Source organism: Alosa sapidissima, chromosome 2, assembly GCF_018492685.1.
Source record: "Alosa sapidissima isolate fAloSap1 chromosome 2, fAloSap1.pri, whole genome shotgun sequence".
In the NCBI taxonomy this organism is placed as follows: domain Eukaryota; kingdom Metazoa; phylum Chordata; class Actinopteri; order Clupeiformes; family Clupeidae; genus Alosa; species Alosa sapidissima.
The window spans coordinates 14,284,664-14,428,842 of NC_055958.1; the positions used below are offsets into that span (position 1 = coordinate 14,284,664).

General features: G+C 41.2%; 4 protein-coding genes across 12 annotated transcripts in view; 3 read left to right on the forward strand and 1 right to left on the reverse strand.

Moving 5' to 3' along the window:
* The first annotated feature begins 36,638 nt into the window (after window positions 1-36,638).
* Window positions 36,639-70,682, forward strand: kif5c (kinesin family member 5C). 2 transcript variants are annotated; one of them, XM_042075390.1, is made up of 26 exons: window positions 36,639-37,124; window positions 43,600-43,687; window positions 43,788-43,861; window positions 45,786-45,890; window positions 46,872-46,920; window positions 47,089-47,144; window positions 47,396-47,483; window positions 47,918-48,042; window positions 48,792-48,896; window positions 49,366-49,514; window positions 52,477-52,625; window positions 54,672-54,838; window positions 58,376-58,444; window positions 59,633-59,839; window positions 60,054-60,200; window positions 60,524-60,712; window positions 61,088-61,205; window positions 61,481-61,557; window positions 61,853-61,962; window positions 63,938-64,039; window positions 65,841-65,901; window positions 66,182-66,253; window positions 68,083-68,187; window positions 68,567-68,783; window positions 69,730-70,006; window positions 70,364-70,682. In XM_042075390.1, exons 1-25 carry the CDS (start codon window positions 36,999-37,001, stop codon window positions 69,987-69,989), a joined length of 3,015 nt encoding a protein of 1,004 aa, XP_041931324.1. In that variant the 5' UTR covers window positions 36,639-36,998; the 3' UTR covers window positions 69,990-70,006; window positions 70,364-70,682. The 2 variants fall into 2 exon arrangements, with proteins under 2 accessions (XP_041931324.1, XP_041931314.1); XM_042075380.1 differs by having other exon boundaries at window positions 69,730-70,001.
* A 3,159-nt stretch (window positions 70,683-73,841) lies between these two features.
* lypd6b (LY6/PLAUR domain containing 6B) lies at window positions 73,842-96,117 on the forward strand. 5 transcript variants are annotated; one of them, XM_042076655.1, is made up of 5 exons: window positions 73,842-73,944; window positions 92,955-93,087; window positions 93,332-93,430; window positions 93,708-93,838; window positions 94,931-96,117. In XM_042076655.1, the coding sequence occupies exons 2-5, from the start codon at window positions 92,982-92,984 to the stop codon at window positions 95,105-95,107; spliced, it is 513 nt and encodes a 170-aa protein (XP_041932589.1). In that variant the 5' UTR covers window positions 73,842-73,944; window positions 92,955-92,981; the 3' UTR covers window positions 95,108-96,117. The 5 variants fall into 5 exon arrangements, with proteins under 5 accessions (XP_041932589.1, XP_041932616.1, XP_041932626.1 ...); XM_042076682.1 differs by having other exon boundaries at window positions 73,853-73,923; XM_042076692.1 differs by lacking the exon at window positions 73,842-73,944 and adding an exon at window positions 76,919-76,995.
* Window positions 96,118-111,753: 15,636 nt separating this feature from the next.
* On the forward strand, window positions 111,754-134,335 carry lypd6 (LY6/PLAUR domain containing 6). Of its 3 annotated transcripts, XM_042076599.1 has the most exons (6): window positions 111,761-111,881; window positions 122,879-122,947; window positions 126,563-126,734; window positions 129,846-129,944; window positions 130,959-131,089; window positions 132,343-134,335. In XM_042076599.1, the coding sequence occupies exons 3-6, from the start codon at window positions 126,617-126,619 to the stop codon at window positions 132,517-132,519; spliced, it is 525 nt and encodes a 174-aa protein (XP_041932533.1). In that variant the 5' UTR covers window positions 111,761-111,881; window positions 122,879-122,947; window positions 126,563-126,616; the 3' UTR covers window positions 132,520-134,335. The 3 variants fall into 3 exon arrangements, with proteins under 3 accessions (XP_041932543.1, XP_041932533.1, XP_041932551.1); XM_042076609.1 differs by lacking the exon at window positions 122,879-122,947 and having other exon boundaries at window positions 111,754-111,881; XM_042076617.1 differs by lacking the exons at window positions 111,761-111,881; window positions 122,879-122,947 and adding an exon at window positions 113,257-113,392.
* Window positions 134,336-143,358: 9,023 nt separating this feature from the next.
* mmadhcb (metabolism of cobalamin associated Db) overlaps window positions 143,359-144,179 on the reverse strand; it is a 9,257-nt gene continuing 8,436 nt past the window's right edge. For both annotated transcript variants that reach the window (XM_042076365.1, XM_042076373.1), the window contains exon 8: window positions 143,359-144,179. This exon is cut by the window's right edge and continues 28 nt beyond it. In XM_042076365.1, coding sequence (XP_041932299.1) covers window positions 144,007-144,179 — 173 coding nt within the window. In that variant the 3' untranslated portion in view covers window positions 143,359-144,006.

Genomic DNA, 144,179 nt, shown 5'->3' on the forward strand with positions numbered 1-144,179 from the left:
CAGCTGTCTTGATGACACCTGACAGAGGTATTTTGTGTTTCTCCAATAGGTCGGATGAAAAGACTGTAAGTTCAGCACCAGTATCAATCAAGAATTCAATTTTGATGTGTTCTTCAAGCAAGGCAGTAGCATAGAGGGTGTTATCAGTTTTAGCTGGTTGGTAAAGCACAGACACGCCGTCGGTGGTGGCTACTGTGCGCACAGGGCATATGAGTGCCTCGTCAGCTGACTCATCCCAGGCATCCCAGTCCTCCATCGCTGGCCTGGTTTTCTTTGTCTTTGGCCTTGTTACCGGAGCAGTCGCTCCCTGGGCAGCATTGGATGTAGATGCCCCATCATTCACTGGTGCAGGTGGGGGTGAGGGAGGTGGGGTAGGGAAAGAGTTGACAGGTGGGTGAGGTGGGTAAGGGCTTGTAGCCAGTGGCATTGGTAACAACAATGGAGGAGGAGGTGGTACTGAAGCTATGGCTAGTGGCTGTGGATAGCCATACTGGAGTGGAGCAGTTTGATGATGGTTGGTTGCAGACGTTGTTCCTTGTCTTTATGGATTGTAGAAAGCAGTGGCTGTTGATGGGGCCAGAATGATTTGTTTTGTGTCACCTGCTGGCTGTTCGTCAGGTGGGGTGCTGTTTCTTGGCCCATGTGGGGTCCCCATAACAGCAGCATTCTGTCCAATGAAGCTGTCTTTATCAATGTCCACTGCACTTCTAGATGTCTCCACCATGGCATATGGTGCTGTTGAGTCCAAGTCAGGCAGAGTCGGATTGAGGCGGGTGCTTGGTTGCCTGTTGCGACCCCCGCCCCCACTAGGTGCCGGTGTGTATGGGAGGAGTTGGCTCCTCCCCGTTGAGTGGGCCTCTGAGACTACTCCTCTTCGCCTCATTCCACTCTGTTCTGGCAACACATCCGCTTCCATGAGTTGTTCCTCCAAATCACGTCTCTCAGTCTCATGTCTGCAAATCCTGTCTCGGATCTCTAATTCCAACTTCTCTATTTTTCTTTTTTTTTCTCAAATTTGCCCAATTGTAATTTCACTGCCATCCAATTTGACACATAGTCTTGTATCTCAGCTAAGGCCTGTAACTTAGTTTTCCTACCAAGAACCATATCTGGATTGTGCTAATATCAAATCATTAAATATTAAATTGTACTATGCGTTTCGTGCAGTGACGTGATCCTTTTAAATATATTTTTTTATATTTTCCCGTGATGTGGTAGTGATATAGTGACAACTTTGCACTTTGAAAATTTGGTTAGTAATTTGTTCGCCTCTCAATTGTTCACAAGTTGTCTATCTCTTTTTTTTTTTTTCCCACACTCACACTCACACCCAGACACACACGCTCCCGCCAGGGAAAAGGAAACACACTCTCTCTATCTCTCTCGCTCCGTAACCTGACACTTGGTAAGTTATTTTACTCACAGCATGAAGCCACAACAATAAATTCACCAGTGTCAGTTCCACTTAACTCAGACTGTTTCTTTTCTCCCAAAACGGCTGGACAATGATACAAATTAATGTCTCACTCACACTTTTAACGATCTTTCGTTAAATTCCCAGTTGACCAAGTTAACAAAAAAACATAGGTGGAAACCCTATCCCACTTTTCAAATACTGCACAACCAAAACTCCCCACTCTGGTGATTTTGTCTCCTTTCCGTATCACTGTAGCACTAAGTTTAGTCCTAGGCCATTAAACTAAACAAAGACCGTTGAGAAACAACCACACAGTTCACTCAGCAAAATAATGACTCCTGTTTTCTCATTGGCACATGCACAGCATTTATCTCATAAAACTCACACAGCTTAACATGTAATGGCAGTACAGAAAAAGAAAAGATTTAATCCCCCAAGCTTGTCCGTAGTTAATCGATTACTTCTTTTCATTCGTTCACGAATCTATCCAATTACCCAAAATATGTGTACACTTTGACCTTTTACTTTTTCCCAGAAAACTTCTTATATCAAATGACATCTAGAGCTCATCAATCATTGATATAGGTACGTTACTTGTCAAAACACTTAATGACACAAACTTCAATACTCTCATTAATGTGCAGCTTTTAATTTCTAATTTATCTAATAAATTAGCTTTACTTTGGTTCTTTTTCCCGCATAAAGGAGTAAAGATTTTTTGCTTTCACCTGGTCAGAATGTCTTCACTGCATGCAGGGTGCGCAGTGCAGCAGTGTTTCCCCTCTTGGCAGGCTTCCAGCTGGGATTCAGTCACGTCAATCAGGGTGCCAAGATGGACTCTTCTTACAGATGTTCAAAATCCAAAATCTGCCCCCGAAGTCTCTTTGAACCCGTTGGATGTTCTCGTCTTGCCTCTCCTGTTGCGGTTGGGTCACGATAACCAAATGTTGTCGTCTTTCTTCTCCTTTTGCGAGAAGGGTCACGGCACCAAATGTTGGATTCTCTGGTTGTTGCGTTGTGTTTTAGTTCTAATGTCTGTATTGAAGATGGTCAATAAAGCTTGACGGCGGGATCAGGATCGGCGATTAGATGATGATTTATTGTAGATGGTACAACAATGAATAACAGAACACAGGCTAAGTCTCAAACAGTAAAACTGGGCTGAGTCTAACAGTTGTGGTTGTTATAAGAAGCGGCTGCTGAGCCTTCCGACAGAAGATGCGCCTCGGGTCGCTTCCTCAATCCGTCCCCGTGTCAAAACCTAAGACAAAGCCTGTTATACTAAAACATACAAATGTCAATCATGCCAACGTGGCAGGTGCCAACCAGTGTACAAAACCCGGCCCTGGCCAGATGGAGATACTAGCCTGAATAGGCAGACATGCTGTCTCCCTCGGCCCATGTTATCACCGATGTTCCTCGGATGTTACATCGGCCTGTATGACCTTCCTGCTGGTACACAGGCCTAAGGCACAGTTATGTACAATAATATGGACCTCTCCCTGTTGTATACTACACACAGATGTAACATATGAACACATCAGAATACAGTAAGCGAGCAACATGTTTTTGTTGTTATGTAACAGGGTGTGAATAGCCCAGTTGTTTGGCCAAGGCTATTCGTACCAGGGGTACGAATAGACACTCCGAAAAAATTACCTAATTTGCATAATGTCACTGCAATATCCTATCTAAAACATACTTTTGTATGATCATTTGTTATATTTGATACAATTTGAATATTATTTGGGCCTAAAGCCATTAACCTGAACGGGAGGATTTTGAAGTGGAGCGGTGAGCGATTGAGCGGAGTGGCCTGACGTGAATTTGAGCAGAGGAGCGGCCGAATGAACAGCACCTGAGCGAGGATATTCGCACCGCTCAGCTCCGCTCACTAGCTCTGCCATGAGGCTATTAAAGCTGGTTCTGAATTAGTCATTAAATTATTAGCTTTATTTTGTCATATAGAAGTATCTAAATAACCTGTTAAAATGTACCAGAATTCAGGAAATTGCGTCTAGCCCAAAAAAAAAACAATTTACCCCCCACAGAAATGTCCCAACCACTTTCAAAATGCAGTGGTGGAATGTAACGAAGTACAAATACTTCGTTACTGTACTTAAGTAAATTTTCCACGTATTTGTACTTTACTTAAGTAAAATTTATAGTGCATACTTTTGACTTTTACTCCGTTACATTTTACAGCAATTATCTGTACTTTTACTCCGCTACATTTCTACAACACCATTGTTCCTTTTTACAATACATTTTATGATCAGTTTTTTTTTTCTCTCTGACAAACACGTTTGTTTTACCGGGGGGTTGCTACCAAAGATTCTGGAGCGCTACGTGCATTCTTAGAAACATAAGCTTCTAGTCTAGACCAGGCAAAGCGTGAGCTTGTAGCCATCTGCATTCGGTAGGCTATATTCACCAGACCCATGGCTACACTGTACACGATACTGTGTTCTGTGCCTTTCTCTGTCTGTTATCTGCAGCGTTAGGGCCTCCTCTCCGATGAGATTGCTATCCGCGGATCAGCGAAGTTACAGGCTATGCCCATGCTTCTGTCACACGTCTGATCATTTGCGGCACAAATGAATGGTAGACTATTAATGAACCGGTGGCCGGAAAAAACGTAACATTTTCCAGATTAGGAAATATTCCTTAATTGTGTGTGATTAAATAAAGATGCATAGCCTACAATTGGGGGGTAGTAACGTGAGCGCTCATTCAATGTCTATGCGTCTGCGCAAGTGAAACTGAACTTAATCATAAAGACACCTTTCTCAGCAACTTTTCTGTTCAATCAGCATAATTGGCATTACGATCCACCCGACGTTTCCCTTGTCTACCCCGTTAAACTTCAGGCTCTCGTGTTTTGCTGAATGATATTACTCAGCAGATCACCCTAGTAGATAACCAGAATTACAGTCTCTAGAATTGTAGGTCAGAATGTAAACTGGGCCACAGATGGTAAGCACAATTGCATTAACATAAAACTATCTAGTCGAGTATAACCTAAAACTAGCTTAATTAAAATGCCACAGCCCATACTGATTTTTCCTTTTAGAATATAGATATTAAGAGAATAAATCATTATGCAAATACTTTTACTTTTAATACTTAAAGTACATTTAAAAGCAGGTACTTTTTACTTTTACTTAAGTAGGGTTGTCATTGTGGTACTTTTACTTTTACTAAAGTAAATATTTCTCTGTGTATTTGTACTTTTACTTAAGTACTGAGGTTCAGTACTTCCTCCACCACTGTCAAAATGCCTCCAACGCCAATGGGCTAGGCTAAGGCAAAAGCCAATCTATATTCTTGTTCATTTTCCAGATTACAGTGAAGCGTGGCCATACACTCTCCTCACCCAGCCAATCCCGCCTTGGCACGTCCTAAACTCTGACCAATGCATGTGGCCACCAGAGCTAGTGAGCGGAGCTGAGCGGTGCGAATATCCCGCTCCTCGCTCAGGTGGCTGTTCACTCGGCCGCTCCTCTGGTCAAATTCACGTCAGGCCGCTCCGCTTAATTTTGCTCCCTGCTCCACTTAAAAATCCTCTCGCTCCAGATTTCGCTCCACACTCGCATCAATTTAAAAGAGGGAGAAATAATCTACAAGCCGAATTGTCACCTTTAGAAAATGTGGAAAAACTGGTCCACTTCCAAAATCCAACTAGCAATTTATCACTTGACTATTACTAATTAGCACTCTGGGACAAGGCGTCCGAAGGAGACAATACAGACAGGAGATCTCTGAAGACCGTTGAATCTTTATTCACCGTATTGCAGTGATAATCCAGCCTAAACAATGTTCAGACCAGGTGTCAAGTTTCCCCACAAACACAAAACCTTTCTGGTAGAAATACAACTACAGCACCCACACTGTTGTTCCACAATAAGCCCCGCAGCCATAACTAATTTTGACCATGACTCATTTGACCACTAGATGGGGTACCAGCAGAAATTCTCCCGGTTTGGCGCTTGCATGTGAAGTGTCCTTGGGTTCTATCTACGATAGAGCAGGGTTATAACAGGGTTATAAAAGGGTTATATACAGTTTGCTCGAAGGTCCCCAGGTTTCCAGGGCCTGCTGCAGTCAGTGGTCAATGCAAAGTCAGCAAAAGTGCTGAGAGACATAGACTCGCTTCTCAAGCAGAAAGCTGTGTGAATAATTGCTCAAAACGAGGCGCATGTGGGGTTTTACACCAGGTACTTTGTTGTCCCCTAAAAAGACAGAGGCTTACGCCCCATTTTGGACCTAAGAATACTAAACAGTCACATAGGCACATACTGTAGACTTTCACAAGCAGCTTCTGGCTAGAGCTGAAGTGGGCTTATTTTCATGTGGGAGTCTAAAAACCCCTTCCTGTGCTTTTATTTCTAAGGCCCCGTTTACACGTACATGGTTATTTTGAAAAAATGAGACATTTTTCAAAATTGTAATCTATGTTTAGCCTACATTTTCATTTGGCTATGGTGATCATAAATGCATTCAGTCGCATTTTATGTTGGTGCAAACTCTTTTCGTCTGTTTGCAATTGCAAATACAGTTTAAAAGAGAAAGAGGAAGTGATTTGTTGCCTTTGTTGCTATTTTCGGGATTCTGATTGGCTAACGTGGGCTTGAGCTTCTCGTTACACTGCCACCTACAGGTTTGGCATGCTCTTGACGGCATATATACACGGGTTTGTGTAAACGAAAACTTTGCTGAAAACTGACAGGTGTGCACAATGATATTTTTTAAACTGGAGAGGGTGAAATGTCCGTTTATGAAAATAGCCGGCCATATGTGTAAACATAGCCTAAATTCCAGGTTATACAATTCAAACTAGCTACCACCCCCCACCTGTTAAACAAAGTAATGCAATCCGTTATAGCCCCCCTCAAGCAACAGGGTCTGAGGATTTATGGATTTATAGATGACAACCTTCTTTGTGCCCGGTCGACCCAACAAGCAAAAGAACACTCAGAGCTGTTTCTGGTGAGGCTCTGGTGAGAGAGTCTCTGGGGTTTCTCATAAACTACCAGAAAGTGTGCTTATCCCAGCGCAGACAATACGCTTTCTGGGCCTCACCCTAGACTCTAACTGTTTCCCAAAGTCAAGGAAGCATACTCAACGGCCATTTTTTCAAGGACGCCACGTCATCGAACTCCACCGAGCACTATTCCAATGTCAAGAATTCTCAGAAATTCACGCCCTTCGTTCTAAGAATTTTCAAGGGACAATAGGACAGCGGCAGCGCTATGAGTCCCATGCGTTTCCCACCAGCGGAGCTAGTTGGCTAGTTCAAACATTTGCCAACTTAATAAAAGTTTAACTTGTGTCACACTGTTCGCCAACAGCAACATCCATCCAGCTCCAGGTCTTCAGAATGTTTACGTTTGACACCATGCATATTGCCTGCAGCTTTAAGCGAAATCTCCAATGCGTTTGGATAGGCAACTGACAACCGGATTTGCGGTTGTTCAAGGGGCATCATGCTACACTCAGGGCAGGGGTTAGATAGCGCCTCCATAAGATGCTCCATGCCCAAACAGGATGGACAGCGGTCATGGCCATCCAACATGTCCATTCCGGCAAAGCATTGTGTGCAAAAAGCAGAGTGCTCCATGTCACGGAGGTTCAGCGCTGACACGGCGGGTAATCAAGAGTCGAGCTAACGTTAATTCACAATATCGACTGTAGCTAGCAACGAATAGCAGATGTATAGCCAGGGCTGTAGTACTCGAGTCCGATCTTGGACTCGAGTCCGGACTCGAGACCGTTTTTCTACAGTCTCGGACTTGTCTCGGACTCGCTAGTATTTGGACTTGGTCTTGTCTCGGTCTCGGCCACTGGTCTTGCCAAATATGGCTTTTGGTCTCGACCGAGTCCAGGTGTCTTTAGGGCCATCAAAATTAACGTGTTAATCGCCGCGATTCATTTTGAAATACATAATGCGTTACAAAACACTCAATAGTGTTTACCTTTGTGGGGGGCTGATGTCACGTAACGGAAGCCTCAAAACCTAAAACCGCAAGCCTGAGAGTTTATTTTACTGTCTGTGAAGTTAGCTGAAGATAAAGAGGAACCAACATTTAGCCAAATAGTAGCTTTACTGCAAACTGCTTTTCACTCTTGTTAGATAACGTTTACAATGTCAAAATGCACCAACAGCAACAGTTACATAAAGACGATACTTTTCGGGTCCTCTCCATTAAGATCCAACTTGAACGTACTCCATTTAATTGAGAGCGCGTCTGAGCGCACACGAGAAGGAGAGAAAACGATTAGCAGGCTCCAGCTGGCTTGGCGTTGTTGATGATAATTGATATCTCCTTTTTAATATAAGAAACTTATAAAAGGAAGGCAACAAAGACGAGGTTAGAGGAGATTGCGGATTTATCCGATTTCCACTACTGACCAGTTATAAACATGTATGACATGTAGGCTGCACTCACTGTGATTTGAAAAATGGACAAAAATATGAAGAGTTGTCTTTGCCTTTGTGTAATGGAACTGGTGAGTCTTGAAGTCTTCAATAATTTGTTTACATGAAGCACATATTATGCCGATTGAAACACATTCCATTCAGATAGCTAGGTGACTGGCTCAGGCTCATCATTCACTTTTAATTGCAAACAGAAAATGTCTAGCTAGCATCATGTCATTACATGCTTCTATTTCCAAAGGAATGAAAACTGTTTATACCAACTTAATATCATGCTTATCATTGTTAATATTGTACAATACATGTGGTACAAACAATATTAGAGCTTGTGGACTAGCTATAGGCTATATTTCAATGGAGCTGGTAAAAAAAAGATCATTATGAGAACGTGGCCACAATGGGCTTAAAGTGACAGTGCACCATTTACAAATGAGTTAAACAGCATCAAATGTGTAGTATTTCTTAAGAAATTAATACTTTAAAACACAATTACTGTGTCAGTATTATCATTTAAATAATATAAAAGTGTTTTACTTTTACCTTTGTGGTTACTCATTAATTTTGTGATTTATGTTGTATTTAATATGCCATTTAAGAAGCTTTAGTCTTTAGGAACTTTTTAATTGTGGTTAATCGAGATTAATTCATTTCAAAATATATATTTTGAATCGTTTGACAGCCCTATAATAATATTGGAGAAGGGGAATGACTACACTTACAAATCCTGGGTGTGTTCACACTGTTTTTGCTTTTAGATAATAATAATAATAACCCAAAATGATTGTCTTGATACTGTCATGCATAAGACTTTTTTTCCTATCCTGGACTCGGTCTTGACTCGGACTCGAACCTTTTTGGACTCGGTCTTGTCTTGGACTCGAACCTCTTTGGACTCGGTCTTGACTTGGTCTCGACTAGTCCTGGTCTTGGACTTGTCTTGGACTCGACAAAGGTGGTCTTGACTACAGCCCTGTGTATAGCAGATGTATATAGCTGCAAGCTATTATCTACACCAAAGGAACCCTGGAAACCAAGGGTGTTAGTTGGAATAGAAGTAATTGTTGGCTTGCCCGATAATGTAGCTTACTCACCGTCGTTGCAGCTAGCACTGGTCGTAAGTTAGCTACTACTGTCAACAAACGAAGTGACCCTGGACACCAAGGGTATTCGTTTGGGAATAGCAGTGAAATACCAAGCGAGGGAACCCTGGATACCAATAGGTACTCGCTGGCAGAAATAGTGTACTTACCAGAGAAGAGTAGTTCACTCACTGCTATATCCACAAGTCGGTAACGTTAAAGGAACACTCCACCCATTTGCATTAGGCTTTGCATTGTTAGAAACCCAGTCATACGTTTTGAATGGTCATGCAACACTCTCTCATTTCCCCCTGAGACGGGAGAAATCCGTATTCACCTCTTTACACTTCCTCCCACAATGGCGCAAAAATCGTCATTTTGTGTCATTGTCGGAGGAAGTGTACAAGTGACTACAAGCGCTAGTTCCCGCCCTTTCAACCCCGCCCATAGGGGGTTGGACCTGATGCGCTAACAGACCTATCACAGATCAGTGCCAGTGAATTTGACTTTACTGGCAGAGACCTGCAGAAAACATGGCCGAAGGTAGGCCCTATACCGAATACGCAGACGGATGCAATATGGAGGATTGGGATTTTGAAGAAGATATGGTAGAAACGGATGTTCGTGGCTATCTTTATGAGCCACAATATAGCGACGAGCAGCTGAGGGCTATGGAGGAACAGGAGGCGGCTGAAGCTGCTGCCACAACAGCCGAGGCAGACGACCTGCCTGCCGCGGACGAGGAGCCCGACGAGGGGCGGATTGGTGGTGCCGGTGCTCTCACTGTGCGCCAATGGACACAGAACAAGAGTCTGACTGCTGCCGAGAATTCCTAAGGTCAACTGGAAACGGCAGCCAAAGCCTACAGGGCCAAATGGACGTCTTTCTGAAGTTTATTTTCTTTGTTACTACTGTATGTCAAGGAGTAATCTTGCTAACACGCTAACGTGGCATGTTCATTGCACAAATAGCTTGCAGTTATGCTAGCTACTGTGGCACACTAGGCTAAAAGACAATCACTCACTTTGTGCTCAATGTTTTGTCCAGACAATTTCGCCTAACAGCCTTTCTTGAGTGGGTCCTACAAGGAGAGATTGGGCAGAGGTCGTCGTGTTGTGTTACCTGCTTACAAGTGCTGGCTATCCACCAGAAATACCCAGCTCCAGACGGCCAGTACTGCGGGCACCAAGAAGCGCTCAGGAGGAGCTATCGTTTCATTGTTTGTATATAGTCATTCAACAGTTGTATTGTTTGTATATAGTTATTTAATTAAATGCTTAAAATTTACATTGTTGTAGTTTTCTTAGTAGTGTTGCTCCAAGTGTATTCGAATTATTGAATGACCAACATTTCAAAACTGGAACTACCTAGCTACTGTTGCCTCAGATGACAAAGATAACAGAATGGTGGTCATACCTATAATTTCTATAAATTATGAAGTATTACAATTATACATTGCATTATAAGTTTGTTGCATATCAGTTCTCTCCTTCCAAGTGTATGATGCTAAACTTTGTTGAAGGCAGACAGGAGAGCAGGAGTGACATTTTGTTTTTAATTCACAAAGAAAGAATTGTGTCATGAACATCAAAACACACAAACAAAATGATCCACACTATAAAAAAAGAGGTATTGACCCTGTGATTGAGTATGTATAGTAAGGTGCTCAATAGCAGTGCAAACAGGTAAGGCAGTGCAAGGATAAGGTCAAAAGACCATATAAGACAAAGACATATAAGACATGGTAATATTGCAAAATATTTGTGAGGAATGGATTAATGTAGAGCTGACGTCTCAGAAGCGGCTCTTGAATGATGATGTTGCAGCTTTCTTTGGCGGCTTTGGGACAGGGGCAATGTTAGGTGGCAAAGGAGGTTGTGGTTGGGTGAGTGAGGCGGTTGAGTCCTTGAATGTTATGTTTGGGTTGCGTCTGTTTTCTATGACCTTCTCAATTAGTGTCTGGATGAACTTGGTGGTGTGTGGCTTATAGATTTTCTTGACTATCCATTGCTTTGACTTTTTGCAGAAAACCTGCTTGACGCGTGGTTCTCTTATAAATGACAAGGATTATAATGATTACACAGATATCTGAATGAAGATTTGACTAGTAGATGTCTCTCCACAGGAATAGAATGAACTTTTCAGCAAAGTATGCATTTTAAGTTAGCTGTGAACATGCTTATGGTTTTTTTAGTATTTAGAGTACATGAAAACACACTTGTTGCCGTGGTGGCTTGTTCTCGTTATGTTCCATGATGGCGACGTAGGCCCTCTTCCCTCGTAGGAGAAGGCCTGGCGTTTAGGGAGGTACTTCAGGAGAGCTCTGTGAAAGATCTCCAGTGGCCCAGTGTGAAAAGGAGAATATATAGTACTAATTAAACATCTTAGACAGGTCATCTGCTGGAAACATTAGGCCTATTTTTTGGTCAAAGTTTTCTCCATGGATTCCTGGTCAGAACCCCTATTGGAACAGATTAAAACTTGGGACATGCTGAATTTGGTCCAAAAAAACAATATGGCTGCCATATTCCAAAATGGCACATTTCTACACACTTTTTGCTATGCTATGGGGACATTTCCGGTAAAAACAGTGTCTTTTTAGCAAATAACTGTCCTTTTCTATCAAATTGGCAATTGCTGCCGTCAGTTGGATGTCACCTGCAAGTGCCTCCCAGTTGTCCAGGTTGATGGAGAAGACTTTAAGATCCTTCTTGATGACGTCTTTGAAGCGTAGGCGACCATGTTTGCTGGAGGCATTTGCCAGCTCACCAAATAATAAGATTTTAGGTAGGCGAGTGTCATTCATTCGATGAACATGCCCAGCCCATCGGAGGCGGCGTTCACGGAGGATGGTGTACAGGTCACTGGAGCCGGTTCTTTCAAGTATGACAGACAGTATTTCAAGTATGACAGGTACATGGTCCTTCCAGCATACACCCAGTATGGGTGATAGAATTGTTATTTAGACAAGGTGAACTTCTCCCCACTGTGGAATGTAGAAATGTAGATGCTACAAAGACGGGAATTCAAACACACCCATCTGTTGATGTGATTGGGGTTCATTGGCATACAGTATGTCATTTCTTTCTATTAAGGATTGGCACAGAGGCAATAGGACTGGTTGGCGTTGTTGGTGCCTTTTTCCTCGGTGAACTTGCACAGACAAACTTGCTCATCACTGAAATACCGTAAAACCATTGTTTCCTAATAAACAATTAATTGTAGGCTAGTACTTGTAATTGTACTAATTGTAGGCTAGTTTTTTTTTTTTTTTCAGTGTGCCCACACTCCACACACTCACTACATTAACATGTGCTACACAATTCCCACATCTCTGAGACCAGTTTCATTTCTCTTGTTGTTGAGGTTTCGGGAAATTACACAACAATCTTGTTTGGGCTGTTTTCCATTATACAATTTCATTTGACATTTCAGTTGGACTGCCTGAAGCTATTTGGATAATTCATTGGATACAGAGCAAAGACCATCATAAGTCTTTGAAGAAAACAAAAGACCTATCACTTAGCTATTGTTAAGCCCTGTCCATCAAATGCAGATTAGCCATAACAGCCACATGCAGACATCTTCAGCCTTTTTATTTGCCTCATTCACGCAGCGGCCATGTGTATACCAAAAGGAGGCTATGGGGTACACTGACTATCATTAACGCATTTTCAGCAATTACTGGCAGATGCATAGAACACAACAATGAAATGGTTTGCGTACCCCATAGCCTAGTTTTGGTTTACAATGGCCGCTGTGTGAATAATGTGAATAGAGATGATTATATAGAGATGTAAGTTGAAAACAATATGCATATTAATGCAACACTAATACGTGGAATGTTTGCTTTCGGTCTTGTATGATCTCTCTGTAAAGATAGATTTAGATCTGTGGGGCAGTGCTGGCGCTCCGCACTATGGAAGCATATGGGTAGCTTTATTCAAATGAGAATGCAATCTGCAATTCAAAAATACATTACATTATGCAATTGCCAATTCATTATGCAATTTAATATTGCAATTAGTAATAATTCCCAACAAATTGTATTTTAATCTGCAAAGTGACAATGAAATCCTAAAATCAATTCCAATAATTTTGGTTAAAAAATAGAATAAACATGGATTGAATTGCATTCCATTTTGCCATGGTACTTCAGTCTCAAAATTCAAATGGCAATTCATTTTGCATTTCAATTTTCAATATTCAGTTTCATAATTTAACTGTCAATTCGTTTTGCAATTTAATATTTAAAATGCAATGTAGGATTGCATTTTAAAAACATATTTGGCAAAACTGTCAATGCCAGCCTGAAAACATTTTGGATTATTTTGGGCAAAACATTTTGCCATCGTTTTGAGGCATTTTATTATATAATGGAAAAGAAATAGCGCCCCCCGTGATTGCATTGCACTTTGGTCACGCTCTTTGTGTTGCAAAATTCAAATAGCCATTCAATCTGCCAAACGCATTGCAATCTGTCAAGTCACTCGTCAGGCGTTTTTTTTTAACCAAAATTATTGGAATTACAGTGCATGAAAATGCACTGTTCTGTTATCCGAAGTCTTCTTCTTCTTATTCTTATTACAGTGCATGAAAATGCACTGTACTGTTCTTCCTAGGCTTCTTCTTATTACAGTGCATGAAAATGCACTGTACTGTTCTTCCTAGGCTTCTTATTACAGTGCATGAAAATTATTACAGAAACATCACAATACGGCCGTTAAGCAATTAGAATCCTATGGCAGGTGTTCGGGCCACCTGGACCAACTGCCAGTCTCAGGCTTTAAGCATACAAACTGGCCCTATTAAGACTACACATCCTGTTCAACTGCTTCCTCTGCCAAAAACTGTTTCAAAATAAAAGTCCTCACTACAATATTTCACTGTTAAACAATTTAACCCTTTAAACTACTGAACTTTTTAACTGTTCAGCCATTGTAACTGTTACTTGTCATCAACTATGACTCCTACCCACTGTAGCTAGTTAGCATGCTAGTTAGCATTTTTAGCAAAACTGCTAAAAATAATTAGCTAAGTTAGCTAAGTCACATGGTTAGCATAGTTAGCATGTTAGCATGCTAGTTAGCATTTTTAGCAAAACTGCTTAAAATGATTAGCTAAGTCAGCAAAGTAACATGGTTAGCATATTTAGCATGTTAGCATGCTAGTTAGCATAGTTAGCATAACTGCTAAAAATGATTAACTAAGTTAGCTAAGTAACATGATTAGCATAGTTAGCATGTTAGCATGCTAGTTAGCATAACTGCTAAAAATGATTAGCTAAGTTAGCAAGTAAGTCACATGGTTAGCATACTTAACATTTTAACATTGTTAGCATGCTAGTTAGCATAGTAACTTGGTTAACATTATTCTCTTTGTTAACATAGTTAGCATAACTGCTAGCAAACATTAGAGCCATTCCAACTGTCAGTTATCGTCAACTATCTACCTAAATAATTTAACCATTTAAACTATCCACCTATTTAACTGTTCAGTCATTCCAACTATATTAAACCTCATCTACTTAGCAACCAATATAGTTTGTTTTTACTCTGTATGATATTTTACATCATATTTTTGCATTTTCATGCACTGTATTTCCTTCAGGAAATGCTTTTCTAGTTACAGTGCATGAAAATGCACTGTACTGTTCTTCCTAGGCTTCTTATTCTTCTTCTGCTTATTACAGTGCATGAAAATGCACTGTACTGTTCTTCCTAGGCTTCTTATTACAGTGCATGAAAATGCACTGTACTGTTCTTCCTAGGCTTCTTATTCTTCTTCTTCTTCTAACGCATTTAATGCAGCTTCAACCGTTTAACGTAGAAACTTCATTCAAACTATGTTACGTAGGTCTTACTTGGGACATGGGTGCTATGTATTTTTCAGCTTTGTAACTTTTATACTTTTTAAACTATTAATTAAAAACTAGTCAAAATTTCCCCATAGACTTAACATGGGCTGATGACATCACAATAGAGCCGTTAAGCAATTAGAATCCTATGGCAGGTGTTCAGGCCACCTGGACCAACTGCCAGTCTCAGGCTTTAAGCATACAAACTGGCCCTATTAAGACTACACATCCTGTTCAACTGCTTCCTCTGCCAAAAACTTTTCCAAAATAAAAGTCCTCACTATAATATTTTACTGTTAAACAATTTAACCCTTTAAACTACTGAACTTTTTAACTGTTCAGCCATTGTAACTGTTACTTGTCATCAACTATGACTCCTACCTACTGTAGCTAGTTAGCTAAGTTAGCTAAGTAGCATGGTTAGCATGCTAGTTAGCATTTTAAGCAAAACTGCTTAAAATAATTAGTTAAGTTAGCTAAGTCACATGGTTAGCATAGTTAGCATGTTAGTTAGCATTTTTAGCAAAACTGCTTAAAATGATTAGCTAAGTTAGTTAAGTCACATGGTTAGCATAGTTAGCATGCTAGCATGCTAGTTAGCATTTTTAGCAAAACTGCTAAAAACGATTAGCTAAGTCAGCTAAGTAACGTGGTTAGCATAGTTAGCATGCTAGCGCTAGCATGTTAGCATGCTAGTTAGCATTTTTAGCAAAACTGCTAAAAACGATTAGCTAAGTCAGCTAAGTAACGTGGTTAGCATAGTTAGCATGCTAGCGCTAGCATGTTAGCATGCTAGTTAGCATTTTTAGCAAAACTACTAAAAACGATTAGCTAAGTAACATAGTTAGCATGCTAGCATGTTAGCATGCTAGTTAGCATAGTAACTTTGTTAACATTATTATCTTTGTTAACATAGTTAGCATAACTGCTAGCAAACATTAGAGCCATTCCAACTGTCAGTTATCGTCAACTATCTACCTAAATAATTTAACCATTTAAACTATCCACCTATTTAACTGTTCAGTCATTCCAACTATATTAAACCTCATCTACCTAGCAACCAATATAGTTTGTTTTTACTCTGTATGATATTTTACATCATATTTTTGCATTTTCATGCACTGTATTTTCTTCAGGAAATGCTTTTCTAGTTCTTATTCTTCTTCTAACGCATTTAATGCAGCTTCAACCGTTTAACGTAGAAACTTCATTCAAACTATGTTACGTAGGTCTTACTTAGGACATGGGTGCTATGTATTTTTCAGCTTTGTAACTTTTATACTTTTTAAACTATTAATTAAAAACTGTTCAAAATTTCCCCATAGACTTAACATGGGCTGATGACATCACAATAGAGCCGTTAAGCAATTAGAATCCTATGGCAGGTGTTCGGGCCACCTGGACCAACTGCCAGTCTCAGGCTTACAAACTGGCCCTATTAAGACTACACATCCTGTTCAACTGCTTCCTCTGCCAAAAACGGTTTCAAAATAAAAGTCCTCACTACAATATTTCACTGTTAAACAATTTAACCCTTTAAACTACTGAACTTTTTAACTGTTCAGCCATTGTAACTGTTACTTGTCATCAACTATGACTCCTACCCACTGTAGCTAGTTAGCATGTTAGCATTGCTAACATTGTTAGCATTTTAAACAAAACTGCTAAAAATGATTAGCTAAGTTAGCTAAGTAACATGGATAGCATAGTTAGCATGTTAGCATGCTAGTTAGCATTTTTAACAAAACTGCTAAAAATGATTAGCTAAGTTAGCTAAGTAACATGGTTAGCATAATTAGTATGCTAGCACGTTAGCATGCTAGTTAGCATAGTTAGCATAACTGCTAAAAATGATTAACTAAGTTAGCTAAGTAACATAGTTAGCATGCTAGCATGTTAGCATGCTAGTTAGCATTTTTAGCAAAAGTGCTAAAAATGATTAGCTAAGTTAGCTAAGTCACATGGTAAGCATACTTAACATGTTAGCATGCTAGTTAGCATAGTTAGCATACCTACTAAAAATGATTAGCTAGGTTAGCTAAGTCACATGGTTAACATAGTATTAGTTAGCATAACTACTAAAAATGAAAACATTAGCTAAGTTAACTAAGTTAAGTAACTTGGTTAACATTATTATCTTTGATAACATAGTTAGCATAACTGCTAGCAAACATTAGAGCCATTCCAACTGTCAGTTATTGTCAATTATCTACCTAAATAATTTAACCATTTAAATGATCCACCTATTTACCCGTTCAATCATTCCAACTATATTAAACCTTATCTACCAAGCAAATGATTTAACTACATAAACTATCCACCTATACGTTAGACCGGCACATCCGGGAACTTGACTCGTGACAAACGTTCCCGCCCCTTTCGGGGGGAAAACAAACAACCCCTCTCATTAACTCCAACGCAAATTATGGTCAATAAACGTAATTCGTACAGAAATCGCAGGAGTAAATAATAACAAAAAATACCACAAATCAATATGATCACTCAATACATAACCACTTTGCCGGTCGTTGACCGTGAAAGATACCTACAAAAGCTTAATTCAATTAATATAAAAACATGTCCCTTCAGTCTCCCGAGTACGAAGTGGTGCAACAACCCCACTCAGTGACCAGAAATATACGGTCTTCTCTTCTTTTTCTTTTTACAATTTTCTTCTATGAAGATTTTTTTTGAGGACATGGTAGGCAAAAGAAACTCAGGGAGGGGTTCTTAGCTGTGTGGTTGGTACATCTACCGGTTCACTCTGGCTTGTTCTGAGGGAATGTTTTCCCCTCAAAAGGGGCATGGCGCAAACAACCTGCTCTGTGTGACGCAGGTCCGGTTGTAAGTATTTAACTGTTCAGTCATTCCAACTATATTAAACCTCATCTACCTAGCAACCAATAAAGGTTGTTTTTACTCTGTATGATATTTTACATCATATTTTTTGCATTTTCATGCACTGTATTTCCTTCAGGAAATGCTTTTCTAGTTCTTATTATTTTTCTTCTTCTAACGCAGTTAATGCAGCTTCAACCGTTTAACGTAGAAACTTCATTCAAACTATGTTGCGTAGGTCTTACTGAGGACATGTGGGCTTTGTATTTTTCATCTTTGTAATTTTGATGCACAAGAAATCTTCAGAAATGGCCGTTCAGAGAGCATTTTTTGACAGATGTTGACCAACAAAAGTTCTTAAATCATACACAAACCATTAAAACATCCATATTTTGATTGAATATGATACACAGAGGTGTGCTGTGCTGAAATAAACCCAATTTCACTAATCTAAGGTGCTGTGGGAATTTTGATGCACAAGAAATCTTCAGAAATGGCCGTTCAGAGAGCATTTTTTGACAGATGTTGACCAACAAAAGTTATTAAATCATAAACAAACCATTAAAACATCCATATTTTGATTGAATATGATACACAGAGATGTGCTGTGCTGAAATAAACCCAATTTCACTGATCTTACCTGCCATGGCAAGTTTGATGCACCGGACATACTCAGAAACTACAATTGAGACACCCATATGGCCAGACCGGCCTAGGTAAGTGTCACACCCATTATTTCATGAAATGTCAACATGTGGCACATATTTTGATACAGGGAATGATAACAAACGTGTTTGTCAAATTTGAGACCTCTAGCTGCTTGTATGTTGTCAGGGGGCGGAGCCAAAGATTGGAAAATGTAGATTTCTAGGGGGCGCTATAGAGTCTATGAATGTGTGAGGTGTGATTTTACGTATCTCATATATTTTATGTCATAGGTAGATGTCACATGCCAAATTTAGTCTGTTTATGAGGTATGCAAGTTAGAAATGCTAACCCTAGGTTTAGATGGCCATAATTTGCATAGGTCAGACAGGCCTTGATAGGATTACACCAGTTAATTCAAGATAGTACCAACATGTGGCACATATTTTGATACAGGGAATGATAACAAACTTCTTTGTCAAATTTGAGACCTCTAGCTGCTTGTATGTTGTCAGGAGGCGGAGCCAAAGATTGGAAAATGTAGATTTCTAGGGGGCGCTATAGAGTCTATGAATGTGTGAGATGTGATTTTACGTATCTCATATATTTTATGTCATAGGTAGATGTCACATGCTAAATTTAGTCTGTTTATGAGGTATGCAAGTTAGAAATGCTAACCCTAGGTTTAGATGGCCATAATTTGCATAGGTCAGACAGGCCTTGATAGGATTACACTAGTTAATTCAAGATAGTACCAACATGTGGCACATATTTTGATACACGGGATGATAACAAACTAGTTTGTCAAATTTGGGACATCTAATGACTTGTGTGTTGCCAGGAGGCGGAGCCAAATATAGGAAATATTGGATTTCTAGGGGGTGCTATAGAGTCTGTGAATATGTGAGATGCGATTTAACTACACACTCAAATATAACTGCTTGTGTGTTGCCAGGAGGCGGAGCCAAAGATTGAAAAAAAAAAAAAGGATTTGTAGGGGGTGCTACAGAGTCTGTGAATATGTGAGGGTTGAGTCCATTTCACTATATTTTGTGTCATCCAAGGATGTTACATGTCAAATTTAATCAGTCATATTCTTGTTAGAAATGTGAAACCAATGTGTACATGTCCATGAATTGCAAAGGTCAGACAGGTCAGATAAGCTTACACCAGTAATTTTCAACTAATAACATGTGGCACAAATTGATATAAAGGGCATAGAAATTGGCAACTGGTTTGCCGTATTTGAGACCTGTAGCTGAGTTTGTATTGCTGTAGCTTCCTGGATGTGTGAGGTCATTTCACTTTGAGGTTTCTGAATGTGTGAAGTAATTTCACTCCGATCCCATATTTACTAACCCTAGGTTATTAGGTCATAGGTCAGACAGGCCTTTGTAGGGTCACACCAATTACTTCACAACATTAGCACATATAATGCATGTGATGAAAACAGACTTATCTGAGGTTAATTTAAGCCTTGACCTTGCTGATGAAAACCAGAGTGCAGTCAATCAGTGGTCCAAACATATAGAACCAGTACAAGTGAAAGACAATTGAAGTAATTATTTACAGTCCTTTACTATCAAATATGCTTTAATGTACATTGATACATGAAGGGGATATTGAAGTACTCAAGTCCCAAAGAAGGATGACAATACAATAGTATTATAGTCAATTAACATAACTCAATAAAGAATATGGTTACAATTTCAAGCATGATTTAAAGAAATTGACTTTCAAAAACTAAAAAATGTGCGTTTTTTAAGTGATTATGGATTTTTATAGTCTAAGAGCAAAAATAGCAGTATTGCTTAAGCCTATATGATGCACCAAAGTAAGTAGGAATGTTGGACATGTCTTAATTCATATTAATTGACATCTACAGACTATAGGCTTTAAGAAAATATATGGTTTAGATGGTCAATTCAGCTGTCCCTTAATAGTGTAGGCCAAAATGTATTAGCTGAACAAAATTCTTCTAAGTTACCCTAGCAACAACCTAGCAACCAACATAAGAACCATAGCAACAACCTAGCAACCATATTAATTACCCTACCAACAACCTCACAACTACCACCACAATGTCAACCGAGCAACCACCATTGCAACCAACATGATTAACCTTGCAACCAGCATAGCAACCACTTTATTTGGAATAGCAACCACCATATCTACCCTAGCAACACCCTAGCAACCTTCTTGGTTACCCTATCAACAACCTAGCAACCACCTGTACAATGCCAACCTAGCAACCACTTTGATAGTCAACCAACATGACTACCCTAGCAACCAGCATAGCAACCACTTAATTTAGTATAGCCACCACCATATCTACTCTAGCAACACCCTAGCAACCTTCTCAGTTACTCTATCACCAACCTAGCAACCAACATGATTACCCTATAAACCTGCATAGCAACCACTATATATCCTGTAGCAACACCATAGCAACCTTCTCAGTTACCCTAGCAATAGCTTAGCAACCACTACCATAGAAACCCCTATGTTTAACAAAATACATGTAGAAAGCCTCCAGGGTTTCCTGCAGAAAATTGGTTAGTCAAAGTGGTATGGTGGGGTGGGGTGTGGTGTTCTTGTTTGTACGATACAATAAAGACTCCACCATACAAACTATACCACACTATACAATTTTTTACAAATAAGAACAGTGAATTAATGTGTGCAACTTTAACAAACATTATACAAACTATACAACAATGAAGTGGAAAAGAATGCAAAAGAAAGAAAAACAACATTTTCAAAATGTGCAAACGTAATCACAGTCACTGCTTATGGCAGAGCTGACAGCATCGCTACAGCCATCCTCCTTGGTTTAAAAAAACACAATTCAAGGGCCCTTTGATAATTGCACTCTTTAACAAGTGCGGACCATTTATGCTTTCATGCAGGCTATCAGACTGTTGCCCTGCAGCCTGTTCTGCAAGTCTATCTTGATCTATACATGGAGAGTAAATGAAGTTTAGATTATTTTAGACTTTTGTGTAAGATGTGTAAGATTTACACAAACGATGATAAATAACGCGATGACACCACCCGCTGCAGACCATAGGATGTGAGAATGCGCTCCACAACACAGCTGTAAATGGAAGCAAGGACTGAGGTGTCAAGGCCAGCATGCTTCAGCCCCTTCAGGAAGTGGACAAACAAGGCCTTGTTTACATGCTCGCTGTCTTGTTGTTTGTAGAAGGACACTGCTTTAACAGCTCCTTTGTGTAGGTGTCCTGTTGGAGTCATATAATGAAATGGAATGCATACATCAGGATATCAGGAGTGAGGATCTGTGAAAACATAAGTAGAAGAGAGAAATTTAAGATATGTTTAGAACATTTTGAGCTCCAACACAAAGGCAAAGCAGTTTCAGCCATGCAAACCATATATTTTCTTAAAGCCTGTCACTTGTACATGTGAGTTAACATACACTAGCACATGGCCCACCTTCCTGCAAACTTTGGAGGATATAAATGTATACATGGCACTATTTTGTATATTGTCAAAGTCAGTAGAAAGGTGGGACATGTCCTAATGTATATTAATTGACATCTAGAGGCTATAGGCTTTCAGAAAATATATGGTTTAGGTCAGTGTTTTTCAACCACTGTGCCGGGGCACACTAGTGTGACTGAGGTGTCAAGGCCAGCATGCTTCAGCCTCTTCAGGAAGTAGACAAATGAGTAGCCAAACAAGGACAAACAAGGCCTTGCTTACATGCTGGCTGTCTTGTAGTTTGGCACCACTCTCCTTTCTGTGAGTGTTCTGTTGGAGTCATATAATGAAGTGCAACCCATACATCAGGATATCAGGAGCAAGGATCTGTGAAAACATAAGTAGAGGGGAGAAAAAAAAGACATAAAGATATGTCGAGAAAACATTGCAGGACCATCCCTAAACAACACATCAGGACACCTTTCTTTCCTTTTTCATTTGATCACTACTGCAATTCATAGACATATGTTGTATACAGGTGAGACAAGGGTAAAACCGATGTGGGTATTTATGCTATTATAGAATAGGCTACTAAAATATAACTCCACAACTTCAAGTGTCAACACTGTAGTTTTGGAGGAGTATTTGTAGATCTTATGCAGGAAAATCAGTATAGGCTACTTTGAACATTAAAAGCTGCATGCACTACGTAGTACACACATGCATACAATGCATTATTTTGGAGATAGAAATGTTGTACTGCTTTGTTTTTCAGAAAAACGGTAGTAGCCTATAACAGAATTTTTTGTCACATGAATTACCCAGACCCAAAGAAACAAATAGCTTATTACGTGAAACTGACCTGCTTATAATTTAATGTCAAACAACATCTCAACTAATTGAAAATCAGGATTGTATCACCATCACACTCATTCCGATAATTTAACCATAACGTGTCGTGAACAACGATTTATTTGGCTAATTATCATGTATTTGTCCACATCTTTTACCATTATAAGACATTGAATTGAACTAAGATATTGCTAATTTCAATTACCCAGACCCAAAGAAACAAATAGCTTATTACATGAAACTGACCTCATTATAATTTAATGTCAAACACCATGTCAACTAATTGAAAAGCAGGATTGTATCACCATCGCATTCATTTAGATAATTTAACCATAACGTGTCGTGAACAATGATTTATTTAATTGTCAATCATGATTTAACAGTGATGTGTCACATGACAGCAACCAGCCTATCACACTGGGGCTCTTATACGGGGCTCTTCGGTGTTTTTAAAGCGTTTACATAACTCATAAAATCTGCAGATGACACAGCAATAGTGGGATTAATACAGAATAGCGAGGAGACCAACTACAGGGCCTGGGTGGATCAATTTGCGAAATGGTGTAGGTCCAGCTGTCTTCTTCTAAATATACAGAAAACAAAGCAAATAATAATAGACTACAGTACAGAACTGGGAGCCAGTCCCCCCAGTGTATGGTTAAAAATGGTGAGGATGTTGTGATTGTAGTCGAGTACAAGTACTTAGGCACAATCAGAGGCGCACCTTGTCAACAGGCAAGGCAGGCAACTGTTTGGAGCCCCAAGCCACTAAGGGGCCCCCGACCTGGTCTCAGCGCGTTTGCCGGTGGGTCGAGCGAGAATTTCGTCCATAGAGATTGAATGATATATTTATTTTGCGTGCTCCTGTCCTGTTGTACAAACAGTAGGCTACATCTGTACATATGTAGGCCCTATGCTATGGCCTTATAAACAGCGGATCTGAGTTCAAAAGAGTTAAAAGAATCCGCACATATTTAGGCTACTGTGGTAGCCTAAACGTCAATCGAGGATGCAGTGATGACGGATCAACATCGGAGTTTGGCATTTAGCCTACTCAATGAAGTTAGGCTAATGTTAATTGACAGAAAGATTGAACATGGTTTGCTACATCTATACGCCAGTAAACTTCAGCTAGCTAGTTACAGTAACAGTTACAACTAGTTAAGCAAGGAGACGGTTAACGTTATGTTTGTAATAGGGCTGTCAGCCATAACATGTTAATCACGATGCAGTAAGGACCAAGCATACACGTTAATTTTTTAGAACCCGATTGACGCAAAGTGCTCCAAAAACACAACATTTCTTCTTTGTTACATTGCTCCGGAACTGTTCATCGCAGCGAGATGAAACCTTTAAGAGCAGAAGTGGGGCTTTCCAACGAGACTACACACTTGCCTGTACGATCAAGTATGGGTATGGGGGAAAAAATCATGAAATTAAATCAGATTGCATCATATTTACAGTCTACAGTTCTTTGCGTTTACCTGCGCACCCATTACTCTCGTTTGAATTACTTGCGGACCCGTGATCGCATAGATATGGCAAGCATCTCAGATGAAAGAAGAGACACAGGGCTATCCATTGGTACCATGTATATCCTTCTGGGTTATACAACAGACGAAGTGATAGCAAAATAATAACTTCATATTGCTGGACTTACCCCACGTTTTTGTCTGTTTTTATGACAAAGCATGTTTATGATGCAACTTTATCGTGTGTTTCTCTATGGCAAAGCATGTTCATAATCCGGTTTTCAGATCCTAGCAAATTCCTGCGTGGCATCCAATTCAAGGCTCACATTGCATCCCAATTTGTTCAACAAAGAAACCCCGTTTTTGCCTCTACTTTGTTCATGGCAATGCAGTTAAAAAAGTTGTTGTAGAGAACCATTATGAGTGCATACAACATAGGCACACAGGCTAACGCGCAAACTCGGGTCAAGTCAGGTCAGATCAGTTCGTGTCACAGATATAGAGCGCAGAGAGGTCATTTTTCATCACTAAATTAAAAAAAATGCCATTTATTTCTGTAAGGCGCACACCACATATGTCTGTAAATTGCTCAGCCCCAGAGAATCCCTCCACCACGGCAATGATTTTGCCAGATTCAGGACAGTCTGATCTACACACGCATACTGTAAGGCAAGTCGAGCTGCCAGCTTGCAGTACATGTCAAAATATAAGAATTTTTATAATACGCTTTTGTATTTTTATTATTTAACATAATAACCTAATGGTGATATAACATAATGGTGATAACACTTGTCGGTAGGGCCCTCTTGGAATTTTTGCTTGGGGCCCCCACAGACTCTAGAATCGCCTCTGGGCACAATAATAGATAATAAGTTGAATTGGGACAGTAATACCAACACCATCTATAAAAAGGGGCTGCAGAGGCTGCATTTTATGTGCAAACTAAGACAATTTAGAGTGGATAGAGATATATTACTTTTCTATCATTCATTTGTGGAGAGCATGCTACTTTTTTGTTGTGTTACCTGGTATTTCTCTTTGTCAGTGACCAAAAAAAACCCAAACTGAGCAAGATAGTTAACATGGCCAGCAAGATTGAGGGGCAAAAACCAGACAGTATTGCTACGACCTGTGAAAGAAGGGTGTTGAAGAAAGGTCATGCAAATAATAGAGATATGTCACATCCCATACACCAGGCATATGAGGTGTTGCCATCAGGGAGGTTCAGGCTACCTTCTTTCCAAACAAATTGAGCCAGTAGGTAATTCATTCCAACTAGCATTACATTGATGAACAAGACGTTACCTGCAGGACCATGCACTTTCTTTCCAGCTGGACTATCACAGTATGCACAACTGCACTTTATCATTCTATAAATGTGTAGTGGGGTCTGTGCCTTCTGCCCTGATGTTGTGTATGTGTGGGAGTGTGGTAGGGTGGGGGCGGTTGGGGTGAGGGAAATTCTGGTCTATATTCCGTCTTGTATTCAGTCTTGTCTAACTGTCTACTGTATGGCGCAGAACAATTTTCCGAAAGGACAAATAATAAATCTATCTATCTATCTATCTATCTATCTATTATTTTAGAAGATTTTGGTTTGATTTTGGTTTGAACACCTTTCTACGAAAATCAATCTTGGGATAAAGTAATTATACACTACTCACCCTGGGGCTCATATAGGGTTTTCCCTCTATACCCTGCAAGTGGCAATAAAGACAATTTAGACCACCATGGCGTAAAGTATGCATGCTTAAAATGCAACAAGTACAAAAAATCATATACAGACACAAACACAATCATACACAATCATATTTTTATGTCTGTTGGACAATTCAATCATCCACACTCATCCCTCTCCTCCCAAGGGACATATGCATATCTTTACATTCAACGTAGTTTTCAACAACAACAATAACAAACAGCAATAAAGCTTTTCTACATATGGGTGTAGAATTTTTGATAACATATGGCTCCTTTTATCCTAAAGAATGTCAAATACATACCGACTGGCTCATCAAAACAGGAAAGGCTGACCAAGACCAAGTCCATGTAGATCCTTCACAGTTGAAAATGAAGAGGCCTTATCTGAAAAAGATCAATAGAAACCTTACTCTAAATCCCCATCCAAGAACAATTACTATGTGTTCTCCTTTTCTTCAGTAGCAAATACACTGCCCGTGAATTAGAAATATATTGGTGTCCCAATATAATGTTTACTCATAACAGCTGGCAATAGTGATTGCATGCAGATAAGTATCCGTGCAGCAAGATTGTGTCAGCTTAATGTTACAGTTTGTGTTAGGAAACAGTAGGTGAGTGGCGTGGGTCAGCATAGGAGACGGTAGACAAGTGGTGCTGGACAGTAGGCAAGTGGCGCAGGGCAGTAAAGGAGACAGTAGGAGAGTGGCATGGAATAATAGGAAACAGACACGTCACCAATAACAGTGCGAGTGGCCTACTGTAATTACTGCTATTATTATCATTATTATGTATTATTATCAATTTGTTTTGTTATAGGCACATTCCATATTCACTGTATAGGCTATTTCTGTCACTGTACACATGTCATCTGGAAAACTTGCCTATTTATCTAACTGTTGTACATAATTAATCTTGATCGTCTACATAACTGCTTCTTTGCACTTCTGGTTGGATGTCAACTGCATTTCATTGGCTCTGTACCTGTAGCCTACTCTTTTAAATTACAATAAAGTTGAATCTAATCTAAATCTAGCCTAATCTAATCTCTAATATTATGGGCTACACACATTGCAATTCTCTATTGAATTAAACCCTTCTCTTAATCAGGTTAAAGAAATACAAAATTATATTATAATATAAGTGAATATCTAACATCTGAGAACTGCTGTATCAGAATACAATTGTTTTATAACTGATATGTGGCCTAAAACAATGCGCGTTTTCGCAACGAAATCTATTCACGTTCATCATGATTATCGATTATACATGCCTGGCTGATAGGCTACCTCCCAGCTGTTAGCTTTAGCCCACCCTAACAATATTAGGCTACAATGTTAATTTACACAGACAACAGCTGCTTTACAGATTAACGTAACATTACATCATGCACGTTTGCTAAATTATAAGTTGTGCAAGCCTACTCTGAATTCACAGTATTGCCCATGCATAGGCTACTATTTCATGTTAAATCAACTTTAAAATGTATTGCTCAATTGCTAGGAAAATGATCATGCTAGCGGCAGTAGCAAGGCTCACCTCATTTCCCATTTGGATTCTTCTTTTTTCTCCGTCCCTGCTCGGTTCTTGTTTCTGGATTCTGGGGTTCAGCCTTCTAAAACTGCTAGCTAGAAGGTGGCTCCTTCTAACCCACAACTCAAAGCAGGCTTAAGAGTATGAAACTGCACGTCAAAAGCATCAAATAACATTCTGGCCATTTTGGGTCGGGCTTTTTTGACAGATGACGTGGTTCTGTTGGCTCATTGAATGCGAAATACAACGTGATAGTAACACGATAATTACGTCCTGCTCAACACGTTTTTTAACAAGGAAACGTGTTACACAACACGTCCCAATAGATTAATTAACGTGACAGTGACACGTTCAGACGTGAGACTGGGTTGCTACACTACAAGCCATTGAAATCAATGCAGGATTTGTATGTATATATTGCACTTTTAGTCAAAGTTAACACAGGTTAACATATGTGAGAAATATACGCCCATGTTAACTGGTGCTATCACAATTTAACATGGGCATATGCAAGCCTCAAAACAACAAAGTAGGTTTATCTTTGCCTCACATACCAAAACCTAACTGATGTACAACAAACTGACATGTCCCCACTAACACTTTATTCCGTTTTGGGGGTTAATACTATAAAATACAGTCATGTGCAAAAGTTATCAGAACTTATTGTTATCTTAGTCTCGGTGAAGTTATGCAGTGAGCTGTGATTTGAAGTGATCATATGAATTTTTTTTTTCTGAGTTAGACTTATATTATTTAATTTGTTGGTCCTAATTTGACGATAGAAAATGGTCATCATGGTAGCATATTTATGGATTACAAAACTTTGATGTAGCTACCGAGAGAGTTTGATGACAGATGATGCTGTTTCAGATTCCCACATCCTCAATTAGAAAATAGTTTAACCTACTGCTCGTTCAGCAGCCTGTTGCAAAACATTTACGTAGCCTACATGTGTTTGCTATAATAAATATCTTGATCGATTGACAAATAAACTGTCACAAGACAACATAGGCGTACCCATGCATTTAATGGGAACACCATGCTATCATAGAGATGCAAAATAACCAGTGGTGCAACTGGTTAGCAGGGTGGCCTACTGCTAGCTTGCCATTTTAGTGAGCAGTTCGAGGCCCACACGTGATCATTATTTTTGCGCATTATAATCACAATGTATGATCTGACCACAAAAAATAACGTCTGAAGTGGGGTCATGCATGCAGTTTGTTAACTGTTTTGGTATGTGAGGCAAAATGAATCTGCATTATTCAAGGCTTGCATTTGGTGTCATGTCACCAGTTAACATGGACAGGATATCAGTAGCTAGGTAGCTAGCTAGTAGACTAGCACTATAGATTAATGATGGTTGATGATGGCATTTTAATGACTGCTCGTCTTTCTGTGGTGTAGTGGTAGTGCTGATGCAATGTACATTTTGCCTCCGCGAGACTCATGTTCGAAACCCAACAAAACCTTCGTTGTTTTACTTTGACACTTTGCAGAGCATTTTGTGTGGATAATGCTTAAGCGGACATGCATTATACATGAACCGGTGATTTCCGCGTGTTTTCGGCAAGATCTTTCTTTGTATTCTGTCTCACTGTGGGCTTGTGAAAATGTGAATCTCCCGGCACTCAAGGGGCGGAGGCAGAGCAAAGCTGTTAACAGGTAGGCAGAGTGTTGTTGAATATTCACGGATTTTATGCAAATATCACAAGTTAAACTGCTCACCATCTAAACTGGGACACCGGTCCGTCAGAAATATGACAACTGTTATCTGGTCCGTTTAGTGAAAAATATTGCTGTAGGCTGTTTGGACAGCAAAGGGAGATTACAGCCTAATAATAAAAACAGCTGCTGGAATTCATTTCTGTGTGGGCCTGAGTTATCATATATGACATAATGTACTACATTTTCATTGTGTGAAATTGTGCACCAGCCTGCACAGCGACAGCAAAGAGAGAAGCGCTGGCTGCACGCGCACATCACTTGCATGCGCATGCGCAAACGCGCCCACGCGCGTCGCGGTCAGGGGAAGGGGGGGCCCATATTTCTTTAATCCGTCCCTGGATGAGTGGAGCTAGGCGGAACGAAATTCATCTAGCGAGAGTCAGGTTAATACTTGCCTATGTTTCATGAAAAAAAAAAAACATTCTGAGTGTGTGTGTGTGTAGTAGTAGTATTAGTAGTAGTAGTAGCCTATGTGTGGTGTGGACATATGTGTAGAGTGCAGGTGCAGGCAGTATGAGGGGGGAAACACAGTGTAGGATGAGATTTGTCCAGTGTTGGGCAAGTTACTTCAAAATCGTAATATATTATGTATTACTTATTACTGTCATTTCAAAGTAATTTGTTACATTATAATATTACTGTCTCTGTAATACACTGTTATTGTAATACTTTTAAGTTACTTTTACCAAAATATCTAGAAATATGGATTTGGCATTCTAAATGCAGTTTATTATGCTTAATGCAGCTTATTGCACTTCCAATGGAGGGTGATGTGGTATAGCATAATGACTTAGCTAGGCTTAAGGCTAACAGCAGTAGAATGTAATAGGCGCAGTGATGGCTCATGATGCAATACAAGGAACAGACAAAATAGTATTTTGTCATTTGTATTTTATTGGGTTGAAGGAAATGCCTCTGTATTTTGTATCAAAATACTTTAATGGTGTGTATTTTTGTATTTTAAAAATACTGCAAAATACTCTCTATGTGAAAAACACTACAAAAAAAGTAGATACTACACACAGGTGTAATGAATAATTGGTAATTGGGCAACAATGGTTTACCGTTTATCGCAATCAGCTAATGTGAGAACAGCTGTGTTCAACGACACTCACAGTTTTTCGGTGACGGCTATTGCTGAAGCATCGGCTCTGGTCTGAAGCACTGGTGTGAAGTCATACGCAAGTAAAGATGAGCAAGTTTACCTGTGCAAGTTCACAGGGCAAAGGACACCGACAAAGGCAACCAGTCCTATTGTCTCCATGCCAATCTTTAACAAAAAAAATGACGGATATCTCAATGAACCACAATGACAATCAATAGATGATAAGGTGTTGAGTGTGTTTGAATTCCCTTCCTTGTAGCATCCTTTTTCTGCATTCCACAGTGGGGAGAAGTTCACCTTGTTTAAATAACAATTCTATTCCCTTATTAGCTGCGTACTTGGAGGTTGGAGATATTAAGGCATGTCAAGTTTCTCACATGGAACTTCAAGATACATAGCCTTGATTTTCTTATTCAGTTCTGCACTGGACTTGAATTACAAAATTCAGCATAGATACACAATTATGATTTTGGCCTATTGATTATAATGTGGTTATTTGAAAGCTCTGCCAGTCATTTTGGATAAGCATCAGCTAAATTGGGCAGCCGTGGCCCACGGGTTGCACTCTGGACTTGTAACCAGAGGGTTGCCGGTTCGAGCCCCAACCAGTGGGCCGCGGCTGAAGTGCCCTTGAGCAAGGCACCTAACCCCTCACTGCTCCCCGAGCGCCGCCGTTGAAGCAGGCCGCTCACTGCGCCGGGATTAGTGTGTGAATTCACGTCTTCGTAGTGTATCCAAGACTGCTACAATTAAAAACAAACATATTGACCATAATTGTAACAGTTTAGGCATAGCCAGAGCTTTGCTCATACTAACAATGTAGAGCAATAACAACTATGTGGTGACACTGTTCCAGTGAGATTTATTTTGGAATTTAAGAAGACACATTTCGTGGAAACATGAGTGTGCTAGGAGAGCAAAGAAAAACGTGAGCAATTTGAATGGCCTATGCTTTAAGTAAGGCTGAAGTAAACTCGGATGCTAAATCTGTATTATTTAGGCAATCAATCAAACGTATCCCTTTAGTTTTAGGCTTATTGACGTTGGCAAGCTTGTTCTTTGTTGCACTGTCGGTGTTGCATTAGGCTATCTTTTACAATACATGTTCTACAGTAGGAGTGACATTGCCGTTGCTCTTAGTTCTTTGGGATTTAAGTTTTCTAAGGTGACAATTCGGCTTGTAGATTATTTCTTCCTCCTTTAAATTGGAGCGAGCGTGGAGCGATTTCATTGGAGCGGGAGGATTTTGAAGTGGAGCGGGGAGCGAATTTGAGCGGAGTGGCCTGACGTGAATTTGAGCGGAGGAGCAGCCGAGTGAACAGCACCTGAGCGAGGAGCGGGATATTCGCACCGCTCAGCTCCGCTCACTAGCTCTGACCCATGGGCAAGACTCTTTCAGACAGAAAACACACTTTAATGAATAACAAAATTGACAGACTTACTAGACAAGACTCAGGATGAACAGAGAGACGATCCGATAAAGAACAGAGAAACGGGGGTAGAAATACTCCAATTAACCAGACCAATTAACAGAAAGACAGAGGACTGGATGAAACCAACAAGACAATAACAGGGCGGAGGCTGGGGCCGGCACGGGCGGGGCCGGAGAGACAGGCGTGGCATCGGGCGACTGGGGTGCAGGCGGCACAGGAGCGGACTCGGCTGCGGGCGGCACAGGAGCAGGCGCATCAGGGCTGGGCACAGGAGCAGGAGGCGCTGAAATGTCTGGCAACTGAGGGCCTCGCTGTCTTCTTGAACCTCGCCTTTCTCTGGCTGGCTTGATGGCCGTGTTCCTGAGAAGGGAGATTCCTCAGGGACCTAGTTAGCAGTTAGGTCATGGATCTGGAACTCAGGCTGGGGATCTGGATTTGAAGTGGCTTGATAAAGGCGAAGCAGGCCCACCCTAAGGCCCTAGCAATGGGATGCAGGGTCAGGTGGGAGGCTAGCAGCCTCAAAAACAGGATCACCAGAGTGAACAAGGAGGGACTGAAGGCTCTTACCCAGACCTGAGAGCTGTTCGGCCAGGATATTTCTGGAACTTTCTGTAGCCAGGGCCTTGAGGAAGTAGTTCTTTTCATCAAGGAACAAATCGCATGCCGGCGCTCCTGTAGACCTCCCCAGCTCAGAGTAGAGCCTGCTGAGGGTAGGGCTGGGCGATATGGACCAAAACTGATATCCCGATATTTTGGGGCTGATTGGCGATATACGATATCGATACGATAGGGCTGGGCGATATATCGGTATTACGACTACGACCGATATATTTTTTAAAACGATATGTAGTTGAGACAATATCGTAATACCGGTATTATGTCAAATAATGGACCATTTTATCAAAGCCACTCTGTGTTCAGACCATTCAGATAGCCGCAGCTCTGCTCAACTGCACCCCTGCGTGTGGACGTTCTCCCTCGCAGCACTACAAACTTTCAAACATGACGGACACTGAGTCAGATTTTGTTTACCTTGATCAGAGGTTGGTGCTGATGCCTATTCCGTCGGCACATCAACGGCTAGACCGAGAATTCTCGTTGTGAAATCAAAATTCCACTGGAGCTCCAAGCGGTTTTGTACACGCAGATTTAAGTTACAACACTGTTTACAGCTCTTCGACTCGCGGTAAAATGTCTTTTTTGGTACAGTACATAGCCTAGCTAATTTAAATACACTGATGAATGCTTGCGTTTAGCAATATGCAGTAGCAGATCTAAAGTCCTCAGGGAGACAACCTACACGCTGATTTTATTGAGAGGATATGCACGCGGGGACTCGCGAGCAGTTAGGGGCATCATTTTTTATGATTCCTGAAACCCCATTCAATCGATCGTGCATAGGGATTTTTCTTACGAACCGGAACATGCAAAAATGAACGCATACAAAAACGACGGTAGCGTCTATCACACTCTTGATGAGTGACTCAGTTACTTGTTTAAGTAGCCTAATTGTTTAAAACTATTTTTGTTGTTGATAGCAACATGTCTAGGCCATCATAGGCTACATTTGCTTGTCATCTAGGCCCTATCAAACCCTTACGGGTAAAAAAAACTGCATTGTGTGACAAAACTGCAGGGTTTTCAATATTTTTGTGCCCAAAATATTGCATTGTGCAGTACAATGTAGGCCTGCGTTGTCAGTCAGGGTCAACTTTTGGTCTTTTGTTATTTGCACAGCTTTATCAGAGCAACTGTAGTTATGCCTATTGTAGGCCTATGTTATTGTTTACACTTTTTTGCACAGCTGTGTTAGAGCAGTCTGAAATCATTATAATTAAAGCTGGTTGAGTGAATACGAAACACTTAGCTCTTTCTGTTTAAAATATTGATATATATCGTATATCGCCAATCAGCTCCAAAATATATGGGGATATCAGTGTTGGTCCATATTGCCCAGCCCTACTCCTTGTGCAGTTAAATATTTACAAACAGGTATGTGCTGTGTAGCCTACTTTTTTCTTATATGCACAGCTCTATCTGTATGCCAATTGGTTTATTATATTGGCTTTTAACGGTAGCCTATGTTTTGTGTTACCTTTATTGTAAAGCTGTAGGCCTGTGTTGCCAATCAGGGTCGACCAAATATTGTTATTTGCACAGCCCTCAGAGCAACTGTATGCCTATTGGTATATGTTATTGTTATACCTTTTTGCACAGCTATGTTAGAGCAGTCTGAAATGAATATAATTAAAACTGGCTGTGTTGTCATAATTGTTGTATTGAGTGAATATATGTTTGAAATATCAATATTGTATCGATATCGTATATCGCTAATCAGCCCCAAAATATCGGGATATCAGTTTTGGTCCATATCGCCCAGCCCTACGATACGATATTGATATTTCAAACAGAAAGAGCGAAGTGCTTCATATATTCATATATATCATATTCATAAGTGCTGCAGTTTTGTCACACAATGCAGTTTTTTTTACCCGTAAGGGTTTGATAGGGCCTAGATGACAAGCAAATGTAGCCTATGATGGCCTAGACATGTTGCTATCAACAACAAAAATAGTTTTAAACAATTAGGCTACTTAAACAAGTAACTGAGTCACTCATCAAGAGTGTGATAGACGCTACCGTTGTTTTTGTATGCGTTCATTTTTGCATGTTTCGGTTCGTAAGAAAAATCCCTATGCACGATCGATTGAATGGGGTTTCAGGAATCATAAAAAATGATGCCCCTAACTGCTCGCGAGTCCCCGCGTGCATATCCTCTCAATAAAATCAGCGTGTAGGTTGTCTCCCTGAGGACTTTAGATCTGCTACTGCATATTGCTAAACGCAAGCATTCATCAGTGTATTTAAATTAGCTAGGCTATGTACTGTACCAAAAAAGACATTTTACCGCGAGTCGAAGATCTGTAAACAGTGTTGTAACTTAAATCTGCGTGTACAAAACCGCTTGGAGCTCCAGTGGAATTTTGATTTCACAACGAGAATTCTCGGTCTAGCCGTTGATGTGCCGACGGAATAGGCATCAGCACCAACCTCTGATCAAGGTAAACAAAATCTGACTCCGTGTCCGTCATGTTTGAAAGTTTGTAGTGCTGCGAGGGAGAACGTGCATACGCAGGGGCGCAGTTGAGCAGAGCTGCGGCTATCTGAATGGTCTGAACACAGAGTGGCTTTGATAAAATGGTCCATTATTTGACATAATACCGGTATTACGATATTGTCTCAACTACATATCGTTTTAAAAAATATATCGGTCGTAGTCGTAATACCGATATATCGCCCAGCCCTAGCTGAGGGTGTACTCCACCTTTTTTAACTCCTCCATGCTGGAGTCTGCTGAGGGTGTACTCCACCTTTTTAAGCTCCTCCATGCTGGAGTCTGCTGAGGGTGTACTCCACCTTTTTAAGCTCCTCCATGCTGGAGCCTGCTGAGGGTGTACTCCACCTTTTTAAGCTCCTCCATGCTGGAGTCTGCTGGGTCCATGCTGGTCGGATCGGTATTGTACGTGCAATCGGCAGCGCTGCGCTATGAAACCCATTAGGCCCGTTTCACACCGGGAACGTGGCGTGTCTGTTGCGTGGCGGCTGCGTGGCGTTTTCTATGTCTTTGCTTACAAGCGTGTCTGATGCGGCGCTGCGGTAGCCTGGGTGCCATTCCGAATTTAGTCCCGCCCACAACTGAGGTCGGGAAGTTCGGTCTAGCATTGCTTCATTGTGGTGGAAGTATGCTCGCCCTATATCAGGCGGACCAATCAAATCAGGCTTTACGATGATGGACAGGTGAGCAACAGCGCCTGGTCTATCACGTCATCTGAGCACGCTTAGATTAGGCTTATGTTTGAAACAAAAACGCTGTGGCTAGAAGGATACATGGCTTTTAAGACCCCATATTGAAAATTCATATTATTTAATGAGGTTGTATCACTGAAAACGATTATTTCTGAAAACTTTGGCCAAAGTTGAGATGTGGGAAAATTCGTGGTTTCACTTTCATCAACGGAAAACAGCGCTGTTGCATTGCAACAGCCTTTCCCAGCTGTTTAACATGTTTGTAGCATATGGTAAGCTATTTTGTTTACCATATGCTACCCCCCCCCCCCCCCCCCGTATCGGTTGAAACACGCCCCATAATTACGTCCCAATGGAGCAGTATCAGACTCATATTCTGACTAGAATTGAGTATGACTACGTCAGGCTAGCGCTGCGGTGGCCTCTCTGCCAATTAAAACGTCATTTTTTTTCTTCACTGTTTTGAATGGAAACGCTTCCAACACGATTGCGTGTGGTGTGAAAAAGAGCCGTGAGTCCTATTCCTAGCATGCACGCTCGAGCCGCGCCTGAGACGTTCATGTCACGCAGGCTGTGTGCAAGGTTTACTCTAACCTGTTAATATGGGAGCCGAAATAAAAACGCACATGCCACGCAGCTGACACACCACGCACCCGGTGTGAAACGGGCCTTATTGTCAATGGCTTGCGCGCGCAAGAACTGGCCGGCCACTGCGCTGAGCAAAGAGCAGCGCAAGCGGCATTTTGCTTAGCTGCTCTTGTGCGTGCCGTGATCAAAGTTGAACCATGTTGAACTTTGACCATGGCGCACTGTAAATCATAGGTCTTTTGTGCTGAGCCCGCAACAAAAATCTTTGGGACAATTCCTCAACCAAGAGCAACCTAGTGGCGAGCGCAGCGCATGTCGTGTACAATGTGAACCCGGCATAAGTAATTGACGTCTCTTAAAAATGATGCCTGAGTGAGCAGGACTTCTCATTTCTCATATCTGTCTCTCCTTTATTCCTCCATCCTATCCTTCCTTCCTCATTTCCTTCACAAAATTAATTAGAAAGAGGGGTTAGGACAGGAGGAAGGAAGGAAGGGAGGGAGGATGGACAAAAAGACAAATTATCTGCTGCCAGAGTTTACATTATTAATCATACGTTATGCCTTTAAAACAAACACGTGATAGGATAAAACTACCATACCCACAATTCCACTCAAAGCTCTATGCTGCACATGGTATGGAAAGGGTAAGGTTTCAACAGTGCAGGGGGGAGTATTCGGAATCGGAAGCGCCTGAAGGGGGAGTGGAAACGTAGGTGGAGTGCAGAGGTGTGCGGTGCTGATGCTGCGGCTCAGATAAACTGGATACAGTGGAGATTTGTGCGCCAGACTATAGGGAAATAAAGTTTCAACGTCTGTATTTTGATTTCATTTCTCGGCTAAAATATTGAACTTGAAACGGCAAGTGTGAATTGGTTGGGGCTACAGGTAACGTTAACGCAAAATCCAACACGCTCGAGGAGTTGAGGAGGAGCCGCTGCTAGCTGGCCAAATCGACGTTGATCAACAATGCCCATCCCAGCTTGATGTTTTGCATTGGCTTTGCGCTTTATTTTCGCTGGTTGTAAAAGTTTCTGTGGTCATTTTTACTTGGACTGGCAGATATGGCGGATGCATCTGAATGCTGCGTAAAAGTAATGTGCCGATTCAGACCACTGAACGCCGCGGAAATATCAAGAGGGGATAAATACATTCCTAAATTCAAAGGGGAAGACACGGTTGTCGTATCGGTGAGTATAGTCTACATTTATAAACTTGCTATGTTTTGATGGGCATTTCAATACAGGTGTGAAACCTTTGTTTGGCTACCCATCTTGCGTTCCGGAATTTTCATAGCACCAAACAACCTTGTCTGCTGCACATAACGGGCTAACTTACTTTTACCAGAATTGAGGCGTAGGTATAGGCTTCAAGTCCATAATTGTTTTATGTTTAGCATCTACAAGCGGGAATCATAGGCATATTATTTCAACAGCACAGCATCACACTACTGAGAGCAGAAAACGAGGGAAATCACCACCTTCATTCTTTTATCGGCGAAACTGATGTTGGTTATTCAATTCGCCTGATGTATTTGAAATGGTTTGTTGATGGGCAGAACATAATTGAAGTATCATGATGTAAATGTGGGTCTAAATTCAGTCAAAAATCTTAATAAGATCATGCTATGGACACCAGGGACATTCAACATCTTAATTACAGGCCTGCATTGTCGTGGAGAATTTAATTATCATGACCTGCATGAACTCTGTTTTTTGGGAAGATTTGTCAAAGGGAGCACTATGATTATTTTTGCAGTAACTTAATGGACTTGCATTTGTTGTTGCAATATGTTCTTGCTAGGGTTGATCATTTTTTGAGCAAATTTATGAACACCTTGTGATTCAAAGGCATTGGCCAACTAACATTTTGAAATGCTCCCGGAGAATGGAATTTGACTTGTCATTTGTGTGATGATTATTTCAGCTATTACTAAAAAATCCAATAGTCTTTGAGTTTAATTTAGCATGACCTGCTAGATCATTCAATCAAACACATGGGTGTTTCTGCTGTGGCAACAGATTGCCTTTGAATGAAAGGTTTTAAATCAAACCAACAGGAGATTTGACAGGAGAAAATGGCTGTCGAATGAAGAGACCAACTGCAGACTTGAATTGTGCCAACTGGCGAGCGCAACAAATAAAAGGTGCCTGGAGATATTCCGAAGAAAGGAAATAGAGAGAGAACGAGAATGTGACTAATAAGAGTGGGCCTGTATTTTTGTAGATTCTGGAGTGTAGAAATGATAACGATCTGAAACCGTTTGAGTCTTTGTGTGACTCATGCCTCTCCAGGGAACATTTGTCCCCAAGCTTGATATTCCCTTAATGTCATATGTGTATGCAGTTGCAGCCGAAGCAACAATAGACACCTGACTCATTCTGACTTTGCCTAGCTGTGTCCCCTCCCTAGAGAGTGATGTAGCCTACACATCACCCACATAAGCAAACAGGCCAGTGCCTGCCCTCTGTCATCTACTGCATCACTGCACACTTCTAATTCATGTATTTGTGAACCTAGAAATGACAACAGTACTAGCAATGTGCATGATCAGACTGGACTGGGAATTGACAATGTTCAGTTCAGGCATAATGGCCTGTGTCTAACTATCTAATATAATGTGTGTGTGTGTGTGTGTGTGTGTGTGTGTGTGTGTGTGTGAATGTTTTACAGATATCTTTGTGTAGGTGTTTTTTTTAATTTAAATCTTCTGCACATCAAAAATGTATACATCAAAATTACTATTAGAGTTTTTGAACATACCTTCACTAAATTACTGGATGAAAACCTGTAATTTAATATCATAATTTAAGATCTTTTATTTAATATTGAGCAGCTGGCCAATTTAGTCAGCAGGCACATGAATAAGGGCTTACTAATTATCTGTGGCTGACTACTTGTAAATGCCGGCTGGCAACAGTCAGGCTTGCTTCACTGGACATCATAAGCTTTTAGTCGTCCTGACCCCTGCACTCCATCACTTTATCTACTCATCTGGACATCCATTTTTAAGGCAGATGCACAAAACATGCAGCATCATAACTCTGTGTGAGGGTAAGATGCTTCATCAGCCAGGCTGCTGAATTCAAGCTCAGATGGCTCCTTTGTGCTGGTACCTGTGTAGCTGGCAGTGTTGCTCAGGAGAATTGGAGCAAGGTCTGGTGCCGGGGGTACTGCCAATAAATGGTAATTAGTGTGGTGAAGGGTGGGGGAAGGGTTAAATTCACACATGTTATCCCCCCTCCCCACCATATCCAACCTTTTCCCATTGACAGCTGTGGGTTTTGTGACAATTGCATGATTGAAGGTCTTTTTCATTTGTTGCATCCAAGTCATATAATAGTATGCTGCTTATATTATTATTATGTGTAAAAATGTAGCAATGTCATATGACAAATCCATTATGCTATTCATTTTTTTAAAACCTCATAGCTTTAAGTATGCAGTTTTAGATTTTTAGACCAACTTAATTTTCCATTTAATTTATGAGATAATTAGATTGCCATAAAAGTGTGGAAAGGAGTGCTGACACTGTTCTGTCACATGATTTCTGCCTTTTGAAGTGCATTTCGCACCATTTACTAATGTCATCTCCAGCAGATAAATGGATCAAAGTCTCAGCTGCCTGCTTGTTTTGAAAGACTATTATGAACAATAATAGTAGACAACTACCAACACAAAACAAACATGTCAAAACTAAGTATTGTTATTATTATTATTATTATTGTTATTGTTAATAGTAGTAGTAGTAGTTGCTGTTGTAGTGCAACTGATGTTTATTTGCATGCTTATATATATAATGCATTTCCTATTGTCAGTCAAAGGAATGTTCATGTATAGTGTTACTGAATGTAAGATAAAACTTCATCACATATCTTGCTATACTATAAATAGAAACGGAGAATAAAGGTTTTTTTTTCTTGAATAAAGAGATTTGTGTTGTCCACTGTGCGGCTAGGAAACCCTGCCTAAAGTAACCAGTGGGATGCCTTTTATCCCTCATGCATTTTACATTCTCCTCATCGACTGTTTGAAATCCCTTGACCCCCAGACATCCCCCACATTCAGAGGACCCACTTTTCAAAAAAGTAGATAGATACTGTATATAGATAGATCCTTTATTCATCCCATTTAGGCCATCAAGTGCCATCAGCACTGGCTACAGTTGCTCATATTGCATATTTGCCTTTTGTCTTTCCCGTTGTTATAAACACTAAGGCATCCCCTTCCATCTTTGACTGTTAATATATAGAATTGTTTGATTGGAATGGTCTAGCCGGTGGATAATTCCATACATATTTAACAGTGTAGGCTATACTGTGTATTCATTTGTTTGTTTATATAGAAGCTTGTCATGGATGATAGCTGGAGGTAGACTAAAGAAACTGCTGTGAATGGTGGTCAGTCTGGAAAATAATAGATACAGTTATGACATTTGCTTTCCTGAAACCTTGTAATAACACGGTCTGTCTATAGCCAATAGGTGACGGCTCACTTCCAACATGAGCAAGACCTTGGGGTCCTTCTGTGTGAATAATGTCTCCATGGTGATGGAGATGGGAGGTTGTCAAACCCATCTGGCAGGAGAGTGCTGGTAGGATGAAACGCAGCATATGAATTCCCACAGAGCATTTCAACAGACAGAGTTGTGTGGCCATATACCGGTATGTGCTACAGACTAGAAGCACTACTGCTTCGCTGAGTAAACAATAGCTGGTGCTCTTTTGAAATTGTGGGAGAGGCTTCTCTTCACACCATTTACAGCATTGATTCCTCTGGCTTTCATCTAGTTGTGACGGAACCGCGGGCAGACCTCCAGTTCTCTCCTCTCTTCTGATAAGACCGTGGCCATCTCACGAGAGAGAACATCAATTATTGAGAAAGAGAACATGTCATGTGGAATACACTGTATGTGTAGGAACGTCATGCAAGGATGTGTGTGTGTGTGTGTGTCGGTGATATAGCTATGTGTGTGCATGTGTGTGCGAGCATCTGTGTGTACCCCGTACATGTGTGTCTTTGTGTATGCACGGTTACGTATCTCATATGCGGTTTGCTGATAATGAGGTGTTTATGTAGGAGTGCATCTGTGTAAATCTTACCAGCAGCAGTATATCTCACTCACAGTTTTCCTCAGAATGAGATGGTGAAGGAAAAGCGAGGGCAGTGTGAGGTCAGATGTTCAAGGCTCAGGGATAACATGGCTGTGTGTCCTGTCTGAAAACACACCTTTTCTAAATAGAGTAATTCTCTAGTCAAGACAGTATGCAGGAAGAAGCTGCCACAGGTTCCATTTTTATGTACAAATGTATTGATATATGCTCATGTCTGTATTTACAAAAGAATGTGAGACAGATAGACAGACAGAGAGAGAGACACACAGACACACACACACACTCAGCATTAAAATTCCAGCTCTTCTGAGCAATCATGTTCCCATCCTGTGCAATCAGTTTTGGGCAACACCCGGAGCCAACTGATGTCCAATCAGCAAAGGTCTCTCCCACTGGGAGGTAGTTTCCGTGGCGACTGGCTTGGTGTAGATATACTAGTGTCTTTCCATCTCTCCTGCCGTCTGTGTTGCTGATGTCTGAAAGTGCAGGGGCAAAAAGCAAAGATGCACCGTGGCTTCCAATAGCTATCTGCTTCTGGACGAGGAGTTTATAAATGTCATAGATACGCTCAGTCACCCCCCCCCCCCATACACACACACAGACACACGCACACATAGTCACTTACATAAACATATTGATCAGCCTCCCCTTTGTGTTCATAGTATAGCTCTCACAGTGAAGGCCCTTGAGTACCACAGAGTATTTCATATAGTTTACTAATCTAATCTCTATCATGAGGTTAGTGTGATGTGTGCTTGCTCAAACCTCCCTCTGTGTGTTTGCATGAGTGTGAGAGATGGAGGAAATCATTTGATGAAACTTGTTATATTCTCTATCCGTAAACATTTATACTTACAAACTTAATGGATCATCAATAAATTTAATGAGAATCTTAATTCAAGTTTTTGCAGGACTTCATGTAAATACACATATTCATGAAAACAGACTAAACATTTTCGTAATTAGACACATTTGGCATTGATGCTAAAGTGTGCCTTTTCTTGCTTTATCAGTGCCACGTTCGGCTAATGGGTTCAGCTCAACAATAGAAACCGTGTGAATTACCAGCTTAATAAGGGGGTCCCAAAGGAGAGGAGCATTGATAGGCAGTTGGGGGATGGGTCAGAGTGGGTCTGTACCAAGGTCTGTCGAAGCTCACCCCGAAGCTCCACTCCCAAACTACCTTCTCTTCTGTATATAAGTAATGTGCAAAAGAGATTGTGAAACTGCATGATTCTCAGTGGATTAACTCACACACAACTGCAATTGGGGCGGTGGTAGTGTAGTGGTTAAGGAGCTGGGCTAGCGTGCAGTAGCCTGAAAGTTGTCGGTTCAATTCCCGGCTTCCACCGCTGTGCCCTTGAGCAAGGCACTTAACCCCAAGTTGCTCCGGGGACAATGTGATCCCTTGTAATATAGCTGACATATGTAAGTCACTTCGGTCAAGAAGTGTCTGCTAAATGTAATGTAATGTAATAATGTAATGCAATGCAGTTTATTGTCCGAAGACTCTTTAATACAGTCTATTGTTCAGATAATTTGTGTAACAACAAATTGTGTACAGTGTAAGATTATTTTTGCTGGACAACTTACTGATGACCTTGAAGATCCAGTAATAGCATGTGATCTTGCACTCTCACTCTGGTGACCACAATCATCAGTTTAAATTGGACTCTTTCTCTCACACACTATGCAAAAACTCAACGCTCACTCCAGTATCCTCTTGTCATGCAAAGCAAGAACTCTACCTCGGGCCGCTCTTCGCTCTTGTAATTCCCCGTGTTAATAGATGTGGCAGGCAGCCGTGCCGTCACGCTCAGCATGTAAAATGCCCTTATGCGATTTGGCCCGGTTCCCTTCTGTGCGCTCACAGTCCTCCGAGGGGCTGGAGAGCTCACAGAGCAGCTGGACGCTGCAGCGCTAGCCGGTCCGCAGGGCCCCCAAATCCACTGTGCCCTAGTTATGACTGCGGGGAACCCCATCTTTCAGACACTAAAGCACCATCTCAGACATTTTGTCTCCCCCTAAACTGTACCGTGTAAGTTCTGGCAGGACACGGTCATGAATACATTGGGGGTAGAGCGGTAGGCTGTAAGGGGCATCTGTGGGGAAATGGTTAACTGTTAGAAATGTAAATGTACTGTATGGGTTTGCAGGGTACTGTTTGGGGTTGAGCCCCCCCACTTCAATTGTGTTCTTGAATAGTTTCATTCATTCATGATGATCTGATCATTTGGGAGGCTGCACTGGCCATGTTGATTATTTAACACCCCCCTTATTTTATGCCTATGTGTGTTTGTAATGAAGGTGTAATAAATTATAATGAATCTGTGTGTCACAATTTAATATAAATTGGATTTGCCAATTTGATTATTTGAGGGGTTAACACCCCCCATATTTTATGCCTGTGTTTGTATTGAATGTGTAATCCATTGTAGTGAATCTGTCTGTCACAATTTAATATAAATCAGATTTCATTACATTTGATCAATTTAATGAAACCCTCTGCAAATAAAAGCTAATTACCTGGCTGATTTTTTTTTTTTGGCAGGGCAAACCATACATCTTTGACAGAGTCCTGCCGCCAACCACAGAACAGGTGGAAGTGTACGAGAACTGCGCCAAACAGATAGTCAAGGGTACAGTCTTTTTCACAGTCCCTGAGTGTAATTGAGCACAGATAACGTGTTGATTTATTCATGCGTTGAATCTGAAAAATGTGTTTGTTTTTTTCCACAGATGTGCTTGGGGGTTACAATGGCACCATATTCGCCTACGGCCAAACATCATCAGGAAAGACCCACACTATGGAGGTAAGGCACTTTATTGTGCTGCAGAAATACTGTGCTGACAGAACAACAGGGTCCACATACAGCATGTGCTTTCATGACTATTATTTCTGCTTTATTAGCATAAATAAAAGTACATTTTCCAAATTGAATTGAAAGTAAAATTAATCTGTTTTCAGTTCTACAAGAGAATTGAATTACACACATGTTCATTTTTCTTTTTCTAATTTGATGTTCAATAACACAAGCTTCTTGCTGGGCAATAAATTGAGATTAAGTTTTCTTGAGCCATAATCCCGAGGGGTTTCCGGAAAAGGGGTTTAAAGATGCAGGATTTTTATTTAATGTTCTCATAGTCTTAGAGCAGTGAAACAAGATGATTAAAGGATGCAGTGAGGATTACGGGTCTAGGGTTTCACCTGTAGCCTAACACCAAGCTTTGTCATAGTTGCTTTATCGAGTCCCAAACATCCCTCACCCCCTTTAACCAAAGACTTGCTGTAAACATAAGAGATTCGAAACACAAGCAGTCGGGTTGTACAGCTGTTCTCAAATATGAATAGTGTTCATGATGGAATGATGTTGGTTAAATTTGTGTGTGTGTGTGTGTGTGTCGTTGGCTGTTTGGACAGGGCTGATACGCAGCGCTGCTTTGTGTTAGCAGTCTTATCAAAGTCATTCTGGGTTATGCAACTCTATAATGCTATCCCCTCCATCAGCGCTAAATATAAAGTGTTGCCAGGAAGCTCTCCATTCATGTCTACCCTTACGATGTACAAGGTAAAAGTGGATGAGATACCTGATATCTTCATCAGAGAGACTTGGTAGGCTCCAGATCTGCTCTATCATGACACAAATTACATTTGGCCATACATAACTCTGGCCATAGACCAGGACAGTCCTCTTCTGTGCTGCAGAGGAAGTGGCAGTGGTCATCCTCTGATGTAATTTCCTGGTCTGCTGGTTGGTTACTGGCATTCGCCTGACTTGGCTGAAACCTAGCCCATATTACTGGACGGAAGTCGCGGTGCGGCGGGATTCTGTTGGTGTGCCGGCGAGGCAGAGGCAGGCCACTTCACCAGAGCAGATTGCTCAACAGGAGACTGACTGCAGCAGTTACCCTGGAAACAGCCGGTAGCCGTCAGGGAGTGTCTGGAAATATGAAAGAAATGATTTTGTTTAGAAACCTAAGCCTTTAAATACCAATAAAAATGTTACACCTGTACACACACACGCACACACACACACCTTTATAACGCAGTATTTGATGGTATTTTGGTTGATGTCATTTTCAGTCTTGTGTTTGAAGATAATGTCATTTGCCCACACACATACACACACACACACACAAACACATGGACACACTATATGTGTGTGTGAGTGTGCACACATGCGTGTCCTTTGGGCTAAACTGCCACAGTTTGAGCTAATCATGTTTTTATCACTAAGTCAATAACAGTTTTATTGCATTTTGGTGCCCATGGGGCACGCTGTATACAATATCAAACAATGCCAATGTCTAGACTCAGAGTCAATTACACTGAATCCTTTTACTGATATTAGAAACAGCCCAAGGTCAGATGCATTTTTCATTTCATGAAAGTTTGATTCATCATTATCCCACAAGGTTGTATCAGTACAGAAATGATGTAAATGTTCTATAACATGACTAAATGCTTAAAAGACTGTGGTTAGAATTTTCTTTTGAAATAATAAAAAAAAAACAGAATACAATCCTCACCCAATCCTGACTCCAGTCACTTACTGGAGTTACATCTATCTTTTAAAATGATTTCCCGAGTTATTTGATCAGCTTTCGGTCACGCATGGTGTGCTTTGCGTGTTGCCAGCCTCATTTCCCATCAGTGAAATGAATGCCCTGTATCTATCTTTGTGCATACTTATGTAACCCACACTGTCTCTCCCACCCTCTCTCTTTTACCCTAAGGGCAAACTGCACGACCCTGAGGTCATGGGTATTATCCCTCGTATCGCTCAGGACATATTTGACCACATCTACTCCATGGATGAGAACCTGGAGTTCCACATTAAGGTGATTAAGTGTATTATTTCAAATACAGTGGTACCTTGTGTATTGGATACATTTTCCTTTATGTTAGACCAATTCTCTACAGCAATGGTACCTTGTAGTACTGTTTTAGACTGGAGTATATATAATCTGAGTAGGGGGTCGTTCTGTTGGATTAGAGGACATCCTGACCTGGCGGGAGATTACAGGTCACCCATAGATACCCCCCTGTGATGCCAGCAGATCTGCCACCTGTGCCATATGGCTCTGTACCCAGGTCTCTGTGTTACAGATCCAACCTGTGCCCTTCTGTGACTCGGAGAACAAACCTCACTGGCACAGTTTTGTTCTATTTTGGATTCTTGAAAGCAGCATGTAGATATTTCAAGTAAATATTGTTTTATTAATGCCATTGGTATAGACCCCTTCAATGTTTGTAATCATCCAGAGCCTAGGTTGGGTGTGTGCGCAGCATGAGGTCAGAAAAATGGCGCAGCTAATAGACCGACATGTTGAGCTGTCCAGGTATGCACTGTCATTGTTACCCAAGGACCATGATCCGTACCTTAATAAATTAGTCTTAGCTAATGACGATTGTCTGCCCGAACAAAATGGGTAGACGACGTTAGCAAGTGGCCAGAGATTCATTAGTCCAACATATACGGCTATCTGGTTGACAAGTCCAGCATGTATACATGTAAAAAAGTAGAAGAAGTAAGCATTTTTCTTGACGTTTCCTTGACATTTCAGTTAATTGACACACACACAATTAAATGGGGTGGAAAGCTTTCTGACCCTGACATGCACACACCTTTTCTTGTGACGTGAACTGTGAAGGGGTCAGTTGTAGGCTATATCATGTACATTTATATACATGAGTACAGGAATATAGACGAGTTCACTACATGTTAGTGGACACTGGTGTACTGTAGGTAGATAGATGTACAAAGAGTCTAGTAATGTCATAAATGTAAAATTTATTTAGAATTCTCTTTTTGTCCGCAGGTGTCCTATTTTGAGATCTACCTTGACAAAATTCGAGATCTTCTGGATGGTGAGCAGTCTGCCCTTGAACTTACTTGTAACCAGATGAGGAAATGAAAGTGACAGTATGGTGGTGAAAATACAGTAACCCAGCGTTAGGATTATTCTCTGCAAAATATCTTTCTGAAATTGTGAGTGCATTTAAAAGACGTTTATAGATTTGTATTGACTATTTTAGTGTCCAAGATCAACCTGGCTGTACATGAAGACAAATTCAGGGTGCCCTATGTGAAGGTAAAACATTGTTTTCTCTGCTCCATGTTTGTGTTTTTATCATTTTGGTCATTTCCTAAAAGCAGGTACTTCATGTGTAATATCAAATTACATTAAAATATCTTTTTATATGCCTTTACATCTACCTAAAGTCTTCTGACTACACTGAAAGTTTAATAGTTTAATGGTTTGTGTGTGTGTGTGTGTGTGTGTGTGTGTGTGTGTGTGTGTGTGTGTGTGTGTGTGTGTGTGTGTGTGTATGATGCTTTCAGGGCTGCACAGAGCGCTTTGTTTCCAGTCCAGAGGAGGTGATGGATGTCATCGATGAGGGAAAATCCAACCGCCACGTCGCCGTTACAAGTGCGACACTCATAACTACTCATATACTGCATGTGGAGTGAACTGGCAGACCTTAAATCTAACATGCTAAATAAGAACACAATGTAAGAATGAGAGGAGAGTACTTTCCAGGCAATGCAAATGCGGTTCTTTTCCCCATAATGAATGCTGTTTACAAGAAGCCATCAATTTCCTTCTAGCCACTCTTCCCAGCATTTGCTTGCCATAGTGCTTCCTCTCTGTAGTATTCTCAGACCATTCCTGTAGGGCATTTGAGGACACTGGACACTCACTCACTCGTCTGCCATAGACCTACATTATAAGTGAAATACAGACCTAATGCAACAGTGCAAAAACAAAGAAATGTTTTTCACCCGTCACTGTCATTTCAAGTGTGTTGAATGCTGGGAGAATGTGAGGGGTTATTGCAACGTTTTCTCAATGTCCTTCTGCAGACATGAATGAGCACAGCTCCCGCAGTCACAGCATCTTCCAGATCAACATCAAGCAGGAGAACGTGGAGACAGAGAAGAAGCTGTCGGGCAAGCTCTATCTGGTGGATCTGGCTGGCAGTGAAAAGGTTAGACGTCCGGTCGATGTGAGGTTCCCCTTCTCGAGTTCACGGTTGCCTCGTCCTGGAGGAGTGACTGAATTTCGGTGATTTAGTGTGGCAACCCATTCAGATGCAACGACAACCAACCTATATTCTCAGATATGTCAGAAACATGCCTTTTCAAGTATATGAAAGTACATGTAGTATATAGTTTATGCCACAATGAAATGGATATGATAAATTATGCCATTCTAAAAATCTCTCTTGTGGTGCAAGACATTTCATTACAGTACAGTTTCAGGGATGCGTGTTTAATGAAGTTGCATGTTTGTATGATGAGTGTTTAATCATTTGTTCATTCATTAAGTGATCATAGGAGACAGATAGGCCAGTGTCTATGCACGCACACACACACACACACATACACACACACACACACGGCAAATGGACACATGCACACACACACATGCAGTATCCGATGACCACTTTACTATTCAGAAGGTCAACATTTTATATAATGGGTTTTATCCATCGTAGAGATCTTCCATCATTGATTAGATATGTTAGTCCAAATGTGGCATAGGTTTAAGCCTGAATAAAGCATCCTCTCTTCAGTCACCGTGGTAACAGAATATAAGATGGATCGAGTGAGCTCAAGTGCAGTCTACTGTTTCATCACTCTGTCCTGTCACCTCCTGGGTTCCGCTCGAGGTCAGACTCAGTCCCTCACCTCTGTCTTCTCAAGTGTGAATGTTCACCGTGTGTTTGCTTTTAAGGTCAGTAAAACTGGGGCAGAGGGATCCGTGCTGGATGAGGCTAAAAATATCAATAAGTCCCTCTCCGCTCTGGGGAACGTCATCGCCGCTCTGGCTGAGGGGAACGTAAGTGTTCTGTCAGCCCCTCGTACTCTCTCTGTCCTCCTCTCTCGCTCTCTCTCTCTCTCTCTCTCTCTCTCTCATTCTTTCTCCATTCCTCTCCTTGCTGTCATCATCATTTTTATTTTGTCAGCCAGGGCTGTGAAGAAATTTACTGTGATTACTCTCTTCTTTGAGTGATGGAAATTATTTCTCTTTTATATTTGATCTTTTATTTACTGTGGCCACAAGCAAATAGTTTTCCGTGTCTGTCATGACACTACTGTAAAGGATGTTCAGGTTAGGGTATCATAAATATTAAACAAAGTATTTCCACTCTGTTGTTGATGTGCTCGTAAACTTAAAAGCCAAGCAATGTAAGAGTAGTAAAGCTTAATGCATATAATATATCCAATCCATAAAATCTGTATCTTCCTTCTCTAGAAAAAAGATCATTTTTTTCAGACTCATGACTTCCACTTGTTGTGGGTTTCAGAAAACCCATGTGCCGTACCGAGACAGCAAGATGACCAGGATCCTGCAGGACTCTTTGGGCGGAAACTGCAGAACCACCATCATAATCTGCTGCTCCCCCTCCGTCTACAATGAAGCCGAAACCAAGTCCACACTCATGTTTGGACAGAGGTACACACACACACACACACACACACACACACACAGACAGACACAAAGACACACACAGACACACAGACACACACAGACACACACACACAGACACACACACTGCTCCCCGAAAACCAAATCTACACTCATGTTTGGACAGAGGTGCACACACACACACACACAGACACACACACACACACACACACACACACACACACACACACACACACACACACACACAGACACACAGACACACACACACACACACACACACACACATACACACACACAGAGACACACACACACACACAGACACAGAGACACACACACACACACACACACACATACACACACACACACAGACACACACACACTGCTCCCCGAAACCAAATCTACACTCATGTTTGGACAGAGGTAAGAGGGATGGATCGGTGGAGGGGTTAGACAGACAGACAGATAAACAGACAGACAGAAATAAAGACAGACAGATAGACAGATAAGCGAGAAAGGAGTGCATATATGGAAGCCTGGGAGTATGTGAATCTGTGTGTGTGTGTGTGTGTGTGAGAGAGAGAGAGAGAGTGAGTGAGAGCAAGAGAAAGTGAGAGAATGTGTGTGTGAGAGAAAGAGAAAAAGAAAGAGAAAGATAGAGAGAGAGAGAGAGCTTCCGTATGCCCAGTTCTCTCCGTGTCACAGGAGACCCATCCCCTCAGGACACTCAGCTGTCTGGCAGAGCCGGCGCCTGCAGTCAGCCAGCTCAGATCCATATTCCCAAAACAACGGCATGCATGGGAAAGCTGACGCCTGGACTTTTAATGAGCAAGGCATGCTGAATCCATTTTGGGTTTTGGGCTTTAAGGCTGTTCACTCTGCCATATTATTTTATATTACTACAGGCAACATACGCAAAGATTTTCAGTGAACTCATTTCAAATACATTAACACTAGCTCTCAAGTGAGATGGTGTTACTGTTACGTACACAGGCATATTACTGGCAACAATCCAGTTTATTTAGTTATGCACATTCAGTTAGTGTCTTTGTTAACCTACTGATTGTATTCTGTATCTTAGACAAGGGCTGTGAGCATGAATACTAATATATGACGTTTATGCATGAAACATGAGGCAAGCTGCTTCAGTCTCAGTTACTTTATAGTTAGAGATTAGAGGTGTAAAATATCTGTATAAACCTGATTAGGAAATAGAATTGAATCAAAATGAGTTTAAGCCATTTACACTATAAGTGTGTATTTTTAAAAAATATACTGTATTTCTAAAGAAATGCTGCTAATTTGATGTTGTTTACAGTAACTTGAAGTATTGATAAATGGTGCATTGTCACTTTAAGGGGCGCTGAGTCTAAATTATTCTCATAACGTCCTTTTGGCCAACTCTAGTCTTGTTCGTGCCACATTGACAACACAATATTAAGTTATTACAAGCAGCCTTCATTGTTAGGATATGGAAACATGAGTTGTTGTTGCTAAAATTGCATTATGAGCCTGGTAGCCACTTAGCTATCTAAATGGAAATGCCTAGGCTTCGTTTCAATGCTTCATGGAAATGTTTAACTTAAGGAAAACAAATGATTTAAGACAGACCAACTAATGTTAATTGATAATGTTTTAAACACCAGAACAGCTAATGACAGCAAATGCACAGTTTCATATCTCATATAGAATTTTCCCCATCACTTTGGCGCCCCCCCTGGTGTAGCGCCCTATGCATACCCCTTTTTGCGCCACTGCTTACAACCCATATGTCTGGTAATCTAATGAGAAAATACATGAGAGACATTGAAATGAAGGAGCAATTTCTTGAAAAGTTACAACCCTGCTGATTATTAGCTCAGCACACTGTGACCTGTAGATACAGCATCTCTGTTTAACCAGCAGCCTACAGTGAGAGTAATTACAATTTAATCTCCTTTTATGTGGGTGACATTGCCATTGCGACACACACACACAGACACACACACACACACACACACACACACACACACACTTGCACACACACACACACACACACACTCACACACTCACATACTCTCTCTCTCTCTCTCTCTCTCTCTTTCTCATACACACACACACACACACACACACACAAGCAAAGAGGGAGAGACAAACAGAGAGGAGGTAGACACACAAACTGATGCTGATTAAATTGATGAATCTGAAATGATGTCTTTGTTGTGCTGTATGTGACCTGCATGCTAATGCAGACATCAAAGACACCAGGTCTAACATGCCCATCTAAGCACTGAGTCATAGATTACTGTAATGTGCAGTGACAGTTGAATATTTGGGTTATCTGTCAAAATACACATGCATGCACACTGATATGTTTCAATTACCGGTAAATCTTCCAAAATACTTAGCTTTCTGTTAAGATAAACAGCATTAATGATAATGTGCAGCATAGCTTTTGACTTAAAAGGCAAATCTGATTAAATCACACACAGTAACAATTTTAACAATGTAACTGATAATCATCACTGAATTTGATTGGTTATAACCACTTTATCATTTATATTTTTATTTCTACCTACAGCCTTGTTATATGCTATGGGACAGCCGTAGCCTACTGGTTAGCGCTTCGGACTTGTAACCACAGGGTTGCTGGTTCGAACCCCGACCAGTAGGACCAGCTGAAGTGCCCTCACTGCTCCCCGAGCGCCGCTATTGTAGCAGGTAGCTCACTGCGCCGGGATTAGTGTGTGCTTTACCTCACTGTGTGTTCACTGTGTGCTGAGTGTGTTTCACTAATTCACGGATTGGGATAAATGCAGAGACCAAATTTCCCTCACGGGATCAAAAGAGTATATATACTTATATACTTATACTTATACTATATTCATGCTACATCAGAGTAACACTTTTGTTCATTCGCATCAAATTTTTTGTTCAATTGTCCTGCTGTGTCTGCCAAGACAAAGATATCTTCACCTCCCTAATAGATTGTAAATGTCTCCCCTTTGTGTAGAGCGAAGACCATCAAGAACACAGTGTCTGTGAACATGGAGCTGACGGCAGAGGAGTGGAAGAAGAAGTACGAGAAGGAGAAAGAGAAGAACAGAGGACTAAAGATTGTCAACCAGCGCCTGGAGAACGAGCTGAAACGCTGGAGGAAAGGTAACGAGGGAGAACGTTGGGGAGGAAACACTAATCACAGTGAACAGTAATCTAAAAAAGCCCTGTAATCACAGTGAACAGTAATCTTAAAAAAACATACTAATCACAATAAACACACTAATCACAATAAACAGTAATCTAAAGAAAAACGTAATCGCACATCAATCAATCAATCAATCAATCAATGGGAGCATCAAAGAAGGTCAAAGGTGAAGGAGAGACGAAATATGTGATACCGGTAATAAACTGTGTCACCAAGACAAAGAGGAGATGCAGTGATGAGGAGTGGGAGGACAGAGAGTACAGACATCAGCACAGCTGTAGTGTGACCGCAGGGATGTGAATCTCAAAGAGTCTGTCTCACAGAGCACATGGTAGAATAACATATAGCTTGTCTCCGTCATCCGTCAAGGACATCATTGTATTGTATTGTATTTTTGAGAACACATTCTGTATCTCTCTTATGCATCTCCTTCTGTAGTGCATTCCTTATTAATGTTTTTCTGTTTCCTGCCCAGAACATGTCATTTAGGACCTTGTTAGACTTATGTTGGAGACTTTGTTGATGTAATGGGTTTAACAATAACAATAGTCTTCAGGATCATATCTTAGCTTTGCTAACAAGCAGCAAAGAGAAGGCCTGCACAAATCTCAGTTTCTACCTTATCTTTACAGACTGAAATGGGTCAACATTGTTGGCCTCTCATCAGCTTGCAGCTTGGTTACTGCTTTTTCCTTACTCTAAATAACTAACCTAGTTTTGGCTTGTATTTGTGTGGAAAGGCGGAAGTTTAGTGCAGTAATGATATGGATGAATACAATGTTATTGTAATGATACAGTCTCGTCTTGTCCCCATGGCATAAATTCCAGCCATTATATTTGAAGTATTGAGAGCATTTGATCTGAATGACATAGGTTATATTAGCTGTCAATCCATAATGACCTGCGAACATGCTTGAAAGGAAATGTTTTTAATACTTTGTACATGGAAAATCTCACTGAGATTTATGACATTATTCAAACAGCTGTTTCTGACAATGACATACATGGAAGGGTTTTCCCTGGCTATTGGTGGTGTATGTAAACCGAAAGTTATATTCTGTCTCGGTTAAAACAGTTACACACTGTGCTGTAGCTTTTGTGTGTCCCCCCACATTCTATAGTGTTTTGGAGAATGTTATAGCGCCTCTTCACTGTCAGTGGATGTGATTAAATGATGAGCATAACACTCATTCTCACTCCCTCTTTGCTTAGCAAGTTGGTGCTCTCTTTTCGGGGGAATGTGAATCCAATTAACTCTTGGCTTTGTACATCTCTGTCTGATGACAGATAACACCCACTTGTGGCTTGCTGCGCTGCAGATATCCAGCTCCACTACAAAGAGCCAGACTGCTTTTATAGACTTTACTGTGTGTCTGTCTGCCTACCTGCCCTGTCTGTCTGTCTGTCTGAGTCTGCCTGCCTGCCTGTCTGTCTCTCTGTCTCTGAAGGCCTCCCTTTAATCTGGACTCCTGTAACTTCCACCACTTTCCTTATCAGTAGCCTCACAGCAGGCTAGTCTCCCGTTGGCTAATCCCGGCTCTTTCTTTCTTTCTTTTTTTATAATTTCAGACTGAGGGGATTATTCATGAAGGCGGCATTGCTTGGCACATGCTCACAGTAGGGAGCTAAGTCTGTCTGCTGGCATTTTTACACTGATATCTGTCTCATCGTCTCTCTCTCACATCATAACATTAACTCCTGGGAACCGTTCCCAGTGTCATACTCTGAAGACATGTTGCTGGTGCACTGAGAATGGACCCAACTACACAATACTCTGTGAAATATCTTTATAAATTCAGGTTTTGGGCATTTGTATTGGTATTTGTTAGGATGGTAGAGGTTATTTTAGGACCTCCAATTTGTGCTTGTTTCTGAAAACAGTGCAGTTTTCTTCACTGAAGAGAGACACTTACAGTGTAGACTAAAATAAAGTAAAAATAGGACCTTACAGGTTCAAACCTTCAGGTTCTCTCTCTCTCTCTCTCTCCCTGTCATACTTCTAGGAGAGGCTGTCCCTGTGGAGGAACAGACCGTTCCCAAAGAGCAGAAGAATGCCGAGGCTACTCCCATGATCGAGTCGACTGCCCCGCCCCCTCTCCCCCTCTCTGACCAGGAGAAGACCCAGTACGAGGAGCTCATCAACGACCTCTACCAACAGCTGGATGACAAGGTAGGCCTAGGACTGCACCACACCTGGACTGCTGTCTGTCATATACTAAGCAATAAGCCCCTTAGTCCAAGTCCTAAACACTCAAAAAAATGACTGCATATTATGTAAGGGATAATGTAGAGAACGCCGGTCATCACTGGGAAAATAAGTCCCAACAGGGCGAACCGGACGCGGAGGGGTCTTGTTCCGCCCTGAAGCGACTTACAGTAGGCTACTGCTCCTAACTGAAGAAACGTTTACGTTACTGTAAGGAAATTATTATCATCATTGTATAACCATTTGTGTAAGCAGAAATATTGTTGTGTTGAGTTCTACGAACAGAGAGTTTAAGTTACATGTTGTTGTGCTGAGTTCTAAGAACAGAGAGTTCAAGTTACATGTTGTTGTGCTGAGTTCTAAGAACAGAGAGTTCAAGTTACATGTTGTTGTGCTGAGTTCTAAGAACAGAGAGTTCAAGTTAAATGTTGTTGTGCTGAGTTCTAAGAACAGAGAGTATAAGTTAAGTGTGCACCCAGACAGACAGGAACTGCACCCTGTGTGTGTGTGTGGGTGAGATAAGAGTATGTCACAATGAAGTCGCTATGTCTTGCTTCCTATTTTCTGTACAATAAAAGACACAGATTTTGGGCTGCAGAGTCAGAGACTGATGGTGTGAGGAATTCTTCCTTACATTAGCAGGCTCTCCTCTTGGTACCAGAGTTTGTGGGCAAAGCCATACTACGTGTTGTGGTTCTTGCATCTATATGTTGGGGTTACATTCCCTGACAGTTACCAACAATGTTAACAACAAACTCAGCTTCACTGCTGCAAACAAAGCTGGCTATATGCTTCGCCATATAACAAAATCTTTACCTTTTGTTTAGTCCACTGAAAGTTATCCATATATCAAACGATTAAATACACAGTTATGGAGGAATTGTTTTGGGGAAGCAGTTGCACTATATCCCACTTTTGCTGCTTTTAAGCCACTTAAATCCATAGCCTAGATGAGCATTGCGCATACGTTACAACTTGACGTGATGGTGAAGCTAAATGCCCATGAAATGTCATGTCATAAAAGCTGTAGGCATACTAAACACAAAAACTTAATGACAGCTTGTTCATGGTGGTGTAGTGATGCCTAATTGAAATGGGATAGGCAAGGGTTATCTTATATTCGGCTATTACGTGTGGCACATTTATTGGGCTTTTAGCCTCTTTTAATTTATTTGATGAGGAACTGATAAAGACTGAGCAGCAGAAAAGTCATAGTCGATACATAAATCGTTTATTATTATAATTAGGCTATTGATAGCCTACTATTACTTTACTATTATTACTGTTATTATTATTATTATTCGGATCAGGCAAAGGTATGTAAATCTGAGTCTGAAATGTTGGCTACAAACTGGATGTCTATACTGCTGTAACTGCACTGCTGCTATTATTAATTTTGAACTTTCGGGAACTATTTGAGGCTTCCATTAGCTGCCATTGTTGGAAAAAAATGGAACATTAGCGTCAATGGAGTTGTCGCAACTCTACCTTTATATGGCTCTGGCCTAGCCTATTTGTTACCGTTCATCGTGGCATTTGCTGAGAAACAAATAGTTCGCATCAACACACGCTGAATTTGAATCAAACATTCTTTAGAACACAGCTGATGGAGAATGGAGCGTTCTACTTGTCTTGTGAAGAGCCGTGTAATAATGCATATTAATATGTCATCAATCATACTTTATATATCATTCTTATCATATCATACTTTACATATTGAAGAGTTTGATACTTTTATAATCACAAGCTCAAAGACAAACAAAGTATCCTTTGTTCTCTTACTGAGTAAAAGTAAGAGTGAATACAGGATTTTTGATTGTAATGAGTTCACTAACTGGTAATACTATGTCCCGACTGTTATGCTAATGAAGCAACTTTAAAGGAACACTTTTTTAGCTTTCATTCACCGTATTTCCCAGAGTTTGTCTGTGCGTGTAGTTAGTCTCCTCGGTCTGACGCACCCACCGCTAGCCTACCTTATCACAAGTGCCTCGAAGTGGCCGGCTTCATTAGCCTACACCTCCCAATAGAGACAAAAGAATTCCAACATTTCCTATTTACATGCTGTGATTTGTATAGTTACAATGTGTACAAATAACAAACCACAATAATGTCAAATGAGACACAGCCTTTTTGTAAGCATACATAGGCTACTTGGTTGGAACTATGTTTTCATTCAGGGAAATCAATGCTCCTTGGGGTTTGAAGAAGTACAGTAGGCCTAACACCAGAGCTTTTCAGGTGCTGTCTGCAAATCACTTCGCCCAAGTAGCTGTGCTTCGCCAGAATGTGAACATAGTAGCCTACCAAGTATGTGGTATGAAATTGGGTTATTCACTGTCTCCCCTAGAGTTAGATAAGTGAGCAAAAGCATTTTTTTTCCTTGCATGCATTGTCTTAGTCTGAATGACTATGAATGAATATGAATGCAAGTGTAAATCATCCCGTAGCTTTTTTAGGTGAGCCACAAGCTTGCTCTCATGTTCTAGGCAAGTGCCCAGTACCGAGACAGCTGCTGCCCTGGTGGCATCCATGTTCTTTCCCACAAAGACAAACTAGAACGCTAAAGTGCTAAAAGATAAAGTCTGAGTCTAGTCTTGAGTCCAAGTCGAGTTACAAGTAATTTCTAATTTTGTCAAGTCGAGTCTGAAGTCATGAAAATCGTGACTCGAGTCTGACTCGAGTCCAAGTCATGTGACTCGAATCCATACCTCTGACCAGAACTATCCTTTTTCCAATGACACTTAACAAGAGGCCTTACAATTACATTATTCATTTTGGGGGTTACGTTCTAATAATAATAATAATAATAATAATAATAATAATAATAAGCTTTATTTGTAATGCACCTTTCATACACAGAATGCAGCTCAAAGTGCTTTACATTCGGAGCATGTAACACAATAATAGAGTCAGTCAGTCATTATCAATCACTTTCACTTTTCTTCATTGCTGTGGCCGTTTATGATCCAATCAGCAACATATCAGAAATATAGAAAATAACATGTAACACAGTTATAGAGAAGAGTCAGTCATTCCCCTTTGTTGCTGTGCCCGTTTATGATCCAATCAGCAACATATCAGAAATACTATTATACTACTACTTTGCTAACAAATGCCTAGGCTAGCAAATGCTTAGGCCCTGTTGATGCGGACTCCAAGCAGCCAGCCTTAGCATGTTCTTAGCATAATATTATGTTGCAATTATTTGACTTCTACAAGTTCTGCTTGCTCATGGCGATACACTACACCATATAGTATGTGTCATTATGAGAGAAGCATTTTATTATTCTATTGTTGGTCATGTGCTATAAGCACACATACTTCATTATGGTTTACACTCTGCAACAGTGCAGTCTGTGTTTCATTACTGCAGGCTCATTACCATTGTTCCATTACTAATGTGTGCTGTGGTATTTGAGCAGTATTAGTGAAGTGTGTCAGTTTTAGAGACCCTCCTCCAAACGTGTGGAAATGCCCCCTTCCCTCCTCTCTCCCCAGGACGATGAAATCAACCAGCAGAGTCAACTGGCAGAGGAGTTCAAACAACAGATGGCTGAGCAGGATGAGGTGTGCACAGGCGACGTCACACATTCAAGCACACACAGACACACACACACACACACACAGACACAAATATACACACATGCCCACATTCACATATATACATACCCAATGCCTTCTCCATCTATCTATGCTTAGACTGTACTAATACAAGGCATGCAAGAAGCCCATACAGAAATACAGTATATTCATACATATACTGTATATGAATAGTTCTTTGCAAAATTTTAATATAGATGATTCTCCAGTAATATTGCAAATACCCTACAGTTCAGATTTATTCATGGAATCACTACCTAAAATCCCATGTTAGACTGAGAGATGGATTTATTTCCATCCGAGGGGAAATTGGAATATGGGAAATGCAAATTAGCAAGAGGAAACCAATAAATCTACTGCCATCTAGTGGAGAAATATAACACCTCCTCTCTGTGGTAAAGACAAACAAAGCACCATCTTAGCAAGCCTGTTTGTGAATTCATGTCAGGTGTAGTTCTTTTAAATATGGTTGTGGAGCTATAATTTCCTCCAGGACCGATCTGAAGTAGGGAGAATCCATTTAAATATGAATGTGGTTGCTATGATGATGGCTCCATTAAGGCCATTATCTTGTCATGATGCACTTCAGAATTTGAGACCTTCTGTAATTCTCCACACAAATCGCCCCAGTCCTTTTTTGGGCGTTGCCAGGAACAGTGATGCACCCTTGTTGACATGCCAAACTGTCATGGCTACAGTATTTTGAATGCATGATTAAGCATTGAGTTTAATTTGTACATTTCAGTGACTGCAGATGACTAAAATCACAGGCACAACAACTGAAATAACTTTCACATGACTGATAAAAGAAGCTCTGAAACATATCTGTTGTATTTCTAATCGTATACTATTTATTGATTATGACAAGACTATTTGAACTGTACATTAACAGACTGGTATAGTGACAGTGTTTAACTATCACTAACAAACAGTTTTTAACCCCTCTTATCTCAGTGTAGAGAATACGCCCATAAAGACAGCATGCTGTAGTAGCAGTTTGCTGTTTTGCACCTATGGTCAAGTTACACTATGGATGTACCTTTTATTCATGTTAAATTACCATACAATTGATTCAATGGTATCAACTGAATTTTGATTCTGACCTTCCGACAAACATAAACATTCACACACACACACACACGTGTGCGTATGTAGCTCCTGGCGTCGACGCGGAGGGACTACGAGAAGACCCAGGAGGACCTGTCGCGTCTGCAGCGGGACCACGAGGCATCCAAGGAGGAGGTGAAGGAGGTGCTGCAGGCCCTGGAAGAGCTGGCCGTCAACTACGACCAGAAGAGCCACCAGGCCGAGGAGCGTGGACGCTCCAACGAGCAGCTCAGCGAGGAGGTCAACCAGAAAACTGTGAGTGTGTGTGAGACGGGGGTGGAGGAGGGGAGGAGTGGTGAGGAAGTGTGTATGTGTGTGTATGTGTATGTGTGTGTTTGTTTGTGCAGAGATGGGAAACGTGGCTTCAGAAAATAAATGTCCTAGCCTGTGCGTGTGTGTGTGTGTGTGTGTGTGTGTGTGTGTGTGCGCGCGCGCGCTCATGCATGTCTGTGTGTGTGTGTGTGTCCAGGCATCTCTGCTGGTGGTGGAGAGGGAGCTGGCCCAGGTGCAGGAAATGAGTAGTCATCAGAAGAAGCGGGCGGCAGAGATCGTCAACCTGCTGCTGCGAGACCTCAGTGACATCGGCAGCGTGATCGGCACCAGTGACCTCAAGGCTGTAAGTACCCTCACTCTACACTTCAGCTCACGCAAACACATATACACTTCTGTCTCATTTAGAAGATGACATGCGACTCTGCTAAACTGTAACTTGGAACATCCACTTCCACTGAGGTCACACTGATCTGCTTCTCTGAGTTCAGCTGAGCGAACTAAGTGAGGGAGATAAACTCAAACAAGGTAAAAATATTTACATGCGAGTCCGGAAACGTCACCAGTCTTAACCAATGCTCACTCTTCTTGTGTCCCTCACTCTCTGGTGCCCAGATGTAGTTATTTTCTCACAGCCCATGTTCCTCTCTCCCTCTCACTGTGTCCCAGATGGCCGAGGCGAATGGAGTCATAGAGGAGGAGTTCACCATGGCCCGTCTCTACATCAGCAAGATGAAGTCGGAGGTGAAGTCTCTGGTCAACCGGAGCAAGCAGCTGGAGAGCACTCAGGCCGACACCAGCCGCAAGATGCAGGCCAATGAGAAGGAGCTGGCCTCCTGTCAGCTCCTCGTCTCCCAGGTATGGGTCGACATGGGGCCTAGGAGTCAAGGGCAATAAATGATCTATCTCTCAGTCAATCAATCAATCTATCTATTGATTTATCTATCTATCTATCTATCTATATATATATATATAATATATATATATATATTATATATATATAAAAAACCTTTAAGACCTCTACATTGCATAGTTGTGCAAGACAAGTTTGTATTTTTGTTGGGATGTTGACCTTTGATGTTTTTTGTGTGTATTGTATTGTTGCTTTTGCAAGCACTCTGCAGTATGAATATTGGGGAGCTTCTCATTGTCATCATAGAAATCAGTTGACCTTTAAGCTCATTGGCTCTGTAAAAGGATCTCACCCATCCTGTTCTTTTTTCTGTTCCTCAGCTTCAGGCCAAGATCAAGTCTCTGACAGACTACATGCAAAACATGGAGCATAAGAAAAGACAGCTGGAGGAGGGCCAAGACTCTCTGATGGAAGAACTTGCCAAGTTACAAGCACAAGGTGCATGTCATGACATATACTGCGCTGCATACACACACATGTACTATAAAGTGTATGTATAGACTATACACACCACACATATACTGGTACACATGCATGGTTACATTTGTGTCCACTTCAACACACACACACACACACACGCACACACATACACACGCACACGCACGCACACACACACACACACACACACACACACACACCACACACACACACACACGCACACACGCACGCACACACACACACACTAAAGGACTGAAATGGCTGTATCTCTGCAGAGAAAGTGCATGAAGTGTCTGTGATGGATAAAGAGAAAGAGCACATGAGCAGGCTACAGGATGCTGAGGAGATTAAGGTGAGCCAAGCTCTCTGTCTGCACTAACCTCTCTTTCATTCCTCACTTGTACATTTGCACTTATACATACTGTACATTTCTCTTCCTACACGTGTCCTAGATGTTCTCGCATCAGTTATTTGTTCACAATAAACATTTGTCAAGCAAAGTGGATAAATAATGTTCATCAGTACTAGATATAGATGGATGGAAATGAAAAATTCTGGATATATCATAAAGTTGTGAACTTCAAAGCAAAGGAACCAAGGGAACAAAGATAAAAGCAGAGTGTGTGGATTTCGCTGTGTCTGTGCAGAAAACCCTTGAGGAACAGATGGAGAACCACCGAGAGGTCCACCAGAAGCACCTGTCGCGTCTGCGAGACGAGATCGACCACAAGCAGAAGATCCTGGATGAGCTCAGAGAGTGGGTGACTGCATTAGTGTCTTAGAATAACAGTCACACCATCACCAATATTTAAGCACCTGAGTTGTATGTCAATAGCTTTGCATCCTTCTGATCCTAACGGAGAACTTGAGATGATGACATATTACAGTTTTTCTCAGTAGTTTTGGTGCTTTTCTCACATCACTATTAACATTTGCACAGCAGTTAGTGCATTTCTCAAAACAATTAGTGCAAACTGCAAAACCTAGTGGATAATCTGCAAAAGCACGTCGCTTGCTCAAAATGGATAGTCCATTCCTCAAAAGCAAGTATTTATGTCAATGAAACTGCCAGTGTCATCAAAATGAGAAGTCTTGACACCATCGTTTATGAACAAGATAGTCAAATGGCTTTGTCATGTTTTCATTATGGCAGCTTATTCTCTACCTGAACATGCTCAAGACAGCACTAAACAGTACTTGTACAGCCATTTGAAAACTACAGTAAAGTTAGAAATTGCTGTAGTTAGGAGTAAGTGAGTACAAGACACTGTACGTTTCACATTTTTACTGTATATGCTCTTTGCAATTCTACAGCATTGTGACAGAATTTGATAACTAGTTCACCAATTTTGTATGCAATGACTCAAGCAATGAAATGAAGACTATTAGTTTTATTGGGAACGACTATTCAGCATCCATAAGTATAGTTCATTTTGACTGACATGACAAAGCAACTGATACATGTCCAAAAGCATTTGCAATTTGTTCAGAGGAAGGAGAAATTGCTACTATGATGTGCACAAATGACTAAATGTTGTGGAGGTTGAACTAATAGTTATGAGAATTTTCATTCTGATCTGAGAAAAGCACCAAAGCGACTGAGAAAAACTGTAATGAGATATTTTTGACCAGCATCATCCAGGTGAATCATAACACCTGTCCTGTAATAGTACCAGGCGCAGTACTGTTGTGCATACACTCTATGATTAAGTTGAAATAGGATTGTGTTGAGTTGAAATGAGGTTGAGTTGAGTTGAAATGAGGTTGAGTTGAGTTAAAATGAGGTTTAGTTTAGTTAAAATGAGATTGAGTTGTGTTGAGTTGAGTTGAAATGAGGTTGAGTTGAGTTGAAATGAGGTTGAGTTAAAATGAGGTTTAGTTGAGTTAAAATGAGATTGAGTTGTGTTGAGTTGAAATGAGGTTGAGTTGTGTTGAGTTGAGTTGAAATGAGGTTGAGTTGAGTTTAAATGAGGTTTAGTTGAGTTAAAATGAGATTGAGTTATGTTGAGTTGAAATGAGGTTGAGTTGTGTTTAGTTGAGTTGAAATGAGGTTGAGTTGAGTTGAAATGAGGTTGAGTTAAAATTAGGTTTAGTTTAGTTAAAATGAGATTGAGTTGAGTTGAGTTGAAATGAGGTTGAGTTGTGTTGAGTTGAGTTGAAATGAGGTTGAGTTGAGTTTAAATGAGGTTTAGTTGAGTTAAAATGAGATTGAGTTGTGTTGAGTTGAAATTAGGTTGAGTTGTGTTTAGTTGAGTTGAAATGAGGTTGAGTTGAGGTGAAATGAGGTTGAGTTGAAATGAGGTTGAGTTAAGTAGAAATGAGGTTGGGTTGAGTTGAGTTGAAATGAGGTTGAGTTGTGTTGAGTTGAAATGAGGTTGAGTTGAGGTGAAATGAGGTTGAGTTGTGTTTAATTGAGTTGAGTTGAAATGAGGTTGAGTTAAGGTGAAATGAGGTTGAGTTGTGTTAAGTTGAGTTGAAATGAGGTTGAGTTGAAATGAGGTTGAGTTGAGGTGAAATGAGGTTGAGTTGAAATGAGGTTGAGTTGTGTTGAGTTGAGGTGAAATGAGGTTGAGTTGAAATGAGGTTGAGTTGAGTAGAAATGAGGTTGAGTTGTGTTGAGTTGAGTTGAGTTGAAATGAGGTTGAGTTGTGTTGAATTGAATTGAAATGAGGTTGAGCTGAATCGTGAGCTGAATCGTCAGCTGTGTGTGTGTGTGTGTGATTCCCCTCCAGTCTGAATGAGGCCCTGCAGCTGGAGCGGGCGAAGCTGTTGTCGGACTATGAGAAGCTGAAGCAGCAAGAACAGGAGAAGGATGAGAAACTGCAGAACCTCATGTAAGTCTCCTGGGCTCTTGTGTCCACGGTTACCCTTCCCACGGTAAAGATGTCTATCTGTCATGTAGCCGAACTACTGATCCAAATTTATTAGTTGCGAAGTTGCGGTCATATAGGTTTAGTCAGATTTTTTTTTTTTTTTTTTTTCGCATGTCCAAATTTCCGTCAAGGATTCCAGGGACACTGTAAGACCGGGGTACATGAAACTCGGTGGGCATGTAACCCCACATGGATAGCATGGAACCTCCTTTTTTCGTTTTGATCTGTAGCCCCCCCGCTGGACTGGACCCCCCCGAAAAGAGGGTAGGGCAGACACAGTTTTCTGTGAATATCTCGAGTTTAGGAGGACCATTTTTTTTTTGTATGTTGATCTCAAAGGGCCATGCCAACCCATTCCATAACCACTCATTTAATGTATAGCGCCACCTAGTTAAACACAAAAAAGTAAAAATGAGGTGTTGTAATCGCAGGTATCTGTGACCTAACATAGTCAAAACTGCACGGAAATGGACGTGTAGGATCATTATGACACCCTCTGAATGCACGCCAAGTTTCGTGGAATTCCGTTCATGGGGGGCCACACAATAAATTAATTTATGTCAATATACACCAACTGGCCTGTAGGTGGCCGGAGACAGTTTTCTGTGAATATCTCGAGAACCGTAGGGCCTAGGAGGTCCACCTTTTTTTTCTATGTTGGTCTTAAGGGGGCATGTCAACCTATCCCATTACTACTTATTTCATGTATAGCGCCACCTAGTTTAAAATTAAAAAGCAAAACATTAGGTGTTTTCATCACAATATCTCTGGCTGACATGGTCAAAACTGCACGAAATTGAAAGTGTAGGATCATTATGACACCCTCCGAATGCATGCTAAGTTTCGTGGACTTTCGTTCATGGGGGGCCTTACAATAAAATAATTTATGTGTACATTTAGTGACCGTACACCAACAAGGATTCCCGGGACACTGAAAGACCGGGGTACACGAAACTTGGTGGGCATGTAACCCCACATGGATAGCATGGAACCATCGCTTTTCGTTTTGATCTGTAGCCCCCCCGCTGGACCCCCCGAAAGGAGGGTAGGGCAGACACAGTTTTCTGTGAATATCTTGAGAACCGTAGGGCCTAGGATGACCAATTTTTTGCGTATGTTTGCCTCCAGGGGTCATGTAACCCATTCCATATGCACACATGTGCATAAACAGATACTGTACACACGCACACACATACATTCACAGTAATCCTACGTATGACACATACTCACACAGTAGACATATATATGCATGCATGCGCATGCACACACACAGGCACATAAACAGGCAAACACACAAGCACATGCACGCACACACACCCACACACACATAAACATAAACATGTACACGCACACATGCACACAATTCAAGAATTTCTCAGAATTATGAACAGGCAAGATGGGGGTGGGGTTGTATAAAATGTATATTACATGTGAAATCTATGAACTAATCATGTTTTGGTACTTGTTGTCTAGCAGATACCAGTGAGAATTGAGTGTGCATAATGCAATTCAGTGAGACAGTTAGAATCATATATGCCTTTCAGCGTGACTTATTTTTGTGGAAAACATGTGCTGGACTGGGCGGCGGTCATATTTTGTAACGCTCTACGGTACATCTAGTTTTATTGCACTTAGACTTAACCTCTTTTGCAACAAAAACATATCACACTACACTATAACACGCCTTCAGACTGTGGAAGGGAATGGGGTGTAAACAGGGGAAGCAGAAGGTCGATTTCTGACTGACCCACTTGTCCTGCAGCTTGCTCAATGAGAAAAGGGAGCTGGCCAAGGAGGATCTCAAGGGCCTTGAGGAGACTGTGGTGAGTGGACAGTTCACATTTCCTGTTTTGCTCCAACTTTAGCTTAGTGTGCTGTTGTATTGCTCATTATAAATGTCAGTATTAAACTGGACATAATGCATGCACATCCACTCTCTTTAAAGCCCCTTTCTGCAAACAGCAGCAAATCTTTGTCCAGAATCTCAATATCACTCTCAAGCAATATGACTGATGTAACAGTAGTATCTGCGACAGTATATGTGTAGTATGTCTGTAAAAAAACATTCAGATAAAGTTGTTCACTTTTTTCTTTTCTTTATAGGCTAAAGAACTTCAAACACTCCATAATCTACGAAAGCTCTTCATTGATGATCTCAATACTCGTGTGAATAGAGTAAGAACACATTTCTATGCTATTTCACAGCATGTTTTTTATTTTCGTAAAAAAGACAAGGATTGACTCGTTTTACTCGTTTTAACTCGTGTTAAGGTTTGTACATCAGTATAAGCATATAAAACACAGATCAACAAACTCAAAAGCTTCAACATCTTGAGTTATGTTAAAGGTGAGGTGTGTGTGTGTTGAGTTATGTTAAAGGTGAGGTGTGTGTGTAGTTGAGTTATGTTAAAGGTGAGGTGTGTGTGTGTGTGTGTGTGCTTGAGTTATGTTAAAGGTGAGGTGTGTGTGAGTGCTTGAGTTATGTTAAAGGTGAGGTGTGTGTGTAGTTGAGTTATGTTAAAGGTGAGGTGTGTGTGTGCTTGAGTTATGTTAAAGGTGATGTGTGCGTGTGCTTGAGTTATGTTAAAGGTGAGGTGTGTGTGTAGTTGAGTTATGTTAAAGGTGAGGTGTGTGTGTGTGTGTGTGTGTGTGTGTGTGCTTGAGTTATGTTAAAGGTGAGGTGTGCGTGTGCTTGAGTTATGTTAAAGATAAGGTGTGTGTGCTTGAGTTATGTTAAAGGTAAGGTGTGTGAAGGTGAGGTGTGTGTGTGCTTGAGTTATGTTAAAGGTGAGGTGTGTGTGTGCTTGAGTTATGTTAAAGGTGATGTGTGTGTGTGTGTGTGTGCTTGAGTTATGTTAAAGGTGAGGTTTGTGTGTGCTTGAGTTATGTTAAAGGTGATGTGTGTGCGTGTGCTTGAGTTATGTTAAAGGTGAGGTTTGTGTGTGCTTGAGTTATGTTAAAGGTGATGTGTGTGCGTGTGCTTGAGTTATGTTAAAGGTGAGGTTTGTGTGTGCTTGAGTTATGTTAAAGGTGAGCCCTCACAGCTGCGCTCCCTGCAAGTCCTTGAGTTTGGGCCACTGTCATCTTTCTGTGACGACCACATGGTCACCAAAGGGACCCTCCGCCTCCCTCATACGTCCGGTGGCTCCGAGCCATCGCTCCTTGGCTCGTGGCTTCGCCGCCTGCTAGCGGTCACGTGACCAGATCGCACTGTGAGAAAGGAAATTCAAAACGGGCCTAGGCTGAAATATTGATGACAACGGGCTCAGGAAATCCCATGGTGGCTCTTCCAGGGAAGGGTGACCCTGAATCACTCCTCAGCTCAGACGTGTGTCAGCGTTTGACTCAGGGTCCAAGGAGTGACACCAGTTTAACTGTTAACACATAGGCAAGGGTTTAGGGATTACGGTACATCCTTTCCCATTGTGTGCAAATATAGGCCTAGTTACAGTAATCTGCTGCAGCAGCTGCTGGTCTTTGCCAGCAGAGGGAACACTTATTCCACTATGTAGTTTCCTCACATAGCAAATGAACTATCGATAAGCACATGTCATAGTAGTAAGAATATAATGGACCTTTGACATTTGAGAAAAATGCTGTTATGATTATCTAAAGTGTAATAACAGTTAGGGGCATCATCTGATTTATAGTGAAAAAGATTGAGATTTTTATTTTGAACTTTATGCCCTCCTCTAAGTTTAATATGTGCATTCTGTCAGAGACATATTAGATTCTGTGTACATTCAAATTTGTTACATCAAAATATTACCTACAAATTCACCTGGCTCCTGAACCAGTCACTCTCTTCTCTGTAAGTCCCAGTTTAAATCTTACTCTTCCCTGTTTGAAATGCCACCAGGTTCACCATCCACATCACTTTCACAATCTTTTTCAAACTTCAACATTTCTGCAGTTAATTCAGATTTGAAGGGACTGCACAAATACACATGTTGTTTTTCAGTCCCTGAATGTATGTCAATGACATCACTTCCTGCCCTTCACAGAATGTTGAGCTGGAATGTGATGAAGCTGGTGGCAGTCTGGCCCAGAAACAGAAGATCATCTTCCTGGAGAACAATCTGGAACAGCTCACCAAAGTTCACAAACAGGTGGGCCTCTTTAAAAGTCTTCAACACAAGTGTCCACTTTTATCAATAAATATATGGTTGTGACCTTTGAAATCAGGAAAGGATTGTTTTATTTTGTGAAGTGTACTTCTATCATGCACTTCAGTGTTTTTACTCAACTTAAAAAAGGGAGTGGTGTTTTGATGAGACAAATGTGAAAATACTGGAATTGTGAATCGTTTTATTGAAATGTAACACACAGCCTAGATGGTTGTGACTTTTGATATGAGGAGAGGATTGTTTCGCCAAAAAACACTTTCTTTGTGTGATAAGTGTCTGTAAACAAATGCAACAATACAACTAACAAATATTTTCTCTCTCTCTTTTTCTCTTGTTCTGGTTCCCTGTCTCTCTCTCCCAGCTGGTGCGTGATAATGCAGACCTGCGCTGTGAGCTGCCCAAGCTGGAGAAGCGCCTACGGGCCACTGTGGAGAGGGTGAAGGCCCTGGAGACTGCTCTGCGCGACGCCAAGGAGAGTGCCATGCGTGACCGCAAGCGCTACCAACAGGAGGTGGACCGCATCAAAGAAGTTGTCCGCAACAAGAACATCGCTAGAAGGGGACACTCCGCACAAATTGGTGAGTGGGAGCATATACTTTTTCTTTCAGAAGAATAATGTAATCACATATCATGTTTATTTCTATACTACAACTGAGGGCATTCAGTTACTAGGAGAGTATATTCTGTTAGTATATATGTTTACCTCAGTTACTATGAGAGATGTCTACTGGGGCGGTGGTAGTGTAGCGGTTAAGGAACTGGGCTAGCGTGCAGTAGCCTGAAAGTTGTCGGTTCAATTCCCGGCTTCCACCGTTGTGCCCTTGAGCAAGGCACTTAACCCCAAGTTGTGCCGGGGACAATGTGATCCCTTGTGATATAGTTGACATATATAAGTCGCTTTGGCTAAAAATGCGTCAGCCCAATGCAATGTAATAATGTCTACTCAATTGCTACGTTATGTTGTGTTTACCTCAGTTAGTTACTATGAGAGTATGTCTACTCTGGCACTATACTGTGTTTACCTCAGTTAGTTAACAGATAGACAGAATACCCTGTGACCCTTCCCATGTCCTGTTTTCACAATATGAGATGGTACTATCAGGTAGACTATTTAAACAGACAGATTTAAAGTTTCTGTCAGTCTTCTTTACAAACAACTTAAATAGACATAAACCTGGGCTGCACCACATGCTTATTATTATTTTTATGCATTTTTTAACTGCCATTCTTTTACCCACCTATTCTGTAAGTGTAATTAGAGATCCATGGACAGTTCACATTCTTGCAAATGGGCTCCTCTGTGCTGTGTACCATGCTGTCAATGTTTCTATTTATTATGTAACGTGTTGTCTGTCATGTCCCTGTTGATGTATGTCTATCACTGGGTTATGCTTTGATGAGGCCAAGACAAATTTCCCCATGGGGACATTTATATTCTGTTCTGTTAGAGAATGTGTCTACTCTGGCATTATACTGTGTTTACCTCAGTTAGTTACAATGAGAGTATGTCTGTTCCCTGTCCAGCTAAGCCCATCAGGGCAGGCCACAGCCACCACCAGAGCCAGGGCGGCTCCCCCAGTATGGGTCAAGGCATCAGAGGAGGAGCATCCAGCCGGCACCACCACAGCAGCCCACAGCACCACCTCCACCATCAACAGTCACCGCAGCACCATCACCATGCACAGCAGCAGCAGCAACACCACCACCATGCTCAACAGCACCATCACCATAAACAACAACAACATCCACAGCAACAGCAGAGGCAGCAGCAGCAGCATCACTAAGCCAAATAAAAGGTGAAGTGAGTATTGTACACTTGTTGTGACCAAAAACCTGTTCTTGTCAGGCATTGCAAGTCATCAGTGATAAATTCCTAATATGGCATTTTAGGAGTCCCTTTGCTAAATACATTTTAAAAGTCTCCAGCAGGGGGTGGTGTCCCACTACCACTTGTCCTGTTAATGTTGTAATTTACCCTATCCCATACACACATCTGTCTCACTATGTATATGTTGAATTTAGTGTACAAGAGCTAGGCATTGTTTTCCATTTACATTATTTCTGAAGTACTGATAACAGTCAACATGTCTACTCTATGGTATTGAGATGCATTTCTAATGGACTGTGCATTACATAACATGGTGTTCTTTCTTTACAGAATATAAAGAATGGACGGGCCAGCAACCCATCACATTCATCATGTTCATCAACAGGATTATTGCTCCTTCCCAACTGCCTTTTTGTAAAAAGGAACATTATAACCGGTAAAACTCCAGACTGATGCGTTTCCTGCTTTTTGTTTTCTCAGTATTTCTCAAGTCTGATTGGAGCTAGTTACTTCAACACACACAACTCAACTTAATAGAGGGCCCTAATAGATCTTTCCTTTTCAATTCATGTCCATGCAGAGAGACACACACAGGCACACGCACATACACACACACACACACACACACACACACACACACACACACACACACACATACATACACACACACACACACACAAACAAACACATCTAAGCACACATTCACAGACAGATACAAACAGGTGAACACACACACACACACACACACACACACACACACACACACACACACGTCTAAATATACCTAGCCATAAACATACACATTCACAGACAGATACAAACAGGTGAACCCATACACACACACACACACACACACACACACACACACACACACACACACACACACACACACACACACACACTGCTTCATGCCAGTGTGATCATATGAGAATAAAAGAGTGCAGTGTATTGTTTTGACTCTTTGCCTTTTGCCAACACTATTATTCAAGGAGTAATGAGACAAGGAGTATAGACTTGTTTATGAATGTATTATTTTTTATGAAGTTCATATTTGTTTGGTATTCTGTCCAAATGTTTCTACTGATTTTTTATATTTATTATTTTTTTATATTTATTAATTGTCACAGGTGTTTAAGTTTGCACATCCAAAATATTAATGTTTCATTATTTAACTTAATAACTTGTACATTTGATTTCATCTTAAATTATGTTTACGTATGTTAACTGCATTTTTTGGTAGGTTTTAATTTATGAAATGTAAATTAATTTTAAACATTGCTTTGATGCAGACAGTCCTCTTGATTAATTACCTCCAAAGCACTTCTCCAATGTCAAAAAATGTTTATGTGTATTTGGATATTTCCAAAATCTGAGAATCAAAGTTAACACCAAATTGCCACCTCTCAAAATGTTCTCTGTATGTATCTTAAGCACATCGAAGGCCATACACAGACGGAAACCATTTTGAAATACAACATCTGTTCACAACAAAGGCAAGGCTTCTCTCCAGAGGAACTGATGCTGACCAGTCAATCAGTACATCATGTTTTGAATTTTAAGAGAAGTTTTGACCTTACTGTGAGCACAAATATAGAGCTATGTGGTCTGAGCCACATTCCTGGCCAAATTTACCTCTGCGCAAAACATTCCGTTTTACCTCTTATTAGACTCTCAGGATTCTGCCATGAGGGTAGGACATGCCCTTTGTTATTGAAGAAATGTTAACAGTGTTCACAAAACGTAGTGTTAACTATTCAAGGGTTGGAAATGTATTAATGCAGTGCTCCACTGATGTTTCTTTGAGGGTGGCATTACTCAAAACCTACCTCCTTCTTTCCTTATATTCTCATACATGGTCAGCTATTTTACCAGTTCAGACATTTATATTCTTCCTCTAATGTATTTTGATGACACTTTGGGCACAATGTAACATACAGTATGTGTATATATTGTGTACAATCAAATACTAATCGTCAGTGGTCAGTTTTGTCAAATCCAACTTCCTCATTTTGCGCCTGACAACTCAACGCTAATGCTAAATGCATTCAAATAACTGATTGTACAATTTGGCCTGATGTTGGATGTTTTCTGATGGTTTGATGACTGATTGTACTGTAAAGTGTACCTCTATCATACACTTCAGTGTTTTTTTTATTCAATTAAAAAAAAGGAAGTAGCATTTTGATGAGACAATATCAAAAAGCTGAAATTGTGAATTGTTCTATTGAAGTGTAACACGGCCTAGATGCATTGCTTCATGTGCAGTGGCTTTGAAGTATCTGCATATCTGAGGTATTTGTTCGCACGCACTGTCTTGCCATTTATCTGTAGTAGTTGGACTAACGTCTGTCTCAACCAGTGACTGTATGATTTTAGACAACCATGGTGCCATATGGTCACTACTACGAAGGAGTGTGGTACAAACTGCTGTTTGTGAGCCACAGTATGTTTGCTGAATCATCACACAACTGTAGTACATTGTTTGTCGTTTCTCTGTTTTTAAACTTCTACTTCCCTTTTCCTCTGTCTGATTCACTACTGTTTATCTTGGGGAAAAAAAGGTATTGGATTTCTTAAGTGTGTATATCTTTGCAGAAGTGTCAATACCTGGCTACTCTTAATGAACTTTTTCACTATGATATAGTCAGTTTTGTTGTGACAGATATTGGATGCCAGTCTTGCAGCACAGAAAGTATTTGATGGCAGTGGGCATCTAGGATGTGTTACCAACCATACTTTTAATACATGGGACAGGCTACTACTTGATAAAGATTTTAGGGTAATGTTGGGATGCAAGATGTATTATGTGAAATGGTACATTGAGGAAATAAATGGATCAGACTTTTAAAACCACTTGATGTGTTTAATTATTTCCTGACATAGATAATCAGCACCCACTCTTACGAAAAATAACTTACTACAAGATTTCTATAGTAGGCCGAGGCATATAGCCTATAATGGACTAGCCTACTTGTATGATATTCTGTAGGCCTACCTCTATAATAGATCCTATTCTTGCCCTCCAGTGTTTCTATAGTAGGCCTACAGTCTAGCACTTCCCCAAATATTATAAGATTCCATAGTATTTATCATATAGCCTATAGTTGTTTTTCGTTACAGCAGTTTAATAGGCTAGTCTATTCGACATCAAATGTAAGCTGTTATCAAGCAAAATGTTGTCTCGCGCTGATATTGTTCAATAGCCAGACAACAACAGTTACCTTAGTTCAGGGCTAAAGGGGCGTAATGCAAGCCAAAATTCTTGGGGGGCACAATGGGGGGGGGGTGCTGAGTAAGGTTAACACTAAATATTTTAATATTTTACTAGGCATAATATATTTCTCATTACCATTATGGCAAGCAATAGGTACCTCATTTGTACTGCAAGTTGCTACCTGCAAATCATGAGCAATTTTGACCTGATACATGAGAGACTGCTATTATTTTCTTGCCCTCTACAACACAAGCAAAACGTGCGTGTGAGTTGGCTATTAGGGAAAGGACTGCTGATCGGTCTTCAACTATTTTGGTAGCCTAACGATTTATTACACATCCAGAAGAATACATTTGAGTCGTTACAGGCTCTGGCTTATTATGGAGCATAATACCGGTAGGAGCAAAGTTATGATAAAAAAAAATGATCAGGGAGGAAAAATCCGAGGCATGACGCCACTGGGGCTAAATAGGCTTATATGATAAGAACTACTGGGCTAGGGTCGATTCCTTCCTTAGAGAAGGAAACTTCACCTGCCCTTCAACCCCGCCTTCTTGTCGCTTCATCCCGCCCCTCTTCACAGTCATCCCGCGGTCTGTCATCTATTTGGAAGAGGCATTCTCCGTGAAAGCAACCGAAGATCGGAAAGATTAATACTCTCATCTGCAGTTTCCAGGTACATGAAAGTCGAACTGAGGTAAGTCTAGGTCGACTCACTCTAACGTAGGACTATTTAGTTTAGCCTCCTCGATTTCTTGAGGTAGCGTTCTGTTGCGTTCATGACGATTAGCCTACGTTGATCACAGCCATCAATATTCAGTGCTTAACTGAAACTTTGAGGATTCTTTGCTTCCTTGGGTAGAATGAATTAATCCAAACTGTAGCCTACATCTATAAGCTAACCTATCTAAAAGATTGATAAAGCAAGTTATACGTTTGTAACTGTAACTGTTATAAGCGCGCAATTATGTCATTGGCTACAATGTATTGAAGCACACTGTCTGCAACGGCCAGCTGTTGAAGACATTTTTAACGAAGGAACAAAAGCCATTGTGAAGCTCCATTGAAACTGTGTACCAAGCACTCTCACTTGATAGTGTGGGTTCAGGACACAATGGAAGCTGTTAGGTCAAGATTATTTTTACAGTTACTGTTTCCTTCTTAATAGCTATTTCAATCCTGCCTCCATTCCTGGACGAATTGGAGATTTGCATCCTGCAAAGTCAGCATGTTTGAATAAATGATTTCGTTAAACATCAGTGTTAAACTTAAAAGAAAACCTTGTCAAGTTGAACACATGTGTGAGGCCACCCCCTGTAGTCATTGCTCAGTCAGTTATGACAGTTGCAGTGTCCCATATGGGGTGTTTGTGTGTGTGTGCTGCTGGCTGGATGAACAGGGACCCACCAATGACCCCCTGCTACAATCTGTCACTGGGCTCTTAAGACAGCTTTGGAGGGAATGTGAGTGCAGTTGCACCGCCTCCCTGTAAGCAAGAAACAGAAATAGTAGACTTGGTATTACAATCACTTACAATCACTTGTTGATCGACACTGTTAATTGTTGCAGTTTTGATTTTACTCTTTTTGAATATCTTGGTTAGCATCCTCAATAATGTACCAACCTGTCACACACAAGTGTGTATCTGGGGAAATAACACTGAGTTAATCAATGTAATAACAACCTTAAAAGTAACAGGTTCTGGGAAATGTGACCAAAGAAAGACAATGAAGATATAAAACAAGCAAGAACATATATTTTGAGAAAGTGAAGAGAAAGAAGCAGATGAAATTTACTTTTTCAAGAATTTATTGAATACTAAAGATTTTTAAAACTTAAAAAGTGATTTAATCCTTTGTAGAAAATACTTTTGCTACTACTGTTTTTTTTTATGACCAGTGACCTAATGATTTCCAGGTACTCACTAACTCTTTAGCTGGAAATTGATTTCAAGTTAAAAGCGCTGTATACACAAACTGCAATAAATGTCAGGGTAGTGTTGTCCCAATGCCAAAATGTATGGCATCTTTGGTAAAACCTGATTAAAACACCATTCTTAAGCTATTGATTCTCACAAAATGAGGCATTGTAAAAAATGTTTTTCAACAAGTATCGATGCATTGTGCAACACTATGTCAAGGTGTGTGCATCAGTGTTTAGATTAGAACAGACCATAAGATTTATAATGCACTTAGTTATGTTCTGGATAGAAAGTCCTAACTAGTAAAAACTGCCAGGACACTGCTGCATCGCAGAAAAAAGGCCCCCTCCTGAAACTCAAACCTCTCAAACACATTAGCCTCCCAGAATTGCAGGCCTTTTGGGAGTTTGTGACTTTCCAAATGGAATAGCTTTTGTCTGAACTGACTCACTGCTTGAGATGGATCACACCTGCATGATACTAACACCCCATCACATTAGTAATAAAGGTCATATATTCTTTCATATTCTCTCTCTCAGGCAAACACCATTCTGTATGTTTATGGTTTAAGACATTTTGCCTTTCCTCCCCCCACACTCTACACTCTGAGCTCCATGACGTCCAGCCTCAAACCCATCGCCCGTCTCCATTCTCAGTCCACCTAAAATCCCGCCCCTTCTCTTCGTTTCTTCTTCCCCTCATTCATTATATCCTCCATCAGCCATGTCCAAGGGCAGTGAGCAGTTTTTTTCCGGTTCTGTCTGACATGCAGGTGATGTGTGTGCTAAGGACGGAAGGTGATCAGAGGAAGGTTTGTAGCGTTTGATGTCTCCCTCAGCACCCAGGAGAGATATAGCTTGCTCGCTGTAGTAAGAGAGGGGGGCGGCCGCCATTAGGCTGTCAGAGCATGTTGCCTCCTCTGAAGGCTCCTTAAGTTCAGACTGCTCAACAGAAGAGAAGGGGGAATGGTGAAAAAACCTTGGCATGTTGTGGACAGTGTGCGAGTGAGCCAACATGAGACTGAACAGGTGGGCCATGGAGATGATTTGTACAGTATATCTATCTAGTTCAATCTAGTGTTTAGAATATGGACTGTTGAGGTCTGACAGTATGATAGATAGATATGATCATGGCTCTGTTGGAGCTTAGACTACTTATACTTGTTTGGAAGGATTAGAAGAATATCAGACAAAAACAAAAGTTTTTGAGAATACTTTAATTTGGTGCTATCCCCCCAATAGGCTAATTGTGGGGTTTTAGCATATGCTTGTGAGTCGTAGTGCAAATAACCAAAGGTAGAAGGCCGCAGCTTTATGCCAACAGCACCGGTCTTCTGCATTTTGTCAGTGTGTTTTTCTATCCTTAACAAAATGAAACTGTTTGCTGTTAGCAAGCTGAAGATTTTCAGAAAAGGCTGTTTGGATCAAGACTGTTTAGGTTTTTGTTGGTCTCTTTTCTGTCTCTTTGTTGACCTTATGGAGGGCAGTCCAATTCCAGGCAATTACAGAGGAACTGGAAAGTCATGTGGTTCCAATTAACTTTTTATCACTTGGCTGAAAAGAGTCAGCCCTGTTGAGTTCCTTCTTTTGATAGCTGTGGACTTTTTCTTTGCTGAAGAAAGAATGGGACAGACAGATGGATACAGATTAAGAGAGGAGAGACTAAAAAGGAAAAAAAAGTACAACAGCTGCTATGACCGAGGGTTTGTGGCTGTTGATTAAACATGCGTACAGCTTCAGGAGTTTTGTGCAGGCCTGCCTTGATTGGATCCTATCCACAAGTTTCCATGGGGTGCTGCTGTAAAGAAGAAAATGGGTGAAACGTCTGGTGAGGCAGCGGAAGTAGTAGTATACCTATTTTGTGTGCTATTTAGCGAAGAGTTCAATTATTTCTCAGGTTATTATTTACTGTGTAGAGTCGCAAACCTTTATAAGATCTCCTTACTGTGCTCAGGGACAACATGTGCTGTTTTGTACATATAACTGGACTAAACAAATTCAGTGGCTTAAAACGTATGTTTTTTTTTTTTTTTACATAAGCCTAAAACTTAATCAGAATGATCCTGCCGATGAAGATGAATAAAAAAGAATATATCTGAAGAACTTAAACTTAAAGAAGCCCCCCAAACATGTCCTATTCATTATACGGAGAAGTGGAAGTTGCACCCATTTTTGACGCAAGGCCTCATGGGATGTCCGAAAGTTGTGGATACATTTAAATGTATGCAAATATTCCAAATAGCTCTTTGTTTGAATAATGAAAACAAAACTGCCACAAAATCTTAAGATCAATTCTAAATAGAACATTTTCTCACAATATAAATGGATGATTCTTCTTTGGTTTATGCAATATTGTATGTTGTAAAAACACCTTCCATTGATCTGAAAAATCAAAGATAGACCAAGAACAGCTGGACTGAAGACAGACCTAAATACAAATACATGTCATTTACATTTACATTTATTCATTTAGCAGATGCTTTGTCAAAGCGAATTACAAAAACGAGGAATAACTTCCCAGCTACAATGTAGAGGAGACCTTTGGTAGGAATTAATGCTACATCAATCATTACTGTTACTAGAGGATGAGAGTGCATAGGTTATAAGCAGTAGTCAACGTGTGGTAGGAGAAAGTGGTAGAAAAAGAAGGGGGTAGAGAAGGGAAGAGATCTAAGCCCAGCTTATGGTTGATGTCCACAATCAAAACCTTTAAACCTGCAGTGACACAACATTTAAATATCCTGCATTTATGGACAGTGTGGCTATCTTTAGATGACCTTGCACAAAAGGCTGACCTCACTCACAGCATCTTTAAGCACATTGCATGTTTGGCCCAGTCAAATAAAAACTGAGACAGAAGTCACCACACCAATTGCTTTTTTTTGGTCTTAGATTGCTTTATGAAACAAAATGATATGATAAGATTAGAAATGCTTTAATCGTCCTGAGGGAAATTCAGTGGCACTAGAACTCACTGACTGATAGAACATCTGTAGCATCTTATTGCAGATGTTAAAGGACCCTTAACGTCATAGGACATAGAGCCGGCTGTGACCGTTCTTGTAAAAGGCCTCTATGTTCATAGAACACTCCAGTCTGTGGTCCCAAAGTGAACACCAGTGTATTTGTAGGTATTATGTTATCTCATGTTGTTCCCTGTTGGACGGCAGCAGAGACAGTATCAAAACACATCCAGCTCCTTATGGTCATGTTATCCAGCTTCTGGAAGAATGGGAAACTTGAGCATAATTGGACTTGCATAACACCATTTCATTTTGCTCTCCTAAACTGTGAAGGGGAATTACCTCTCACATCTCTCTCTCTCTCTCTCTCTCTCTCTCTCTCTCTCTCTCTCTAGTGACGTAATGGAAATGATTCTATGAATAACAAAGTGTTTGCATGTTCACGCCCTAAGGCACTGGTTTGCTTTATGGTTTCAAAAGGAGAACTACCCGGAACAATGCAAGTAGTATGTTATTACGCTTAGTCAGGGATGCCCACCCTTTTGGGAGCACTATTTTTGTAGGCTCTGTTTTTAGCATCAGGTAATGGGTTGAGCACCTGATCATGTACCTTCCTGCCACCTGTGTTACCTGAATGTCGATGTATCATGTTTTGACAGGGTTATAATGCTAAATCAGTTTAAATTCAGGAGAGTAATTGTGGTGTGTGTACTTTGGCCTATAGTTTAACTTCACCTCCTGGTGAGATTAGTCAGCTTTGAGATGTACTTTTCGTGGTGGAAAGCTTTATTCCAGTGCAAACTGAAAGTATATTTACAGTTGGGTGTTGTATTGATGTGTGTCCAAGATTTTATGTGAAAGCATATTACTGGACGAAGAGGTTCACTCTGCTTCTTACTTAAAGCAACAGTAGTTATTTTACCTTGAAATAATGGTTTCAAACTGATTTTGATTATATAATATGGAAAATGGTGTCTCTGACACTGATGATGCAGGCCTGGAACATCAGGTATTGCACTATGTACATTTGTACACATGGAACAAATGCACATGGAAATGTTTGGGGTATAAATATCATACCAATTCTTACATAATGTTGCTTTAAAATAAACAGGAAAAGTTGTATTTTAAAGTGCATATTAAGCCGAAATACTAAATCGGTATGACTAGTACATAATATCTGACCTGCATGCCCAGGCAACATAAGTAGATTATGATCTAGGAATGGGGAATGGAATTGTGGGCACCCCTTTTGGAAAGTTGGCCTGAGGCCTGAAGGACCTGTCCATTAAGAGGGTATCATACTGACGCCAAATGAGACGACGGGGGCGGGTCAGGTGCCCAGACCCCAGGGTCACAAATGACCCCAACACACAAGAGATTCCATGGGTCAGTGATAAGTGTCATGTAGACCTATTGTGTCTTATCTTACGAAAGGTCAGGAAGACCTCTGAGGAGTCTTTGTTATTATATGTGCACCATTCACTGAAGAACAAATTATTCTAGTCTTCTTGAGTTCAGTATATCAAGAAAGTGGGTTCGCGTTTAAGATTTATGACATCCGTCAGAAATGAACTACATTTTATGATGAATATTTTGTGGTACCCATTCACTTTGAAATAGATTACACCCTGGACCAAAATGTGTGTTTTTGTTCAAAATCTGTCCCAACTGGCATTTCTAAATGGAAATAGCTTTTTAAAAGAATCACCTCACACTTTAATAGTGTTAGTAAGAATAGGAATGCAAGGAATGATGTTTGTCTAAGTTTGTTTTTTCTTGTGTGTATGATTAAAGAGGCATTATGAGGATCCACAGATAAGTTTCCACAGATAAGTGTACTGTGCTAGTTTTGATTCCAAAATCTGACTGCACTATTTCCTTGATAGGTTGAATCATAAGTGGAAATATTTTAATTTAATTAATTTAATCTAATATATAATTCACCAATTAACAAGTAACATTTTAGTGGCCTATTATCTACCAATAAACCTATCTGCAGGTTTGTTTAACATGATTTAGTCATCCTACTTACTACAGGTAATAGCATTTTTTATGAACAAATGCTCCAGCTGTGCCCTCAATATAAGGAGTTCTGAGATGTGTAGTGAGATGTGTAGTGATACAGGCTATTTTCATGGCACAAGCACGAGTTGTGATGTCAAAGAAATGAGAGAGAATAATTTAAGGCAGAATATGTCTGAATTAAATGCATCCAATGCAGAAATTTATATTAAATTCCTATTAACATAGTTAACAGTACATGTTTTGTTTCGTTGATTGTGATTGATTGTCATTCTTCCTAAAACGTTCACTTTTGTTGCCATTCAAGTGAATGAGCTTGCTCATCTGGTCTTCTCAGTTTGTTGGATAGGCTTTGTCACTTACAGTGCGCTTTGTATATGGCATCCCTCAACACGATATGAACTCCAATGCCTATCCAACGCACAATCAACCCTCACTGGCTTGGTCCCTATGACACACGAGAACGCAGGCACAGAAGAAGGGCTCACTGTATTCGCCCGTACTGGATAAACGGTCTGCCATCTCCATTCAGTTACCTTGGCCCGGGGCCCAGGTGACACAGCTTCATGGGTTTTATTTAATCTTAAACTTGACAAGGGCGCTTCACCGTCCCAGTCTCTCAACATCTTGGGAGATTAAATCCATGCAAGAAAAGCACGGTTGACAAAAGCTTCCTAAGAGGCTCTATAACCGTGCTGAACAAACTTTATAGGTCCCTGCAAACGTTTGGACAAGAGCATTGTGGGTCGTTAATTAAAAGTGATTGAAAAGCCCACTGGAGAGTTACCAAGCATCTCAAAATGAATAGAAGTTAATCTGCGCTTTTATATTAGTCAATTAAGGGGCCAGTTAAAGCAAACTGTGCTGAACATAATGACCAGGGAATGTGATTGGCTAATTAAGTTATTCATAGCTTTCAGTGGTTCCTTTCATGCCTCTATTGATGAAGTTTACCTGGGACGAAACAGATAGATCTTTGACCAACATTAAATGGATTTATCCAAATTTTTTATCCACACATGTACATTAAAATTAACTTGCATTGAAAAATTAGCGATATACTGTGTATATATATATATATATATATATATAGATCCATATCTATCTATCTATCTTTCTATCTATCTATCTATCTATCTATTCATTCGAATTTATTCATTGCATAGTAGTGTAGAGTAAAGCTGCTGTTCAGACTGAACATCATGTATGTTTTGCAGTGCTTTACCCCCCCATCACATATCTGATCTGATTCTGAGTTGCTCTGAAGTTTGAAGTTGAGTTGTGCACCTGACGTATTGGGTTTAAATTCTCTGCATACTCTGACCCCCAGTGCCCCCATCACTGGAAATGAACACAAAGGCCTAAGCCATTTGAAGCCAATGAAATCCAAGGAGGATAAGCCTCCTTCAGTATATGACACTGATTTTCAGCTGTCAAAACACAAAAGATGTCCCTTCACCTGGATGAAAGAAAGACCGATGCCAGTTGAAGGTGTGGTGGTGTGAGAGTGCACATTATTTATTGGACTTGACTTGGTTCATGTGTTACAGGGACTCCCTGTGTTTGCTTGTTCCATTGAAACCATGGTGGCACTTTCACCACCTGTAGTGAATCAGGTTTAAGAGCAATGATAAATGAACCAGACATATCGTATATGCATCATAAATCCAATGATTCATATCCTCCAAATGATCTCTAAATTCTTCTTTTGACCTCAAGATGCTTTTAAGTTCTTTTAACACGGCGACTTACTCGTCACGCTATAGGTCATTGTCTTTTCATGTCTCTTAGTGCTGTGTGCTCTGCTCTCCCAACCACAAGGCTAAATTGCTGTAATTGTGCTTGTGACTTATCTGTCCCCCACATCAGTGGTGAGGGACACGAGTTAGGGTTCTGTCGACACGTTATAGTACCGTCTCTGAGGCAGTGGTTTTACCCGGGGCTCTGTGTAGTGTGTGATATGGTCCTTGCTTGTGCTCCACTGATGTGAGTGATCCCTGAGCTTGATGCTCCATCCACCCCCTTCCCCCCTCTCTCCCTTCTCAGTAGCCTCCGAGGCAAATGGACAAATGCGTCTTGATTTCGCTGCAAAATGGCGGCCACAAAGGAGGGCCTTGTTCGGAGGCTCTGATCCTTTTGAACCGGCCGGGAGGGAGAGAACAGGAGGCTACAGAGAGTGGATCGGGTAAGACAGGGTTGGGGGTGGGGGGCAGAGCACCAGGGGTAATCAGTTGGCCAATTAAACAGACCCGGTCTCGCGCCCTTGTGTAATGATGGAGTCTGAAAGCGGGGGAGGATGGAGGAGAGGTCTCCGCAATCGAGTGACCGAGCCAGGGGAGAAGAGGCAAATGCATTATACCTGATATCAGGCAGCGTAGGCTGTCAGCTTGTTCTTAAAGGCAGTTCAGATGATTTTGTTTCATCATCTGCCCCAAAAGGACCCAGCGTGTATGTTGTTGGCTTGGAAATCCAAATTCCAGAAGGCCCTTTAGCAAACCTAAGGGTCATCCCAACGTCAGGGGGTCATCCCAACGTCATGGGTCTGATATGATTGGAGTGTTTCACGTGCCAGTGGAGATGACATAAAGTGGACATGCAATTGAAGTGAAACTCACTATCAAGTAAGGGGGGGGGGGGTGTTCATACGCAGTTCTTTGTTCTTGCAAATTTACGGGAGCTGAACGTGAAAGACTATACTTTTAAGCAGCTTTTAAGTGTCATGCACCGAGGGGTAAGCAATACATGGGAAAGTGCTTGTTAACTGGTCCTGGGGATGGCCTGAAATGCGAGATCGGTATAATTTTACCAAAATGGCCCTTGAACCCTTGAAATTACAGTGGAAGGGGATCCCTGCAGCCCTCCTACTGTAACTCAGCTCTTTTCCTGGTTCATCGCTGGTGCTGGATGAATACAGGGTGCTCTTGATCTTAGAGATTTTTTCAGACCGGCAGGCAGCCCATAATTTGTTTCCTCAAGTGGTTGCCCTGTAGGGGATGTTGTTTAATCAGGTATCTGTTGTCCTTGTTAACTCCAAGTCCAGTACTGCTTTGAATACAGCAGAGCTGAAAAGGAGAGCTCATTTTCAAAAGAGGTCTTAATTATGCAAAATCAAAAAATAACATTTAACATTCCATTCAATAGAATATGCTGTAAATTACCATGCTGTTTTTTTTCCTTTAATCAATCCTCGAGTAGACAATACATTTTAAGAAACCCTTTAAAAGTTTGAGGTTGATGACTAGAGGCCTTGGTCTTGAACACACTTTAAGATGCATTGCTTTTCCAGATTGGCCTCAAGGTAATTAAAGATATCCATCTCAATGCTGATAGCACAGACATTGATAGCGGTTACCTGTTGCATCCATCAAAGCATGTCCTGGTAGTGCATTACATCTTTAAAGAGTGAGCTAAGAAATGATTCCTCTGGCAGCTTTCCATCAATTACGCTGTTGTCTTGTGTGCGAGTCCTTGTATGTCTGGTAATCATTGACTGTTGTCACTCATCAGTATGGGGTTTATGTGATTGGAAATACACACATGAAGTTACCCATTTAAAATATTTATTATTTATTTACAATATTACAATATATAAATACATACAGTATATGAAACATATGTCTTGCAAACAGTGTTTTAGAGGTTTAAGCTTAATTCTGTTAGGAATGTAACGAATCACAACACTATTTCTGCGGCTCAACTGTGCTAACACATCTTGGCCAACATGATATAGATAAGACAACAAAAGTATGTGTACAATTAATAGCAATGAGTTCTAGATTACTACTGTATATATATTGCCGCTGTCTTAAGGTGAACATCTGTGCCAGAAAGGCTCCGTTAAATCTACAGCTCACTCAGGTGTGTTTGCCAAACACTCAGGAGATCCGCCCAATCTCTCAACACAGGGATTAGTGCTTGTTTGAACCCATCGTTCATGTCTGTGCGGGCGCTGCGTCCAGGCGGCAGGCCACATAGCCGAGGTCAAACATGAGTCTAGACACTCCAGATCTTCCCAGCAGGCCGCCTCAGAGCCTCGACCTCATCTTCCCGTCTCCTTTCTTCTCTGGGCCTTTGTCCTGCGAGCAGGAGTGCTTTACGGCAGCGGTTCTTATATCTGGGGCTGGTGTGCTTTGACAAACGAGTGGTGGGAGTGTGTGTGTGTGTGGGGGGGGGGGGGGGGTGAACGATCCTGCTCACAAAAGAGCTATAAAAGCTCCAATGACCCCCCACCCCCTCAGGTTTACATCCTTAGACCTGAGGTATTTTATGATGACTGACCCTACAGCTCACTTCCTGTAGATGGGGGGGCTCAAACAGTATGAGAGAGAGGCCGGGAAGAGAGACTGAGTTCAGGCAGACAGTGTGTCAGGGACATGGAGACAGAGAGCGCCTTTTAAAGCAGCTTGCGGCTATGTTTTGTTTGTTTTATAGACAGTAAAACGGTTTCCTTTGATAAGGTATTGCAGCTACATCTCTTTCTGGTGATGGTACAGTGAACAGGAGACTAGACTGTGTTATGAAGGCGACCTCTGAAACAATTTAAAGTGAGTTAAACATCTTTTGATCAGCAGGGTTGGTTCTGAGTGGGCTTCACTCATAAGAGTGATTTGACAGTGAAGATGTGTGATCTCTGGTAAAAAAAGGAATACTTTTGAATCCATAGTTTGGGTAGATGTTCTAAGGTGAAGTGGATGATAAACTAGCTATCTTATCTCTGTACCCATCTCTCGCTCGCTATTTTTACACACACACACACACACACACACACACATTCACAAGAATTGACATGCTTTCTGCATGTTGCTGAAGCTTATGCATGGCTGAGGGGCATTAGATAGATCCTCCGTCACTAGGGCCCCGATGCCACTCTGATACGTCCACGATGTAAAGTGGCCCCCATACATGAAGACACTCTCTCTGGGAACACTGCCAGACAGAGCAGATTCCTCCTCATGGCCGACACATTCCTGTGGCCAGTGCTGCTGTCTCCTCAGGCCCTGGCGGCTCTAACACAGGCCTGTTGCTATAGCGGTGAGAAGTGCTCCGTGTAGGGATATGCTTTTAAGTTGCGTGTAACAGGACGTGGGACATGAGGGCTGTTCAGGTGCTGTTGTTTGGGGAAAAAAGAAGGAATTTCTGCTTTTATGGCAATACATCTCACCTCTGCTCTTGCTATTGAGTAGTCCACACTGAACACTCAGCAGCTGAAGGATTTGAGCCCTTGTGTCTCGGCTAAATGAAGACGACCCGTAGATAGCCGTAATTTTTTTAGGATTCAGGATTGTTTTTTTTGGAGTCTGATGAATGTTCTCACATCCACCCAAGGTTGTGTGTAGATACTTCAGTTTTGTGAGTTTTTGGTCTGTTTTTCCTGCACAGGCTTGTTATGGTGCTGTTTGTCAGGCATTTGTATTTGGACACCAGCAGGCTCAAAGAGTAGACTGGCTCGGGTCGACTTTGGCACAGCTCCTCAACTCCTGCTGAGTTTCATCATTTGTTGTTCCTGTTTTATTGGCCTGGTTTATAAGTCTCTCTTTTCCCTGTGTTTAAAAAAGCCGAGTGGAGCGTGGGGTAACTGATGACTCCGTGAATCATTTTCATGTCGGAGCGCAGAGCCCTCCAGGTGTCACAGTGCCGCGCAAGTCTGCTATAAAGTTAAACTTCCCAGAGTTCCATGAGACCTCTGTCTTTAGATTCAAACTATAAAGTTGCACTCCAAGTTCCCATCAAAACAGGGCAGTAAATCTGTCATTAGTGTCAATTGAAGTAAAGTTATTGACAAAGCAAAGAAAGAAAAAACTTGTGCAGGTGATAAAGGCATGTTGATAATTTTCTTATCATACACTTTGAATGTAAGCCAGTCATCATGATGCAGCTAATTTAATGAAAGCACTTACTATATGTGAGTAATGAGAGTTTTAAAATCATCTTGTTAATTGAGACTATAATATTTATTATCAATTGTGTTGCTGCAACCATAATTTTTGTTTGAGCCTAGTCAACAAAGTTCCCACGGCCTCATCAAAAACCAGTTGAGCCGTCTCGACTCACTGCCATGACTTACTTGTATGGTAGGTGCTGTCAATAATTAAGTCAGCCCTTGATAAATGATCAGATGTTGATTATTGTTATTAATCAACATCTTAATGTTGTTATTGTATCTTAGACAAGGGGAAATGACTTGTGCCAGGTAAAACTTGTGTAGAAATATGTCTCCGAGTTAAGCTTAGTGAGCTCTGTCTGAACAGTCTGAACAAACCAGTTATGGAAATAAAAATGATGTAGATGATGACAGCACACATACATTTTGATCATGTATGTGAAATGTATGTTTTTATTGTCTTGTTCATAGTCAGTGTGCTCTTCATCAGTATTGCTTACTCTAATAAGGCAACCATTGAGTTTCACAGGACAACTTGCATTCTTTGCATTATGTATTGCTTGCTGTGTTCTCATTTATTCAAGTACCAATCTTGTACTGTATACTGCTGTGATTTCCAAAGCCTCCAAATACTGTATATGGAATAGTGAACCATATACTGGAGTGGAATAGCCTACCTTAGACCACAGTGCAAAAATATCAAAGTAACCACTTGGTTTAAACTTAAGGGAATGCATGTGAAACAAAATTGTAAATGAGGAATCTTCCTCTTATGAACATCAAAAAGGGACATACAATACTGATTTACTAGTGTTTTTTTCAGTTGATGTGGGGGACTTTTCTGTCCCCATGTAGAGTCAGAGTCAAATGGGGTTTTATGGAACTCTTCAAAGAATACTGTCAAACATGCTGGCATTTAAATAAAGCATATAAATTCCCCATATTGCACAACAGAATGTTTACAATTCAAGTCAAAGGGTAGCTTTAAAAACCTTTTGAATTCCCCTATCCCTCAGGCTGTCTCTGAAATCTCCCAATCACCAGATGCCAAATGATGATGTTATCATTCTTTTTATTTATACCAAACACTGCTATTTGCTTTGAATATCAACCAGCTTCTGGACATGCAAGGTTTAATAATGGCATGTGTGGAACATGACTATCTGCAGTCTGCTGTACCAAAACAAGGCAAGGCAGTTTTATTTGCAAAGCACATTTCATACACAAGACAACTCAATGTCTGAAAACCTTTGTAGCTGATGGTTCCAGATGAGTTTGAGTTATTTGTAATTGCGAGGATATGTTTGATTTGATAAATTTTTCCTTTATAAAAAACAAACTCATTGAATTTGTTAGTTGAGAGAAGTTCAAGATTTAGCTGAGAGGAGGATTCATTAACTTCTCAACTGTTGAGACTGGCACAAGTATTGATTACGTTTCTGCTGAAATTGTTAGAGAATATTGCGTAGTTTAGAGTTATATTTGCAGAGCATTTCTTTACGATTTGATAGTGGATCAGAAGTTTATATTTGCAAGATTTTCTTTCAGTCTTCCTACATTATCTTTTTAGGAATTTAACCGTTGGATTTTGTTTCCATGGTGTTCTCTGTATTTCGGTGACTGTTTTGAATGTTGACGGGGCTATGTCATCCATAGTATGTAACATTTTGAATTCAAACAGTCCAGTAAATCATCTACTGGTCCTGATGGCTGACATGACGTTTGTGAAAGTTGCATAAAAGACAACATGTGTGTGATCTTTGATAATTCACTTTCCTACCCTCGTAAATCTGTTCTGAGTGACTGGGGACATAGACACATCAAAGAACACACAGAAATGATCAGATAGGGACTACATTGAAAACATGCTTTGAATGTGACTATTTCTCCTTTGTTATTAGTTTTGCTTGTACTCATGAAATATAAATTTGGGGGAAGCTGAAGAAATGAGGGTAATGCCACTGTTTGCTTGATTCAACCATGTTTCTGTTAAAAGCAGAAAACAAGACCTTGAACGCATTAAAAAGAGGGAGCCTGAGAAGTATTAGCGTTTCCTCCTGAGAACAGAGAGGTTTGGTGATAAAAGCCAGGTGGCAGCTGAAGCGTGCAGTCAGGTGTTCCCCCTGAACGGGCACCCTCGCCGGAACCCATGGGGCTGGGGGCCATTAAGACTTCCAAAAATGTGGGCATCCCTGCTGGGAGCGTGCTTGGAAGTGATTGTGGTGCGCGGCGGCTCTCTTCCTTTCCCTGTCATGGGAACGAAAGCCGACACAACTCCCACTGGCCTTTAGGGAATGTGAGCTATGGAAACACCACAATTTGTTACAGTTAACATTTTTGTCCAATTTTTTTTCTTTCTCTCTCTCTCAAGGTCTTATGTATTTGCCTATCGCACTTTCTTCTGTGGCTGTTTTCTCAGGAGGTTTGGGTCACTGACTTCTAATGGTGCGAATGTCTCAGTAAAGCACATGCCTTGTTGAATTCCCAGATAAGGCTGCCTTTTTTCTTCACTGACTTTTCATTCGATTGTAATCTATCCAGAGCCCAGGGCCTGAGAGAGAGAGAGCGCCAGGTACATTTGTGCTGAATTCCTGCAGGTAGCTGACCTATAACCTATTCCTATGGATCACACCTCCCGGGCTTTGTCATGGAGACGATGTGGCCTCCGAGTCAGATGATATGATACACGCCAATCTAATCTACCTTCTACCGCTTTTTATTCAACCCATGTTTGCCCTCAACCATTAAACAGCCAAACCCAACTAGATAACCAGCCCTATGAGCTTGGGAGAAAACTTTCCCTCCCCCACAGGTGTGTGTGTGTGTGTGTGCGTGTGTGTGTGTGAGAACATGATGGGGGTGGAGGAGGGAATTACTGCATCAGGCCTGCAGTAGCTTAGAGGAGATGTTGGGGAGGGGGAGAGGGGGGTGTTTGTGTGAATGGTAATTAGCTGGGCAGGCCTCATTGGCAGCACTTCAACAGGGTTCTCACATGGCCAGAGTGGCTGTTAGACTCCACCGTTGAACCAATCACAGCTCCTCAGTCAGGAAGTGACTCCTCAGCCTTTTGAAGTAGCTCTCGAGGCTGGAGGGGTAAGGCTCTGGCCTGTGGCTAAAGTCACTTCAGTCCCCAGTGTCTATGCCATGACAAGCTTGTGTCCACTTTCTCTCTGATTTAAGACTCACTCTTTCCTGTGTGGAGATACAGTATTTTCATTAATCCTTTGAGGTAAGAGTTTTAAAAAGTTTTCCCAATGAAGAAATACATTTTCTAGTTTAAAATGACTCACAGGGAGCAGTAATTTCTTGGCATTACGGAATTCAAACTTGTTTAAGGAAAAGCTTATCAAAACTCCATTTCTGGTATGTATTTTGGCATACACTCTGACAAGAATGTGACAAGTATTATTTACCAGGCTTCTGATGATAAGACATTTCAAACATGTAATAATTGTTCGGTTGAAAGGCATTTGAAATGGAATGTATGATTGTGAAATTTGAAGGAATATGGAATGGTGTGTGTGTGTGAGTGCGTGTGTGCATGGAGGAGGATGACAGTGTTGGTTATTGAGGTGCTAGTAAAGACAGAGGAAGTGCTGCAATACACACTTTCATTCAGTTCACCTCAGCAGTTCAAAGGTGTTCCCAACACCCATTGTCTCACGTAGTCCAGAGAAAATACAAGTCTTTCCTGTCAAAAGAGCTTTCATTTATATGAAGCATGCGTTTCAATTTAACAATTAACTATAACATCCAACACATTGGTCCTGTGTGCTTGCTGAGCATAATGTCAACCCATGAGGCAAAGATTGAGGGCAGAGCCTTGGACAGTTGCAAGGCCTAAAGATAGCGAGAGCCAACATGTGTCAGCTTGCCCAAACATATGTTATCCTCCGCTGAGTTCATGCTGGACTTCAGGAAACCCTTAGCGACAAAGCTAACCCTTGTTCATGTCAAGTGTTTGTTTAGATCAGAGTCTAAAACAAAACATGTCACCTCTGTGAAATGGATGGATCAGTCTTAGGTGCTGTGTCAAAGAGATAAGGCGTTTAAACTTGGACCACCCCATGGCGTGCGCTTATCCAGGGGTCAGTGTGAGGGTAGGTTTGTGTTGACCACTGCAAAAACAGGTCAATAATGTTGTCTCTCTCTCTCCCCCAATAATGTTAATGACCCTAGCTGGTTTGGTTGCATTTGACGTTTGAATGCCTTTTAGTCAACCTTGGCTAAGAGTACCATGAGAATTCTAGAACCTGTTCCTATGGCAGGTCTGGGGGGGGACACTAGACGTTACTATTGTTAACTGTTATTGTTAACTAGAAACCTGTATCCAGTCTTACTCATTAACTTATGACACCATCTGGGCTGTCTCTCCCCAGAGCCTTTCAAAATACCACAAATAGGTGTCAAAAGGTCAAGGAGCATTTAAAAGCAGGAAAGAAACAGCATTAGTTTTCAGGTAGACATTTGACTTTAGAGATTTCTATTAAGTAAATGTTTGCGGAATCATATAGCATACTTTAATTTATTTATATATTTAAAAGAGTGTCTTGATGACATCAAACTTCCCTAGTCATACTGCAAGAAAATATCATATAGCAACCAATCAATTTAAAATTGTAATTGTGCTGATATTTTATGATGAAACAGGTAGCATTATTAACCATTTCAGCATGTGTGATGCATTGCATTGAAAAAAGCCATGTCAAAGTTGTGATGCCCTGCAAGGAGCCTTCAGATTCCCCAACTTTCAGAGATGTCCTGTTTAGTCTGTTTTATAATAATGGTAGCGTTCAGATAATGGATCAGTCCATCTGTGTATTTGCATTTGCCAGTGGATCATCTGTGCGCTACCGAGTAAACAGAGCAACATTTGTTGAACTCATATCAATTGAACATGAGTTGTTGTTGAAACTCTAAATATCCTGTGAGGTTACCGATGGAACAGAAAAGCATGCTTTGGAGGTGTTAATGATGACCACCACCTACCACCATCTCATGAATAAACTCCTGCCATGGCCGAGAGTTCCCCACCAACTTCACCTCCAATGGCAGCAGAGGCAACACTAGCACTATAGAAGCCGAAGCATCTCTCCATCTCTCTTAATCCGTCCCCACTCACCCAGCCGTCCACCCACAAAGCAAGTCATCTGACCTGATAGCAAGGGTCAGTGTTCATTACCTGAATAGGCGCTCCAGCCATTCACCAGCCTCCTGGCTAATCTCTCCCTTCATCCCCGGCCCTCTCTACATGTCTCTGGCTCTGACCCTGAGGATCAGGCCTCCGTGGTGTGGGCCATATTTACTGGTCACTGAATACTTATAGAGACACGCAACAAAGAATCGAGGACTCCTCCTCCAACCTAACCCTTCAATTATCAGTCTCTTCTTCTCATGTTCCATTTCATGGTTCAACAGCTGAAAGTGCATCAGTCGTTTTTCAGCTCCAATGGTAGACAGGAGTAGTGTTGCACGGTGTATCGATACTAAAAAGGTATCACGATGCCTTCACGCAAAAAACGATACGATTTCTGACGTATTTAGAATCGATACTTTATTTTTTATTAAAATTAACGTTCTGTGTCTGCGTGAACTGCTGCTCTCACTGCTCCTTGCACGCATCTAGGCAAGTGGGCGTGTCAAGCAGGCAGCTCTGAGTGAGTGAGTGCGAAGCCAACGTCAACATACAGTAGGTCCTCGGCCTTGTGGATAAAACAAAAGTTGAAGTGCAATTATTTCGGATACATCGCGAATAGTGAAGGCAAGCCATCAGGTACACAGAGGCCCGTTTGTGAAATATGTTTCAAAGTCATTTAAAAGCAGTAGGCTACGCATGGAACTTGGCTAAACACCTCGCAGACATATCCCAACATTTTTGTTCAAAGAACAACAGGTCAACGAATATGCTATAGAAAACACGACTACATGGTTAGTGCCAAGTTCTTCTCTTCTGTTTTAGTCTATCCTAAGTGAAACGAGTATGGTTCTCTGGGATAAAGCAAACCTTCCTTCATCAATGAATTTTGACGAGACATAACGAGCTGTAATCATTTTGACGAGACATAACATTACCATAACTTGTATTTCATGTTCGGTCAGTACAATTACTAAGTATTTGTCATGGCATGTAGACTGCAATTTGTTCAATAAGTATTGCCCAGATGTAGGATAGGCTACCCGAAATGCGCTAATTAAAGCCCACAGCATATAATACCACCAAAGCGTGTTGAGTCCTAATAATAATAGCGGCTTATTGTTACGTGGTAGCAAATTATGTTATCAAATAAATAGACGTAGGCTAATGTAGGAATGCACACAGACATATTGCAATAGGTAATGGTGTAGGCCTATCTGACGAAGACCTGAGTGGTTGGAACGTCGTACTTGTACACTGGGCGCAAAGAAGACTATCCTCACATTTTTTCCCTTTGCAACTTTCAAAGAAATCCCATGAACACGGGAAGGCCTAGGGAAGCCTATACTGTACATCAGATGGCCTAAAGATTATGCCCCTCTGCATAGCATTCAGTGATTTGCATGCAGTAATTTCAACACTGACCTTGATCTAGCCTAGTTTGGCTATTTAAAGCTACTTTATTGGCAAAACACAACACAATGTAAATTAACTATAACAAACAATAAAGGACTTAATCACACAAAGTAGGCCTACTATTTTACTGACTCTAAAAATAACAATTATGTAGGAAGTTTAGAACCCAGAATTGACCTGCACACTACAAAAGTGCACCGAATTCAACACAAGTTGTGAAGTAGTGTCGTTTCAGTATCGAACATCGTGATATGGCAGGTGTCGTATCAAAGTCATCATTTTGGTATCGTGACAACACTAGACAGGAGTAGTAAGAAATGCTGTGTTGTATTTGTTAGGCATTAACCTGTTGAACTTGTGTTTTGCAGGAACCTTGACTGACCAGTAGAGTAAAGATGGTGCTCCTCACAGCTCTTTGCCTGATCTCTATTCTCCAGCTGCTCACAGCTTTGGTTTCTTGTGACCATATCAATTTCTACAATGTCCGGCCCCCTGTGGATGGTAAGAGCTAAGGATAAGAAGCGAATTTCATTGTCATGTCTTCATTGAATAATATCATTTACCATAACACATTTCTTGGGTAGGCCTATCGCTATACAAAATATGTTACCTTGAATATTGTGTGATTGTTTTTGTTTATATTAGCTGTGTCATGTAACATTTTTTTAGCTGCTGAGACAAACTGTAGTTTTGAAGTCATATGTACACCATGCCCAGATTTAAGTTTGTGTGTTAATCTTTGCAGCAACTCCATTCCCAAAGAGCTTCAAATGTTTCACCTGTGAGCAGGCCTCTGACAACTACAACTGTAATCGCTGGGCCGAGGACAAGTGGTGTCCACAAAGTGAGTACTTACTCCATGTTATTCACACACATATACCTAAGCCTAAAAATGCATACAAATGTTTACCTGTTTTAGGCAAACCTTTTGTACATTTACACACTTCAGTTTGAACAGACTTATTTCATTTCATCACATGCACAGATAATTTATGTCTTAAAGCACCCATTGGAAAACCACATTATTTTAGATACTTGATTTTCTTGATTTTTCTTTATATTAAATAATTGATTTTCATCAAATACTTTCCTTTATTTGTTTCTCTCTAATTCTCCTGCAGACACACAGTACTGTATGACAGTTCACCACTTCAGCCATCACGGGAAGACCAAGTTTGTGACTAAGAGGTGTGCAGCGCGGGAGGAGTGTCACATGTCAGGGTGCCGCCACCACAGAGACACGGGCCACACGGTATGTCCTCCTGATGCGTACTGTAGCCCACGATAGCCACGAGAGCAATATTATGTTTGATCATCTGTAGCATATATGATATTATCTTGTTATTTCACTAATATTAAGGACCCTAATTTGAAAGGCGGCCAAAGTGTAAAGTCTGAAGTCTAATTAAAGCTGATTTAATGAGGCAACATCTATTCGCTAATTTGATATGATGTGCAAGACTCAGCCCTTGCTCAAACATCAATAGATCAGTTCACTGTTCCCACACTCTACATGTAAGGGAGAATGTATAGAACGCCGGTCATTATTAGGAAAATAAGTCCCGACAGGGCAAACCGACCCCGACGCGCCAGCGGAGGGGTCTTGCTTCACCCTGAAGGGACTTATTTTCCCAATAATGACTGGTGTTCTATGCATTATCCCGCCTATTATACTGCTACTTGCCAAAATGAAAAAAATAAACTCCACGATATGTCTCTTAACATTTATTTGTTAGTGTTTTGTTGTTGCTTTTGCTGAGAAACAAATAGTTCGCAACACATGCTAAACTTGAATCAAACGTTCTTTAGAACACAGCTGATCAACCGTCTGCCTTCACTTTTGAATGAAAATCCGTTGCCATTGACAGCGGTCCTTAGACGAAAATAATGACCGGTAGAACTTTGGGAAATCCCATTCAAGTCAATGGAGCGTTCTACTTGCATTGTGAAGAGCCGTATAATAAGATGGCTTTAGTTCATGCACAAGACTCTTCACTCACTGAGTGACTTTGCTCTCTGGCCGTCATTCATTTTGTTACCCATTCCTTCAATAGTCTGCATACATAGACTTTATAGATGGTTTGTTGAAGAGTTTAAAATTGCTGTTGGGCAATCACTGGAATTCAGTAAATCACCTTAACCAAACCGAACCCCAAGCCCAACCTTAATCATAGATGGTTGCTAGCAAAGTGTCGACAGATGTTGTTTGTAACCTAATTACCTGCAGAGGAGACCATTCAATTACACAGTCATTTTACAGTTTTAGCCATATTAAAGGTATAGAATGCTCTCTTGCTCATATTTAAGAAGCCCCATGGACCAAATAACACATCTCTCTTTTCAGGAGTGTATTTCCTGTTGTGAGGGGATGGTCTGTAACGTGGAGGTCCCCACCAACCGCACAAATGCCGTGTTCGCCATGCGACAGCAGGTGCCCAGCTCTGCCGTGTCCGGCCACAGAGAGGCCTGGTCGACCCTGCTCTTTATCGCCCCCGTCCTGATCAGAGTCCTTCCACTGTGACACCAGCACACACACACACACACCAGAAGTAACCCTCAGCCACAGAGAGGGCGGTTCCACCCATAGATGTGTAGGTGTCAGTAGACCAGGTCTCTGGTCAGCAGGACTGGCCATCCCGGTCGACACGGATCGGTCCATCAGGATGGTGGACGTCCTGGTTTGTCACAGGGCTGCATCCACAAGCCTGAGAGACTGAATGACGTGCACACATTTGTTCCCTTGAGCATGAACACCTCCAATCACAGGAGATTGTGTATGCTGGTCTGAGAAGGAGCGAATGGACTCCTTGTGTTGCACTAGTGGTATGAAAGGACCAATCAGCTGGCTGCATGGGCAGTGTAATCCCGAAAAGGAACCTCTAAGGTGCTGACTCTACTCAGACTTTATGACTGGATGCTCTTATGTTGGGAATATGTGAAGTTGTCGACTTTGAATCTAGGAACATTCAGCCTGAGCAGTATGAGGGGACAACATTGCTTAGCAACTGATGAACTTTGAAGATAGCCTCTGACCACAGCACTATTGTGTTATTCCTGAGGAACAACTCAAGCACTACTAAGAGTGTTATGGACATTACACTAGAGTGTATTGGAGACAGCTGCAAGGTCATCTGCTTATCTCTTAGGCAGTTTGGCATGTCATCTCTTTTGCAATCAGTAATGTAGACCTTTTAAAAATGCAATTATTGATATCAAGATGGCCTTTCACTATAATCAAATTAAAAGGCTGATATCAAATCTGAAGGACACACAGAGTGGGTATTCTTGTCATATCAGCATGTAATTCAAGAACAATGTATGGACCTGTGACATTTCCACTGTACTCCTTTTGATGACTTCCACGTTTTTAAAAGGCATTACAAACAGGAAGTTACGACGATTTCACACTTTAGCATCAGTCTGGTGAAATAAGGCCAAAGTAATAGGTCTCCTTGTGTAAGTGCCATCATACGAATCATGTGATGAAAAAAATATGACATAATAAAACCTTTCAGTTCAGTGTCTCCCCTACAGTATGTACGTCTCCTATCTTCTCCCATCTTCAATCTTTTACTATCCTTAAACAAACAAATGCCATGTTCCATACTAACTTTTACTATGGAGTGAGTAAAAGTTTTCTAAAATCTCTAGACAGGAACAGATGTTACAGTAAATGAATTTGCTTTTGGCTGGGGATTTCCCAATGGCCAAACCTGCACTGCCACATGCAAGTATTCATACTCAACAGACTACCTCAAGTATTATAACACAGTTGAGGGCACAACAACCATCAGACTGATACTTAACAATACTTAACAACAACAACAAAGATGCACTCATGTTTTAGGGTTGTCAAATGAGCACCTTCCTTCATCTGTGTTTCCTTGAATTAGGTCTCCAGAGAGGTCAACAGTGGTCTCATTCCTCACTCTCAATTGGTTGGCTGGACACATGTTAATATCAGATAATACTGCAGTGTGCAGACACTTAAAACAAGCTCAGTAAGCATGCTTAAAAAATAGTATACCAAATAGTTTGAAGTCCACTTTTAATAGAATGTTTACAGAAAGTAGTGGTATTTTTTTTATATATATATATATATATTAGAGATCTCTTTACAGAAAGTAGTGGTATTTTTTTCTGAAATATTGAAATCGGCTGTGAGCTGTTATCCTTTGAGTCTCAGAAGGATCTCACTGAGCATTGAACATGAACGTTGTGGTTTGTTGTCTCTATGCAAGAGATTACAGAAAGTGAGAAAGACAACAAGCCTAAGTGCACCCAAAACAAAAGGAAATCTGCTGTGTTTTCTTTGTGATTGTGGTCTAGCACACTCTCCAGGAGAAGCACCACACCACTGGGCGTGTTTTCGAATGCCTGACATTGTTGGGAGTCTGCTCCTTTCCCCCACTTCCCCTGCCTGACTAAATGACTGTTGTTTGTTATGACACGGCTGCAGCTCAACTATGTTTTCCTGAGGGCCCCTCTGGAGCTCAGGCATGTCTCCTGAGATGCCTGACTAAAAAGAGTCACCCCCTCCTCCCTCTGTTGCCACCCCCTCCAGAGGGGTACTCAGGCCCCCCCTGTGTAATCGGATAGACGCCTCTGCAATAAGTACAAAACCACTAACACCCATGATCACAGGAGCGGAATGGAACGGGTACTCTCCTGACTGTGAAATTGGTGGTGGTTGAATGAGTTAGTGAGTTATATTGTGTGTGTGTGTGTTTGTGTCAGTCTGTCTGTCTGTCTGTCTGTCTGTCTGTCTGTGTGTGTGTGTGTTTGTTGGGGTGGAGATGGCAAGGTCACTGATATTTTGAAATTAAAACATACAAAATCCAGATGTACCGCATAGCTATGTTTACACCACAGAAAACCAGATAGTGGTTATTTAGCCTCTGGACATCTTTGTTTGACCTTCTTAAAGTGTGAGCTTTGCTGTAGTGGTCTAGCTAAGCGAGCCATGATGGATGTCTGTGTTTGCCAAACACCCCTATTCATTCAGTGCATCATCGGAGCAGAGCTCATCTGCACCCAGCTTAGCCCTCCTGTCACATTAAGCAGACGGGCCAAGGACTACACAAACACACTGCCACACCGAGACCAAGGACTACACAAACACACTGCCACACCGAGACCAAGGACCAAGGACTACACAAACACACTGCCACACCGAGACCAAGGACTACACAAACACACTGCCACACCGAGACCAAGGACTACACAAACACACTGCCACACCGAGAGAAGAGACAGAGAGGAGGGGGGGGGGGGGGGGCATGGACCAGTTGCCTGTACTTTTCATCTTGACTAATGTGTGTGTGTGTGTGTGTGTCTTTTTTACTTATGGCTGTGCAAATACGTCCCCAGACTGTGTGTGCGGATCAGAATTGATGGTGTGTTTGTCTCTCTCAGTAGGTGTTGGGTAATGACATTACAAGGAGAGAGGGAGGATTTGTGTGAAGTGTGAAGTCACTTTGCTTATGGCTAGTGACTTGTCTCATCTGTTCTGATGGTTGCGTGCAAAAGTGCCTTTGTGCATTTGTGTTAATGTGTGCTTATATTTAATTAATTTTTAAGGTGTGTGTGTGTGTGTGTGTGTGTGTGTGTGTGTGTGTGTGTGTGTGTGTGTGTGCGCTAAATATTTTATTTGTGTTTGATGTGTTGAGTGTGTCTGGATGTGCTGATGATGCAGGCATTTGCCCTTTGTGAAAGTGCATGTGCTTGTGTGTGTATTTATGTATACATCTCTGACAGTGATAGATAGAGGTTTTGTGTGTGTGTGTGTGTGTGTGTGTGTGTGTTTGTTCTGGCTGGCGATCTCCTTTGTTCTGGCTTTATTAGGCGTGGAACTGTAGCTACACTTCCATGGCCCCTCAGAGTCACTGCACACTCTGGCCGACGCCTCAATCACTCCCCTGGGCCTGGCCCCCGGCGCCTGCTCCCACCACCAACACCACCACCACCTCCACCCAGCACCACCCCTACAACCCCAACACCACCCTGACCACCACACAGCACGACTGGCCTGGACTTCTCCTGCTCACACCTCTTGACAGAGACAGACATCACTCTTCTGTATCAGCACTCAGTATAATAATATGTGAGGAAAGCAATTCACTCAGTTACCATAAAACCACTTGTTAGTTAAACCTATTTTCCCTTTCAGCCTGGTGAACATTTCTGCATTATAATGCTAACCTTTATTCCCATATTTATTTGCTCTCAGGTGTTTTAGGATTTGTTATGTTTTGTGGTGGTGTTAATACTTGTCCGTTGCCTTTTATATTGCCTTTATCTGTAATCACTGTCTTTTTCAATTCAACATTTTACCATAAAGTCAAATACCATTACAATTCCTGGTTCCATGACATGAGATGAGACTGAAGACATATGTAGCTGACATACCCATGCATGTCTGTATAGTAGAATGGTACGGTGAGCTGGAGCTCTCCCAAACAGTGCTGCCTGGCCTAGCATAGCTATTCTGTGCTACAGAAGAATACAATACTTGGCACTAGACCAAAACTTGAGGAATAGTCCCTTTTATTTTACGTCACACTTAAGTCATAATGTAATGATGTTAATTTTAGAATGTCCAGTGTATTTGCCTGCTCGGGCTTGAATGAAATCTACAGATGATAATACAATACAATTGGAACATTATTAGATATTATTGAATTAATCTAATTTGGTATGTTGGTCGTCGTCATGCAAAAGGTCCCCCTTTTATAGCTGGCTGGACACATCAGAGTTTTTATGATATCAGTGGCGCCAAGTCTGTTGGGGATGTATTGGAGTCATCAGTGTGATATCAATTTTCCTCCGAGCAATAACACTGTACTACCAAAACAGGACGTGTAAGGAGTTAGGAATGTCCCGTTTTATCCAGCAAGACTTAAGACCCAAACCCCGAGACAATTAACCCTTTTTTTAAACTTATTTGAAGTAATTTCTAAATGATTGTCATGCTTACAAAAAGCATTTTATCTGCAGTCTGTCTGTAAGTAGGAAAAGTAAACGCACACCGAAAGTAGAACTTTTTTTTGAGGTGCTGGTCACGGGATATGTAATATTGTGAACAGAAGGAGACCGCACACTGTAGCAGCTCATATGCCAATAGCTTAATAAAATAAAAAAACAACGTTTTGGCCTATGGCTTTTCCCAAGTCTAAGCAGACATGCATGCTCACACCCAGGCTCTCTTCCTTTTCCTCTCTATCCTTCTCGTACACATACACATACACACCCAGATATGGTGGTCAGTCACTTAATGGGAACCTCAAAAGTCCACTTGGTTCAGCACTCCATCGAAAGGGGTTGAATCTGTAATCCAACCTGGGCATTGCGGTGCACATTGTCTGGGTGTGTTTACTTGGCGATGGCCAATGAGGATTAACATTCCGAGGCCAGGGCCAGAGTTCAGTGCGCTAATTGGCAGCAAGCAGCAGAGTCTGAGAGAGAGAGAGAGAGAGAGAGAGAGAGAGAGAGAGAGAGAGAGAGAGAAAGCGAGGGAGAGAGAGTGAGAGGGAGAGAGTGTGAGAGAAAGAGAGAGGGGGGAGAGAGAGAGAGAGAGCAAAGAGAGAGCAGCACTTTGTTCTGTCGTTTGAGTCTTGGACCCTAATCCCAGCCTCAAAGGACACGTCGCGTCTGTCCCACTGTGATGCTTAGAGACAGAGGAACTAAATTACTTAGGACTGAGACGATAGCCCTGGTGGACTGTAAAGGCCAAGAGCTCTCTAAGCAGAGGGGATTGTGTTGTGGAACAACAAAACCAACAAGATTACACAATAAGGAAACAATGTTTTTGTGTCTCTTATGAATATACAGCTTTGGAAAAAGTCCAGAGCTGTATCCACGGCACATTTTTCTGATGTCATCCTACCGTACATTTAAATGAGTTGACAGTCATATTAAAATTCTCTTCAAAGTCTCTTAATTTTGAATATGACCGTCACCTCATTTGAATGTCACTCAACAACTGTAGGATGACGTCAGAAAAGGTGCAGTGGTCTCTTAATTTTTTCCAGAGCTGTATATTCACAGACTCCAATAGCCCCAGCTTGGGATAGACTACCATTAAGCAGTGTGGGCTGTTATTGCTATGACATCATGGTGTGAAAGTAATAAAAAATGTAGACATAACATATTGTTTTTGACGTTACCATCAATAAAGAATTTTAGATTGTAAGGTAATTTGAAGGGAACAGATTCACTAGTTCGCCCGTCGGCATGATTGCTATACTGAGTGTATAAGCTAAGCGCGTGTTTGGCATGGTAGCTGGCCGTGGTCATGGAATGCCTGAAGCGGAGATCGCGATAGAGCGATGGCCACTTGCACCCCCCAGTGTAAGGAGGATGCGTAACTGGGCTATCAGTGAAATGGAGGAGTAAGGGGAGGAGGAGGGATAATTTTGCGAGCGCCGCGGTGTGTGACGTATGGATAAGGAGGCCGGCTTAAATACCCTGGCGGCGGAAGACAGGTGAATTAATTGCTGTCAATCATCCCAAATACATCCCCCTCAGGGGAAATATTTGGTTGAAATGTATTGTGCACAGTGCACTGTGTAGGCATGTGTTCTTGTAGGGCACTGAGAATAAAGCTAGAACTGGCACCGTGTTCCATAAATCGAGCCACAAGACAAATTACATTTATAATACAGGCCCACTGTTTGTTATCCCACATTAAACAATTACCCATTCAAGAAAGATAATGTAATTTGGAATAATATAATTTCTGAACTTACTCTTCATTGATTTAGGTTGACTGTTAATTGATTTAGGTTTTTAGCCTGACATGTATGACAGTGTGCCTTCATCTTCATGCCACATTTTAGGAGGCCTTGGGAGTTCCTACGACACAAATCCTGTGACTAATGTCTCTTGTGATCTGAGCCAGACAAGGGACAGCCCAGAAGTCATTAACCCTCCCTGCAAAAACTTTCATGTTTGGGCCACCACTGAGATCCTTTGGAGTCACCTCACAAATGTCAACATATTGAGTTGTCGTGCATGTGTTGCACTCATCTGAGTGGCCAGATCAGAGGCTTGGATCCAGTGGTGAGGGTCACCAACCTCAAACCCGAGCCCAGTGAGGGCCACTCGTGTCTGGGGGTGGCTCTGTCTGCATGGGGCTGGGTGCTGGAGGAGGTCTGTCCCCCTGCTGAGCTGTGAAAACACAGAGCTCAAAGGCTCGGGGTCACGTAAACCACACAGGCCCTCTGATCTCTTGCCTCCCATCCTGTTCCCCACACAGCAGGTCTCCACTGGGGTCCTCCTCAGGCTGGGCAAAGCTCATGTAGACTGGGAAGCTAACCCATCTCACAGAGGCCCCTCTGAGCTAATCCGAGCTCTTTTACAGCAGGATAGTCGCTCACATTTTCCTTTTGGCTGCTGATGCTGATAGTGAAAGTGACATTTGGTCCAAATTTGGCACAGCTTTCATTAAAGTGTTGGTATAATATAATAAAGTTGTTTTCATTTTAGCCTATGTTTTTATTTCTACAACACAGTGCACTTAAAAACTACTTGTATGTTTTAGTACATGTAATTGTAGCTAGGTGCAGTGTAATAAATACACTTAAGACAAAATCATTTTGTGAGGTCTACACTTTCCAATCTTAGTTAATGCTTAATTTGTTTTACTGTTGTATTAAAATACACTGACATCACATTACATTAAATTGAACTAGAAATGCAATTCCAAGGAATTACCAGTGCATGAAAATGCAAACGTTGCGATGTAAAATATCATGTATAGTTAAAATAGATAATACAGAGATGGTTACTACAGTGATGCTAGGATAGACATGGTGGTTGCATAGCTTAATAAAAGTTGATAGTTTAAAAGTAGACCGTTGAATGTAGATAGTTTAAAAGTTGTTGATAGACAGCTAGTTTAATAGATAGATGGTTTAATGGTTGTTTTCAAGTAGACCGTTTAAAAGTTGAATGTAGATAGTTTAAAAGTTGTTGATAGACAGCTAGTTTAATAGATAGATAGTTTAATGATTGTTTGCTAATGCTAACATGCTAACCATGCTACTTAGCTAATGTTTTCTAGCAGTTTTGTTAAAAATGCTAACAATGCTAACTATGCTAACCATGCTACTTAGCTAACTTAGCTCATGTTTTCTAGCAGTTTTGCTAAAAATGTTAAGTATGCTAACAATGTTAACATGCTAACTATGCTAACCTTGCTACTTAGCTAACTTAGTTAATGTTTTCTAGCAGCTTTGCTAAAAATGTTAACTATGCTAATATGCTACCCAATGCTGCTTAGCTAACTTAGCTAATGTTTTCTAGCAGTTTTGCTAAAATTGTTAACTATGCTAACATGCTAACTATGCTAACAATGTTAACTAGCTACAGTGGGTAGAAGTCATAGTTGATGACAAGTGTTGACATAGTTGATGACAAGTGAAAAGTTGTTGATAGACAGCTAGTTTAATAGATAGATAGTTTAATGATAGTTTAAAAGACTGTTTAAAAGTTGAATGTATATAGTTTAAAAGTTGAATGTAGATAGTTTAAAAGTTGTTGATAGACAGCTAGTTTAATGATAGTTTAAAAGTAGACCGTTTAAAAGTTGAATGTAAAAAGTTCAGTAGTTTAATGGGTTAAATTGTTTAACAGTAGATTATTGTAGTGTAGTTTATTTTGAAACAGTTTTGAAACAGTTTGGACTGAGGAAACAGTTGAATAGGATGCGTGGCCTGAACACCTGGCATAGGATTCTAATTGCTTAATGGCCATATTATGATGTCACAATCGGCAATGTTAAGTGTATGGGGATTTTTTAAAAGTTTTTCTTTAACTCATTGAGTGCCAAAAACGTAATATTACGTTTTTCCTTCTCATGCGTTAAGTGCCAAAAATGTAATATTACGCTTTTAGCTCTTTTTTTTTAAATTACGAAACTAGACACTCTAACACACCTTATATGTGATTTTGGGAACTCTGTGAACTCATGAAAACAAAGTGCTAAACATGCGTGAGAAGAGGACACTCCAGAGAAGGGGAACCTGTAACATGCCCAGAGTGTTTTTCTTCTCCTAACGCTGAGCCACAGATGGCCATGGCAGACCATCCCTTTCATCCTGTCTGCCTGCCCGAGCTGACTGACATGCCTGCAGAGCGGACGGCTGCTCTTGAAGAGGCTCTCGCTGACAGACGAACCTGGTCCCGAGGCAGCGGTGGATTCAGCACTCTCTCTCCCAAAACATCATACCGTCCTAGAGTGGAGCCCTTTAATTCAGCACGCTGCCGACTCTGCCACGCAAACCCGCTCACCCCGTGAGATGGTGACGGGTACAGAGCTTCTCCAGGTGCATCATGCCCAGTGGGTTGAAATATGGCAAGAAAGGAAAAACAAAAAACACCGGAGCATCAATTAAATATGATGACCTGCCAGTATGATGATCTTCTCAGCACATCCTGATCCTGTTGAGAGAACAATTAGGTGGCTCCTTAGAATTGTGTATGTTTATTTGGTGAACAAAAATTCCTCTAAATGCTGTGCATTTCATTCTCACTCTTCACCATGTGTATTAGAAGGATGATGTTTATATCATTATAATACATTTAGGGGATACAATAATACTATCATTACACACACACACAATTACATCAAAGAATCACGTTGCATGACATGTAGTAATTATTTGAACTACTAACAGAAACTAAGACCTGTGTTTTGGTCAATTTGAGCTGATGTTGGCAGAATTGGTCAGACTGATTCAGAGGATTCGTGATTCGTGAATGGCATTCCAATGTGTCAGAGGTGCTGTTATTATGAACTTGCATAGGCATGCAGCTGCCCGAGGCGGAGAGAGCAATTTGGAGTTTCCTTTTGCTACTTGTGAAAACTTAAACAAAAAAACATCACAAGGCCAATGTCCACTCTCAACATTAAGAATGATGAAGATGATGTTGGTGACAAAAATAATGGCCACTGACTCAATCATACTGCTTGTCAACTGAGGCAATGTTCCATCTACCTACACCTTCTAACCACATGTCTCTCTAATTTACAGTGACAGACCTCCCCCAGATCTGGCAGGTGGTACGACCTTGCCTTTGATACTGGTCACATGACAGGTGGTTCATTCCACTCTCGGTTTACCGAGCTTGTCAGTGTTTTCCCAACTGGGCTTTAATGTTTGCCGAAGCATTTGCAGCATGTGGATGTCTGTACAACCATAAAGGTCTTTCAGGCCTGCGAGAGGGGGACAGTTTAATTGCAGTAAACATCTGTCAGGGCAGCAATTATATCTTAATCCCTCAACACTGAAACATTAACTCTTCATAATGCACATATGCTTAAAGAGTCAGTGAGGGGAAATGGGCGACTAAGGGCTCCAGGCCAGGGATGGAGTAAGATTCAGCAATTAAATACTGAACATGCGCCAGGAAACGCAGACACAACAAACAGTCAGGTAGACACACACACACACACACACACACACACATACACACACAGACACACACACATGCACGCACGCACGCACACACGCACACACACACACACACACACACACAGAGAGAGTGAGAGAGAATGTCTGCTTGTGAGTGACACATTCTTTTTTAAATTAATGTCCAATATGTCAAACGTGTACCCTTGGCAACAACGACTTTCATTCATGCCAATAGAGCATCATTTGATTTGATTTGATTTTAGAGAGAGAGAGAGCTTGTATCATTTTACATCCTTTATCAATATTTTCACATAATGAACACATGTAAGATGTAAAACTAAATGATACACATACAGCACCCTCAGGCTGGACTGCGGTCAGCGCTCTATCATTGATGTAAGAAGCCACATAGTTTCAGCCATCTCAGGTTTGTCAGGTGTGATGCTCGCTCGCCAGACAGTCGCTGGCATATCTGACAACTCTTCAGTGTCACCCTCTTGGGCCGAGATCACAGGAACCGAGGATAGGAAAATAGGGATGGGGGAGTGATGGTGATGGTGGTGGGTGGGGGGGGGGGGGGTAGGGTAGCCCTCGTCGCTCCTGATAAGCCTGTGTTACACCTATCCGCTAACATGCCGAAAATGCACTTAGGCCTTTGGCCTTAAGTAGGGAGGAGGGCTGGGGCTCTTGCGGTCCACTCGGCATGGCCTGTCTATAATGTTGATGCGCCCGCCGCATGAATGGGCCTCTGTCTTCGTCCATGTCCCGATCAGTGTTGCCATTGTCCGGCATGACTGGCAGGGTCTCTGCTGATAAAGCCAAACGGGAGCCATATGTCTGGCAGCTTGGTGGCGTCTTGCTTTTAGCTGCAGGATGCCGTCCTTTGATTTGCCGTCTCTATTAAAAAAACACAGAATGGACAAATTAATGGAGCCAATATTAATGTAAAAAACAATGACATGTAATTGGAAATCCCTTTTTCAGAATCCTTCTGATCCTTCTTCCGTTTTGATGACTTAAGTAACATTTTCAAAGTGAGGTATATGACAGAAAACCAGACCACTCATACTGTGCACACATGCTTTCACTTAACGCCACAACATGCTTCTTCTCCGACAGTAAACGGATATTGTGGGGAAGAAAAGGGAACATCATTCACACGCAGGCATTACAAGTACATCAAAGGAAACGAGTCGAGTTGTAACAAGCATGGCTAGAAGCAGTGGAATTAGCCTGTGGGATTAGATCAAATTAGTGAGTTATTACGGTGCCGAGATAATGGAGACAGTCAAATAGACATGCCCATTCACTCTCTGTCCTGTTATTTGGGCTAATGAACTCTTCCAGATTATTCCACAGATATAGTGTAAGTATAAACATAAGCATTGTATGCCATATGTTTATATATCCTAAATGAACATAATGCATATGAGAAATGACAATGAGGACAATATTTATGACTGGAAAAGGTTCAAAAGATTTTGCCATCGGGAATGTATTTGACAGTCACCATGGCATTCACTGATTAGTTTCCTAGCAGAATTCCACCCCAGTGCTGTATTGCTCTCATGCCTACGTTATCCCTTTGTTTGTCTGTGTGCTCCTAAATGTGTACCAATACACACATTCCATGGTTTATAATTCAAGATCAAGACTCATCCATCAGCAGAAGCTGTGGGACAGGCTCTAGCATCCGTATCACATACGGGGCCAAGTGCCCCTGGGTTTAAATCACTTCTCGATCCCAAACCATCTCTCTATCCCACTTCCTTACCGTCACTCTTCTGTCTTGTCTATATAAATATAAAACATATATACATATATACAATATATACATAACAAAGCCCCTCGCACATCTTTATTTCACTCCTTGACTTATACCAGCTATACCTGATGGAGTAAGAAGCAGACGCATGGCATGACCCCACCCTCTGTTGGAGCATCTTCCTTTTCTTCTCCTCTTCCTCCACTCGTCTGTCATCGCGTGTCTCCTCTCCTGTCATCTTGTCTGTCTGTTCTCTGGATCCACTGTCTCTTACATAGTGATGGGGAAATTAACCTTATCTCTTGGCTGGGCTAGCCGCTGTCCTGAGTCCACCATTACACGTAACCCAACACTCAGGAGAATATGCAGAATTATGGGACCATGATTTTTTTTTCAGATACCCACTTCAAATGCAGTTCATGTATTCAATTTCTACAAATATGTTATTAAGGTTGACTGCAATGGAGGTCAAATTTGGATGTCATTGGTATGGGGATCTGAGTGGATAACAAAAAGCTCATACTTTATAATATAGTTTTGTATCTATCTGCAACTAAATTATGTGAACTAAATGAAATTACATCAAAATATCTTGTAATTCTTGTAATTAAGAGAGATGGAATCAAATTGTACAGGAATAAACCTGCAGTCATGGATCTGAATTAAAATGAACTAAATCTTAATTCAAGTCTAGAAATATTTGCCATATGTAGGCTATCCTTGTCTCATATTCTCCATCCTAAAGTGCCAAAGACAATTGAGCAGTTGCTTAATCAGCTTTTGTTTCTTTCTGGCTATTTCATTTCCTTTGGTCAGAGTCATCCCATATACACATTCTACACCAGAGTGGAGTAGTTCATATGGACTACTAGATGAATGTTTCCATTTTGCTGGACCTCAGTTGACCATTTTCTTTAACCCTTATAAGGTGTCCGGGTCTGTGGGACCCGTTTTCAGTTTTTAGCTTAATAAAAAATATTTAAATCATTATTTTTCTAAACTAAGATTTATTGGCCTTGGCTCATTTTCTGTGAGGAACATAAATCAGAAAACATTTTCAATGACCCCCCCCCCCCCCCTTCACATTTATATTACACACAGGATGTTTGGTAGCCTGACGAGCCAGACCCACATTAAAATGTAGGGTCTGGGCACTCACCGTTCGCAGTGCTCAGTCCGAGGGGCGGGATAATCAGTTGTCTTTCAAATTCCCTCTGCACGCAATAGGACAGCGGTAGCGCTATGAGTCCCATGCGTTTCCCACCAGCGGAGCTAGTTGGCTAGTTCAAACGTTTGCCAACTTAATAAAAGCTTAACTCGTGTCACACTGTTCGCCAACAGCAACATCCATCTTATTTGTTTTCAAGTAGCAGGGAATTCAAGCCAAACCGTTGCAACTCTGCCATCAATCATTATGTTAAGCCCACCTAACGACTCTATACACGATTTCATTGGCCTGATTGAGTTTCGATTTCTAGAGCTCACAAGCCAACTCAGAGTTGCTAGACTAGCCCTGGCAGCAAATATAATTTGCTGCCGCTAGGGGCGTGTCTAGATTTCTAGGCTAGATGTTTGGGTCACTGGACCCGGAACTTTAAAGTGTGGAAATCATATTTTCCCTTCCTCCTCTCTCTCTCTGTGTTTGTGCTTGTGTGTGTGTGTGTGAGTGAGTGAGAGAGAGAGAGTAGGGTGAATGGGCCCTTGGTGTGAGCACCCATAGTGTGCACTCACTGTTCCCGCACAAGGTTGCAACATTGTTGCAAAATTAGAGCACCCAAAACCATCTACACCCACATTCCCACACATTCCACCCTCTGTCTTGCAGGAACCAAGCTTGGGAATCTAACACTATAAAAAAAACTCTGTCAGCGTGGTTCCTTACCAAAACTGATCAGGATGGCAAAGCAATTATCTGTTCAGACTGTCTTACAGTTGATATTTGAAGAGACAGATAGTGATGCAGAGGAAATAGTTTCAGAAAGTGAGGATAACATTTCTAAAAATTCAGAGTCCGACACTGAGTTGGAAGAGGAGGATGAGCATCAGCCAGCTCCGAAACGTAAAAGAGCCTCAGGACTAGCCCTTCAGCAGCCAGGACAAGCCTGCGAGCAGCCAGACCCAGGACCATCCAATGAGCAGCCAGGACCAGCCGCAAGTAGCCAGGACCAGCCCACAAGCAGCCAGCCCCAGGACCAGCCGGTGAGCAGCCAGGACCAGCCCGCAAGCAGCCAGGACCAACCAGCAAGCAGGCAGGACCGGCCCGCAAGCAGCCAGGACCAGGACCATCCCGTGAGCAGCCAGCCCCAGGACCAGCCCGCAATCAGCCAGCCCCAGGACCAGCCCGCAAGCAGCCAGGACCAGGACCAACCCGTGAGCAGCTAGCCACAGGACCAGCTCGTCAGTCAGCTTCAAAACGCATGACCCATGGACAGAAAAAAACACAATATACATGCAACCAGTGCAAAAAATACATATGCAATACACACACAGTGAGACTCTGCCCCTCATGTGTGGTAAGTCTGGTATAAAATTGCCGTTTTCAATGGCTTTAATGTGTTGTTCAGACAGATGTTATTGAGTATGTTCAATTTCTAATGAAATTCAAATAAATAAAACTTGCTTCATTTGTACAATTGTGCCTGTTTTATGATGCATTTCCTTATTTTGTTACATTTTAATACAAAAATAAACAAAACGAGTGGCACTTCTATTCATAAATGTGATTTAACAAAGGTAAAGACAACAAATTTAACATATGTGTTGTTTATATTACTTGCAATTGGGATGAAGTTTAAAAAAAAAGTTTGATTATGTTGAATTAAAAGGCCTAAAATGCAATGGGTCCACCAGACCCAGCAGCACCTCCTGTGTAACAAAAAAACGAACACCCTATGAGGGCTAAAGCAACACCATGGAAGAATTGATATTAATGCCCTTTGGCATCTCAAGTTACTAAAGACGGTCCCAGTTTATCAATAACCGACTAAAACCGGGTCATGATATCTGATCAACAATGTTACAAAGTGCAATATCAAGCGTTCTGGGCACTCTCTGGCAATGTCAGAGACTTTATTCTCTGTATTGTATGTCAGTGTAGCATCAAAATAAGTTGAAGCCTTCATTTTAAGGTAAAATAACTGCATTGTGTTGCTTTGAATGGTTAGGTTTGTGCAATCACAACACAAGTGAAGGCAAAGAAGGCAACATGTCTGTCAATTTGTGGAATATTAACCTACAACAAATGCTCTTAGTTTTCATTCTGTGTTTAAATCTGACATCATTTTCATATATTAACTACTACTAGTAATATATTAGTAAATATTTGGAGGAACAAATCAGGTATGTGAAACTGGTATAAGACATGGTAAAGCTATGTCCATTCATAAGTTGGAATAGTGAATACAGGGATGATACTACTACGTTACCAACTCACATTTGCTGTGTGAACATAACATATGTGAGGTAATTCATAACATGTTGATTTATTTTAATTTCTCTTCTTGAGGAATGAAGTCTCTAAGTATGTGAGTTAGACAAAATCCAGGGTTTTACGGAGCAATTTTGGTATCCACTGATGTCATGCTATGTAAGACAACGTTATCGTCTTGAGTGAAAAAGTGTGTCCATTTCCATGCAAACTTTTCACAAACAAACAAGAATTTGTTAAACTCATGCTCGTGCACATATTTGATATATCCACAAACCCTTTTAAGAATATACAGTTTTAGACTGTAACTTAATATTAATTAATATTACTTTTATTATCAGAGGCAGCAGTCTCTACCAGCCTAATCTCTACACTGGTGCCTTGTTTTTAATTAACAGTTGACCTAAGTTAAATGCAAGGATATTTGTGCATCCCCTGGGTCTCTCAATATCCATTAGTCCATCAGTGATTAAATAAAACAGGATAACAACTCTTCCGATACTTCCAACAACAATCACCATATCACAACGGAAACACACATCCTGAATGGCAGGTTAAAAGTTCCTTGAAGCACGTTAGATCTGTAGACAAATGGTTTTCCTTTGGTCGCTCTGACAGATTTATTGAAAAAACACATGCTTAATGGCCATGGAGTTGTGAGGCCATCAGGATTTGTGCATTGGATCATATGGTGAGCTGATGTTATTGTAACACATGCCTCTTTCACATACTCAATTTAGACTGGTGTTGCAGATAGCTTATATTTTTGCCAAACTCACCAACTCAACCTATGTAGGCTACAATGTATGCTATCTAAAATGTCACAAAGTGATTTCATTACTGACAATTATAACATTTCAGTCATGTTCTATATGCTGGATGAAATACAGTGTTCTCCGGAAGTATCAAACCCTATAGGGCATTTAATACTAATTCAAGTAACCCTCAAATACATATATAGTTATAACTGGCTGAATAATATATGATTAAATACAACCAGTGTCATTAATTTTCTGCAAATCAACACAGTTGCAAAACAAGGAGTAAGGCACATCAATGACTCCCTGCCCAGCAGAGGGCGATGCATTATGAGCTTGCAACAAAAACCTTTGGCAAATGGATTTCAGTGTTCAGGTAGGCTAAACATGCATTTTTCCACAAGAACTTAGGCCTCTTTTCTAATTCTAATAATTGAAATAAGCATAACATAGCATATCAAATTGGGAGATTATCTGGGAACACATCACATCACCTACCTGAAGCTGAAGGAGATGCTGAAACTGAACTGAAACTGAACTGACTTATCTGAAACGGAACTAAATTGTCTCCAAAGTCAATGAAGAGGGAAGATGTCGACTACAGTAACTTGGCTTTCGGAAACATCAAGTCGAGGTGCGCATCCTCTCATGTTTCCAAGTTCAGCTCCTTAGGTGTGCAGCCTATTGGGACGTCCCCAGCGCCTAACGAGCACGCCTACCGCGACCTCTGATAGGACCAGAGCTGCGAGTCTTCCCAAGCAGCCGTCGGGTGAAATTAATTCTTCTCTTAAAACCAGTCAAGGAGACCGGTGCGCAGACGACAACAATCGCACAGAACGACGAGCGGTGTTATGGATATTCACTTGTGATCTGTGGAATACGCGTGGAAACGTCCTCATTCCGAACTTTGGCAGCAAAGCAAATTTCTGGTAAGCAGACTACTCTTTCTGTATTTTAAAGTGTTACACTTTGGTGTAAAAAAAAGCCATTGCGCACCACAAATTGGCCGTGTTACTTGTTATGAAAACAACAAGTGACTGGACAGGAAAGAATTACTGAGTAGATTAATTAAAAAGGAATTGCAGTTTTCAGTTTGTGTTAGATAGTGGACAGTGTAGGCTACTGTAGAATGTACCTGCTTGACCCACTTTGACCCCAACATCTAACCGAAATGAATGTAATGTAAATGAATTGAACAAACAACTAAAACAAATCAGAAATATACCTCCATTTAGTTAGGTTTGTATTAAAATTGTATATATATTTTTCAAATAGAAAGAGCATAAACAGCTATGAGGTGGCTGTGACATTTGACATTAACTGATGGTTCGGGTCCAGGACAAAAGAAGTCTATGCCTGACTGATGTGCTTCTCTGTTCCAGCCCTGGAATATAATCACACCACTTGTTTTTGTAATTTAACTCTAAATTTAGGGGTTTGCCTCTTTTTCAGTGCAAGAGGTTGAACCCCTGGAGAACACATGGCACAACCGCCCCTGTCAGAATGTGGTAAATACATGCTATGCCATGTATGCAGGTTCAATTTCACGCATTTCGATATTATTATATGGAACTAATCCCCAAGAGGAAAGGGTGACTTCAGTCTTCCAATGGGGTTGCGTGGGCAAGCAGGTGCATGGACATTATTCATAAACAATATTTCTTTCCCCGTAGAAATATGCAAACCATTTCATGGTGGGTGTAACCCCTTGGTCTAGTGCGCTTTGTGTGATGGCTTGTCGTACGATATCCACAATTGTTTTGGGCAGTGGTTCTGTTTGCTATGGCATAGGGCATTGGGGTGCTAAGGTCACAGACCTGTTACAGTGTTTTGGATTCTTGGGTAGTACCTTTCAGTAATACTTAAATCAAGGCATGTGAGTTATGAGGCAGATTTCAGAGGTACCATTGTCAGTCGAACTGTGTCATACTGAAGCTTATCAGATCATTAATGAGGATGTTTACTAGCTGGTACAGCCTTTGTCTAGAAATATTCATATCACTATCATCACTGATAATGGTAACACAAATACAAGACCAGGAAAAACTTACAAGTACTTTAACATTTCAACATTTTGGGGAAAAAAACATCAAGCCTCAACATTATAATAGTCACTACATCTTCAGGAATTCTCCAAGTTTTTGTGGTAGTTGCATTTAAATGGAGGTTTTCACTCTGAACAATGGGGCAGCAACTTTCGGCCTGATTTTCCCTCTGTCTGTGGTTGCTGGTGTGTGTGTGGGTGGAAGAAAATCCAGCTATCCGTTTACCATAGGCGTCCGAGGAGGAGAGAGGCAGAGGGAAAAGCGTGAAAAATTGAAGCTGTGCCGCGTGAGGAAATCCATGGCGCTGGAGTTACCCATGAGGCGAGCTGTCTTTGATATGTGATCTAAGAGTGAGGGGGACCTCGTGTCTTGGAGAAGGAAAAACAACGAGTCTGGTAAACACACACATTTCCACTGCGTTTGTGTGTCGGACCCGTAAAAAGCCTAAACCATGGTTACAGAGGCCATTTTTAGAAATGGAGTTTTGACACAGCTGTGACCATCTTCACACAACACTTAATTCATCAGTTTGTTATATTTATACAAAAGTGCTACTTCTTTTCTGGTGAGTCATTTATCATTTATCTATCCTATAACCTATGTGAATGTTGACTAATTCATGAAGAATGTGTGAAAGATGAAAAAAGTCTAAAAATGAATTTAAACTTGCTTAAAAGAGCCAATAACGCATGTGAATGTGAACCTGAACTTCCCAGCGCGTTTTGGAAACATACACAAAAGAGTCCAATGCATAGTGGTTTCTAACCCAAAGGTCGCCCGTCTGATTTTGAAGTTGTTTGAGTGCATCCGAGCTGAGGGAAGGAGAGAGATGGCTGTCGGCTCAACAATAGGAGCTGGATGCTGGACGTTGGAGCGATGAAGGGATGGACTTCCTCTCTAAACTGTGCATATATGCAGGCAGACTGTCCAGAGAGCTCAGGGCCCACGTGTGGCCATAACATGCGTGAAGTCTCAGGGGCCCCCCTTCATCTGAGAGGTGCGGGGGAGAGAGACAGAGAGAGAGAGAGAGAGAGAGAGAGGAAAATAGAGAGAGAGAGAGAGAGAGAGAGATAATCACTTGCAAGAACAATCAAAGGTCCCCAGAACTTCCTTAAACAGGGGGAGTTGTCAACCCACTTAGAGACTCACATTGTATCGTAGGAGTAAAATAATATTTGGTTAGAATTTGTACAATAATAAGCCTCCTTATCCTCCAGTATCCTCTGCTCCTTTAGCAGTTTATTTTGTGAGTTTCACCACATGTCATATTGAACCATGGTTCATTTCTTGCATATAACAATGGATTGAATATGATTTGCACGCCATTGTGTATCTGCATTGCTTTTGTCTCCATGGTGCTTTTGTTGTTGTTGTTTGTGCTGACTGAAGAGTTGCCATAACAGGTTATCCATAGCGATGCTGGCCTTGGCTTCATGCTGATGCTGGTGTACGCTGTGACATAGTGTGAAACATTATTGATTATCCCGGCACCCGGAACCGCCTGATTTGAAAAATGAGCCGTGGTTTCGGAGACCCGAGGCTCCAGGCTCCATCTCTCCTCATCAGTATGGAAACATTCCGTCGCGGAGGGGGAGGAGCCAGTGGAAAATGGCCACCTTAATAAAGCACGCACAACCTGGAACGACATCAACGGCAGGCACCATTACCATCATCATCCATCACCAGCTGCAGTCCCACCTGCAGCGTGATCCATGGGCCGACCTGGAGATGCCAGCGTGTTATTTGAGACCTATGCTAATGACAAGGATGTGAAGGCACTGGTACACATTACTGCAAGTATAGGGGCAGCCTTAAGTGCTCTCCGTGGGTAGGTATAAGGGTCATTACACCCAGGTACGATATGATGCAGGTAGAAAGAATGTATCGTCTGAGGAGCGTTGGATTTGGCCAGGTGTGGACATTCCCTTCTGATGAAGTCCCTCCGGCTTGTTGACGGGTTGTGAGGTGTATCCGTGCTCATGTCCGCACACCAGTAGTCATCGCATGCAAGCTGTTGACAAATGAGTCCTGTTTAACGTTAAATACGCGCTGTGTGGCGTCGGTCTGGTTGAGCACCGCGTCTGTTGTCCTTTTGTCTCTGTTCGTCCAAGCTCTATGTCATCGCAGATTCCCATATATAACTATTTCTAGCTACATATGTATAACTATGTAGTTAGTATAGTATACTATATTCAGTATATATTATGTTTAACACTTTATGCATAGTGGTATGGATGGTAAATATTATTTTTTAAATAACGAAAAGAATGCACACCCTCCGAGGTGCTGGCAAGGAAAAATAAACTAAGAAAAACTTGGTCTAGGAACCTTGACAAAGGCTGACAGGCCGAAACGTTGGGATTAAATGTTAAATAAAAGGAAAAAGAGATAGAGTGTGCGGCGGGGTTTTTCTTAAATATTATTTTTTAAACCATTTTTTGCAGACTGCCAAAATGAAATGCTCATAGTGTCATGTTGTGTTATTCTGCTTTATCTTAAGATAAACATACTTTAGGGTCTAATGCAATACAAAAACACATTTTTCCTACAGCAACATTTAAGCATGGTTGCATGCTCAACCAGTTCAAGCCAGGTCAAAGAGCTGCCTTTAGTGTTAGTATTTTAAAAGTGCCCCGTGCACACAGGGAGTCTTTGTGGAACATGCCATTAGTCTGTTTCCTGACCTCAGTAGTAATGATGGAGTGGAACATGTTTCCTCCTGATCACCACCAAGGTGAAGGACCTCCCTCCTCTCTGGGAGCCTTTTGTCTGCCACCATACATCAGCAGAGAGTGAGCTGAGCGCTTACATCAAAGCCCTTGTGTCAAATGTTCATACATTTTTTACCTCATTTCTATTAACTGATTAATAAGCACATATCCATCTCTCTCTCTCTCTCTCTCTCTCTCTCTCTCTCTCTCTCTCTCATAAACATTAAAAGGGGTTCCACAGGAAACCCCACCATCTAATGGGGGTGTGTGGGGTAGGGGGTGCAGAGGAGTGTTGCAGGCCGTGTGCAGGCTGTGCACACAGACGTGGGGTGGGGGATGGGTGCTGCTGCAGTGTGGTGAAGGCACCACGGAGAGAGAGAGAGAGAGAGGGGTCTGCCCCAGTAGCCAGAGGGGGCAGCCAGCCCCTGCCTGCCTGTGCGGAGCTCTCCATTTCCTGAAGAGCCCTTTCAGCTGGAGCCTCAGCTTGTCGGGGGTCATGTTTGCCTATCTGACCTCATTCGAGGCTTTTTTTTCCCTGTGCCCCCTTCGCTGCGAATGAGGACAGTGGCCCGTGATGTGTGACATCCTCTATGGTGCTTTTACATGTTCCAATGGCTCGGCGCATTATGATGAGTGAAATCTCTGGACTCCCATCAATGCATTACTCATGCTCTTTTTCAATTATTCAGTGAAGTTTGTTCTTCGAATTAACTGCATGGATGCCCATGGAGGGCTCTCTGCCTTATAGACGACGTCTTGACGCTCCTGGCGATAGGCCTGTTACCAGAGGTCTTTTCATAGATGCCCTTTCATCACATATTCTTTTAAGATTTAAGATTGTGTAGGCTTGATTTTTTCTTCACCTAGTTACAGAATCCATTTTCTTAAATGGTCACACATGTGAAGTTCTATGTAGGTTCTACTGTTTGTGTGAGAATGTGTTTTTAATTAGCAGGCCTTGTTCTGGTTTACTGGGCAGCAGATGTCTTTGATTTGTTGCTGGGCATTTCCTTGCTCCCTGTAGCGAGCCCCCTGCCACTCTCTGTCTGTAAATATCAACTTCATTTATATAGTACACACACGGAAGACCCTAAAAATACCAACGCTTTCTGACCTAGTATAATCCATGGAACAGTAAAAATCAGTAAACAGCACTGTTGGCCTAAAAACATCAAGATCAAAGGCATACAAAGGAATACATCAACTGATGAATTCCTTATAGAAACACTTTGAACTTTACATCTCCACAGCTTGTAAGGGCCTATACACCCAGTAAAGATCTACACTCTCTCTTGCTGGCACTGGTGAAAAAATACCACCAGGAATAAGGCTGTGACCTCCATTTTAACCCCCATTAGTTCTCTCCCCTCTTACAGTATATTTATTTATTTAGTTTTATGAGCTTCTCAAAGGGTTTGTGAAGTGGTAGGCAGTACACGCTACCAAATCTTCTTCTGTCTCCGGAGACCGCGCGTTTGAACATTCCCTTTGAAGTTTGGCTCTCTCAGCCCATAGATGGTAGCGTGATGGATTATTCATGTTCCTGGTGCATGGTGAGAGGAATATCTGAAACCTTTGGTTTGGTATCACCAATGCATTAAAGGTCAATGACCATGAAAGATATACATTCTCCTCCAAATGAGAGAGCCATCCTCCTGTACTTTGATGTTGCAGTGTATATCTAAAGCCTCATGCTCCGTGTCCAATTGTGCATTTTTCCTTCCTCAGCTGAGGAGAGTTTTGTAAGAGGAAAAGATCAGCCCAGTATTGTATCTCACATTCCTGCAAAGAAATGAATCATGATTCCTCTACTCCCACAGCCAGTTTGAAAGTTTCATTGTCTAAGCTCGGTCACAGCTTGACCAGTTGATCTGTCTGTATAGTCCTCTGTGCTGTTTGTATGCACATTTGAATAGCTAGCTGCTGCTATACTGCTATGTTGATATTGTTGCTTTTGTTGTTGTTGTTGTGTTGGCTGCTGCTGATGCCATCTCATAGCCCTTCAGTAAATCAGCATGTTAATAAGCCAGACATAATTGAATTTAGTTACCACAGATTGATGGTGAGACAGCTTGCAAATACTGTCTTAGTTACTTATAAAAGTGCTTATCTTAGGGTCAGCAATTCTTACGTTGTCAGTGTATATCATAGTGTGCATTAGGGAGGCTGTTGCATTTCATAAGACCTGTTTTAATCATCTACATCACTACATCAATGTGTGTGTGTGTGTGTGTGTGTGTCTGTGTGTGTGTGTGTGTGTGTGTGTGTGTCTGTGTGTGAGTGTGTGTGTGTGTGTGTGTGTTTTCAGTCTACAGAACATTGTAGAAGCTGGTACTTTCTCTAACGGTGAACTTCACTGTAGACATGACTATATTGCTTATCAGAAGTGACATTCTGTTTGATATTGTGAAAGTTTAATAGTTTAAAAGAAGCTTGCCTCTACTTTTGCATTCCAGCTGTCATTCTGCAATCTACACATAACCTACACATAACCTATGCATTACTCCTGCATCTTTAGCCGCCACTGAGCTCCGTGTCTTCCACACACTGTCCTTTACGCCCACTTCCATGGAGATATGTCTGTCTGGAAACAGTTGGGAGTGCAAAAAAAAAAAAAATGAAATCATAAAAATCTTGCTTCTGTTGGAGTGCCTTAAGGCTCTTAGAGCTAATTAAAGTCTTTAACTCATCTGTCTGTGATTGTGCCATGAAAAGGACTTTTGTGAGAGAATTGTGAGGTCCGCTCTATCCCCTGCCACAAAGACAAAAGGGCCGCCCCCCAAGTTCAAGGGGATTGGGTCCAACCACTCCCACTCCGTTGCCCACTCCAAAATCTCCACAGCTGCCAGTGTGGGACATTTCATCCCCCTGTTTGCTCAGTCCCCCCTCCCCCCTTTTCGTGTTTCTTGTTCCTCAAAGAGGGATTTAACCCTGAGAAAAGGGAACAATAGGAGATAGCAGGCAATTCCCAGTGGTAAGGGTCAGCTGTTGCCCTGGACCCTTTCCTAAAAACATAAAGCCTAAAGACAACAAAACGTGTGCATCGTGCTCAGGGGCACAAAGACCCTCTCGTCAGGAGGTGCCGCAGAGGGATCAAACAGTATGATTGAGTGAAAGCACTGGGGGGACAGAAATGGCTGTAGCTCTGTGTCACTGATGTGAGATGAGGAAGTTCAGAGATATAGTGGCAGACATTGCGTTTCCTGTTCCAGACATTGCGTTTCCTGTTCCAGACTGACTCAGAGTCAGGTAATACAGTATGATGTGGCATCTGAGATGGCAGAACCTGCTGTGTTGCCACCCAAGCCCTCTGTTAACGGCTAACATGAGCACTGTTCTTGAATTAGCAAAGTGTAAAATTTTCTTTCAGAAGCCATGCTAATCAACCACGTTTTCACCTGCCTTACAATTAAGTTGATGGTCATATAGAGTTAGTTCAGTGAAGGTATTATTTGAGATACAAGACAACAACCTATTGAATAGTTAGTGCTAGTGCACCCCCAGTGCTAGCTTGACAGAACAAGTTATATCTAAATTATTTTAAGTTATTTCCTGTCTCTGGCTTGTCGTCCTTATGGGTCTTGTCTTAAAATAGTACACTCTTAAAACAAATGTGTTGTCCCTATCTGGACACAAAGATGTGTTAAAAAACAAAGCAAGTTGTGTTGTTTTCAACACATTCGTTTTAAGAGTGTAGTTATGTACTGTTGCTCACAGCAAGCGTATTTGTGCAAAGTGCACTCGTTGCATGATCCTGCTGATGTGCTGATGAAGAATGCCTCCAGAACTCCCCAAGGACCCGGGTTTCTAGTCGCTGGTTGTATATTCTCAGTAACCATATTCCTCGTCAAACTCTGAGCTATGAGTCTGATCCTCTGGATCTTCAAATGCGCCAAGTGGCCAAAAAGGGGATTAAAAATTATCCAGCTGACTTGGAGCACTTCAAAAGCATACTGTGGGATTAGAGTTTGTGTGCGTGCATGTAGGATTTCAATTAGCCAGCCTCTGATCATGATCCGACCTGACTTTGGTTTTGTCCAATGACAGAGTGAGTTGAAGGCCCTGTTAGCCTCCATATGGATCCTGTTGAAAGGGGATGGTATGCTCTGAGTTATTCATTTCCTTACAGCACTGCAGAGTCAACAGAGGTCTCTGGATTCAGTTATTGTTGCTTGGCCTGTATAATGTTTTATGTATAATCAAAACACCTTAGATCTAGTTTGACTGATATGTAGGCCTGATAAGATAGTAAGTCTCAGGAAGAAAGTACTTATAAAACCGCTTGTCTGCTGTTTGAACTGGGTTTAGCTTGCTGTCACAAAAACTAGAAAAACTAAAGGTCAAATTTATTCTTGTCTATTCAGTCTCGCAATATTCATTTTTAACCCCCAATATCATGTCTCAACCAATAAATAAATAAATACATGTAAATCTCAAAATCCTATCCATTCAGTGTTGTTGTGGTTGTTGCACAGTCAGATGAGCCACAAGAAGTAACTCATGGCTGTTACCTCGCAACACTGCCCCTCTGCAAATCAGGTTCAGCAAGTTTCAGTCATAGAACAAGATTTGCATTTTTTTCCTCCAATGGGAGATCGCTCTATTCAGGGGCCTATTCCTTGCAGCCTGAAATATCATATTGCTTACCTAAGATACGTTTCTGGATCTGGCTCTGTTTCAAAGGGCACTCTTGTTCTTTTAACCCAGAGAACAGCCAGCCTAGATTTCCCTTTTCAATTGCTTTGTCACAAGTGCTTCAAGACTATTTCATATAAACCTGTTAGAACAATGATAATGAATTTATGTCATGAGAGATGCAGAGGGAGGGAGAGTAACATTTGTGTTTTGGGCTTGATAAAACCTGAAAAGGGAGAAGAATAGACCTGTTGGTCAGCCATGTTGTTAGTTGATGATGAATCATACTTGTTTTGGCAGGCGGGTTCCCAGGGTAATCTCACCACTGAAAACACCTCGTTCATCATGCTGTCATACAAAAACCCACTTAGCAGCTAAATGGCTTACTGTACTGCATATCATATGTCCATCTGGGTAGCACGAAAGTCTACATTTGAAACAGCATAGTAGGGTATGTGGGGATAATCAGGGCATAGGTGTTTGGTGGAATTGTATTCAGTTATATTGCTGGTGCATTTTACACCACATTCACTTATACATGAAAGAGTCAGTTACATGAGCAAGGTCTTATTCGTAGCAGGTGCACAAGTCTATGATGTGTGTGAGATTACTTTGACACTTTCCTCTACACCACTAAGCTACCCGTTTTCCCAAGTAAGCACAAAGCACGCAAACAGAGAAGCCCTCTATGTGGAGTGCACTGGCGCTTAATGGCACCTTGTGTACAGCGGAGCCTCCCCAGTTGCTGCTGAGGAAAGAAGCCGTTCCCCGTCTCCCAAGTGCACGAGGGCTGCCAGTAGTATCCCCTCAGGTGCACAGTGTTGGACTGCACAACAAGGCACAGATGAGAGTCTAACTTGTGATTCCAACTCAGGGGGACAAACGAGCATTCAGCAGCCGAAGCCAGCTGCTGCGGTCGAGGAGTAGTTTTAGTTACAGGGAGAATTTATGGAATTGAGCAAAAATAGGGATGTTTTTTTATTTCTGCAGTCAGTTACATAATTCAGTTATACTAATGGGTGGATCTGAAAGGGATAGCTTCTCAGAGAAATGTACCTTTTTAATACAGCTGAAAAACCTTTCAAAAACACTTTCAGGGTGTCACTAAAATGAGGATGTTACTCATTCCAGGGCTATCCCACAACAATTTATGTTGCTAATTTTCATTAAACTTGTTGTGGATCAAGAACATAATTACTGCATAAGTGTCTCCACAGTCATTTACTCAGATAACAAGTGCCCGAGTGCATCAAAGTTTCTACAGGAATTAAACTGTACTTAAATTATTTCAGATGTGGGACTTTGTCTGGGAACATTTAAGATCTTCATCTTGTGGCTTGGTTTGCAAAGCATTGTTTTGCTGATTTTCTTCTTAGGGTGAAGAATGTTGATGAACACTTTTTTCACTCTTAGTTGCTTTAGGTGAAACTTTAACGGATGTTTAGATGCCTGCCTAGTAAACTGAGAACCTGAAGCTCAACTTCATTCAGAGATCCTCAGTAATTATTCAATCGTATGTGTGACATATGCATGACAAAACATGCGAGTGTGTGATCAAACAATGTGATCTCCACAGAATGGAATGCTCACACTCAGGGTTTTATCAAGATGAGTCACATCAAATGGCCGCCGTCAAAACACCCAGCTGTCACCTCCCCGGCTGGCCTAGAGCTTTTATAATTCCCACTGAGACTGTTGGAGCAAGAGGCAGTACACCTCCACTGGCACAAACAACCCCACCACACCGTGCATGTTTGAGCCAAAATGGTGGGTGTGACGGCTCTGATGACAGGTACTGCTTCTGGCAGACATGCTGGCAACACATTAGAGGAGTCATGCGACTGAAGTACCTCTCCAAGTATTTCCTGACTGAGATGTTGCATGTTTGGCCCTATCAGTCACCCATTAATTACAATGTGTCTGAGTGGACCGCATGGGAAACAAATGCAGGTTTTCGACTGTGGTCATGCCTAATTGCAGCTATGTGTTTATATTTTTTGTGCAGAATGTTCAGATTGAAAGATCATTTAAATGTGTAAATGGTAGCTTAACAAAACTGTTGTTAATCATGTAGATTGCAAGTATATCTGCATAGATCTGAATTTTCTAATAAATTAAATTAGATTATCAATATATTACCACATTTATACTCTCTTGCTTAGGTTTCAGGCCATGTCATTATCACTTTAACACAGTCTATAGTCAGTCTACAGCAGACCTATGAGGCCAGGAAGTCTCAACGGCCTAAGAGTCTGGTATGAGCTTTCCTCTGCTGGGGGATTCTCTGGGAAATTCAGCACCAACACCTGCTGATTCAGCTGCAATAGTGCCCACCAGCACGGGGCAAGGTGGTGACATTTGAAGAGTCATGTCTGTAAAGTTACACTCCTCAACCAGAGATAATGGTGCAGAGGCTGTCACTGGTCTCTGTGTGGACACCTGTAGCATTGAAACCAGACACTTGTGGCCATGTCAATGGGATGTTGTGTGTTTGCTTGCTCACACTTTCCGCTCATGTACCTCCCCATCTTTAAGATATACCCATGGGACCCAGAGGATGAAGCCTCAACAGTGTGTTGGCGTTATCACACGTCCATCTTCCTGGTGAGGTTCTGTGGAAAGTTAGTGCTTTTGTGGCTGCTTTGTGGAATGCTAAGGGCTCCCAAACCATCCAGTCTTCTCTGACAAAAAGTGTTTCCATCTGGGAAGAAAATGAGACAAGTTGATTACTTGTTAGAAAGTGGTAATTTGTGGAATGTAGGATTTTTTTTTTTTGTGCGAGAAATGTTCTTAACAGCCTCCTTTCCAAATGAGCTCTTATGCTGTAACAAAGAAAGGCTTGTGCATACTTTGGCTCATTGACTAAATCCGTCATAATACCAAATTTGGATAACAATTCAGCAGATTGCGGATTCGCTGTAAGAAGCTGGTGCAGTTTATGTGTATGAACAACAGAATTACAGAAAAAAAGGCTTGTAAATGCCTGTGATTTCATTTTAATGTTGAAGCTTACTTAGGCTGTATGATTTAGAGAACATTTTCTAAAACTATTAAGTGTATTGTTCTTGCTGAAAAACTTGCCTATGTAAGCCAAAGTGACCTTGCATTTTTCATGCTGTTTTTTCTACATTAACAACATATGGCTGCAATCAGTGACAAGGGAAAAAAACAGCCTTGTAAATGTACAGTTCCTGCCTGCTATCTGCATCGCGTTTACCTCCCCCGATACTTTTGTTAATGTGGATAGTGATGGAGGCAGTGTGTTCTCTTAGGAGGTAAATATCTGATCGATGCGAGTGAAGACTCCTAGAGAGCTCTTAAGCTTGCAGCCTCTGGGCTACTCAGCAGTAGAAGACAAGAAATGGGTCAGGGTCCCCCTGCACTGATATATACACCTCTTGTTTTGGTCTCTCGTTGAATGCACTCTCGGACCTCCATTGGAGATAAGGATCAACTGGAGGAAACTCAATGCAGTCCAACATGGCTTTGGTGTGCTACACTGTATTGTCTGAAGGGTCAAAAGGTAGAGCGCAACAAGACGCCGTGGCTGGGTGGAGTTCCCGATGTCCCAGCATGTACAGTACAATAAGCCACTGAGGCCAGTTTCAGCTATACACAGACAGCACAGGTACAGAAATAGACGCACAGTGCCAAACGTTTTTTTCTCTCTCTCTGTGTCATACGGATTACTTTGTTTGTATAAACAATTGAACAATTCAGGACAGATTGCCAAGAAGGGCTAGACTACTGAGAGGAAAACCAGGTGTTATTTCACGTGATCTGTATTTCCTACATTGAGTTTGCAGCCTCAGCAATATACTGTAATCATCTCACATGTCATCTCACATCTCACATTACTCATTACTCACAACTATGCACTCTAATTTAGATCAGACTCAGACTTTGTTGTTTTATATGATTGTCTAAGGAGATTATCTTTAAAAAATATTTAATCTAATAGTATTAATTTGATTAAACCCAATTGTGAATTTAGCTCAGATATTTGTACTGAATATATGAATTTGTAATCTTCCAGTATTTTTTAGAAAGCACAGTAGCTTGGTATGATATTGGTACTCAATAAAAAAAATACTGCACAACAGTATCATAATCCATTTGGGCTTTTATTTTTGTTTGGCTCCTGGACATCTGTACAGTCTGGAGTTAATAAATCACTGTCCCATAATGGCCCTGCATGGTTTTACCTCTATTATATCATAAATCTCAGATTGTGTCAACACCATCATGCTTGGCGTAGAATAAACAGACCATACAAGTCTTTGAAAATGAAACATATTTTTGTTATGGAACGCTGAGCATGAAATCATGCTTTGTCAGACTTATATCCCCTCAACACGAAAAGGAAATCCATTCCAAGTTTTTTTCTAATTTCCCAGCTCCTGCCTGTGGGTGAAAACCAGTTAATCACCCACAAACATGGCCAAGACTTTGACTTTGACTTTGACCAAGAAGCCTTGTTTGAAATCAACTTCGGAAAGATTCCAGAGTTCAGAACTGATGGTTGTATGATTCCACTGGTGCCTCTGACTTGTGGTTGTGTTTGTCTGTGTTGTTACACTCCCAGCTCACGGCTGTCGCCCAGGGATACGGAGGCCTCGTGCAGCCGCCCTTAATGACATCACTGGCAGACTGAAGATGCATTGAGCCATACAAAAGGGGGCTTAGAGAAGAATTAGATGTCTCAGGAAGACATTATTGAGTGCTGTTTGATTTTTGGTTTGAGGGGATGTATGAGGTGACAAATTCACACCCCTTCCTTTTGAATTTGGAGACTTTGTTGTGAGCTAATCTTGAAATTGCACAGTGACTTCTAGAAGAGAATCCTTTCATGGCAATAAGTATCAGTCTGACTTTATTTTGGCTGCAACGGTGGCAACTGAACTGTTGAACCCTGTTGAGGGCTTTATATGTGTCCAAAAAGTTTAAATAGAACCAGTTAAACTTAAGGAGCTGATCAAATTTGAACTCACATGCACAGAGGAGGTAAGTGTCACTGATTTAGGAACAATCAGATTTCTGGCTCTCTTACCATCTGCCTTTCTCACTGCATCTGAAGGCAGGGAGACAAAGGACTGGAGTCAAGCGCTTGTGATAAATGTGTGATGTGCTCCAATTTTTCTCTTACAAATGCAAACCACAGGACCCTTCCTTGTGCATTGGCCAGACCTTCTGTATTCTTTTGGGGTCTCTCGGACAGCATGGGCTTTTTCATTCAATACACAAAGAGGCCAAGGCTAGATAATACATCTCTTCCAGGATGGTGGACCAGCCAGTCTTACGGATGACTTTGTGCTTTTTGTTTCAGACTACCTCTCTCTTTGCACTCCAGATTTCCTTCTTAATCTTGACAATGTAATTAGTGCAACACATTTCAACTGGTTTACCTGATATTATTTAGATGTCATGTCATGCAAATCTTGCAAAAAGATGAACGTTTTATTAAATGCCATTCTCTTTTTTGATTAAGCTATGGTCAAAGATATGCCTGTTTAAAGCCAAAATTGTGGTGTAAAGACACTGAAGAATAGATAATGTTTTGAAACAGCAGAATGACTGAGATTTTGTTTTGTCAAAATAACTGTCTGGTTCTCAGCTAATGAAGAAGCAATATGTCTTGGGTTAACAGAGACATCACGTGATCTCAAATGTAAGACCCAGAAAAAGGTTTTCTGGCAAATTGCTGCTTTTATTCCCCAGATGAGAGTGATATCACTTTTTTTATCATGTAAACTCTCCTGACTTCTGGCAGCCTTGGCCAAGCACTCAGAACACATTCAGCTAAATTGGTATTGATGTCTGGAGTAGTTAACAGAACAGACTCTGTCTATCTTAAGAAAAGCCCTGCAACTTTTAATTTAACAGCCCAATGCAAGGCCTGCTTGAAATGAAATATTTAGATTCTTGTACATTAATATGCCTAATCTTAGACTAAAACAAAACTTCAGTGAAATCTCCATTGAAGAAAGCTTTTAGTCTAGGTCTAGGTTTAATGCAGGTATTGGAAACTAGCATTTGGTGATATTACTTGCTGCATATTTCATATGCATCTTATAAATTAAGTAATATAGGAATATATTTTGTTTTAGGGTTGAAATAGTTGACAAATTTTCATATCAAGCTTTTCATATAAGTGGATATGCTTTGCGATACGCACTGCTTAAATGTTGTTGTTTATGTGTGTCTCTTCTGTTTGAACAGGTCGCTTTCTTGGACTTGGATCAGATATCTGCATGTTTGAATCGATGCTCTGCAATGGAACCCTGGCCTACGGTGGCCTGGGTGATAATCCTGATGGTCATCGCTAACTGGATGAAAACTGCACATACAAGGGACTTTACTGAAAATGACATTATCTTCCTTCACCCATCAAGTATGATATATTTTTCTTAAACATATTTGAGCTGTTTTCCTTTATAGAGAAACTGTCTGGCATGCAAGTAGAAAAACCCAATGTCTTAGGAGGCACTCACAGTGTTCTTGTTTTGTTTCTTTTAAAAGGAGGTGGAATTCTGTAGGATTTGAGTTGTCTTGAGCAGTCACATGACACTCTTCCATTGACTTGCATTGTATTTAATTCAGTGGGAACATGTAGTACATTGGGGTGTTACAAGTGAGCCAGCTCAGTGCTAGCTGATTTGCATGTTAACTTAAGTTGATATTTGGACAACACAGAGCACTGGTGATGTTGTTTCTTTGTACCTTGTGCTATTTCGAGGTAATTTGTGGATATAATAAACTAATCCCTTTAAATAAATGTTCCTGATATATATGATAATTCCAAAAACTCTTTTGAAGTGAAGCATATGGAGGCCAAATGACACCGCTGGCACAAATGGGACCCAAAAGAGTCTTTGTGCACGTGGCACACAGGTCTCATACTTGCACACACCAGCTGTATGACCCCTGTGTTATTTTTATGCTTCGGTGCCATGCCATCGAAATTAGTTTTGCTGCACCTCAGTTGTCAATCCATGCTGATAATCCTTCCAGGGCTGTTAGCGCGAGAGGATCTCAGAGCAGGGTATCCCTTAAGCTTGGGCTGGCGTGGGCTCGCTAGACCCCGCGTCTCCCACAGAACCTGTGATTAGCCCAAGGCTGTTATTAGAGGGGACCTCCTGAGGGCACTGTGTGTGTAGATGAGGCTCCTCTAACCTACTCTGCGCTCTGGGGTCGTCGTTGGCGAGCCACATGCCCTGCTCACACTTATAGTACGTCTTTTGGAATGTGATCACTTGCCAGAACACTTGTGGTGAAGAAAAAGATTTGCACCTCCAAGTAAGATGCGGTTGCTTGCTTAGTAATAGTCACTTGTGAAACCGACGATGCACAATCCTTTCATGGTCCGACTTTCATGGTCACAGCTGGTAGAGCAACTGGGCTAACCCTCCTTGACAAGTATTTGTTGACTGTTGTGCAACATGTCTCTGCAGTCACGCTTCATCTGTTTAATGTGGTTGCCCACATCGATAGCAGGACAGAGGAGCTCTCAAACTCCTCATTCACCAAATGGCAATCATATGACTGAGACAAACTTCACTTCTTTATTTAGCCGTCTTGGAATTTTAGACATTACCAATACAGCGACCACAATATGAGACGTGGTTCTTTACTGAACCAAGGCCTAGTACATTATGTTATAGAGGTCATGCATCAACACACATACATTAAACAATGCTTGTAGAACTATAGAGATATTAGCTTGACAATGAAATAAGAAGTTTATTGCACTTTCTGAACAGAAATGTTTTATTCAGAGGTTCTTGGGTTTTTCTCTGTTGGTTTCAAACAATAGTTGTTACTGGGACTTGGGTTTTGTGCCTTCATCAATGTCCATTCCTGCAAATTGCATTAATATTCAGTGCCACTAGACCATTGCGATTAAACAGTGCCTGCTGTTCAGAGTGGATCAGGGCACAAATATAATTGGTGGTACAGATAATTGTCCAGTGTCTCCATGCTTGACTTCAACAATGTGCAGACACTGGTCAAGGTCCAGAAACCAGTCCATTAGATCATATCTCGCAGCCATGGCATCCATCCTTGCCGTTTTGCCCTGGTGTACTGAATATGTGGCCCTGAACACATAGGGCCTTCATTTAAATGAATGGGTAAAGTGCAATTTTAAATAAGGGCCCATCAAATGAAACAATTTTGACTGTTTCTTATCAACAAAGGTGACCTTGAAACACCTCTTAGCCAATACATTAAAGTGCATAAGTGCTTGAAGTATGGATTTGAATTCTAGTGTAAATGCAGTAAGAGTAACTGTTTCTGCTCTTTCTAACTTTCTGCATTGGTCTGTGTCTTAAGGGGGAGATGATGGGTGGGAAACATGAAAGGGTCACGGCTGAAGGTAAACCCCGAGATTAGAGGCTAGCACAACCAAGGAAGCCAGAGTGATAGAGGTCAAGCCTCCCACATTCAACAGCAACCCCCCTTTCCTGCATTAGGGAAAGACCAAAAACAGTCTGTCAGATCTCTGAGAATCTTTCATCGTAGCGTGCTAGACCTCCCAGGAGGAGGTTTGCTGCTCCGTGGCTTTCTGGGGCAGATCTGTGGGATCTCTGGGCCACCCCCTTCTGGTTCCCCTGGGGATTTGTGGGACCTGTGGGTGCTGGATTGGCGACTGGGTGAGGGTCTAAGGGCTTGGATGTGGAGCCGTGATAAATAGGATGTGACGGGTGCAATTGACAGGCGTTGCTGACTGAAAGACATTTTTTTGGTGATGTGCAAAAATCTTCCAGCTGTCGCAGAGGGGGTGGAAATGCAGACACCCTCCTTTTCAGACCTCCAGATAGATGTGATGATGTGAAATGTGGAAAAGCAGAGAGAGAGAGAGAGAGAGATAAAGAGAGAGAGAGAGAGAGATAAAGAAAGAGAGAGAGACTCTTTGTTGGATTGTAACAGATGGCTGGCATAGATGTGGTCTCTTTATCCCTAGACACTTGAGCAAATCGAATCTGCTTTAAATTCAGATCATATCACTGTAGAATAGACATACAACTTGTAAATCAAGTACATGGCCGATGAGAAGTATATGGCCAACAAAATGTTAAAAAATGTGTGAAAATTCCTATTACAGACTGCCAGGCTATTATACAATTGTGGCAACTGGAAAGTGTAAGTCATGAATCATGTGAAGAATGTCTAGGGAGTTTAGTAGGCCTAGCTAAAAGCAAAGATCAATAAATTATAAGGAGAGCCTCTTCTCTGCTGAGAAAATAGTCCACTCATGCTATCTGAGCTTAAAATGTACAGGCGTCTGCACAAATTACTGTGTGATCCACCAGTGGGTTTTTCACATAATTTTGAAATTTGTTTCCAATATATCATGAAACTTTTCAGTCTGTTCCTCAGTGGAAACCTGCTGTTGGCATTTTTTTTTTCAAGATTTATAGCATCTTGCATCTTTGTAATTTATTTGAAGTGGAATGTTACCACACTTAAATAACAGGGTGTTGTCCTTTTGCCTTCTCCCTAGCCACTCCATACCCTGGCGGATTCAAATGCTTTACTTGTGAGGATGCACCAGACAACTATGAGTGCAACCGCTGGGCACCGGATCTATATTGCCCGAAAGGTAAGAACTTTCTTGAACTTTTTATTTTTCAAACATTTGAATCCATGTAACAAGGAAATTGATAGAATTAACATACTCTAAATTCTGCACATCTACCCGACAGAGAACCTTTTCATGATAGAAAGCACTACTTTGTATTTTTATGACACACTTTTCGCTGGAAGACATAAATTAAATCTGTGTTTGCTCAGTTATTGTGTATTTATGTGTAATGTAATATATCCTGCTGGCACTGGATGTGTTTAGCTCATAAAGAACCACCTGATACAGAACGCCGGTTCACCTCCTCCTCCAGTGGCCTTGAACTGATTTACACCATGACTTAATAACGCAGCTCCTCGTTTGGAGCCCGATCTTAAAGCACATTCTTCCACTAACAAACAGATAGATCACATGGGATCTGGGATTGAGCCAACAGTCTCTGGAATGTACATCACAGTCTCCCACCTTTTCCTCTAGGTTTTCAGTAGCTAATGGGACTACAATAAAGACATTCTTTCCTGCTTTTTGGGGTGGGGAGTGGAGGTGGTTGGTTCATTCATATGGTTCTTCCACATAACAATTAAAAGGAAAGGTGGAGTAGTCACTGGAAAGGTCTTTCCATCATGATTCCTTTGAATGAACATATCTCATTTATTCACCCCTATCATTGTGTGTGTGATAGATTTATAGCACTATAGTGCATATTTACAGATGATTGACAGATGGGTTCATTGGCTCATTATTGTTGTAGATTGTAATGCGTCCAAATTACTAAATGGTAGATTTTTTAAAGCTTTTTAATAATATGCTGTCAATAATAACTATAATCCGTCGCAGACAGTCATGAAATCATCTTTCACATCTGAAATGTTTTCAGTTAATGATGGCTATTCAGTAACGTCTTTGAACTATACCAATTATATATGCAAACTATTCTGATGTAGTGAGATATAGGATATTTTTTTATAGGGAGCTCATGTATACATGTATACTTTTTTCAACTTCAAATATATATTTTTTTCAACTTCACAGATGCAAGATATTGCTTCACACAGCACAGGATAAATCTGGATGGCAACACCGTGGCTGTGACAAAGCGTTGTGTGGCCCTCAGTGACTGTCTTTCGACTGGATGCACTGACGTTGACCATGAAGGACACAGGGTAAGGGCCCCCACACTGCTCTCCATCAGATAACGCCACGAGCCATAAAACCCAACCAGCCACCAGGATGGCCAGAGCTCCTCCTTCAGCTCTCCTCACTCACTCCCAAAGCCTTAAAGCCTTCACTAGCCACCTAAACGGTTCCTGTCTTACTGAGTTAAGGAGAGTTAAGGTCCCCCGGAGGACTGAACTACACACACATGATATAATCTAAAGCTCATACTCTCAACCTCCCTTTTCACTACAGTATGTTCTAGTGTACCTGTAAACAAATACAAGTTGACCTTGGTTTTCCTTTAGCATTAGATTTTATCTACAGTGTGTTTAGATTTGGTACAGTATGGGCTGTTTTATGCCATTTTCCTCTGAGCTATTAATCACCCATATCTCTGCTTTAAATCCTTGACTCAGACAACACAAGAAAGCCCACTTGAGGTAGCTTCCAAGTACATTGTGTGGGAGGACAACAAGCGTGTGTGTGTGTGTGACCCTACATCGAGACGATTCGTCTCAGTCAGCACCACTTAAGTGCACTTTCGAGCTAAGCTGAAGATCCTCGCGAGTGATCTCTCTCCAGAGCAGATAAAGATTGCGGATGGAGCTGTGCTTTCTCAGCGCGCTGTCTCACTAATCCGCGTTGAAAGGTGTGCATGTTGCCACTGCTCGGGCCAGCGGTGCAGTTTAAGGTTGTCACTCAGGTGAAGGCCACAGCCTGTTTGAAGACGATTAATGGGGGAAAACGCAAGGAAGTACGCTGGAACGAAAAACACAGACAGAGACAGACGAGTAAATTGATTTCGGAAGCAAAAGTGAGCAGGGATAAATAGAGGGATTCTCTGATTGTTTGGCCTCAGGCAACCGACACCGGTGTTGCCAAGTACATCCATTTTTATTGTAAACTGTGAAAACTCTGGGGGCAGTGAAGGGTACTGCACATTTGTGACTTGTGAGAGGGATAGGAAGCATGAACAATGATGCATTATGCCAAAATGTGCTAAAGTAATTTTGTTTGTGAAGTAGTGATGTACACAAATACTTGATTACAACTTGTTGATAGGATTGTCAAAAAAGTCATGATATTTGCTGTGTTTTTATGTTGAAATCTAAATTATTTACCATGGAAAATTTTAGTAGCATAATCGTATATATATTGAATAGTGATGTAAACCAACATAGGGATTGTGGAAAAGAGCACTGCTGTGGTTTTGTCTTGCTGTCTAAAAGGTTTGTGTCATGTTGACCTTCCTCGACAGACGTGCACCGCTTGCTGTGAGGGGAACATCTGTAACCTGCCAATTCCCCGAAATGAGTCAGATGCCGTCTTTGCCACCACATCCCCCCTCAGTGGCGCCCCGTGTCCCCCGACGAGCCACCCGCTCCTCACCATCACCACCCTCATGCTCACACTGCTCTTCTTCAGCCATGTTTGAGCGATGGAAGGAGAAGCCATGACTGACTTTCTTTTTCTTTTTGGTTTGAACTGTAGAGGCAGCATGTTGTAGAAAGGGCTGAACTTTTTTTTTTTTTTAAGTCAACATGCCGTAGTAAAAAAGCACTCGCTCTTAAACAAAGCATGGAATGGTAGTGAAAGTTGTTGTTGTTATCATTGCTTTAAACTTACCTCTTACCAATGAAGTGTTATGATTCTTTTTAACTCTGACCATTTTCCTTTTCAAACTGAACACCTTTTCAGACTACACGTCATGTAGTCTTTTTTGTAGTACTCAGTAGAACGTAGCTTCTTTTCCCTGCTCCTGTTCATCTGTATAGTGACAGGGGTTAAACTGATGCCCTTCACATTTTCCTCAGCATGTATGGACCTGCCTATGGGGATGGTGTGCAGGGTTGGGGGGTTGGGGGGGGGGACTCCTGCATTTTACAGTGGCGAGGAATTAAAATGTAATGGGAGGATACAGTATGTTTAAAGTGGAAATGTTTGATTATTGTGTTTAAGTCATTTAGTCTGTCTTATGGTTGATATACTGTATGTACATATAATATATATAGTATTTATTTTTGTATAACGTGTTGACGTTAGGTGAGCCGTGTAAAATGTTTTGCCTCTAGGTCACAGCATGCAATATAGGAGAGTAGGCAGCTCTTATTTTCCAGGTGGAACAGATAACATCCTCTTATTACTTTTTTATCAAATGGGACAGTGTATTTTTAGTGGAGCGACAAAAAAGCACTTAGTTTCTTTAAACTAATAAATATAACCAAAAGGGCGTGCACATTAAAAATTCCCTTAAACTATGGCTATGTTTTGTGTATTGTGCTTTAAGGTTTGTCTAAATCATGGCATTTAACATTATTATTTTTGAAGATATACTGATTGACCAGTGGTTACACTGGCTTCAATTCAAGCTGAGGATGGACAGTCCAAAACAACTGCATAACATGAAGGACATTTACAATTTTTCATAATTTTTGTAGATTTTGTATTCTTGTAGATCACTAGTGTGGATAAAAATGATGTCAGTTTCACGTCCCATTATCTGGTTGGTATCGAAACTTTCATATCATACGTTCATATCAACCCACTGAGGCCTGTATCTCTGTCAGTGGTTTCCGGCTTTATGTGTTCTCTGTACTGTGACTATGTTGTGATTCCCTGTTGGAAGCGTGGCTGGTGAGAAATCGCTGAGTTTGCAAATACAGTGTTATTGTTCGCCCGGCTCCATGAATTGTTTAGGCTGAGTGCCTTGGAGTTGGAGCCTGTGAATCGTTTCCTTAATCTCTCTTGGCCTGTCCTGTTGCTAATTGTTTAGTGTAGTCTGAACCAAACGCAAAAAGTCGACATAAAAAGTCGGAAAACATATCAGTCCTGTGCTTCAAGCATTTCTTAAATGTACTTGTACTTGTAAACTGGAACATTACTTTTGGACTTTGTGTTAACTTAAGGGCTATCCAATAATTCTGTCATGTCTTTTTTAACTCAGGCAATAACAAATTCCTTAATACTACAGTGTAGGGTGAAAATATAAACATGTTTTTTGTTGTAACAGCAGAGAAACATACTCGGATGGCCTTTTTTTCTGAAACTACCACAGTGCTGAGAAAGCCCAAGTGCATGATAATGCTTTGTGTTGCTATTGAGTGTTGCATGCCAGTGTGCCAAATGTTAAAGAGCATGTAAATATTGATTTTGTCTTTGTCATACCCCTGTAAATACTTGTGTATATATAAATATTTTGGAAGCATTTTCTAACTTCATATTAAAGATGAAGACATGGCATTTTAACTTAACATGGGAGTCCCTGTGTGTTTATGGTTGATGACAAATCACAGTAATTGAGTTTCCACTGCTGACTGTTGAATGTGAATAGTGTGGATGGAACTTGCATTTACATTTATTGATTTAGCAGATGCTTTTATCTAAAGCAACTTACAAAATGAGGATTAACATTCAAGCTACATTTCAAAGGAGACCATAGGCAACAATAAATACTACTCCAATCAACGCAAATACCTGACGGTGCGAGTGCAGAAGTATAAGTCAAATGTAATCATGGAGATAGTGGTAGAAAGAGAAGGAGATAAAGAATCAGAAGGAGAGAGGAAAGGAAGGAATATACATGTCTCATATTTCTGTCCTGATTGTCCAATAACCTTTTTCAAACATAGCAATTCAATTCAAAGCATGGCTACTCAACTGTGGGTCTATTTGTCAGTGATTTAATGAGCAGTGTAGTTTATACAGTAGTTCAGTTGACCCACATTGTGTAAATTCTATCATTCTGATTTCCCATATTTTGCTATTTCTGTCCTGTGAAAAGATATCCCCCTGCTGCCACACTGCTTTCCATGTGCACTTTTCCACAGATCAGAGATTTTCCACTCGCTGGCCCCTGCAATGCACATAAATCTGTTGTTCTAACAGTTGCCCTCTCCCGGATCGTAAATGCAAAAAATTTTGACGACATTCACATGACTCCCAGGAACGCTGCAAAAGCCCTGCCATCATCTACTAATTTAGGTTTCTTGATAAGATATCAGGATTGACTTAATGGCACTGCATTACGAGAGCAACAAGCTTTCATAATGTCTCCTTGAAAGAGTCTCCATTCCTTCATCGCCTTCGGCAAGGCAAGTTTGATAATCTATAGTGATGAGTATGACTCATAGGATAAATCATAAGTTCTTGAGTCCCAGTACTGCTGGTAATATTCCATCTGTTATCTCTGTCCATCTAATATCTTTTAGGCATGAAGGAGAGATATTTTTCTGAGGTATCATCACTGTCTATGAAAGGCCTTGGATTTAAATCCAATGTAAATAAATCATAAGCCTCAACCACTGTCTGAAGTCATGTGATCTCAAATGCCTTTTAATCAAGAAAAACAACTCTCCAAACTAATTTTAGAATGAGATGTTATCAGTAATTTATGGTTTCATACAGCCGTGGCCCACTGGTTAGCACTCTGGACTTGTAACCGGAGGGTTGTCGGTTCGAGCCCCGACCCTTGAGCAAGGCACCTTACCCCTCACTGCTCCCCGAGCGCCGCCGTTGATGCAGGCAGCTCACTGCGCCGGGATTAGTGTGTGCATCACCTCACTGTGTGTTCACTTTGTGCTGTTTGTGTTTCACTAATTCACCGATTGGGTTAAATGCAGAGACCAAATTTCCCTCACGGGATCAAAAAAGTATATATACTATACTATGTACTAGTTCTCAGGGTTTTAATTGTGCTCTTTAGGCTACTAGCTACAATATGCCACCTGCTCAGTCACAATCAATATGAAACCCACATGCCTCCAGACATGCAATGAACCTAAAATCAAATGATGTATTTGAAAGCAGCATTTGTTTTGACAGCATTTGAATTAATGGACCAGATGATTTATGAGGCATCTTTAATGTAACCAAAGGCCAACGATGAGGAAACACGAGTCCTCTGGCACGTGGTCCTCAAGGTCAGAGGTCATCCCCATGAGCCTTTTGTCCAGGCCGTGTCACAGATGGACTGCGAGGCGGAAAGATTAGGTGAGCATTGTCCAAAAACACAGGACTGCTCTTTCACTCTGGGGTGGTTACGGTAAAGAAGAGACTTCTCTGGTTGCAAACTAAACTGAAAATGGCCTGAGTGGATTTATGGAGGCGACCATGAAAACACAGTACATTTCTAGACACTAGTCCAGTATGAGTTTGCTTTCTTGAATTACTGCCAAGCTCCTTCTGAAGCGATTACCCTCCACTGGATCGAGTGGAGGGGCCGTTTTTTTTTTAAGGTCACCTAGGGCTATTCTCAGTTTCAGAGGTAAGTCCTGTTGAAGGACTTTCCCCAAAGCCACATGCTTTCATTCCGTCTTATGTTGGAGTGGTTTATTTGCAGTGCTTCTCCGCATTCTTCAATTTAACATGACCCACTGCCAGCCAGGGTGGGAGCTGCAACTTGCAGTGTTACCTAAGCTTAGGTCCTAAGCCTCCTTCTGAAAGTTGTGTCTGGCAGCTGGGCAGCGAAGCAGGGAAAACAAATTCCCTAATCTGTGTTTGGGGCATTCCAACATTCTGATTACTGAAAAGAAAAGAGACGGAAGGAGGACAAAAAACAGCATCACAACATCTCAAGGTTTTTCTTCCCCACCACCCCCACCCAAAGCTAATCCATTTTTGCAACCGTGGAGAGGGCCGTGGGCAATGAAAGTCCAATTTCCTCACTGCGGTTCTGTTTCCAGATGAGCAGTAATGTGTTTTTAATGATTCTGAGTCACCGCGGGCCTGGTCGCAAATGCCTGGCTATGGGTCCAGAAGAATGATCCCCATTGTCGGGGAGCAGGGCCGCATGCCCTTGCTGCCACTGCCACACTGAGAGTTTAATTATCAGACCACGGAACCCCCTGCACTGGCTAAGCCCTGGCACAGATAAGGCAGGCCACCTCTCACAGTAGGGGAAAAAAGGCCAACCTGTGACAGTCACCGATAGAGAATTGTTGCAAATGTGTTATTTGTAAATGTATTACTACCGTTGTTGAAACATCACATATTGCACAGCCAGAGTGGCCATACTAAGATGATATGATGATATAATTACTTAATGACAGGTACTTTCTGAAGCTCCATGAGCAAATGTACTGTGCACTGAGAAGTATAATGTGGCAATAGACATTAGCAACAAGGTGACAGGTATATGAGGTAGTTATTTTAGTGCTTCCCAGGTTGTCCAGAGCCCAGAGACTTACCCCAAGAGTTAGCCCGAACGGCAGAGCTTTGATAAGTAGCTGATCATCCAAGAGAGTGTTTCGGATGCGGTGCGGGGGGGGGGGGGGGACAGCTGTACCCCAGAATCTGGCCGGAATGCAGGGGATTAGGAACGGATCAAGGCTGCAAACCAGGTGAGATTACCGAGCTATATGTGTCTTTGCAAGTATGTTTTCCATACACCTCAATAACCTCTGCAGATGTGAACACGCATCAGACATGCAAACTGCACCTCACTTGCCGTCACAATTATGTATGAGGTGAACAATTTTAGCACCAGACTGGATCTAATATGGTTTCTTTTCAAATTATACTATAGTCACCACAAAACTTTCATGCATCATCCCAAAGGCAGTATCTGACATTTAGTTCCATTCGAATCCACAGTGTCTGTGAGGTAGAGGTGCAGTCCGATGACAGCAGATGACCGTTACTGGGCAGAGATGCACCCCCTTTAGCAGATGACATATGTGCCAAAGACTCACAAAAAGGGAAGCTGCTGACAGTAAGGAAGAGAGCCTGGCCGATCCGTGGGAAATTACCCAGTCTTTGGACTATGGAGATTTTACAGGATGTTTGAAAGGTTTCCTCTCACATGCATGCAGTCAGTAAGACACACATAAATGGCCTGTGTTTTATTCTTTCAGTTCATCTGGGCCTCTGGTCAGTTCCACGACTCGTCTTTTCACCAATGGCCACATGTCCCTCGGTGTGACCACTCTTTGATCTTGACCACTGTAGCCGAGCTTCTATTGTTTGCCCAAGACCAAGTTCTCCAGTCATTGCAAATCCCCAGTCTGAGTCTCCTGTTAATTGAGTGAAATTCTTGAATTGAAAGCCTAACAGGATTACTAATTAGATTACTGCATGAATGAAAACAGCACTAGGATTACACTGGCTTCAATTTATTTGGCTGAACAAGGCCATCTACAAGCTCCCAAACCAATATGCTCTCATATACTGTATAGTGCACAGTACTCCGAGTTACCATGGTGAGCTGATCGAGGCAAGGGTTAAACAGTGTCCCGGCTTGGCACTGCCCAAGAATAACATTCATCCTAGCGCTCCCTGGCAAAATGCACTCTCAATCGGAGCCTGTTTCTAAAAACAGGAAAGTGCTGAGCGATGAGTTATGGGAATCTTCCATTGTTCTGGACAGACCTGTGACACAGGGCCTGTTCATCATCTGCAGTCCATGCCAAACCTTTATACAGACCCAGAGGATGGGAAGTAGAATAGATGAAATGAAGGTGCCTATTAGAGGTGTGCGCTATAAAGGTTATTGCTAAAAGGATTCTTATACTGTTACTCCTACAATTAAAGAAATTAGGTTTTCTTATCTGTCAATTTGCAGAAAACTCCCAACTGATGATTAACTGAGGTTACATTTGAGAGACAAAAGTGATGGCTTAATGCTCAAAGCCACACCGAACAGTAAATAATACATTTTATGAATTAACTAATAATTCTATAATTAAAACCAAACAACAGAAAGGACAAATAGATTGATTTCTGAGGGTGTCAGGTGAACACCTGATCCCATTTGGATTTTAAAGATATGTTCTGTGTGTGCCAAAAGTGTTCAGTAACTGTAAGTCCAGTGTTCTGCTGGAGGTTTACATTTGTCATGGCATCACCATGTGCTCATGTTGTTCAGGCAGTGAACAGAGTGCCGAGTCAGTCATCTCCGAGTCCACCATGACACCCTGGACATGCTTCCCACATCTGTTCTGGTTCTGCGGCACTAATTCTGTTTGATCACAGCCAACTGTGTACAGATGTGAACACCAAGGTGGACATCAAGTTCAAATTCTTGGCTGTGAAGATTTTCTTAGATTCGGACTGTCGACCCCCCAAATTCTTCTAACTGTTATGTTGATAACTTGTGAGGAGTGATGACTGTAGGGACCCCTGCCTTGCATATTACGCTCTGAGCAGATATATTTCTTGGTAAATTCATTTTGGTTCTGTCATTTCTTTATATTGCAACTGCAATTCATTGACGCAAAAATATTCAAGTCAAGTGGCTCTTATAAATTATTTAGACCTTGTCCAAACGGACATGCACCATGTCTGACCTAGATGTATCACCTCAGTTACATTTTGATTGCCTGCCCTGCATCTTCTTATATGATCTGAATTTCATTATTGAGTCAGAGTGAATACATTATGATTGAAGTGACCAAAGGTGCTCTCCCATATCCCAAGTCACCCTTTGACTCTTTAAAGCAGACTGTTTTAAATCTTCCATTAGTAAGTATGTACCATGTTTAAGTAAAGAATTTCCGTAAAATAACATTTAGAACATGATTGCTGCTTTAGACCACCTTAGCAGTGTGCACACCTCAGTAAAGCGGTGACCTCCTTCACCTTTATTCTTGAAGCAGGAAACAAGAGCACAAGCACTAGCGTCACTCGTCTCAGTCATGTTTGGCCGTGCCAAGTGTTCTTCAAGCACACAACGTTCAAACATACACGTTCAACGAACATACGGCTGTGGAGATGTCCTTATCTCTTTAGAAATGATGATTCCACTCATGACTCCTGAGGCCAATTGAACCTCATTGGACTAAGATAATTGGATTAAATCTACAGTAGTACAATAGAGTAGTGAGAGGAAACATGATGACAAGATCTGCAATGACAAGAAGGCCTTCCAAAACATACTGCAGGTTGCAGACTGACTAACCAGATCAACTTGTTTGTTTGGAGTTTTGTGCATGTGTCATGTTCTTGTTACAACAGGCCAATCATAGATTGTTGTTACCATACGGCCTGATCTGTCAACACTAAGGCTGATTGCTAGATTTTCATTCAGTGACATCTTCACATCAGTGCTCTTCTCAGGCAAGAGCTGTGAAGCCTGTCACACTTAATCACTTCAGATAGACAATCCAGTCTATCAAAGTTCATACCAAGGTACAAATGATCTTTACTGCTTTTGCATAACTCTCTCTTTGGTGTCTGTTTCACCTGTTTTAATTTTATTTTGCTTTCTAAGTAATTTCAGTGGAACTGTAATTGGGTTATTGTTTTTTTTATTATTATTATTTATCATTACTTAGTCAAAACAACACAACTGCTCTTGTATTGATATTACCTGAAATACACAATAAATAACATGACTTATTAAGGTTTTCATTTTGGAAGAGCTCTTCAAATCTAAATAACAGGCAGCTCTTGTCACAAACAAAGTATGATTGGTTACTATTTTCCATTTAACATTATCAAAATAAATACAAAACAAATACATCACAAATACAAATACACAAATACATCACATACTTGAAAGTCTTGATTTAAAATTATTTTTCTCTATGACAATTTTTTGCGAATCCTTGATATTTTCTGCAGGTGACACTGGCTCTGTACCGCATTCTCACTTAGCTGAGAAGTTTTGCTTGCTAAAACAAAGACAAAGTTAAATGGAGCTGCTAAAAGACAATTACAACCAATCGAAAGCTCTGTCAATCACAAGGTGCTGTGAAGTGACCTTAGCGGTCTCCAGACTTAAGAAGTTGGAATGATCATTGCACTCAAATGCACAAATCCCAGACAGACTGTGTTAAATTGACCATTGTTTGCTTCTTTGCAACTCACGATAGTCACACGCATGTGTGTCTGATGTGCCCACAATGTCAAAGCAGATCATCTGGTGCAACTGACTGGTAATAACACCAGTCAACAAGGCTATTGCATGCACGCACATTCTGTCACAATCACTAATAAGCAATCAATTGATTTTAGCTTTAAGGTGATCTTTAATAGGATTGTCATTGATTGTTCAAATTGTCTATCAAATCCTGGTCATGTGTATTAGTTCTTGTGATAAACATAGTTTCAGCAATATATTTCACTTTTTGCATTGTTCAGGCAAGTCCATTTCTTTATGAGAAATACCAGAAACCTGCCTCCAATTGATTTATTAAAATATGAGGGCACATTACATAACAGGTTGTGATGGAATAAAATTATACAGATTTTGTGCAGGTTCATTGTGAAGCTATATTCATGTATTATGACTCTATTCATGAATGCATTCTTGCTGGTATTGAACTATTCCTGGTTTCAAATGAGACATAGGAGATCTTGTTATGAAGTCTACCCCCTGCCTCGTCTCTGGAGCGTGAGTATTGGGGTCAGTTGGGCGTCTGGGTGTGTTGGCCCACACACTGTTACACCTTATGAGACAGAGTGAGTCCTCCAAAACATGGGTTCATTCATAAGCAAGACCAAACTAGGTTGTAGCCTATACCAGATGTGGTGCTTAGAATCTTAAGTAAAGGCAAAACTATGTTTTCTTTCAAAGACTTTGAGATATTGATTCATGCCTTTATTTCATCCCGCCTGGACTATTGTAACTCCCTTTATTTTGGTGTCACTCAGTCCACTCTATCCCGACTTCAGATGGTGCAAAATGCAGCTGCAAGGCTGCTCACCAAGTCTAAAAAGACACAACATTTCTCCAGTTTTGAAATCTCTGCAATGGTTACCAGTGAAATTTAGAGTAGATTACAAAATTCCTCTTTTTGTCTTTAAAGCTTTAAATGGACAAGCTCCCCAATACCTAAGTGAGCTTGTCACTTTCACTGCCCTCCCAGAACTCTGAGGTCATCAGCTAAACTACTGCTCTCAGTACCTCAGAGTTGTCTAAAAAATAAAGGTGACCGTGCTTTTTCAGTAGCTGGGCCCAAGTTGTGGAACAACCTGCCTTTTCACATTATTTATATATATATTGGTGCTTTTAAAGCCAAGTTAAAAGAACTGCTATTAATGGCTTTTAAATGAATTGTGGAATGTAATTATATAGGCTATATATATATATATATATATGAACATATTATTTTAGTTTTATTTTCCTGTTGCTTTTTTGTGATGATTGTCTTTATTCATTTTGTCTTCTATTATCTATTTATTTATTTATTTTGAGCACTTTGGTCAACCACAGGTTGTTTTAAAATTGTGCTATATAAATAAACTTGACGATGACAATAAACTTGACTGCAATATTTAATCCATCAGAAACAGTCAGAGGTTCAACAGGGAATGTCAAAATACTCATGGCTGCATAGAAAACAAAAAACACAATGTACGTATACAACAAACTTGGATTTCTCAACTCATTCCAAGTTATTTTGTTTGTACCATACAGTTCATGGTCTTCTGATGTTATTGCTCTTGTATAGCAGAGCACTTCATTGCAATTAGCCAAATTGTAATTCTTGTAAGGACATGTCTAATCTATTGACTTATCAACACAATGATGATGTGCTCTAGAGTGCTGTTGAAATTAAGTTGAAAAAAGGAAAACTTCATCTTGGAGATATCCACATCAAAAGTACTCTAAAAGAATCATGTTCCTCTGAAGCGCTCCACTTCATATGTCTGAGGTAGCGATCAAAGGGTTCTGCTGCATTTTTCAATCCATGGAAATGGCTGTCTTCATTCACGTGGGTATCATGCCCAGGGTGAGACTGATGAGGTGTCCATCTGCTGGGGGATGGCTGCGTTTGGGTTAATAAATGCTAATGTGGCCCCAGAGACACTCAGCCATAGCAGCTGGTGACGCCCTCCCACAATAGCCCGTGTCCAGACATCTCCAGCTCGCCCCGTGCTAATCCGTCGCTCGCGTGTTTCGGACCCGTCGGTAAGGGTGCGTGTGAGTTTTGGGAGTAGGGTATTAGTGGTTCTTGTCTAGTCATGGAGCAGGGAGCACAGGGGTCCTTGTGGTAGTAATGGACATCTGCATCATTGGAAAGCTGGAATTCAATTTGTTTTTCTAATTTAAATTCTATTTAATCTATTTGTTTAGTTAGCAAATTGACAAATGCTTATTGTCTGATGTGCCATTATACAAGTACTCATGCTTACTTTTATAGCTTAGTAGATGTATTTTGTTTTCTCTTGGCATCCAAACCAGTTTTATAAAATATGCCAATACATTTTAGGTACTAATTCTCAATAACTCACTACTCTTTCAACATATCAATACAATTCTAACACTTTAGCAGTGAAAGTTCTTCACTTTCATTTTTACAATACCTTTTGTAAAAGAACATGAGGCATAACATGACAAAATACTTTTCTTTATTCTCTATAGCGTGGACCTCTAGCAAAAGCTGCCATAGAATTTACAATGTTACCACAATCACTCACTCAGCATCAAGTCAAATCTCTTATCTACAACAAAATATCACAGAGCTTAACAACCCAAAAGAGCTCACACAGACACACCAAGATACTAACAACTGAGCTCTCAACCGAACTAAGAGGTAAAAGGCAATGTGATTGAATGCTTTTTTTTTTTTTTAAGCATGGATCAGAGCAGCCATTCCAGACCCAGGGTGAGAGAGTTCAGTGTAGGGAAGATGATCACACACCCAGCGACAACTCGCTAACTTCAGTTAAGAATGGAACATCATAGACTAATAATGTAGTAGACAGAGAAAACAGTCACATATAATACATCACTTATTTACTTGTATTATTAAAAATAAATATATTGTAATCTTATGTGTAATACAGCTCATCGAGGTACCTAATTTGACCACACTTCAAGTTTCCATATAGTGTACAGGCAAAAGTCTGACGGTCTAAGTGCCAAAGACCCACTTTAGTCTGCGTCTTGATTTAATTTAATCAAGAATCATGAATGCTGTACCAACCACAGCATATCTGGACATAGAGCGGTCATCCTGGGTCTTCCGCAGTGGTCCTTTCACTCTTGGCTGCCTTGTAGTTTCTTCATGACAAGACTGTTTGCAGGTGCATTGGTGAGAACCGTTCCCACAAACGCGTGTGTTCCCCAGAGGGCGTGACTGATGACTTTGCAGCAGCCCAGGTCTTCGATGCGAAAACCCAGATGGCGATACTTTTCATCCGTCTCGAACA

What these genes read in the sequence shown, in the direction of transcription:
- lypd6b (XM_042076655.1), top strand. Translation starts at nt 92,982, where the DNA reads ATGGTGCTCCTCACAGCTCTTTGCCTGATCTCTATTCTCCAGCTGCTC. An exon ending in TGTCCGGCCCCCTGTGGATG is followed by an intron (nt 93,088 to 93,331) that starts GTAAGAGCTAAG and finishes TAATCTTTGCAG; the next exon opens with CAACTCCATTCCCAAAGAGC. An exon ending in ACAGAGACACGGGCCACACG is followed by an intron (nt 93,839 to 94,930) that starts GTATGTCCTCCT and finishes CTCTCTTTTCAG; the next exon opens with GAGTGTATTTCCTGTTGTGA.
- kif5c (XM_042075390.1), top strand. Translation starts at nt 36,999, where the DNA reads ATGGCGGATGCATCTGAATGCTGCGTAAAAGTAATGTGCCGATTCAGA. An exon ending in TCAGGGTGCCCTATGTGAAG is followed by an intron (nt 47,145 to 47,395) that starts GTAAAACATTGT and finishes TGATGCTTTCAG; the next exon opens with GGCTGCACAGAGCGCTTTGT. An exon ending in AGGATGCTGAGGAGATTAAG is followed by an intron (nt 61,558 to 61,852) that starts GTGAGCCAAGCT and finishes GTGTCTGTGCAG; the next exon opens with AAAACCCTTGAGGAACAGAT.
- lypd6 (XM_042076609.1), top strand. Translation starts at nt 126,617, where the DNA reads ATGGAACCCTGGCCTACGGTGGCCTGGGTGATAATCCTGATGGTCATC. An exon ending in TATCTTCCTTCACCCATCAA is followed by an intron (nt 126,735 to 129,845) that starts GTATGATATATT and finishes CCTTCTCCCTAG; the next exon opens with CCACTCCATACCCTGGCGGA. An exon ending in TTGACCATGAAGGACACAGG is followed by an intron (nt 131,090 to 132,342) that starts GTAAGGGCCCCC and finishes CTTCCTCGACAG; the next exon opens with ACGTGCACCGCTTGCTGTGA.